Here is a 144,179-nt window from a genome sequence, read left to right on the forward strand (position 1 = left end):
AGAAAGGAAGAGAGAGAGAAAGGAAGGAAGGAAGGAAGGGACAGAAAGGAAGGAAGGAAGAGAAAGGAAGGAAGGAAAAAAAGAAGAAATAACTATAAAAAAATCAGATTTGTTGGATGAAGATCAGGCTTAACCTAGGGAAGTGGGTAGGGCTGATGGAATGTGGAAAAGGCTGTGATTTGAAATCAAGGGGTTTAGGAAGACCTCATGAGAAGGTAGCATTTGAGCAAAGACCTGTAGGGGTGAGGGAGCTAGCCGTGAAGTTGCTTAAGGTGGAGGACACAGCCCATGCAAAGGCCCTGGGGCAGGGCCATATGTTGCTGGCACGTTGGAGGAAGAGTGAAGAGGCCCATGTGGCTGAAGCACAGTGAAGAGGGGGAAAGAGGGAGTGGGGAGGGCAGGGACGGAACTGGGCAATTCAAGCAGGGTTTTGTGGGCCTTGGGGAGGACTTGGGCTTGTCCCTGGAGGAAAGTGGGAGCCATAGAGAGTTGTGGGCAGAAGAGGGGTGTACCCTGACTCAGATGCTCACAGGCAACCTCTTGTGGTGGCTGCAGGGAGGACAGACTGTGGGGGACAGGGGCTGGAGTCAGGAGACCAGCTGAGTGATGATGGGGCTGGACCAGACCGAGGAGGGGGTGAGAAGTGGGTGAATTCTGGGTATATTTCAGAGTGTCACTGCCGCTGTCTGCATATGGAGGAAGCACGCCCGTCTCATAGTCTAGCTGGCCTGACTCCCCCAGCCCCCCAACTCCCCGTGCCCAGGCCTGTGTCGAGTGGGCGGAAGAAAGAGATGTCAGATTGTACATGGAAGGGGTGGGGTGGGGCTGGGCCGCAGGTGCTCCCCCAGCTCCCCCCCCCCCCCCCGCCCCATGGCTCCTCCTCCTCCACCCCCTCTCAGGGCAACAGTTACAGGCAAAGAAGAGGAAGTGGTAGCACTAGCTGTCGCTCCACAGGCGAGCAGGGCGGGCGTGCGGGCGGGTGGGTGGTGGAGGCCGCGAGGGTGCACGACCGGCCCTGAGCAGGCAGCAGCCATGGAGCTGTGGCGCCAGTGCACCCACTGGCTCATCCAGTGCCGAGTGCTGCCGCCCAGCCACCGCGTGACCTGGGATGGGGCTCAGGTGTGTGAACTGGCCCAGGCCCTCCGGGATGGTGTCCTTCTATGTCAGCTGCTTAACAACCTGCTACCCCATGCCATCAACCTGCGTGAGGTCAACCTGCGCCCCCAGATGTCCCAGGTGAGCCCTCCGCCGGCAGGTGTGCTGAGGGTTGGAGACGGGGGTCCTCCCCGGGGCTGACAGTGGAGGGGTTGACGTGCTCCACCTCTGGGCCTGCAAAGGAGGGGGGATATGCTTACAGGTCCAAGGCTGGGCCAGGGGGTGGTCACAATCTGAGATTCTGGGGTAGCCTCCCCAAGCTTAACAGGACCCCTGTGTGGGTCCACGGGCCCTGAGTTGGCCCGCATCTAGGCTGAGAACTGGCAAACTAGGGGTTAACTCTCTCAAGCCCCAGGCTGCCTCTACTGCGGTTCATGCTCCCAAATAGGACCAACCAGAGGTCCCCGGGGAGCGCCTCAGAACCCCCAGGGTGGCCATTGGGTTACCTGGGGCTTTGGACTCCTTTGACCCCCAGAGTCTGGATGTGGGGGAGGAGCCTCCGCCAACATCTTCCCCGACATGTGTCTCCTCCTCCCGGGCCCTGGGCCCCTTCCTTCCCCTTACATCTTCCTTCCCCTTGGCTTCCTGCCTGGGCCTGGGGCAGCGTGGGGCAGGTGGGGGGCTGTGGCCCCAAGGATCTGAGCTTCCTCGCTGTATCCATCTCAGGGGAGACAGTGAGGCAGGGTCCAGTCCTGGGCTTAGAGAGTGGGTCCTGAGGTTTTGGTGCCTGGAATAGCCGCATTTTCTCGGCAGCGATTTCTGCAGGGGCCCAGGCTGGAGGGGTAGTGGCAGATTTGACTGTGACTGCATGAGCCTGGCTCAGGAAATATATTCAAATCCCTATTTGAATGTGGTTGGGTGGGCATGTGATGTGGCTGTGTGATGTTTCTGTAGCATCTCATCTGGTTCCCCAGGGCTGCTGGGTGGGAACAGGGAACGGGGCAGGGCTGGTGGAGTCCCATCTGCTCTGGGATGAAAGGAGATACAGCCCTATCCTGGGGCCTGGGGGACACAGTCTTGCCCTGAGGTCTGAGGGGAGAGCTCCCATCTGGTCTGGAAGGATAAGTTAATGGAGATGGGCCCATGGGGGTTCCTGGGGGGTGGTTTTCAGGGGTAGGGCCATTGGTGGAAGAGATCCATGGATCTTTACTCCTGTGGTTATTTTTTAATTAATTAATTAATTTTTTAAAGACAGGGTCTCACTCTGTCACCCAGGCTGGAGTGCAGTGGCGCGATCTCAGCTCACTGCAACCTTAACCTCTCAGGATCAAGCAATTCTCCTGCCTCAGCCTCCCGAGTAGCTGGGATTACAGGTGCACGCCACCACACCTGGCTAATTTTTGTATTTTTAGTAGAGACGGGGTTTCACCATGTTGGCCAGGCTAGTCTTGAACTCCTGACCTCAAATGATCCGCCTGCCTCGGCCTTCCAAAGTGCTGGGATTACAGGTGTGAGCCACCATGCCTGGCCGCTCCTTCTGTTTTGTTGTTGTTGTTGTTGTTTTATTTTTTGAGACGGGGTCTTGCTCTGTCACCCAGGCTGGAATGCGGTGGTGCGATCTCAGCTCACTGCAACCTCCACCTCCTGGGTTCAAGTGATTCTCCTGCCTCAGCCTCTTGAGTAACTGGGATTATGGAGGTGTGCCAACATGCCCAGCAGATTTTTGTATTTTTTTTTTTTTTTTTTTAGTAGAGATGGGTTTTCACCATGTTGGCCAGGCTGGTCTTGAACTCCTGACCTCAGGTGATCCACCCGCCTCAGCCTCCCAAAGTGCTGGGATTATAGGCATAAGCCACCGCACCCAGCCGATATAATATAGACTCTCTAAGTTACTCATGGAGGATCCAAGGAGGAATACAAATGTAATTAGGAAAATATATAGACTCTTAATTTATTCTTATATTTTGAGACAGAATCTTGCTGCGTTGCCCTGGCTCGAGTGCAGTGATGAGATCTGGGCTAACTGCAACCTCCGCCTCCTGGGTTCAAGCAGTTCTCCTGCCCCAGCCTCCCGAGTAGCTGGGACTACAGGCACCCACCACCATGCCTGCCTAATTTTTTTTTTTTTTTTTTTTTTTTGTATTTTTAGTAGAGATGGGATTTTGCCATGTTGACCAAGCTGGCCTCAAACTCCTGACCTCAGGTGATCTGTCCACCTCGGCCTCTCAAAATGCTGGGATTACAGGCACGAGCCACTGCATCCGGCCCTTCTGTTTCTTTAGTGCCAGGGGATTACACCATCCTCAGCTGTGACAGGGCTTCCCGAAAGGAGAAGGCACTCCCCCCACCAACCTAAGCATCCATCCTCTCTGGCCACAGCCCATCCCTGCTTTGCCTACATTTGCTCAATCTCCTTCTGGTTTCTAGGGCATGAGGAAGTAGTCATGGGATCTGTTAGGATCCATCTGTTAGACCTGGCAGGGAGTCAAGGTCTCCGTGATGCTTCAATAGCAGCTAATGGGAAAGTGGATAGACTTAAGGATGAACTTCCACTCCTGTGTGTGTCTTAGCTAAAGCCAGTTTTTGGATGAAGGGCAAGGGTGCATGATGCTAATCCCTGGGAGAGCAGTTGCACTCCAAAGACAGTTCTAATCCTCTGTAACAGGGAACATCGGGAACCCAGGTGAGTTCAGGCTTTATGCAAGAGGGGACATTTGCGCTGGGATTTTGAAGAGTAAATAGGAGTTTTTCTCATTGTTCTGGCTTCCTGTGCTCAGCTGTATCAGGCTCCAGGCTGGGCAGGGGTGTACCTGGACCCTTTCCCTCTGGGAGGGGGCACATTCCTGTCCCTACTCATTTTGTCGCCCTTTGAAGCTCGGCCCTGTGTCTGGTATATAGTGGGGATGTATGTGGGAAGGTAAAAGGTATTGACAAGAAGCCCAGAGGAAGCTGCCACAGGAACAGCCTCTCTGGGTTTCTGGGTGCCTAACTGTCCACAGATTGAAGCTGGAGCTGTGAATGCCCCATGGGATGTGAAAGGGTGGAGGGAAAAAGGAAAGGTGCTTCTGCGGAGGAAATGGCATAAATAAAGGTGTGCAGGCTGGAATGAGAATTCTTCCCAGTTTCTGTCATTTCTCTTCAGAGTCCCTCTCTTTTTTCTCAGTTGTTTCTTGGGAAGAGGTTGGGAAGAACATATCCATCCATCCATCCATCCATCCATCCATCCATCCACCCACCTACCCACCCACCCACTCATTCATTCACTCATCTATCCCTCCAATTATCCATCCATCTACCCATCCATCCATCCATTTATCCATCCATCCATCCATCCATCCATCCATCCATCCATCCATCCATCCACTCATCCATCTACCTATCCATCCATCCATTCATTCACTTATCCATCCATCTGCTCATCCATTCATCCATCCACTCATCTATCCATCCATCCATCCATCCATCCATCCATCCATCCACCCACCCACCCACCCACCCACCCACCCACTCATTCATTCACTCATCTATCCCTCCAATTATCCATCCATCTACCCATCCATCCATTTATCCATCCATCCATCCATCCATCCATCCATCCATCCACCCACCCATTCATTCACTCATCTATCCCTCCAATTATCCATCCATCTACCCATCCATCCATCCATCCATCCATTTATCCATCCATCCATCCATCCATCCACTCATCCATCTATCTATCCATCCATCCATTCATTCACTTATCCATCCATCTGCTCATCCATTCATCCATCCACTCATCTATCCATCCATCCATCCATCCATCCATCCATCCATCCACCCACCCACCCACCCACCCACCCATTCATTCACTCATCTATCCCTCCAATTATCCATCCATCTACCCATCCATCCATCCATCCATCCATCCATCCATTTATCCATCCATCCATCCATCCATCCACTCATCCATCTATCTGTCCATCCATCCATTCATTCACTTATCCATCCATCTGCTCATCCATTCATCCATCCACTCATCTATCCATCCATCCATTCATCCATCCATTCATCCACCCACCCACCCATCCATCCATCCACCCACCCATCCATCCATCCATTCATCCATCCACTCATCTATCCATCCAGCCATCCATCCATCCGTCCATTCATCCATTCATCCATTGACTCATCCATCCATCTATCCATCCATTCAACCACCCACCCATTCACCCACTCATCCATCCATCCACTCATCCATCCACCCATCATCCATCTACTCATTTATCCATCTATCTACCCATCCATCCATCTATTTTTCCCTCCATCTATCCATCCATCCACCCATCCACCCACCCACCCATTCACCCATCCACCCACCCATCTATCCATGGAGCCATCCATCCACTAATCTATCTTTTATTTGTTTTTTTTTTTATTTTTACGGAGTCTCGTTCTGTTGCCCAGGCTGGAGTGCAGTGGCATGATCTCGGCTCACTACAACCTCTGCCTGCCAAGTTCAAGCAATTTTCCTGCTTCAGCCTCCCGAGTAGCTGGGACTAGAGGCACCCGCCACCATGCTTGGCTAATTTTGTATTTTTAGTAGAGATGAGGTTTCACCATATTGGCCAGGCTGGTCTTGAACTCCTGATCTTGTGATCCGTTCCTCTCAGCCTTCCAAAGTGCTGGGATTACAGGTGTGAGCCACCGCACCCAGCCCATCCATTCATCTATCTGTCATCCACCCGCCCACCTACCCATCCTTCCATGTACTCATCCATCCATCCACTCATCCATCCATCCATCCATCCATCCATCCATCCATCCATCCATCCACCCACCCACCCACCCACCCCATCCATCCATCCACTCATCCACCCATCTACTCATCTATCCATCCATCTACCCATCCATCCATCCATTCATCCAACCATTTATCTGTCCGTCCATCCATCCATCCATCCATCCATCCATCCATCCATCCATCCATCCAACAGTGTGACAAGTCTGTCAGGCCCTGTTCTTGGTGCTGGGGACAGTGTGAACAGCACACACACCCACACACCCCCACACACACACACACCCCTGTTGTTGAGGAGCCTGCATTCTAGTGGCGGAGGCTGACAGTGAGGAAATAAGACAATGTATAAGACGTCAGGAGGTGCAGGAGGTGGTATGTACTGCTCTGGAGAAAACAAAGTGGAACAGGGTATGCAGGGGGCACTTTGATGAATGAGGAGGGCTAGTGGTAAGGTGACATTGGAGCAGAAACCTGGGGAAAATTAAGGAATGAACCATGTGGATCTGGGGAAATGGTGTCCCAGACAGTGGTTACTGCCAGTGCAAAGGCCCTGAGGTAGGAGCTAGTCAGTGCCTGTATGTTCAGGGCAGTGACTGGCCCAGCTGGTGGGAACGGTAAAGGAGGTCAGATTGGAGTGAATCTCCAAGCGGCTGGTCCCCTTGAGATCTGAGGCCCAGGGAGAGGATGATACCATCATGAGAAGCCACAGCTATACCGAGACACCCAACTCTCCATTATGATTTTTTTTTTTTAAATGAGACAGAGCCTTGCTGTCTCCCAGGCTGGAAGGCAGTGGCACAGTCCCAACTCACTGCAGCCTTCACCTCCCAGGTTCAGGCAATTCTCCTGCCTCAGCCTCCTGAGTAGCTGGGATTACAGGCAACTGCCACCACGCTGGGCTAATTTCTGTTGCCCAGGCTGGAGTGCAGCGGCATGATCTTGGCTCACTGCAGCCTTCACCTCCCAGGTTCAAGCGATTCTCCTGTCTCAGCCTCCTGAGTAGCTGGGGCTACAGATGTGCGCCACCATGCCTAGCTAATTTCTGTATTTTTAGTAGAGACAGGGTTTCAGCATGTTGGCCAGGCTGGTCTCAAACTCCTGACCTCAAGTGATCCGCAGGCCTCGGCCTCCCAAAGTGGTGATATTACAGGGGTGAGCCACCACGCCCAGCCACCACTGTGCTCTTGAAGTCCAAAATCTGGGCTGCAGAGATGGAACTTGAAGGGACTGGAGAGGAAAGAACAGATTGTTGAAAAGATTCACCAGGACCTGGGAGCCGGTTAGACCTAGGATGTGGGCAGGTGCCGGGGACAAGATGATATTAAGGTCCCCAGCATCAGTGAATAGTGGGGAGAGGGTGGGACAGTTAAGAGTAGGGGGTGGACTGGGGAGTGGGGTGGGTGGTGGCTTAGGAGAGCCACACCTCGGTTCAAATTCTGGTACCACTGCTTCCTGGTTTCACCTCTCTGAGCTTCAGTTTCTCCATCTGTGAAACACAGATAAAAATGGCACCTTTTAAGGCTGGGCGGTGGCTCACGCTTGTGGTCCCAGCTACCCAAGAGGCTAAGTGGGGAGGATCACTTAAGCCTGGGCTGCAGTGAGCTGCGATGGCACCACTGCATTCCAGCCTGGGCAACAGAGAGAGACTTTGTCTCAAAACAAAAGAAAACCCGATTTTGCCTGGGTGTGGTGGCTCATATCTGTAATCCCAGCACTTTGGGAGACTGAGGTGGGTGAACTGCTTGAGTTCAGGAGTTCAAAGCCTGGTAACACGGTGAGACACCATATCTACTTTTTTTTTTTTTGAGATGGAGTCTCACTCTGTGGCCCAGGCTGGAGTGCAGTGGCGCGATCTCAGCTCACTGCAAGCTCCGCCTCCCGGGTTCACAACATTCTCATGCCTCAGCCTCCCGAGTAGCTGGGACTACAGGCGCCCACCACCTCGCCTGGCTAATTTTTTTGTATTTTTAGTAGAGACGGGGTTTCACCGTGTTAGCCAGGATGGTCTCAATCTCCTGACCTTGTGATCCTCCCGCCTCGGCCTCCCAAAGTGCTGGGATTACAGGCGTGAGCCACCGCGCCCGGCTTTTTTTTTTTTTTTTCCTTAAGAGACAGAGTTTTGCTTTGTCGGCCAGGCTGGAGTGCAGCGGTATGATCACAGCTCACTGCAGCCTCCAACTCCTGGGCTCCAGCAACCCTCCTGCCTTAGCCCCTCGAGTAGCTGGGACTACAGGTGTGCATCAGCATAGTTGGGTGATTTTTTTGTTTGTCTGTTTTTTGAGACAGGGTGTCGATCTGTCACTCAGGCTGAAGTGCAGTGGTACGATCACAGCTTACTGCAGCCTCAGACTCCTGGGCTCAAGCAGTCCTCCTGCCTCAGCCTCCCGAGTAGCTGTGACTACCAGTGTGTGCCAGCAATACCTGGCTAAATTTTTTTATTTTTTGTAGGGATGGGGTTTTGCTATGATGCCCAGGCTGGTCTTGAACTCCTGGCCTCAAGCAATCCTCCCACCTCGGCCTTCCAAAGTGCTGGGATTACAGGCATGAGCCACTGCACCCGGCCAGAATAGGGGTTCTTATCTCCATCCTCCCGTAACAGGAAAGATGACACACGCCACCCACTGCTCTGTGCCTGCTTTCCTCACTCATCACCTTGGCAGTCTTTCCAAGTCAGTCTGTAGAGATTATAATTATTCTTTATAACATGACTGTGTATTCCATTTATTTTAAGAAAGACTTGTATTTTGCTTGCTCTGTGCTAGACATTAGTCTAAACGAGGGAGGGGCCTGGCTGGGTGCAGTGGTTCAGGCCTGTAATCCCAGCACTTTGGGAGGCCGAGGCAGGAGGATTGCTTGAGTCCAGGAGTTAGAGGCCAGCCTGGGCAACAGAGTGTGACCTCGTCTCTGTAAAAATGAAAAATAAAAATAAAATAAAGCTGGGGGCTGGGTGTGGTGGCTCATGCCTGTAATCCCAGCTCTTTGGGAGGCTGAAGTGGGCAGATCACCTGAGGTCAGGAGTTCGAGACCAGCCTGGCTAACATGGTGACACCGTGTCTCTACTAAAAATACAAAACAGCTCCGTGTGGTGGTGTGCGCCTGTAATCCCAGCAACTATGGAGGCTGAGGCAGGAGAATCACTCGAACCCGGAAGGCGGAGGTTGCAGTGAGCCGAGATCACATCACTGTACTCCAGCCTGGGCAACAGAATGAGACTCCATGTCAAAAATGAAATTAAATGAAACAATTACAGCTTCCTTTTTTTTTTTTTTTTTGAGACGAGGTTTTGTTTGCTTTGTCCTCCAGGATGTAGCACAGTGGTGCAATGGTTCGATCAGGGCTCACTACATTCTCAATCTCCTAGGCCTGAGTGATCCTCCTACGTCAGCCTCCCAAGTAACTGGGACGACAGGAGCGTGCTACCATGCCTGATTAAGATTTAAACATTTTTAAAAACATTTTTAATTTTTGTGGGTACATAGTAGATACATATTTATGGGGTATACGAGCTATTTTGATACAGGCATGCAATGTGACATAAGCACATCATGAAGAATGTTTTCTTTTAATTAATTAATTATTTTTGAGATGGAGTTTTGCTCTTGTTGCCCAGGCTGGAGTGCAATGGCGTGATCTCAGCTCACTGCAACCTCTGTCTCCCGGGTTCAAGCGATTCTCTTGCCTCAGCCTCCCGAGTAGCTGGAATTACAGGCACCCACCATCATGCCCGGCTAATTTTTGTATTTTTAATAGAGACGGGGTTTCACCATGTTGGCCAGGCTGGTCTCAAACTCCTGACCTCAGGTGATCCGCTCGCCTCGACCTCCCAGAGTGCTGGGGTTACAGGTGTGAGCCACTGTGCCTGGCCCAATTATAGCTCCTAAAAAACAATAATAACCTCATCCATGAATCATTTTCCAGCTCCTCTGCTGTGTGATCTTGGGCACGTTAGTAAACCTCTCCGTTTCCTGGTTTCTCATCTGTACAATGAGGATGCTAAATCCCTATTTATGACATCGTTATGGGGGATAAGCGAATTATTATAAAGAACTTAGAAAAGTATTTAGCTGCATATACAGTCGTGTGTTGCTTAATAAAAGGAATCGGTTCTGAGAAATGCATAGTTAGGTGGTTTCATAGTTGTGTGAACATCGTAGAGTACATTTAAACAAACCTAGATGGTACAGTGTACTGCACACCTGGACGATATGGTATAACCTATTGTTCCTAGGCTACAAACCTGTACAGCATGGGACTGCACTGAATACTTACCATTGTGTTACAAGATTTCTTTTCTTTTCTTTTCTTTTCTTTTTTTTTTTTTGAGACAGAGTCTCACTCTATTCCCCAGGCTGGAGTGCAATGGCGTGATCTCGGCTCACAACAACCCCCACTTCCTGGGTTCAAGAGATTCTCCTGCCTCAGCTTCCCAAGTACCTGGGATTACAGGCATGTGCCACCACATTCAGCTAATTTTTTTGTAGAGACGGGATTTCACCATGTTGACCAGGTTGGTCTTGAACTCCTGACCTCAGGTGATCCGCCCGCCTCAGCCTCCTAAAATGCTGGGATTATGGGCATGAGTCACCATGCCCAGGCAATTTCTTATAATTTATACTACATTTTATACAGAGATTTCTTATCTTTCTTTTGAGACAGAGTCTCGCTCTGTCACCTAGGCTGGGGTGCACTGGCATGATATCTGCTCACTGCAACCTCCGCTTCCGGGGTTCAAGTGATCCTCCTGCCTCAGCCTCCTGAGCAGCTGGGACTACAGGTGCACACCACCAAGCCCACCATTTTTTAAAGTAGAGATGGGGGGTCTCACCATGTTGCCCAGGCTGGTCTCAAACTCCTGGCCTCAAGAGATCCTCCCACCTCGGCCTCCCAAAGTGCTGGGATGATAAGCATGAATCATCGTGCTCCGCCCAGCCCTTGTGTTTTCAGTTTTCAAATTTTAAGACGTTTTATTTTGTCAACGGAAGTGCTAGCCAATCTTAGTGTTTTTGATAGATATTGCCAAATCGTTATCCGTCTGGGATTGTTTCCATATGAATTGTTTCAATTATACCACCACATGCCAGACAGAGGACCGGCTTCTCTGCCCGCCTCCCCGACAGACGGTTCTGTTGTAAGATTCTGGAGTTTTTCCAGCTGGATGGGTAATCAGTGGAGCTCATTAAGGCTCAATTTACATTTTCTCTTATTCCGAGTGAAGCTGAACCTCTTTCCTTATGTTTAAGAGCTATTTATATTTTCTTCCCGTGATACAATCTCTGTTCATATTACTTGCTTACTATTGTTGTCCTTTCTAGAACTACTGACCTTTTCTCTTATTGATTTTTTTTTTTTTTGAGGCTGTTTCTCTGTTGTACAGGCTGCAGTATAGTGGCGCGATCTCAGCTCACTGCAACCTCCGCCTCCCAGGTTCAAGTGATTCTTGTGCCTCAGCCTCACAAGTAGCTGTAATTACAGGCATGCACCAAGATGCCCAGCTAATTTTTGTATTTTTAGTAGAGACAGCGTTTCGCCATGTTGGCCTGGCTGGTCCCAAACTCCTGACCTCGAGTGATCCTCCTGCCTTGGCCTCCCAAAGTGCTGGGATTACAGGCATCTCTTAGTGATTTTTAGGAGCTCTTTATATATTAGGTTGACTTAAACTGCAAATCAGGTATTTGCTAGCTTTGTGGTCTTGGAGAAAAAAATAATTACTTAACCTATCGGACCCCTGATTGTCTTATCTATAAAACAGGAAATCTATAAAATAGGAATGTTGGCCGTGCACATGGCTCACACCTGTAATCCCAGCACTTTGGGAGGCTGAGGTGGGTGGATCACCTGAGGTCAGGAGTTCAAGACCAGCCTGTCTAACATGGTGAAACCCCGACTCTACCACAAATATAATAATTAGCCAGGTGTGGTGGTTGGCACCTGTAATCCCAGCTACTTGGGAGGCTGAGGCAGGAGAATCCCTTGAACCCAGGAGGCAGAGGCTGTAGTGAGCCAAGATTGCACCACTGCACTCCAGCCTAGGTGACAGAGTGAGACTCCAACTAAAATAAATAAATAAGTAAAAATAAAAATAAAATAAAATAAAATGGAAATGTTGATAGTACCTTTATTTCAGAGTTGTGCAAGGATTAAACGTGATAAGGTAAATTAATTTCCCAGCACGGCAATTAACATGTAGTGAGTGCTAAATGAATGAGAGTCATTATTTTTGTTAATTGAATTCCATTGAGTCCGAGCTGACTGTAGGCAATGGTGTGTAAGTCAGGGTATGTATGTTAACTGCCGTAACAAATTGCATCATTTTGCCAGGCACAATGGCCATGCCTATAATCCCAACACTTTGGGAAGCCAAGGCAGGCTAATCGCTTGAGGCCAGGAGTTCGAGACTAGCCTGGGCAACACACAAGACCCCCTATCTCTACAAAATACCAACCAACCAACCAACCAAACAAAAATATTAGCAGGGCATGGTGGCATGTGCCTGTCGTCCCAGCTATCTAGGAGGCTGAGGCAGGAGGATTGCTTGAGCCTAGGAGTTGGAGGCTGCAGTGGGCTATGATTGTGCCACTGCAGTCCGGCCTGGATGACAGAGGGAGACCCTCTCTCGGAAGAAAAAAAAGGCCAGGTGTGGTGGCTCATGCCTGTAATCCCAGCACTTTGGGAGGTTGAGGCAGGCAGATCATGAGGTCAGGAGTTTGAGACAAGCCTGGCCAACATGGGGAAATCCCATCTCTACTGAAAATACGTAAATTAGCCAGGTGTGGTGGCGGGCACTTGTAGTCCCAGGTACTCGGGAGGCTGAGGCAGGAAAATCGCTTGAACCTGGGAGGCGGAGGTTGCAGTGAGCTGCGGTCATGCCACTGCACTCCAGCCTGGCGACAGAGCGAGACTCCGTCTCAAAAACAAAAACAAAACAAAACAACAACAACAAAAAACCAAACCCGCAAAACATAAAACCAAATTACATGCCTTCAGTGATAGTGAGAGTTTACTTCTTGTTCTTGTCACAATTCAGTTTGGGTCAACCTGGGGGGTTGGAGGAGGAGGGCTCTATGTTATAAAGTCACCCTGCGGCCCAGGCTCCATCATCGCATGGTCTTCGCTTCCCCAAGGCCCTTGCAGTCTTGAAGTCTTTTCTACTGGGGAAAGAGCGCGATGAAAGAATTTCAGAGGCCAGGCCGGGAAGTGGCGCCACCACCTCCATTCTTCTTCTTCTTTTTTTCCTTTTGAGATGGAGTTTCGCTCTTGTTGTCCAGGCTGGAGTGCAATGGCGCGATCTCTGCTCACTGCATCACTGCAACCTCCGCCTCCCGGGTTCCACTGATTCTCCTGCCTCAGCCTCCCAAGTAGCTGGGATTACAGGCATGCACCATCACACCTGGCTAATTTTGTGTATTTTTAGTAGAGACGGGGTTTCTCCCATGTTGGTCAGGGTGGTCTCGAACTCCCGACCTCAGGTGATTCGCCTGCCTCAGCCTCCCAAAGTGCTGGGATTACAGGCGTGAGCCACCATGCCCGGCCTCCATTCTTGTTATTGGCCAGAACTTGGTCATATGGCTCCATTTAACTACCAGGGACACTAGGAATGTGGTTAAACTGGAGCTGGGTGGGGATCAAAAGGAGATAGGTTGGTTGGATGCAAAGAAGTCAGTGCCCTAGAACCTCAGGGTAATGCCTAGCTGGTTCTAGAAATGCAGGTATGGAGGGGGTTTCATGAATGCAGGTCTAGGGCCGGGCATGGTGGCTCATGCCTGTAATCTTCGCACTTTGGGAGGCCGTGACAGGAGGATTGCTTGAGGCCAGGAGTTCGAGACCAGCCTGGGCAACATACCAAGGTCCCGTCTCTACAAAATATAAAAAAATTAGCCCAGCATGGTGGTGCACTCCTATAGTCTCAGCTACTCAGGAAGTTGAGGCAGGAGGATCGCTTGAGCCCAGGAGTTCGATGCTGCAGTCAGCTATGATTGTGCTACTGAACTCCAGCCTGGACAAGGGAGTAAGACCCTGTTTCTAAATATATCTATGCAGGTCTGTGGAAATCTCAATGGAATGTAGAATGAGAAGGACCTGAGCCAAGGCCATGGGGGAGGAATTCAGTTGGGGATGAGGGGGCTGGGTGACAGCAAACCTCAGCAAAATGGGTTGGGTTGATTGGAAAACCTCCTCTTATCTTGCCTGCTAGGACGAGCAGGAGGGGCGCTTAGGAGGGTCAGCACTTGGCACTGCCCTTCCTTTCCATTCTGTTCTGTTCTTTCTTTTTCTTTCTTTCTTTTTTTTTTTTTTTTGAGACAGAGTCTCACTCTTTCTCCCAGGCTGGAGTGCAGTGGCACGATCTTGGCTCATGGCAGCCTCTGTCTCCCAGGTTCAAGTGATTCTCCTGCCTCAGCCTCCTGAGTAGCTGGGATTATAGGCAAGTGCCACCACACCTAGCTGATTTTTGTATTTTTAGTAGAGATGGGGTTTCACCATGTTGGCCAAGCTGGTCTCGAACTCCTGGCCTCAAGCAATCCACCCACCTCAGCCTCCCAAAGTGCTGGAATTACAGATGTGAATCACCACGCCCAGCGCCCAGCCTCCATTCCGTTCTAATCACTGACCTCCTCTCTCGGTCCAGTGCTGGGAAATGTCACCTTTCAGGACTTTCACAGAGGATGCTGGAAATCTCTGTCCCTTCCCTACTCACAGCCCTCCCCTGGTTCTCCACTGCCCTTGGTGAAAAAGACAAACTCCTCACTGTAGCCCACAAAGGCTTATGCATTTGGCCTCTGTCCACCTCTCAGCCTTCCCCTGCTCGCTCTCTGCCCATTGCTCTCTGTACTGCAGCCACATCGGCCACCCAGCACAATCCAGCCTCAGGGCCTTTGCACTGCCTCTTCCTTCTTCAGGGATTCCTCTTCCCTCAGGTATACACTGTGAGTGTTCTCTCATCTCCTCCTTCAGGTTTCTCTTTCTCTCTCTCCGTCTCTTTGTTTTCGGAGAAGGGGTCTTGCTCTATTGCCCAGGCTGGAGTGCAGTGGCGTTATCATAGCTCACTGCAGCCTCCAACTTCTGGGCTCAAGTGATCCTCTCGCCTCTGCCTCCCGAAGTGCTCGGATATAGACATGAGCCACTTTGCCTCTCTCTTTCTTTCCTTTCTTTCCTTTCCTTTCTTTCCCTTCTTTCCCTTCCCTCCCTTCCCTCCCTCTCTTTCTTTCTTTCTCTCTCTCTTTCTCTCCCCTCCCCTCCCCCCCTCCCCCCCTCCCCCCCTCCCCTCCCCTCCCCCCCTCCTCCCCTCCCCCCCTCCCCTCCCCTTCCCCCCTCCTCCCCTCCCTTCCCCTCCCCGTCCTTTCCTTCCTTCTTTTTTAATGGAGTCTCTGTCTGTTGCCCAGGCTGGAGTGCACTGATGTGATCTCAGCTCACTGCAACCTCCGCCTCTTAGATTCAAGCGATTCTCTTGCCTCAGCCTCCCAAGTAGGTGGGATTACAGGCATGAGCCACCATGCCTGGCTAATTTCTGTATTTTTACTAGAGATGGGGTTTCACCTTGTTGGCCAGGCTGGTCTCAAACTCCTGACTTCAGGTGATCTGCCCACCTCGGCCTTTCAAAGTGCTGGGATTACTGATGTGAGCCACCGCACTTGGTCAGCGGTCCGGTCCCTTTTCTTCCTTTCTTCCTTTCTTTGCTGAGACGGAGTCTTGCTCTGTCACCCAGGCTGGAGTGCAGTGGCATGATCCCAGCTCACTGCAACCTCCACCTCCTGGGCCCAAATGATTCTCCTGCCTCAGCCTCCCGAGTAGCCGGGACTACAGGCACGCACCACCACACCCAGCTAATTTTTATATTTTTAGTAGAGATGGGGTTTCACCATGTTGGCCAGGCTGGTCTTGAACTCCTGACTTCAAGTGATATGCCTGTCTCAGCCTCCCAAAGTGCTGGGATTACAGGAATGAGCCACCACGCCCAGCCCAGATTTCTTATCTGAGAGATCTTCCACTGTTTCTAGATAATAAAATAATAGATTTCCCCCTCCCAACTTCCCATTCTCTTTCATGTTTTGTTTTTTTTCCACAGCACTTACTGCTCTCTGACCTGTCATAGTTTTTACTTATTTGCTTATTAGCTGTTTTCTCCACTCGAATGTCAAGACAAGGATTTTTGTCTATTTTACGTCCCCCAGTGCTTTAGAACAGCACCTGGCACATAGTAGGGGATCAATTAATTATTTTTCATTTATCAAATGAATATATGATTCTAATTGCTTCATTCATTCACTTAACACAGGGGCTGGCAAACGATAACTCATCGGCCCAAGCTGACTCGTGTTTTAAAAATTATTTTAGCATGTGTCTGTAGTCCCAGCTACCTGGGAGGCTGAGATGGGAGGATCGCTTGAGCCCAGGAGTTTGAGACTGCAGTGAACCGTGATCCTGCCACTGCACGCCAGCCTGGGCAACACAGCAAGCCCGTCTCTAAATAAATAAATTATTTTTAAAAATTAAAAATACAAATTATGGCTGGTTGCAGTGGCTCACGCCTATAATCTTAAGATGTTGGGAGGCTGAGGCAGGAGGATCACTTGAGCCCAAAAGTTTGAGACCGGCCTGGGCAACATGGCAAAACCCCATCTCTGCAAAAACTACAAAAATTACCTGGGTGTGATGGTGCATGCCTATAGTCCCAGCTACTCAAGAGGCTGAGGTGGAAGGATCACTTGAGCCCGGGAGGTGGAGGCTGCAGTGAACCATGACTGCACCACTGCACTCCAGCCTGAGCAACAGAGTGACACAGGGTCTCAAAACAAAATGAAACAAAACAAAATAAAAATTTATTTATTTACTTTTCTTGTTATTGATTTGAAGTTTACTATTTTTATATTGTATTATTGTTATTATTTTTCGTATTCCACATATTCAGAGAAACTTCTCTAGTTAACAATCTATAAAAACGATCCCTGAAAGTAGAGTCTTACTGCTTTATTTTGAAAATAAAATTTAACCAATACATGGTCAGGCCCATTTGTCGACACACTATTTTTTTTTTTTTTTTTAAATGGAGTCTTGCTCTGTCATCCAGGCCAGAGTGCAGTGGCCTTCAGGTCTGGCTGGCTCCAGGGGCTCAGGCAATATCTCAGGACATGTCCTCCCCATCCTTGATCTTTCCATCTCTCTCTCTATCTATTTTTTGTTTGTTTGCATTTTTTGTTTTTTGAGACAGGGTCTCACTCTGTCACCAAGGCTGGAGTGCAGTGGTGCGATCTTGGCTAACTGCAACCTCCACCTCCTGGCCTCAAGTGATCCTCCCAACTCAGCCTCCTGAGTAGCTGGGACTACAGGTGCATACCACCATGCCAGGCTAATTTTTGTATTTTTAGTAGAGATGGGGTTTCACCAAGTTGGCAAGGCTGGTCTTGAACTCCTGACCTCAAGCAATCTTCCCCGCCTTGGCCTCCAAAAATGCTGGGATTGCAGGCGTGAGTCACCGCACCCAGCCCTCCATCTCTTACCTCTGCTTTCTTTTGGGTGTTTTCATTCATCCTCAGTCATTCTTTTCCCTCATGGAGGCAGATGAGGGTGACCAACTACTCCAAAGTTATTTATTTATTTGAGTCTAAGTTTTGCTCTGTCACACAGGCTGGAGCACAGTGGCACAGTCATAGCTCCCTGCAGCCTCAAACTTCTGGGCTCAGGAGATCCTCCTGCCTCAGCTTCCCAAGTAGTTGGGACTGCAAGTGTGTGCCAACATGTCCAACTATTTTTTTAATGTTTCATTCAATGGAGATGGACCTCACTATGTTGCTCAGGTTGATCTGGAACTTCTGGCCTCAAATGATCCTTCTGCCTCAGCCTCCCAAAGCTTTGGGATTACAGGAATGAGCCACCGTGTCCAGCCTGCTCTAAATTTATATTCTCATCACTCTGAGTTTGATGGAAAATAGGGGTGTTAACTTTCTGGTCACTGAAGCCAAGGTCTAGCATTATCCTTCATTGAACATGATTCTTTTTTTTTTTTTTTTTGAGACGGAGTCCCACTCTATTGCCAAGGCTGGAGTGCAGCGGCATGATCTCAGCTCACTGTAGCCTCCGCTTCCTGGGTTCAAGCAATTCTCCAGCCTCAGCCTCCTGAGTAACTGGGACTACAGACACGTGCCACCATGCCTGGCTAATTTTTTTGTATTTTTAGTAGAGACGGGGTTTCACCATGTTGGCCAAGCTGGTCTTGATCTCCTGACCTTGTGATCCACCCGCCTCGGCCTCCCAAAGTGCTGGGATTACAGGCCTGAGTCACTGCTCCTGGTCTTTTTTTTTTTTTTTTCCCCAGACTGAGTCTTGCTCTGTCACCCAGGCTGGCGTGCAGGGGCGCAGTCTCGGCTCAGTGCAACCTCCACCTCCTGGGTTCAAGCAATTCTTGTGCCTCCGCCTCCCTAGTAGCTGGGATTACGGACAGGTGCCACCACACCCGGCTAATTTTTGTATTTTTAGTAGAGACGGAGTTTCACCAGATTGGCCAGGGTGGTCTTGAACTCTTGACCTCACGTGATCTGCCCGCCTCAGCCTCCCCAAGTGCTGGGATTACAGGTGTGAGCCACTGCACCTGGCTGTTTGAACATGATTCTTTTTTTGTGTCGGGGGGTGGCTGGTCACATGTCTATTTCTGAACCAGCTGCTGTGGCCAGGAGAATACCATGCTCTGAAGGGCCAGGCCACGGTCACGTGCCTATTCCTTGAGTTGAGGTTGAGGTGGCTTCCACAGGTGAACGTGAGGAACTGTTACCTCAGAAGGGGAAATAAGATGTCAGGAGGCAATCAGTGCTTATATGAGCACCGAGTTCTAAATTTAAGCCAGAATTTCCGATTCTCAGTCCTGTAGACATTTGGGGCCGGATCATTTTCTGTCCTGAGAGCTGCCTCGTGTATTCTAAAATGCTCAGCAGTATCCTTGGATTCTATCCATTTCACACAAGTAGCACCGCTCCCCAATATCTCCAGACATTGCCAAATGTCCCCTGGGAGGCAGAATCGCCCTGGGGGTGGGCAAACCACTGTTTTGGAGGGAGTGAGCTTGCTGTCTTGGGGAAGATCCAAAGAGACCTGATGATTACTGGCTGAGAACAGCAAAGAAGAAATTGAGGGCTTCTTTGAATTAGAATATTCATTTTAATTTCTTTCTGTCTGTCTTTCCCTCCCTCCCTCCCTCCCTCCCCCCCTTCCTCCCTCCCTCCCCCCCTTCCTCCCTCCCTCCCTCCCTCCCTCCCTCCCTCCCTCCCTCCCTCCTTCCTTCCTTCCTTCCTTCCTTCCTTCCTTCCTTCCTTCCTTCCTTCCTTCCTTCCTTCCTTCCTTCTTTCCTTCCTTCCTTCCTTCCTTCTCTTTCTTTCTTTTTGTGCTTTTTTTTTTTTCACCCAGGCTGGAGTACAGTGCGATCTTGGCTCACTGCAAGCTCCGCCTCCCGGGTTCACACCATTCTCCTGCCTCAGCTTCCCGAGTAGCTGGGACTACAAGCGCCCGCCACCACATCCGGCTAATGTTTTGTATTTTCAGTAGAGATGGGGTTTCACCGTGTTACCCAGGATGGTCTTGATCTCCTGACCTCGTGATCTGCCTGCCTCAGCCTCTCAAAGTGCTGGGATTACAGGCGTGAGCCACTGCGCCCGCCTGCCTGCCTGCCTGCCTTCCTTCCTTCCTTCCTTCCTTCCTTCCTTCCTTCCTTCCTTCCTTCCTTCCTTCCTTCCTTCCTTCCTTCCCTCCCTCCCTCCCTCCCTCCCTCGCTCCCTCCCTCCCTCCCTCCCTCCTTCCTTCCTTCCTCTCTCTTTCTTTCTCTCTCTCTCCCCTCCCTCCCTCCCTCCCTCCCTTCCTCCCTCCCTTCCTTTCTGATGGAAGTTTCCTCTGTCACCCAGACTGGAGTGCAGTGGTGTGATCTCGGCTCACTGCAACCTCCACATCAGGGGTTCGAGTGATTCTCCTGCCTCAGCCTCTAGAGTAGCTGGGTTTACAGGCACGTGCCAGCATGCCCAGCTAATTTTTGTATTTTTAGTAGAGATGGGTTTTGCCATCTTGGCCAGGCTGGTCTGGAACTCTTTACCTCAAGTGACCTGCCTGCCTTGGCCTCCCAAAGTTCTGGATTACAGGCATGAGCCACCGTGCCCAGCCTTATTTTTTATTTAATGGTGGGGAGAGGCCAGGCGTGGTGGCTCATGCCTGTAACCCCAGTTCTTTGGGAGGTTGAGGCAGGTGGATCTCCAACATGGTGAAACCCCGTCTCTACTAAAAATACAAAAAAATTAGCCGGCCATGGTGGCAGGCACCTGTAATCCCAGCTTCTTAGAGGCTGAGGCAGGAGAACCACTTGAGCCCAGGAGGTGGAGGTTGCAGCGAGCCGAGATCATGCAACTGCACTCCAGTCTGGGCGAGAAAGTGAGACTCTGTCTCAAAAATAAAATAATAAAACAAAATAAATGCTGGGGAAAGGAAGAGGGGAGGAAGACTCATTTGATATTATTTTATCATCAGCAACAGGGGCTACACTGATTGATGGGGTTACAGCAAAGGACATAATGGACACAGTTAATGCTTTTCCAAGTTCATGTCCTCATGAGGGAGGGGGCAGTGCTTTTGTTCCTTGTGGCTTTTGTAACAAAGGACCAGGGATTGATGACTTAGAACAATGGACATTTATTCTCTCATAATCCTAGAGGCCAGAGGTCTGAACTCAAGATGTCTGCAGAGCTGCACTCCCTCTGGAGGCTTCAAAGGAGAATTTTTCTCTGCCTGTTCCTGCTTCTGGGAGCTCCAGGCAATCCAGGATAGGCAAGTCCCTAGATTGGGGCTTAGCCCGGGAGGGTTCTTGGCTTCACCCAGGAAAGAATTCAAGGGCGAGCTGGTGGTGTCAGCAACTTTTATTGAAGCAGCCGTGCAGAGCAGCAGCAGAGGTACTGTTCCTTGCAGAGCAGGGCTACCCCACAGGCAGTGAGCCCAGAGTAGCAGTCCACAAGCAGTGCTGCAGGCATATTTATATGCATTTTAATTATATGCAAATCAAGGGGTGAATTATGCAGATATTTCTAGAAATAAAGTGATAACTTGTGAGTTATCAGGTCTTTGCCATGGAAAGGAGTGTCAGCTTCTGGGTGTTGCCATGGCAATGGTAAACTGACATAGCACTGGTGGCCGTGTTTTATGGAGAGGCGCTTTTGCCTCTTCCCTGTTTTAGCTAGTCCTCAATCTGGTCCAGGGTCTGAGCCCCACCTCCAGAGTCGAGTCCTGCCTCCTAAGTCACATGCATCCTTGGATTGTGACTCCATCTTTACATGGTTTTCTCCTGTGTCCGTGTGTCTCTTACAAGGACACTTGTCATTGGATTTAGGGCCCATCCGGATGATCCTGGATGACCTGGGTGGGTCTTAAATATCTCCTCATCTTGAAGTCCTTGAGTTATCCCCTCATCTTGAGGTCCTTGAGATACTTCCTCATCTTGAGGTCCTGAAGCTATCTCCTCATCTCGAGGTCCTTGAGATACCGCCTCATCTTGAGGTCCTGAAGCTCTCTCTTCATCTTGAGGTCCTTGAGATACCGCCTCATCTCGAGGTCCTTGAGATAGCTCCTCATTTTGAGGTCCTTGAGCTATATCCTCATCTCAAGGTCCCTGAGACATCTCCCCATCTTGAGATCCTTACCGTACATCTTACAAAGTCGTTCTCTCCAAAATACATTCACAGGTCACCTTCACAGGTTCCAGGGATTTGACCTGGATGCATTGTTTCAGGGGGCCAGACCCATTCCAGACAGTAAACAAATAGACAGACAAAATGCTGGCACGTTGTAATAAATATCACAGATGAAACAAACCCAGGGATCAAGGGGAAGAAGAAGAGGAGGGCATGCTTTCTGGAGGGTGGTCAAGGAAACCTGAGAGCTGAAGGAGGAGGAGCCAGCTCTGGGAAGCATGAGGCAGAGAGGGCAAAGACTGTGCAAATGTCCTAAGGTGAGAAGAATCAGAATGAAGGAGCTTCTGGAAGGAAGGGAGTGAGTGGAAGGAGAATAGTAAAGAATGAGGTTTAGGAGGAAGGCACTTAGTTAAAGTGGCTATGGGGATGTGTGTGGAACTTAAGGGGGATGGGAAATCCTTGGAGCATTTAAGCAGATCAATGGTTTAGAGGCCCCTGACTAGGTGTGGTGGCTCATGCCTGCAATCCCAGCGTTTTGGGAGGTTGAGGCAGGAGGATCACTTGAGGCCAAGGGTTTGAAACCGTCCTGGGCAACATAGTGAGATCCCACCTCTACAAAAAGAAACAAAAAAAGCAGAGGGATCTGGAAAAAGAAGTTTGATGAAGGCATCCCCATAAGAAGTGATGGTGGCCTCGACTGGGAGTCAGGAGTCATGGATCCAGCTCACATTTTCGTTGAGGAGGAAGGGTGGGGGTGGATGAAAAGAGGAGGCAGGTCTCATATTCCAGGAAGCCAAGAATTTAAAAAAAAAGAGAGAGAGAAATGAAATGAAATGAAATGAGAAGAGGAGGCAGGGTGGTGTCTAGGTTTGCAGCTTATGGACTTGCGTGAATTAGGGTATCTTCTACTGTGGTGGGAAGACCAGGGGAGGAACAGGTCTTGGAGAGTTCGATCAAGCTAGGGAAGGAAGGCAGTACAGCATAATGGCTAGCACATGGTTCTTTTTTCTGTTTGTTTTGTTTTGTTTGTTTGTTTTTGTAGAGACAGGGTCTCACCATGTTGCCCAGGCTGCTCTTGACATCTTGGGCTCAGGCGATCCTCCCATCCCAGCCTCAATGCTGGGATTACAAGGCATGAGCCACCATGCCTGTCCAGTGCATGGTTCTTAACTACGGGGTGAGGGGAGTAACTCTGTCCTTCCAGAGGACATTGGGCAATGCCTGGAGACAGTTTCAGTTGTCACTACTGGAGGGCCTGGTGTGCACTGGTATCTATTAAGTAGAGGCCAGAGATGCTTCTGAGTGTCTTCCAATGCCCAGGACAGGCCCCTCTCCCACCAAATGTCAACAGCGCTGAGACTGAGGGACTCAGTGCTACGCACATGGATTCCAGTTGCTTGGGATGTCCAGGTTCCAGTCACAGCTGTGGGATCTTGGACAAGTTATCAAATGCTTCAAGAAAGGACCATATATCAAAAGTGACCCCAAATGCAGAAGAAGCTAAGACACCAAAGAATGCAGCAGACAAATCCTGTTTGTTGGTAAAGGGTGATTTGTGGGCGAGCTTATGGACAGAAACATGGTCTTGGGTGGTGGCAAGACAAGTACCTCTCTGCACCATTACCTCGCAGACCCAGGGCTTATATAGTATAGGAAAATGTGCAGGACAATTAAAGGCAGCCCTCCAGAACAGGCAAGAACACCATGTGCATCGCAGCCTATAATTTGTACGATAACATCAAGTTTGCTTTGATATGTTCTTACACTAGGGACAGCAAATAACGTAGAACTCAGGAGATGTTCCAGGGACTGGGGTTAATCAGAAGTCAACATGGTGATTAGCATCCAAGATGGGGCCACTTTTGTCTGCACACAGAATCTCTCCGTGACTCAGTTTCCCCATCTTTCCAATGGTGATAAAAATAGTCCCTACCTTATAGGGTTGTTACAAGAATTAAAAATGTGGCCGGGCGCGGTGGCTCACGCTTGTAATCCCAGCACTTTGAGAGGCTGAGGCGGGCGGATCACGAGGTCAGGAGATCGAGACCATCCCATCCCAGCTCACACAGTGAAACCCCGTCTCTACTAAAAATACAAAAAACTAGCCGGGCGTGCTGGCGGGCGCCTGTAGTCCCAGCTACTCGGGAGGCTGAGGCAGGAGAATGGCGTGAACCCAGGAGGTGGAGGTTGCAGTGAGCTGAGATCACACCACTGCACTCCAGCCTGGGCGACAGAGCGAGACTCTGTCTCAAAAAAAAAAAAGAAAAATAATTAAAAATGAGGTAATAATTGTAAAGTTGTAAAGTGCTTCAAGCAGTATCTGTTAAGTGATTGGTAAATAAATCATTGGTAAATGATTTACCAGTGATATTGATAAATGATTTATTTACCAATAAATCAATGGTAAATTATTTATTTACCAAGGGTAAATTTCACTCATTGATAAATGATGTATTGGTAATAAATCAATTATCAGTTTTTTGGTTTATTGGTAATGAATCATTTATCAATGAGTGAAATCATTTGGGACAAAGAAGAGAGAGGGGAAAGAGGTGGTCTGAGGGTTGGGCCTTAGGTTGTAACAGCATAGAAACATTGGGGAGAGGAGAATACAGTGACTGAAGAGGAAAACCAGGCCAGGCGTGATGGCCTATACCTGTAATTTCAGCATTTTGGGAGGCCAAGGCAGGAGGATCACTTGAGCCCAGGAGTTTGAGGCTGCAGTGAGCCATGATTGCATCACTGCACTCAAGCCTGGGCAACACAATGAGATTCTGTCTCAAAACAAAACAAAACAAAACAAAACAAAGAGGATAACCAGATGGGTGTGGTGTCAAGAGACCAATGCCGTTGAGAGGAGTAGATTCAGAAAGTGTCATGAATAGCAACAAAAACAATAGGTCACTTTAATGAACACCCACTATGTTCAGGCGTTGTTTTAGGTACTTAATACTTAGTAACACTTTTGAATTTTCACAACAAATCCATGGTGTTGGCACAATCATATATTTAGGTTATTAGTTATTGCTGTGAAACAAAGCACTCCAAACTGAGTGATGTAAGAAAAACATGATTTTTGATTCTCACAGATTCTATGACTCAGGAATTCAGACAGGGCATAGTGATGATGGTGTCTCAGCTCTATGGTGAGAAACCTTGACTTTCTGGGAACTAGAATCCTCTGGAGGATTCTTTGTCACATGACGGGTGTCTGGGCTAGGAGGACCTGAGGCTATGCTCAGTTGGGGCTATTGACTGGAGCACTTACCTGTGGTCTCTCCAAGCGGCTTGGGCTTCCCCACAGCATGGCGACTAGGTTTCAAGAAACCCGGAAATAGAGCAAGTATTCCTCAAAAGATCAAGCCAGAAGCCGCAAGGCGTTCTTCTAACCTACTTGGAAATCACGCAGTGTCACTTCACTGCAGTTTTCGCGACAAGAAGCCATACACTGGATTCTCTCTACCTACCCTAGGCACCAGCAAGGACCTCCAATTGGCTGAACCTATCTAGGAAGCAGGGTGCAAAGGAGCCTGGGAAATGTAGTTCTCTTCCTGGCAGCGCAAAACAAAGGAAGGGGATGGGTCATTAACCAATCAAGTTAATGACCTACATGAACCTTGAGCAAATGGCTTTCCTTCTCTGAGCTCTGTGTATCGCTCGCGAAATAGGAGCCCTACTTTATTGCAGGATCGTTTTCAAGACCAGAGGAGACAGTTGTAATGCACACGAACTGCTTCACCCAAGTCGTAGTACTTTTATTTATTCGTTGAATTAATTTTATTTATAACTCTAATGGGTAAGGAGCCTGGTTCTCAATTGATGGGAGCTGTCCATATTGCTATTGGTCTGAGAACTCATGATATGTAACGGTTTACTATGTCCTGGCACAGGGTGGTACATCTTAGCTCCACTGGTCCTGCTGGTTTTGGGGTTTAGTCCACTTTTTTTTTTTTTTGAGATGGAGTCTCACTCTGTCGCCCAGGCTGGAGTGCAGTGGCGTGATCTCAGCTCACTGCAACCTTCCCCTCCGGAGTTCAAGTGATTCTCCTGTCTCAGCCTCCCTAATGGTTGGGACTACAGGCGCGTGCCACCGCGCCCAGTGAATTTTTGTATTTTTAGTAGAGACGGGGTTTCACCATATTGGCCAGGCTGGTCTCAAACTCCTGACCTCGTGATCCTCCTGTCTCAGCCTCCCATAGTGCTGGGATTACAGGCGTGAGCCACTGTGCCCGGCTAGTCCACTCTTAGATCAAGCCCGGATCTCCTTTCTTGTGACTGTCTCTGCCATGAGCTACCAAGACACGTTGCCTTCCTTCTCGCTGCCTGTTAAAAAGAGATATGCCCCCATGATCTAATCACCTCTTAAAGGTTCTGCTTCTCAACACCGTTGCATTGGGGATTATACGTTCCCAGCACGTGCACATCCAAACCACAGCAGCGTTCAAGCCCTCCAAGGATGTGGGTCTATTGCCTTCAACCTGACTTGCTATTGAGTATGTACTCGAGGGAGAGGTGGGAGAAATACTTCAAAGGCTTCACAATCATCTATTTGCCCTTCTTTATAGGGACTCTGGGAGATATGGCAGGATGTGGGGTGCCTGGGGTGACAACCACTTGCCCCATTTTGATTACACGGCCACAGTTTAGGCAGATCAGCACCTGAGACCACCCTTGGTTGACTCCCTTCCTCCCTCCCTCCCTCTTGCTCAGTCTGCTCCAGGCACACAGATCTCCTTGTTCCAACATGCCAGGGCCTGAGGACCTTTGCACTGACTGTTCCCTCTGCCTGAAATGCTTTTTTCTCAGAGCCTTTGCACTAACCTCAGGGCCTTTGCACTGGCTATTCCCTCTGCCTGAAATGCTTGTCCTCCAGACACCCACCTGGATTGTCCCCTCACCTCCTTCAAACCTTTACTCAAATGCTACTCTCTCAATGAGGCTTCCTGGACCTCCTTATTTAAAATTGCACCCCCTCCTGACTTTCTCCATTCCTTTTCCTACTTATTTTTTTCTCCCTTAACACTTAACCACCTTCTGACAAGCTATGTAATATATTCCTACAATACATTCATTGTCTTCCTTTGCCAGAATATCAGCTCCATGAGGGCAGAGATGCTTATCTCTTTGGTTCATAGCTGTATCTCCAGCACCTAGACCAGTACTGGGTGTATAGTAGGTGCTCAATAAATATTTGCATATTTGGCCAGGCACTGTGGCTCATGTCTGTAATTCCAGCACTTTGGGAGGCCGAGACAGGTGGATCACTTGAGGTCAGGAGACCAGTCTGGCCAACATGATAAAACCCCGTCTCCACTAAAAGTACAAAAATTAGCCAGGCGTTGTGGCGGGCACCTATAATCCCAGCTACTCGGGAGGCTGAGGCAGGAGAATCACTTGAACTCAGGAGGCGGAGATTGCAGTAAGCCGAGATTGCACCACTGCACTCCAGACTGGGTAACAGAGTGAGACTCAGTCTCAACAACAACAAAAATTGCATAGTGAATGAAGGAGTGTCTGAATGACCAAGGCCCTCTTGCCTGCTCTTCCCTCTGCCTGGAACCCTTTTTCCCCTCTTCACACTCTAAAGTAAGAATAGTTTGAATTATAAAGAATACAAATTTATCTCTCATTCAATATGTTTTACCAAGAGTAGGAGCAAAATGACTGGGCACAGTGACTCACGCCTGTAATCCCAGCACTTTGGGAGGCCGAGGTGGGTGGATCACCTGAAGTGGGGAGTTCGAGACTCAGCCTGACCAACATGGTGAAACCCCCTACTAAAACTGCAAAATTAGCTGGGCATGGTGGCGCATGCCTGTAATCCCAGCTACTCAGGAGGCTGAGGCGGGAGAATTGTTTGAACCCCGCAGGCAGAGGTTGTTGTGAGCTGAGATCGTACCATTGCACTCCAGCCTGGGCAACAAGAGTGGAACTTCGTCCAGGAAAAAAAAAAAAAAAAAGAGTAGGAGCAAAAATATGACTAAGGCTATATTTTGCATTATTGACCAGTGATGTTTTACATTATTTCCTTATTTTCCACCCCATACTCTCCCGCCCACTCTCTAGGCTGATAATCATCCTATCTATGCAGGACCACCTGAGCCTGGGAGGCAAGGCTGCAGTGAGCCAAGATTGTGCCACTGCACTCCAGCCTGGGCAACAGAGTGAGACTCTATCTCAAAATATATATATATATGATTTGATAAACAATTTTTTCTTTAATTTCTAGATTTGTTTTCAGAAACGGTGTTGGCAGGGCATGGTGCCTGAAGCCTGTAATCTCGCCCCTTTGGGAAGCTGATGTAGGAGGATTTTTTGAGTTCAGGAGTTCGAGACCAGCCTGGGCAACATAGTGAGACCAGCCTCATTGCTAATAAACAAACAAACAAACAAATAAATAAATAAATAAATAAATAAAATAATTAGCTGGGCATGGTGGCATGTGCCTGTGGTCCCAACTACTCGGGAGGCTGAGATAGGAGGATCATTTGAACCCAGGAGGTCGAGGCTGCAGTGAGCCATGACTGCACCACTGCACTCCAGTCTGGGTGACAGAGTGAGACCCTGTCTCTCCCCTTCCCTGCCACCCAAAGAAAAGGGAAAAAAGAGAAAGAATCAGTGTCTCCCTATGTTGCCCAGACTGACCTTGAACTCCTGGGCTCAAGCGATCCTCCTACCCTAGCCTCCTGAGTAGCTGGGATTACAGGTGTGTGCCACTGAACCTGGCCTGATATGATACATTTTGACATATGTATGCAACTATGAACCCCAGTCTCGAAATCAACGGATCATATCCATTGCCTCTCAAAGTCTTCTCTTATCCCACTCCTCCCTGCCTCCCTCTCCTCCCACCTCTTATTCCCAGGTACCTCCTGAGTTGCTGTTAGTCACTGTCGATTAGTTTGTATTTCCTGGAGTTTTATGTAAGTGGAATGGTACCATCTGTGGTCTTCTGTGACAGGCTGCTTTCCCTGAGCATGATGTTGTCCTGGTTCATCCATGTTGTTGTATGTTATCAGTCTACCATTCTGTTGTACGGACGCCTCACAGTTTGCTTATCCATTTGTCACTTGATGGAGATTTTTTACTTGTTTGTTTCGCTTTGTTTTCTTGAGATGGAGTCTTGCTCTGTCTCCCAGGCTGGAGTGCAATGGCGTGATCTCGGCTTGCTGCAACCTCTGCCTCCCGGGTTCAAGCCATTCTTCTGCCTCAGCCTCTCGAATAGCTGGGACTGCAGGTGTGCGCCACCACGCCTGGCTAATTTTTTGTATTTTTAGGAGAGACAGGGTTTCACCACGTTGGCCATGCTCGTCTTGAACTCCTGACCTCGTGATCTGCCCACCTCAGCCTCCCAAAGTGCTGGGATTACAAGTGTGAGCCACCACGCCCGGCTATACTTTAAGGTCTGGGATACATGTGCAGAACGTGCAGGTTTGTTACATAGGTATACACGTGCCATGGTGGTTTGCTGCATCCATCAACCCATCATCTACATTAGGTATTTCTCCTAATGCTATTCCTCCCCTAGCCCCCCAACCCCCGACAGGCCCCGGTGTGTGATGTTCCCCTTGGTTGAGGTTTGAATTGCTGATGGTGCTTTTGGCTATGATGAATCAAGTTGCTAGCTGGGTATGGTCGCACATGCCTGTAGTCCTAACTCTTTGGAAGGCTGAGGCAGGAGGATTGCTTGAGCCCAGGAGTTTGAGACTGCAGTGAGCTATGATTGCGCCAGGCTGCACTCCAGCCCGGGTGACAGAGTGAGACTCTGTCTCAAAAAAAAAAAAAAAAAAAAAAAAAAGGAAAGAAAAGAAAACAGAATCAAGCTGCTATGAACATTCTGTACAAGTCTTTGTATGGACATTTGCTTTCATTTCTTTGAGTAAATGCCTGGGAATGTAATATATCGTATGATAAGCGCATGCTTAACATTTTAAGAAAACTTACCAGGCCAGTCACGGTGGCTCACGCCTGTCATCCCAGCAATTTGGGGAAATGAGGTGGGAGGATCACTGGAGTCTAGGAGTTTGAGACCAACCTGGCCAACATAGTAAGACTCTTGTCTCTTAAATTTTTTTTTTTTTAATAAGAAGAAAATGTACCAACTTTTCTTCCTTTGTGCTGGAATTGCAAGGCAAAAAAATAATAATAATAACAAGGAAAATGTACCAACTTTTCCAAAGTGGATCCACCAGGTGATATTCCTGCCAGCTGCTCAGCATGCTTCTCTTCTTTGCTTCACTATCTGTCTCAATTTTTTTTTTTTTTTTTTTTTTTGAGACGAGGTCTCACTCTGTTGCCCAGGCTGGAGTACAGTGGCACGATCTTGGCTCACTGCAACCTCTGCCTCCTGGGTTCAAGCGATTCTCCTGCCTCCGCTTTCCAAGTAGCTGGGACTACAGGCGTGTAACACCACACCCAGCTAATTTTGTATTTTTAGTAGAGACAGGTTTCACTATATGTTGGCCAGGCTCGTCTCAAACTCCTGACCTCAAGTGATCCACCCACCTCGACGTCCCAAAGTGCTGGGATTACAGGCATGAGCCACCACGCCCAGCTTCTTTTTTTGCTTTGCTTTGTTTTTTTGAGACATTCTCCGTCTGTTGCCCAGGCTGTGCAGTGGCGTGATCTTGGCTCACTGCCACCTCCGCCTCCTGGGTTCAAGCGATTCTCCTGCTTCAGCCTCCAGATTGGCTGGGACTACAGGTGCCTGTCACCACACCTGGCTAATTTTTTTTTTTTTTTTGTATTTTTTGTAGAGTCAGGGTTTCACCGTGTTGCGCAGGCTGGTCTTGAACCCCTGACCTCAAGTGATCATCCACCCGCCTCAGCCTTCCAAAGTGCTGGGATTACAGGCGTGAGCCACCGCACCCAGCCACTCACCATCTCTTTGTCACCTGCATGGCACCATTCTCTCCTGCACCACCCCAAAGCCTTACCAGGTGCTTCCTAATTTAACCAGGTCCCGTAGCTCTCTGTGCTTCCCGGCACACCCTCTCACCACCCTCATCATCAATTATTCATGTTGCTGTCTGCCTAGTGTCTGTCTCCTGGCTGGATTACCTAAGCCCTGTAAGGACAGAGCTCTGTTTGCCTTGACCACCACCAGGTTCTGGTGCTTGGTGTACGGTAGGCATTCCATACATGCTTGCTGAATTAATGCATGACCAGGTCTGGGGTGCTGGGTTTCACACCAGGCTCTACCACAAACATTTGGTCAAGTATTTTCATTCCCGATGTACAGATGTGTCAACTGAATCAACGGAAAGCAAAATGACCCATCCAAGCTCCCTCAGCTTGCTGAGCTGGTTTGGGAGCCCAGATCTGCCTGACCCTCCCACCGGTGCTGAAAAGTGGCGTGTGTGCTGGGGTGGTAGGGGATAGGGCAGAAGGGTTTGAGGGCTAGGATGAGGCATGCACACTGTGCACCTCTGCTTTGGAGCTTTGAAAGGGTGCACAGCACACTCGCTCTCTCTGGGAACCCTCGGGAGCTTGAGGTTGCCTGATTAAGGGGCCCTCCACCCACCCTTTTTTCTGTCTCCCCAACCAAGCCCTGGTAACAGGCATTTCCGGTTTCCGGCCGGCTCCCTGGGGCTGGGGTGGGGGTGGGGAGTCGATGGCAGCCATCATGCTTGTCTCTGGGTCCCCTTCTCCCAGACCCCAGAGGCCTCTGTCCCTGCACACTGCTTCCCCGAAGGAGCGTGGAAAGCCAGCCGACCTCTCTGGCTCTTTCTTCTTCTTGGGCAGGGGTTTTGTTAATGGGAGACTGGTTGGTAAATGGGGAAGAATGAACCTCAGGGTTCGCCGCAGGGCGCCTGGGTGCTGATTTGCATATGGGCTAGATGCCAGCACAATGGGGGTGCCCGCCTCTTCCTGGAGGAAGGAAGAGGGGCACTGACGGGGGTTGCCCCCAGCGGGGAGGAACTGTCCTCACATGCCCCTCCTACGTTGGTTTAAAGGATCTCCTGTCCTTTGCCACTTTCTCACACTCTTCGGGTGACCAGGAAGTCCTTTCTGGTGGTCTAACTGCAGTCACTGCTGCTGTCTGACAGAGCCCCTTTCTGTAGCTGGCCCCACCGCAGCCCAGAGAGGGGATGAATCATGCCCCCTTTCCCCTCTTTGAGGCATCACATGACTGGAAGGAAGCCGTCTCAGGGCTCAGCTGATCTCCCTGAGGTCAGGGGGGAACTTCCTCCCTTGAGCCACAGGCACAACCATCTGCTCTATTGTCTCTGGTGACCTGCCTGCCCGTGACTGCCCTCATTATGCCACTCGCTAGGAGGCATCAGGAGCAGCTTAGTGTGGTTCAAAGAGGCAGTGCTGTACAGAGGTTAGAGGCACACACTTTGGGCTCACAGTGCTGGTGGCCCTGGACAGGCGGTATCCCCTCTCTGAGCCTCAGTTGTTTCCACTGTCAAAGGGAGATTTATTCATTCGACAGATCTTATTGAGCATCTACTATATGCCAGACATAGTACTAGGTATTGAGGTCCTCTATTTACCCAAAGGAGTTGAACATTTACGTCCACACAAAAACTTGCACACAAGTCTTTGTAAAGGTTTTATTCATGATTGCTGAAACTGGGAAGCAACGAAGATGTCCTTCGGTAGGTGAATGCGATGTAGGGCAAGGCAAGCCCTAAACTGGGGCTTAGCCTGGGAGGGTTCTTGGTTTTGCCCAGGAAAGAATTCAAGGGTGAGCTGGAGGTGTTAGCAGCTTTTACTGGAGTGAAAGTGCATAGCGGCAGCCTCAGAAGTCCTGCTCCTTGCAGAGCAGGCTACCCCACAGGCTGTGAGCCCAGAGTGGTCAGTGTTGCAGTCGTATTTATACCCACTTTAAGCATATGCAAATTAAAGGGCAGATTATGCAAATTTTTAGGAAAAGGATGGCAACCTCTGGGTTGTCAGGTCATTGCCATGGAAAAGGAGTAGTAGCTGCTGGCGTTACCATCACAATGGCAAACTGCCATGGCACACTGGTGGGCATGTCTTATGGAAAGGTGCTTCTGCTCCAGCCCTGTTTTAGCTAGTCCTCAATTTGGTCCGTTGTCTGAGCCCAACCTCTGGAGTCAAGTTCCACCTCCTTCCTCATATGGATAAAAAAGCTGTGGTGCATCCAGACGATGGTATCTTATTATTATTATTATTACTACTACTATTATTATTAGAGATGGACTTTCACCCATGTTGCTCAGGCTAGAGTGCAATGGTGTGGTCTCGGCTTACTGCAACCTCTTCTTCCCAGGTTCAAGCGATTCTCCTACATCAGCCTCCTGAGTAACTAGGATTACAGGCACCTAGTACCACACCTGTCTGATTTTTGTATTTTTAGTAGAGATGAGATTTCACCATGTTGGCCAGGCTGGTCTCAAACTCCTGACCTCAGGTGATCCACCTACTTTGGCCTCCCAAAGTGCTGAGATTACAGGTGTGAGCCACCACACCCAGCCCAGACAATGGAATATTATTCAGGACTAAAGAGAGATGAGACGAGCTCGCAAGCCATGAAGAGACACACAGGAAGCCCAAATGCATATTACTAAGTGAAAGAAACCAGTCGCAAAAGCTACATACTGTGTGATACCAGCTATGTGATGTTTCAGAAAAGGCAAAACTGTAGAAGCAGGGGAAAGATCAGTAGTTGTCAGAGGTTAGTGGGAAAGGGGGGATGGATAGGCAGAGCATGGACGCTTTCGACGGCAGTGAAAATACCCTGCACGACACTATAATAGCGGATACCTGTCATCATACATTTGTCCAAATCCAGAGAATGTGACACACGGCAGGCAAGCGGCTTAACCTGCGAGGGTTCTTGGTTTCACCCAAGAAGGCTCACAGGCTACTGAAATAATTCAAGGGTGAGTCCAGTGGTAGGGTAGAAGAAAACAGCTTTATTGCAGTGGCAGTGTTGCAGCTCCATGACTGCTCTTGCAGGGCCACCCACAGGCTGAGAGTAGCAGCTCAGGGCAGTTTTGCAGTCCTATTGATAGTTAATCTATCTATCTATCTATCTATCTATCTATCTATCTATCTATCTATCTATCTATCTACAGAGTCTCGCTCTGTCGCCCAGGCTGCAGTGCAGTGGTGCAATCTCAGCTCACTGCAACCTCCGCCTCCCAAGTTCAAGCAATTCTCCTGCCTCAGCCTCCTGAGTAGCTGGGATTACATGCACTTGCCACCACGCCTGACTAATTTTTGTATTTTTAGTAGAGATGGGGTTTTGCCACGTTGGCCAGGCTGGTCTCAAATTCCCGACCTCAGGTGATCTGCCTGCCTCGGCCTCCCAAAGTGCTGAGATTACAGGCGTGAACCACCATGCCCATCCCATACCTCCTTTTAATTACATGTTGAGTAAGGGGCAGTTTATGCAGAAATTTCTAGGGAAGGGGTAGTAACTTTTGGGTGATCAGGTAATTGCCATGGAAAGGGGTGGTAAGGCCGGGCGCAGTGGCTCACGCCTATAATCCCAGCACTTTGGGAGGCTGAGGCAGGCAGATCACCTAAGGTCAGGAGTTCGAGACCAGCCTGGCTAACATGGTGAAACTCCATCTCTCCTAAAAATACAAAAATTAGTTGGGCATGGTGGCACACACCTGTGATCCCAGCTACTCAGGAGGCTGAGGCAGGAGAATAACTTGAACCCGGGAGGTGGAGGTTGCAGCAAGCCAAGATCACAATACTGCACTCTAGCCTGGACCATAGAGTGAGACTCCATCTCAAACAAAACAAAACAAAACAAAATCAAAGAAAAGAGACCAGGCTTGGTGGCTCACATCTGTAATTCCAGCGCCTTAGGAGGCTGAGGCAGAAGGATCACTTGAGCCCAGGAGTTCGAGACCAGCCTGGGCAACATAGTGAGACCCCACCTCTACAGATATATATATCTATATCTATCTATCTATCTATCTATCTATCTATCTATATATATATATATATATCTATATACACACACACACACATACACACACACACACACACAAACATATATATACATGCACACACACACATGAGTCAGGGGGCATGGTTTCATATAGATATATATGAGTTGGGAGGATGGTTTCAGGATGAATCAAGCACATTACATTTATTGTTCACTTTATTTCTATTATTATTATTATTATTATTTATTTTTTTTTTTTGAGACGGAGTCTCGCTCTGTAGCCCAGGCTGGAGTGCAGTGGCCGGATCTCAGCTCACTGCAAGCTCCGCCTCCCGGGTTCCCGCCATTCTCCTGCCTCAGCCTTCCGAGTAGCTGGGACTACAGGTGCCGCCACCACGCCCGGCTAAGTTTTTGTATTTTTAGTAGAGACGGGGTTTCGCCGTGTTAGCCAGGATGGGCTCGATATCCTGACCTCGTGATCCGCCCGTCTCGGCCTCCCAAAGTGCTGGGATTACAGGCGTGAGCCACCGCGCCCGGCTATTTCTATTATTATTACAATGTAATATATAATGAAATAATTATACAGCTCACACATATGTATGTGTGTATATATACATGCACACACATACGAATATTATACATATTAATATTTATTCATATATATGAATAAAAAAGAAAATAAGAGAGAGGAGGAAAGGAAGGCAGGAAGAAGGAAGGAAGGAAGGAAGAAAGGAAGGAAGGAAGGAAAGGCCAGCCTGGAGCCTCTGGACTGCCCTGATGGAAGTGTCTTGGATGCTAAAGGGGTTTATGTGCTGATTCCCTCAGCCTCCTCCCGTCTAACAAGGTCTGGTGTTCCATCAAGGCAGTGGGTATGTCCACAAGAAGTTTGCAAATGACAGAAAACCTAATTACAGGTCAACAAACCATGACCTGTGGGCCAAATGCAGCCTGCCACCTGTTTTTGTAAATGAAGCTTTTTTTTTTTTTGAGACGGAGTCTCACTCTGTCACCCAGGTTGGAGTACAGTGGCACGATCTCGGCTCACTGCAACCTCCGCCTCCAGGGTTCAAGCAATTCTCCTGCCTTAGCCTCCCGAGTAGCTGGGATTACAGGTGCATTCCACCACACCCGGCTAATTTTTGTATTTTCAGTAGAGACGGGGTTTCACCATGTTGGTCAGGGTGGTCTCGAACTCCTGACCTCGTGATTCACCTGCTACAGCCTCCCAAAGTGCTGGGATTCCAGGCGTGAGCCACCATGCAATTTTTCTTCATGGCTTGTAGACGATCTCCTATGAAATTACTCTAACTTGGCTGGGCGCAGTGGCTCATGCCTTTAATCCCAGCACTTTGGGAGGCAGAGGTGGGTGGATCCCCTGAGGTCAGGAGTTCTAGACCAGCCTGGCCAACATGGTGAAACCCTGCCTCTACTAAAAATACACAAAATTATCCAGGCGTGGTGGCGGGCGCCTGTAACTCCAGCTACTCAGGAGGCTGAGGCTGGGGAACCGCTTGAACCCAGGAGGCGGAGGTTGCAGTGAGCCGAGATCACATCACTGCACTCCAGCCTGGTGACAAGAGAGAAATGCTGTCTCAAAAAATTACTCTAACTTGATTCTGAAGGATTGGGGAGTGTTGAAAATCATCTTGGGTTTCTAAGCCAAATTGCTGGGTGGTGATGGAGCCATTATGAGGTGAAGAGGCTGGAGGGAGAGCAAGTTTGAAAGGGGAATGATATCAATCTTGGACCTCTTAAGCTTGAGGTGCCCATTGTTGAAAGAATGAACCTGTTTCCCCAGCTGTAAGTAAATAAATGGATTGCAATGAAAAGGCATGCTTTCAACTGTTGTTCCAAAACCTTGGTCCTGGTCTGGAACGGAGGTACAGACTATCTTCTAGTTACTCTATTATTCATTTTTTAAAATGTAATTTAATTTAATTTACTTTTTTTTTTTTTTTTTTTTTGAGATGGAGTCTCGCTTTGCCGCCCAGGCTGGAGTGCAGTGGCCGGATCTCAGCTCACTGCAAGCTCCGCCTCCCGGGTTCACGCCATTCTCCTGCCTCAGCCTCCCGAGTAGCTGGGACTACAGGCGCCCGCCACCTCGCCTGGCTAGTTTTTTGTATTTTTTAGTAGAGACGGGGTTTCACCGTGTTCGCCAGGATGGTCTCGATCTCCTGACCTTGTGATCCGCCCGTCTCGGCCTCCCAAAGTGCTGGGATTACAGGCTTGAGCCACCGCACCCGGCCTAATTTACTTTACTTTTATTTTATTTTTTAAGATAGCGTCTTGCTCTGTTGCCCAGGCTGGAGTGCAGTGGCACAATCTCAGCTCACTGCAACCTCCACCTTCCAGGTTCGAGTGATCCTCCTGCCTCAGCCTCTCAAGTAGGTGGGATTATAGGCACGCACCATCATGCCCAGCTAATTTTTGTATTTTTAGCAGAGACGGCATTTCACCATGTTGGCCAGGCTGGTCTCGAACTCCTGACTTCGAGTGACCCACCCTCTTTGGCCTCGCATAGTACTGGGATTATAGGTGTCAGCCTCCATGCCCAGCCTCATTTATTTATTCAATAAATTGTATTGGCTGCTATTGCATGCCACCATGTGATGTTCAGGATTCAGAGGTGACTCAACCCTGGGTTCTGACTTCATCTGGAGAGAGCCCAGCACAGGCATCTTCGTTGTCAGGCCTGGGATGGGGAGGGACATCATATTAAGGGAGGCTGCAGTGGGGGGAGAATGAGGACTCTGCTTGGCTGAAGACACTGGGGAAGGCTTCCTGGAAGAAGAGATATTGGAGATGGGCCTTGAAGGATGAGTAGGAGTTCACCACGCAAATAGGAGAGGAACTTTTAGCCCAGACGTCAGTCCTTTATTCATCTCCCCGTATATAATTACTGTAAGAATTGGCAAGAGAAGCTGGAAGGGAGAGTTACGAGGTCTCTGAGGATCAGACAGATACATCACAGCTAACTCTGGCCCAAAGGGTATTCCTTAGGATAACACCAGCTACTGTAACAAACAAGACATTTCAGTGACTTAACATGGTAAAAATTTATTTCTTGTACACAAAACAGTACAATGCATGTGCTTCTAGTTCCAGATTGGGGGGCTTTTCCCCACGGAGTAATTCAGGGACCCAGGCTACTTTCATTTGCAGTTTTGCCATCCCTTAGAGTCTCAGCCTGCAGAAAATAGGAAGAGAGAAGGTATGGAGAAGTAATTTCTCCTCAAATACAGTGCCCTGAGAGTGATGCTTATGACAAATGCTCTTATTCTATTGGCCAGAAGCAGTCACATGACTGCATCCACATGCGAGGAGAGATGGGAAATGCAGTCCTTAGCTGGGCAGCCATTTTCCAGCAGCAATTCCATATTATGGAAGAGAAAGCACGAATTTTGGTGGGTCTTTAGTGGCCTCTGCCTGAGGTAGGCAGAGGAATAGAACTAAGGGCTTGGAGGCAGTAACACTCAGTTTGATTTATGCTCTTGAGTAAACCGTTCTTCTCCCTCCTTGGGTTTCTCTCTCTGAGTGATGAAGATTGAAAACTAGTTAATTTCTGAGGTCTTTTCCAGTTTCAAAATTGACCGGATGCAGTGGCTCATGCCTGTAATCCCAGCACTTTGGGAGGCCAAGGCAGGCAGATTGCTTGAGGTCAGGAGTTCAAGACCAACTGGTCAACAATGTGAAACCCTGTCTCTACTAAACAGAAAATACAAAAATTAGCTGGGCATGGTGGCGGCCGCCTGTAATGCCAGCTACTGGGGAGGTTGAGGCACGAGAATCACTTGAACCTGGGAGGCAGAGGTTGCAGTGAGCCAAGATCACGCCACTGCACTCCAGCCTGGGTGACAGAGGGAGACTCTGTCTCAAAACAAAAACAGAAACAAAAACAACCAAAAATACAAAAATTGATGGGTCGGTGAATGCTCTTGGGTTTCCGAGCTGGAGCTAAGATGATGATGGTGATGATGATGATGGTGGTGATGGTCATGGTCATGAATACGATTGTGGTAATGATGGTGGTGATGGTTATAATAGTAACGATGATGGTGATGGTGGTGATAATAATGACGATGAGGATGATGATAAGAATGGTAATGACGAGAATGGTGATGGTGATGATTGTGGTGATGATGATATCACTATCATGATGATAATGATAATTTCCAGAACTTGAAATGTCCAGCCCTTTTTTTTTTTTTTGAGACGGAGTCTCGCTCTGTCGCCCAGGCTGGAGTGCAGTGGTGTGATCTCGGCTCACTGCAAGCTCTGCCTCCCGGGTTCACGCCATTCTCCTGCCTCAGCCTCCCAAGTAGCTGGGACTACAGGTGCCCGCCGCCACGCCTGGCTAATTTTTTTGCATTTTTAGTAAAGACAGGGTTTCACCGTGTTAGCCAGGATGGTCTCGATCTGCTGACCTCGTGATCTGCCTGCCTCGGCCTCCTAAAGTGCTGGGATTACAGGTGTGAGCCACCTCGCCCGGCCACGTCCAGCTTTTTTTATGCATTATATAATTGAATTACAACAACATGAGACAGTAGGCATAAACCCTTCATGTTGGTTCATTGGTCTTTCTCCTTATGTTACCTATTTATTGCCGGGTAACAAATTATCCCCAAATTTAATTGTATAAAACAACCATTTATTATGCTTATGGATTATCTGGGTCAGGAATTCTGAAATAGCTCATCTAGGCAGTTCCCGTTTGGGGTTTCTAATGAGGTTGCACGCAGATGTCGGCTGGGGCTGCAGTCATCTGAAGGCTTTAGCTGGAGGATCTACTTCCTGAATGGCTGGGTCACATAGAGCTTCAGCTCCTCTCCACCTGGGGCTCCCCACAGGACTGATTGAGTGGCCTCACAACATGGTCGCTGGTGAGTGGTCCAAGAGACCAAAGTGGAGCTTCAATATGTTTCATTATTTAGTCTTGAGAACTCACATCTTGTTACTTCCACCCTATTCTTTTTGTGACACATGGCCAGTCTTGGTTCAATGTGAGAGGGGATTACAAAAGGGCATTTTTAACTTATGTATGAATACTAGGAGCTATGGACCATTAGGGGCTGTCTTGGAGGCTGGCAACTACAAACACATTGTCTTAATTACTGTGGATTTATGGTGTCTTGATATTTGGTGGGACTTGTACCCTTTATTTTCCCTCTGTAGGAGTATATTGGCTACTCATGACTGAGGTGTTTTATACAGATCTTAGGATTTGTATGTCAAGTTCAAGGAGAAAACATTCTGGGGTTTTTAATTGTAATTGCATTAAATCTATAGCTCAATTCTGGAGAGAACTGAAGATTTTAAAACTTTAAGTCTTGGGGCTGTGTGCAGTGGCTCATACCTGTAATCTCAGCACTTTGAGAGCCTGTGGTGGGAGAGTCGCTTGAGGCCAGGAGTTGAAGACCAGCCTGGGTGACAGTAGTGACACCCTGTCTCTATAAAAAATCTTTAAAAAAAATTAGCCAGGTATGGTGGCATAGGCCTGTAGTCCCAGCTACTTGGGAGACTGACGCAGGAGGATCTCTTGAGCACAGGAGGTAAAGGTTACAGTGAACTATGATCGTGCCACTGCACTCTAGCCTTTGTGACAGAGTGATATCCTGTCTCTAAAAATAAATCAATGAATGAATAAATAAAATAAAACAAAACAGCCGGGCGCGGTGGCTCACGCCTGTAATCCCAGCACTTTGGGAGGCTGAGGCGGACGGATCACAAGGTCAGGAGATCGAGACCATGGTGAAACCCCGTCTCTACTAAAAATACAAAAAAATTAGCCGGGCGCGGTGGCGGGCGCCTGTAGTCCCAGCTACTCAGGAGGCTGAGGCAGGAGAATGGCGTGAACTCAGGAGGCGGAGCTTGCAGTGAGCCGAGATCCGGCCACTGCACTCCAGCCTGGGCGACAGAGCGAGACTCTGTCTCAAAACAAAACAAAACAAAACAAAACAAATAAATATATAAATAAAACAAAACATTGAGTCTTGCTAGAAAGGAACTATTTTGTTTAGGTCACTAGCTTTATATCGGTTTGTTTCACATCTTCTAGACTATGGTCAATAGTATCCTTTTAAAATCAAAGTCTGATTTCTCTATGTGAAATGCTAAATTCTTCATTTTACCATTCAATCAGTTCTAGCAACTGTGGACAGTTGTGCAATCCACACCCTTATCAAAACAGAGCATTTCCACCACTTGCGGCCTCTGTGAGTCAATCTCTACCTTCTCTCTTGCCCCAGAAGCAACCACTGGTTTGATTTCTCTCATCATAGGTTAGTTTTGCTTACTCTAGGATTTCACATGTTATCTTTTTTTAAAAAAAAAAACAATTTGTGAGTTATTTTTGCTTATGTACTGACACTTAGTACACTTTGTATATTGATTTTGGATTCAGCCACATTGCTAAATAATTTTATTAATTTCAGCAATTTATCTGTATATTCTTTGGGAATTTCTATGTTGACGATTGCTTCTTCTGTAAAAATGACCCCTGTCGGCCGGGCGCAGTGGCTCAAGCCTGTAATCCCAGCACTTTGGGAGGCCGAGATGGGCGGATCACGAGGTCAGCAGATCGAGACCATCCTGGCTAACCCAGTGAAACCCCATCTCTACTAAAAAATACAAAAAACTAGCCGGGCGAGGTGGCGGGCGCCTGTACTCCCAGCTACTCGGGAGGCTGAGGCAGGAGAATGGCGTAAACCCGGGAGGCGGAGCTTGCAGTGAGCTGAGATCCGGCCACTGCACTCCAGCCTGGGCGACAGAGTGAGACTCCGTCTCAAAAAAAAAAAAAAAAAAAAAAAAAAAAGACCCCTGTCTTTCTTCCTTTCTTTCTTTCCTTCTTTCTTTCTCTCTCTTCCTTTTTCTTTCTTTCTTTCTTCCTTTTTCTTTCTTGCTCTTTCTTTTTTCTTTCTCTCTTTCTCTTTCTTTCTTTCTTCTTTTCTCCTTCCTTCCTTTCTCCTTCCTTCTTTCTTTCTTTCTTTCTTTCTTTCTTTCTTTCTTTCTTTCTTTCTTTCTTTCTTTCTTTCTTTCTTTCCCTTTTCCTTCTGTCTTGTCTTGCAGTACACGCTGAGATCTTCAATACAATGTTGAATAGAAATGGTGATGGCAGATTCCCTTGCGTCGTTCTGATTTCAAAGGGAATCTTTTCAACATCTCATTATTAAGTATAGTCTTTCAGTCTAGGTTTTTGGAAGACCTTCTTTATCAGGTTACAGAAGTTCCCTTCCATTTTTACTTTGCCAAGAGATTTTCCCCCCTTTCTTTTGATCAGGAATGAATAGTGAGTTGCTACCGCATCTTTCATGTGTCTCTGTTGCAAATGTCTCTTTTTGACAAAGAGAGAACACATCTTGGGTCAGAGCCTTGGGCAAGCAACAGAATCTGCCTAGAATGTAATAACATTGTTGGAACCATTTTTATTCTACAGTTGCTTATTTATTTATTTATTTATGTATTTATTTATTTTGAGACGGGGTCTCATTGTGTTGCCCATGCTGGAGTGCAGTGGCGTGATCATAGCTCACTGCAGCCTCTACCTCCTGGGCTCCAGTGATGCTTCTGCCTCAGCCTCCCAAGTAGCTGGGACTACTGGCCATCACACCAGGCTAATTTTTGAAATTTTTGTAAAGACAGGGTCACTCCACGTTGCTCAGGCTGGTCTCAAACCCCTGACCTCAAAGTGATCCTCTCGTCTCGACTTCCCAGAGTGCTGGGATTACAGGTATGAGCCATTACACCCGTCAGACAGTTGCTTCTGTTTGTAGCACATGAGCTTAGTTTTGTAGGAGGATGGAAAGTTCTCTTCTTAAGCATAAAAGAGTTAAAGTTAAAGTTCATGTTCCATATGTAACGGGTTACACAGACTGTGGCAGCAATTGAGAAGATGATACATTCTACACATGGAAGTATGAGAAACACGGTTACAACAGACACTAAGTATCAAATCAGTTCGCACCCGCGCACACACAGCTATGGCATAATGGTTAGGCACAGGCTTGGAAGTCATGCTGCCTGAGTTTGCATCCCAGCTGTGTGTCTCACCTCAGTTTCCTACTCTGTAAAATGAGGATAATAATATTACTTACCTTGAAGAGTTGCTGGGAGGAGTCCCTGTTATCCCTGTAGCATGCTGAAAATTGAGGGCACGGTGGGTGGAAGCCCATGCTAGCTTCCACTACACACAAGGTAAAGAGAAAAGGCTGTGGTTAAGAAAGCGGGCTTAGCTGGGAGTTGTGGCTCCTACGCGTAATAACCAACGTTTAGCGAGGCTGAGGCAGGAGGACTGCTTGAGGACCAGCCTGGGCAACATAATGAAACTCTCTGTCTCTACAAAAACATTTTTAAAATTAGCTGGGTGTGGTGGCACACACACATCTGTTGTCCTGCCTACTCGGGAGGCTGAGTTGGGAGCATTGATGGGCGTGGTAGCTCATGCCTGTAATCCCTGCACTTTGAGAGGCTGAGGCAGGTGCATTACTTGAGGTCAGGCGTTCAAGACCAGCCTGGACAACATGGTGAAACCCCTATCTCTACCAAAAAATACAAAAATCAGCTGGACGTGGTGGCACACACCTGTAGTTCCAGCTACTCAGGAGGCTGAGGTGGGAGAATCGCTTGAACCTGGAAGGCGGAAGTTGCTGAGATGGTGTCACCACCCTCCAGCCTGGGTGACAGAGCAAGACTCCATCTCAAAAAGGCATAAACACTCACAGTGTGGTTATGAGAATGGAGTTAATCTGACTGCCTAACCATGCGTTGTAGGCATCCAAGAAATGCATTTTTTTTTTCTTTTGAGACAGAGTCTCACTCTTGTTGCTCAGGCTGGAGTGCAGTGGTGCTGTCTCAGCTCACTGCAACCTCCGCCTCCTGGGTTCAAGCGATTCTCCTGCCTCAGCCTCCTGAGTAGCTGGGATTACAGGTGCCTGCCACCATGCCTGGCTTCTTTTTTCTTTTTTCTTTTTCTTTTTTTTTTTTGCTATTTTTAGTACAGATGGGGTTTCACCATGTTGCCCAGGCTGGTTTTGAACTCCTGACCTCAAGTGATCTGCCTGCCTCAGCCTTCCAAAGTGCTGGGATTACAGGCATGAGTCGCTGCACCCAGCCAAAAAAAAAATTGCAAATATTGTTACATTAGAGGCACAGAGTAGGGGTTTGCAGGTATGTCAGAATCACCTAACGAGAGTGTTAATATGCATATTCCCAGGACCCACCTCCATCCATCCAGTTAACAAACATATACCAGGGGCCTCCTCCACACAAGGCACTGTCATAGTTGCTGGGCATTCCAGAAACAGAATGATGGTCCTCCCCTCTTCAAACTGACATTTTATTTGGGTGAGATGAACAATAAACACAAGTGAAGCAAAGCTAAAGGGATAGAAAACGCCAGAGTAGGGGAGTGGGATTTTATTACATTTTAATTAATTTATGTATATATTTATTTTTTGAGATGGGATCTTGCTCTGTTGCCCAGGCTGGAGTGCAGTGGCACGGTCATGGCTCACTGCAGCCTCCACCTCCCAGGCTCAAACAATCCTCCTCTCTCAGCCTCCCAAGTAGCTGGGACTACAGGTATGCACCACCATGCCTGGCTAATTTTTAAATTATTTTTGTAGAGATGGGATCTCATTATGTGGCCCCAGGTTGATTTTGAACACCTGGGCTCAAGTGATTGTCTCACTTCTGCCTCCCAACGTGCTGGGATTACAGGTGTGCACCACCACACCCAGCTGACTTTTTATTTTTTGTGGAGACAGGGTCTCTGCGTGTTGACCAGGCTGGTCTTGAACTCCTGGGCTCATGTCAACCTGGGAGTGTGATTTTAAATAGGGTGGTTAGAGGAGGTCTCATAGAAAATGTGTACTTTGAGGAAAGACGAAGTTAGCAAGGAACTTTCTTTCTTTTTTTTTTTTTTTTTGAGACGGAGTCTCGCTCTGTCGCCCAGGCTGGAGTGCAGTGGCGCCATCTCGGCTCACTGCAAGCTCCGCCTCCCAGGTTCACGCCATTCTCCTGCCTCAGCCTCCCGAGTAGCTGGGACTACAGGCGCCCACCACCACGCCTGGCTAATTTTTGTATTTTTAGTAGAGACAGCGTTTCACTGTGTTAGTCAGGATGGTCTCGATCTCCTGACCTCGTGATCCGCCCGTCTCGGCCTCCCAAAGTGCTGGCATTACAGGCGTGAGCCACCGCGCCCGGCCAGCAAGGAACTTTCTTCTGGATATCAGGGTGTATTTGTTTGCGTGGGTGCCATAACAAAGTACCACAAGCTTGGAGGCTTAAACAGCAGAAATTTATTTTCTCATAATAAATGTCTTGGTCATCTCCCTGTCCTCCTCTCTTCTTCCTTCTCACCCACTCTACCTCCAGCCACATGGGCCTCCTTGCTGTTCCTCCAACATGTTAAGCAAGGTCTTGCCTCAGGACTATTGCATGCACTGTTCTCTCTTCTTGGAATACAGTTTCTTTTGTGTTATGGGTCAAACCGTGTCCCTCAAAATGTATACATTGAAGTCTTAACTCCTAGTACCTCAGAATGTGGCTGTATTTGGTATAGAGTATTTACAGAGGTAGTTAAGTTAGAACGAGGTCATCTGTGTGGGCTAATGCACTATGACTGATGTCCTTATAACAAGAGTAAACCAGGGCACAGGCAGGGCAAGACCACGTCACAGCGCAGAGAGAAGGTGACTGTCTACTGAAACGAGCCCTTAGAGGAATCTACAAATATCCAGTCCTAAAAAGTAGAATCAAGCTGGCCAGGCGCGGTGGCTCACACCTGTAATCCCAGCACTTTGGGAGGCCAAGGCAGGTGGATCACCTGAGATCAGGAGTTCAAGACCAGCCTGACCAACATGGTGAAACCTCATCTCTACTAAAAACACAAAAATAAGCTGGGTGTGATAGTGGGCGCCTATAATCCCAGATACTCAGGAGTCTGAGGCAGGAGAATTGCTGGAACCTGGGAGGCAGAGGTTGCAGTGAGCTGAGATCGCGCCATTGCACTCCAGCCTGGGGGACAAAGTGAGACTCCGTCTCAAAAACAAAAACAAAAAACTATCCATGAGAACACTTTGTGATGTGCTGTTTTATATCACAGAACTGAACCTGTGTTTTGGTTCAACAAGTTTGAAACACTCTTTTTGTAAAATCTAAGCAGTTACGTTTACAAACCTATTGAGCGTTTATAGGAACATAGAAATATCCAGTCCTAAAAACCAGAAACAAACGGTCTGTGAGAACATCTTGTGATGTGCTGTTTTATATCACAGAATGGGACCTGTGTTTGGATTCGACAAGTTTGAAACACTCTTCTTGTAAAATCTAAGCAGTTATGTTTCTGAACCTATCCAGCCCATAGGAACGTATGAATATCCAGTCCTAAAAACTAGAAACAAGCGATCTGTGCAAACACTTTGTGATGTGTTGTTCCTTTTTTTTTTTTTTTTTGAGACATAGTCTCCCTCAGTTGCCCAGGCTGGAGTGCAGTGGTCGGATCTCAGCTCACTGCAAGCTCCGCCTCCTGGGTTTACGCCATTCTCCCACCTCAGCCTCCCGAGTAGCTGGGACTACAGGTGCCCGCCACCTCGCCTGGCTAGTTTTTTGTATTTTTTTTAGTAGAGACGGGGTTTCACCATGTTAGCCAGGATGGTCTTGATCTCCTGACCTCGTGATCCGCCCGTCTCGGCCTCCCAAAGTGCTGGGATTACAGGCTTGAGCCACCACGCCTGGCTGTGCTGTTTCATTTCACAGAATGGGACCTGTGCTTTGAAGAAACCAACCCTACCGACACCTTGATCTTGGACTTCTAGTCTCAGAACTATTCCGGACATTTCCTATGAATAGAATTGTACAATACATGGCATTTTGTGATTCGCTTCTTTCACTGAGCATATTTTTAAGGTTCATCCATGTCGTAGTGTGGAACAGTATTTTCTCCTTTTTATGGCTGAGTAATATTCCATTGTGTGGATTTACCTGTACTGGACATTTCGTATAAATAGATGCATACAATATGTGGCTTTGGACGATGAATTTTAACCAACTCTCCTGATGAGTCTGCTTTAGGACTCTTGGTCCACACTGACTTCATGGAGAGTGTTGGGGGCCATGGGAGAGCCAAGTCTACAAGCTGCGGGAGGCTGGTGGATGGAAGGCTGGTTAGAATTCTTCAGGATCTGGGGAACTTCAGAGAGTGCTGAACCTGTTGGATGAGCCAATACTTGGCAAATGCAAGAATATGAAGGTTTCTTTCTTTCTTTTTCTTTTTCCAATACTCAAAAGCCGGGGCCATGTTACATGTGCCCGACCATTTCATTAGTTAATATCTTTTGGTGGCAGGCCATGGCAACCCAATCTAAACTGACTTAAACAAGAAAAGGAATGTTTTGGCTCATGAAATAAAAAAGTTCAGGGATGGCCAGGCATGGTGGCTTCCACCTATAATGTCAGCACTTTCGGAGGCTGAGGCGGGCGGATTCCTCAAGTCCAGGAGTTCAAGACCAGCCTGAGCAATATCGCGAGACCTCATCTATACAAAAAATACAGAAATTAGCTCAGTGTTGCGGCACATGCCTGTAGTCCCAGGTACTTGGGAGGTGGAGGCAGGAGGCCTGATTTTTTGTTTGTTTGTTTGAGACAGGGTCTTGCTTTGTTGCCCGGACTGAAGTGCTGTGGTGCCATTATAGCCCACTGCAGGCTGAAACTCCTGGGCTCAGCAATCCACTCATCACAACCTCCTGTGTAGTTCAGAATGTTTTTGAGGTCATCCACATTGTAGTATGAATCAGTGCTTCATTCCTTTTTATGGCTGAATACTATTCCATTGTATGGATATACCACATTTGTTTAACCATTAGTGATTCATTTTACGTTTTGTCAATTTTAACTCCATAAAAAAGTGCAGAGCATAGATCTGGATCAGGCCCAGCTTAATCTTTATCAGAAGAGAATGCAGTTTCATGGAAGGGGGTCTATGCTTTCATTTCCCCTCCACACCAGTCCCCAAGCCAGGTGGCCTGGGGGGGTCAGTTTCTCCCCTGCCCTTTCATCCTCCCCTACCCTCATTTCCCTGTCTCCTCACAGTTCCTGTGCCTTAAGAACATTAGAACCTTCCTGTCCACCTGCTGTGAGAAGTTTGGCCTCAAGCGGAGTGAGCTCTTCGAAGCCTTTGACCTCTTCGACGTGCAGGATTTTGGCAAGGTGAGCTGCCCACTTGAAGCGCAAAGACTGAGTTTCAGTTCATTTCCATTGACGTCTACACTGGGCAAGCTAAGGGCTGTCAGAGGACAGGCAGACAAACCAGACCAGGCCATATACATGGTGCAGATAGCACTGGTTTAGGATATGTGGAACTGAGTTTGAGTCCTCACTCTGACACTTGCTGAATGACCTTAGATACGTGGCTGTGCCTCTCTGAGCCCCCGTTTCTCACCTTAAATATGGGAATATTATCATCCTGCCCTCTCTGAGTGGCTGTGAGGATTAAATAGAAAGATAGAGGGCAGGGCGCGGTGGCTCATGCCTGTAATCCCAGCACTTTGGGAGGCTGAGGTGGGCAGATCACAAGGTCAGGAGATCAAGACCACCCTGGCTAATACAGTTAAACCTTGTCTCTACTAAAAATACAAAAAATTAGCCGGGCATGGTGGTAGGTGCCTGTAGTCCCAGCTACTGGGGAGGCTGAGGCAGGAAAATTGCTTGAACCCAGGAGGCGGAGGTTGCAGGCAGCCGAGATCATGCCACTTCACTCCAGCCTAGGCAACAGAGTGAGACTCCACTTAAAAAAAAAAAAAATAAATAAGGAAGATAGGAGCAAAGGGTGGGGCTCACTTAAGGGAACAATGGTATGGGGAATGGGGAGGTAGAGAATATCCCGAATTAGGTTCCCAAGAGGCGTGGGGTCTAACCTCAGACAGAGCCTTGCAGTTGGAGGCTGTTTTCTGCTCTGGGGGTGTACAAGGGGCTCACTGGGTGGCCACTGCCTCATCACAGGTCATCTACACCCTGTCTGCTCTGTCCTGGACCCCGATCGCCCAGAACAGGGGGATCATGTGAGTAACCACCTGGGCCTTGGGCCATTTAGCCTCAGTCCTCTCCCTCCCTGAAGCCCCACTTCTACCCAGACCCCGGGCCCCTGGCTCACACCCTCCTGACCCCCCCCAGGCCCTTCCCCACCGAGGAGGAGAGTGTAGGTGATGAAGATATCTACAGTGGCCTGTCCGACCAGATCGAGTGAGTGCTCAGGCCTGTGGCCGCACAGCTCATTTCAGCACCGTCCTGGGGGTGGAGGGTCTGGGGGGACATGGTCTTGGCCTCCGGGAAATAACGTCATACCCAGGTGTCTGGGGCACACAACCTTGCCTGGGAGTCTGGGGAGACACAACCCTGCCCTGGGGTCTGAGGGGACATGGCCCTGCCTTGGGGCTTGGAGGGACATGGCCTGCCCTTGGAGTCTGAGGTCCCATCCTGGGAGTCTTGGGGGGACAAAGCCCTGTCCTGCGGTCTGAGGGGACCCTGCTGTGATCTGGGAGAGGTCCGAGGGATCCCTGACCTCACAACCCACAGCGACACGGTGGAAGAGGATGAGGACCTGTATGACTGCGTGGAGAATGAGGAGGCGGAAGGCGACGAGATCTATGAGGACCTCATGCGCTCGGAGCCCGTGTCCATGCCGGTGTGCGAGGCGGAGGGTCAGGTCTGGGGAGGGCGCGGGCGGTGGGGGCAGCCCCAGGCCCCCCAACACCGTTCTCTCCCCTCGCTCTCAGCCCAAGATGACAGAGTATGACAAGCGCTGCTGCTGCCTGCGGGAGATTCAGCAGACGGAGGAGAAGTACACGGACACACTGGGCTCCATCCAGCAGGTGGGCGTCTCCCACCCAGCGCCTGCCGGGCGGATGCGCGGGTCCACCTGTCCGGCCCCCTCTGGGCAGCTGAGGCTTTTCCTGCCCCCATCGCTTTTCCTTTCTGTAACTGTCTCCGTCTCTGGATTTCTCTGATTTACATATGTATATATAAATATGAGTCTGACATATATATATATATAAATATATATATATATAAAAATACGATACTCCACCTGCAGAAGCAGTCAAAAAAACAAAAACAAACAAAATAAATACAAAATTAAAAATATATAAATATATACATAAATAGAAAATATATAAATATATACAAAGCATATATAAAAATATAAACATATAATATGTATAAAATATAAATATATGATATATATTTATAAGATATAAATATATAGTTTTTATATACAGCCATATAAGAACAATATATACAATATATAAAATATAAATAATATGTAGATATATTAATATAGGCATATATATTTTTATATAGATATATATTTTTTAATATACAAGATAAATAATCCATATGTAGACATATATATCTTTATCTTATATACCTATAAGATATATATCTTTATCTATCTATCTTTTTTTTGGGGGGGACAGGGTTTCTCTCTTATTGCCCAGGCTAGAGGGCAATGGCACACTCTCGCTTTACTACAGTCTCTGTCTACCGGGCTCAAGCGATCCTTCTGCTTCAGCCTCCCGAGTAGCTGGGATTACAGGCATGCACCACCATGCTCGACTAATTTTTGTATTTTTACTAGAGACAAGGTTTTGTCATGTTGGCTGGGCTGGTCTCGAACTCTGACCTCAAGTGATCTGCCCACCTCGGCCTCCAAAAGTGCTGGGATTACAGGCATGAGCCACTGTGCCCAGCTTATATGTCTATCTTTTAAAGACATATATCTTTATTTAGAGAGATATATATAAAGTATATATAAGATATATAATATATATAAAAATATTATATTATATATAAACATATAAAAATATATAATATATATAAATATATAATATATAATATATATGTATATATATAATATATGTATATATATATTTTTTGCTATGTTACCCAGGCTGGTCTTAAACTCCTGGGCTCAAGCAATCCTCCTGTAATCCAAGCCTTTTGGGAGGCCACACTGGGCCTCTTCCTCTTGTCTCTCTGTCTCTCTCTTTTTTTTTTTTTTTTTTTTTTTTTTGAGACGGAGTCTCGCTCCGTCACCCAGGCTGGAGTGCAGTGGCCGGATCTCAGCTCACTGCAAGCTCCGCCTCCCGGGTTCACGCCATTCTCCGGCCTCAGCCTCCCGAGTAGCTGGGACTACAGGCGCCCGCCACCTCGCCCGGCTAGTTTTTTTTGTATTTCTTAATAGAGACGGGGTTTCACCGTGTTAGCCAGGATGGTCTCGATCTCCTGACCTCGTGATCCGCCCGTCTCGGCCTCCCAAAGTGCTGGGATTACAGGCTTGAGCCACCGCGCCCGGCCTCTGTCTCTCTCTTTATCTCTCACTCTGTCTCCTTTTCCCTCCGGGTCTTCTCTTGCTACTTTCTTCCTCAGTGTGTCATTCTCTCCCTTTGTAGCTCTTTATCCCTGGCTCAGTCTTTTTCTGTATCCTCATCTCTCCATTTCTTTTAAGAATAACTTTATTGAGATTTCATTAATATACATATAATCCATCTTTTTTTTTTTTTTTTTTTTTGAGACGGAGTCTCGCTGTGTCTCCCAGGCTGGAGTGCAGTGGCGTGATCTCGGCTCACTGCAAGCTCCGCCTCCCGGGTTCACGCCATTCTCCTGCCTCAGCCTCCCAAGTAGCTGAGACTACAGGCGCCCGCCACCACGCCCGGCTAGTTTTTTGTATTTTTAGTAGAGACGGGGTTTCACCATGTTAGCCAGGATAGTCTCGATCTCCTGACCTCGTGATCCACCCGCCTCGGCCTCCCAAAGTGCTGGGATTACAGGCTTGAGCCACCGCGCCCGGCCAATCCATCTATTTAGAGTATACAGTTCAATGGTTTTTGGCATACACACAAGATTATGCAGTCATCACTACTGTCTAATTTTGGAACATTTTCATTTTTTTTGTTTGTTTGTTTCTTTTGTTTTGATTTGTTTTGTTTTGAAATGGGATCTCACTCTCCCATCCAGGCTGGAGGGCAGTGGCACGATCATAGTTCACTGCAGCCTCGAACTCCTGGGCTCAAATGATCCTCCTGCCTTAACCTCCTGAGGAGCTGGGGCTGCAGATACATGCCACCACACCCTGCGTAATTCTTTAAATTTTTTTTGTAGATATGGGGTCTTACTATGTTGCCCAGGCTGGTCTCATACGCCTGGCTTCAAGTGATCCTCCTGCCTTGGCCTCCCAGAGTGTTGGGATTACAGGTGTGAGCCACCACTCCTGGCCTTTATTTTAGAACATTTTCATCATCCCCCAAAGAAACCCCAAACTCTTTAGCTGTCCCCCCTCAATCTCTTATCTTCCCCCAGTCCATGGCAACCACGAGCTTACTCCCTGTTTCTGTGGATTGGCCTTTTCTGGACATTTCATATAAAGGGCTTCACATACTATGTGGTTTATATGCATCTGGCTTCTTTCGCTGAGCATGGTGTTTTCAAGGTTCATCCACACTGTAACCTGTGTCAGAGCTTCATTCCTTTTCATGACTGAATAATATTCCATTGTACAGATGGACCACATTTTTTTTTTCTTTTTTGAGACCAGTCTCACTCTGTTGCCCAGGTTGGAGTGTAGTGGCATGATCTCGGCTCACTGCAACCTCTGCCATCCAGGTTCAAGCGATTCTTCTGCCTCAGCCTCCTGAGTAGCTGGGATCACAGGCACCTGCTACCATGCCTGGCTAATTTTTGTAGTTTTAGTAGAGATGGGGTTTTATCATCTTGATCAGGCTGGTCTTGAACTCCTGACCTCGTGATCCACCTGCCTCGGCCTCCCAAAGTGCTGGGATTACAGGCATGAGCCACCGCGCCTGGCCAGACCACATTTTATACATCCATTCACCCATTGATAAGCATTTTGGTTATTTCTGCTTTTGGGTTATTATGAATAATTTCGCTGTGAACATTCTTGTACAAGTTTTTGTGTGGACACTCTCCCTCTCTTTATCTCCCTCTCTGTCTCCTTCCCCTGTCTCTCTGAGACTGGTTCTGGAGGAGGGAATCTTGTCTTCCATCATCTTTCTCTCCCTTCCCTGCAGCATTTCATGAAGCCCCTGCAACGGTTCCTGAAACCTCAAGACATTGAGATCATCTTTATCAACATTGAGGTGAGCCAGCCGATCCCCAGCCCTCTTGGGTCTGTCTAGTGCAGACAGCTTGCTGCCCCTACCTGTCCCTGGAGTACAGGGGTTGGGAGTTGAACAGCATGGGGCCCCTTTCCTGCCTGGCCCCTTGAGCCCTGGGCTCTGGTCCCAGCCCTCACCCTTCCCTCTGAGTAGGACCTGCTTCGTGTTCATACTCACTTCCTAAAGGAGATGAAGGAAGCCCTGGGCACCCCTGGCGCAGCCAATCTCTACCAGGTCTTCATCAAATACAAGGAGAGGTGAGACTCAGCTGGCCAGACTGAAGCTCTGGGGTCACTCTGCCTTGCCTAGGCTGGGCATTCGAGAGACCTTACTCTCAGACACCACTGGACAGGGAGGACTTTGTGCTGTGTGCTCATGGGCAAGGGGCTGCCCATCTCTGGTTCAATCCCCAGCTCTGCTGTGTGGCACTGCGTAGTCACTTAACCTCTCTGTGCTTCTGCTTCCTCATCTGTACATCAGTGGGTCACAGGAATGTGCCTCCTAGGCTGGTGGTGAGGGTGGAATATACGGATGCACACAGGGCCTGGCACATAGTAGGTGCTCAATAAGTATTTGTTAAATAAAGGAACATTGGCCAGGTACGGTGGCTCACGCCTGTAATCCCAGCACTTTGGGAGGCTGAGGTGGGTGGATCATTTGAGGTCAGGGGTTCGAGACCAGGCTGGCCAATATGGTGAAACCCCGTCTGCATCGCCTGAAAATACAACTAAAACACAACTAAAAATACAAAAAAACAATTAGCCGGGCATGGTGGTGTGCGCCTGTAATCCTAGTTACTCAGGAGAATTGCTTGAACCTGGGAGGCGGAGGTTGCAGTGAGTCAAGATCACGCCACTGGACTGCAGCCTGGGCGGCAGAGCAAGACTCTGTCTCAAAAATAAAAAATAGGCCAGGTGTGGTGGCTCACACCTGTAAATCCAGCACTTTGGGAGGCCAAGGAGGGCAGATCACTTGAGATCAGGAGTTGGAGACCAGCCCGGCCAACATGGTGAAACCCCAACTCTACTAAAAATACAAAAATTAGCCAGGCGTGGTGGCAGGCACCTGTAATGCCAGCTACTCAGGAGGCTGAGGCAGGAGAATCGCTTGAACCTGGGAGGTGGAGGTTGCAGTGAGCTGAGATCGTACCACTGTACTCCAGCCTGGGCGACAAGAGTGAAACTCCATCTCAAAAATAAACAAATAAAATAAAATAAAAATAAACAAACATTGGGCAGAGACAATACCAGGTACTGTGGTGAGATTACCGTAGCGTTAAATAAGATAATGCTACAATAGCCTCGCGTGGGAGATGCTATTGTTATTAACATTTCACAGATGGGGAAACTGAGAGTCAGGTTTCTTCTCCAGCTGGGAAGAGCGAGGCCAAGGCTGACGCTGGCCTCTGCCCGACCTTGATGCCAGCCACCCTCACCTGGTGGCCTGTCCTCTCGCTGTAGGTTCCTCGTCTACGGCCGCTACTGCAGCCAGGTGGAGTCAGCCAGCAAACACCTGGATCGTGTGGCCGCAGCCCGGGAGGACGTGCAGATGAAGCTGGAGGTGGGGGCCTCTCCCGCTCCTCCCCAGGCCCTGGGGGCAGCAGGGAGGACGCTGAATTGCAGATGGTCCACTTTCTGCCGCAGCCCAGCCAGGGATCGTCAAAGGACTGGGGAGGGAGGTACTGGCCAGCCAAGTGGAGAAAATGGAGAAGAACAGAAATGGGCTGGCCCCGGGTCTGGGCTGACCCCTGATATCAGGCTGAACTGAGCTCTGATCCCACACCGAACCCCAGCCCTCGGCTGAGCCCTAGCACTGATGGTACCCCAAGTCTGGGCTGAGCTCCCACTTCTCACTGAACCCCAATTCCAACCAACCCCTGATCCCAGGCTGAACCTGATCTAGAATTGAACTTCAACCTGGATCTGTTTGTCTGGTGGAAACATAGACAGGGCAGGGGTGGTGAGGATGGGTGCTCTCCAGACCTGTCCCTCTCCCCCTCTGCGGTCCCCCTCAGCAGGCAGAATGCTGGACCTCTATCCCAGGCAGCATTTGCCACATTCCAGTGGTTTTTTGTTTGTTTGTTTTGTTTTGTTTTGAGACAGGATCTCATTCTGTCCCCCAAGCTGGAGTGCAGTGGCATGATCATAGCTCACCGCAGCCTCGAACTCCTGTACCCAAGCAATCCTCCCAGCTCCTACCTCGGCCTCCTCAGTAGCTGGGACTACAGATGCATACCACCATTCCTGGCTAATTTTTGTGTGTTTTATAGAGATGGGGTTTCACCATGTTGTCCAGGGTGGTCTCAAACTCCAGGACTCAAGCGATTCACCCACCTCAGCTTCTCAAAGAGCTAAGATTACAGGCGTGAGCAGTTGTACCCAGCCTCTTCCCATTGTTTTTTTGTTTGTTTGTTTGTTTTTTGAGATGGAGTCGCCGTCTGTTACCCAGGTTTGAGTGCAGTGGTGCGATCTCAGCTCACTGCAATCTCTGCCTCCTGGGTTCAAGCAGTTCTCCTGCCTCAGTCTCTTGAGTAGCTGGGATTACAGGAGTCCACCACCACACCAGTTTTTTTTTTGTTTTTTTTTTCAGCAGAGACGGGGTTTCCCCATGTTGGCCAGGCTGGTCTTGAACTACTGACCTCAAGTGATCCTCCCGCCTCGGCCTCCCAAAGTTCCTTCCAGTGGTTCTTAAGCTTCCCCCACCTCATGGAGCTCTTTCCCTGTTTCCTTGGGGGCAGATATGATGCTTTGGCCTCTAGAAAAATCCCCACAGCTCTGGGGTGGAGAGCTGCCCACGTCTTTATTCAGATCTATCTGCACCCACCCTGCAACTGGCTCTTTCTGGGACCTGCCTCAGTTTCCCCATTGTTCTCTGATTCACCAGGAATGTTCTCAGCGAGCCAACAACGGGAGGTTCACCTTGCGGGACCTACTGATGGTGCCTATGCAGCGAGTTCTCAAATATCACCTTCTTCTCCAGGTGCCGGGCCCATCCCTGAGGCGTTGGATCCACGCATCTACTCTCCTGTGTCTATAAAAGTGGGGACGGGGTTGGCTTCTGGGGGTTGGGTCTCTAGGACACTCGGGGATGGGTCACTGGGGTCATGTCTCAGCCTCCAGGGCCACCAGTACAAGGGAGGAGCTGGTGAGCTAGCATTGTTTGGAAGGCCCTCCCCCCAGGGAGAAGGGGAGGGGCCAGGTGACGTCTGACGTCTTGGTTCTCGCAGGAGCTGGTGAAACACACGCAGGAGGCTATAGAGAAGGAGAACCTGCGGCTGGCCCTGGATGCCATGAGGGTGAGTGGGTGTGGGGTGATGGTCACTCACCTGCTGCAGACACTCTCCTGGTGGAGGCTGATCCTCTAGCTGGGGTTAGGTAGGAGCCTGGGTCGGCTGTTGGGGGGCCAGGTTCACCCCTGTCCCTTCCCCAGGACCTGGCTCAGTGCGTGAACGAGGTCAAGCGAGACAACGAGACACTGCGGCAGATCACCAATTTCCAGCTCTCCATTGAGAACCTGGTGAGGTGGTGGAGCCGGGTGGGCCAGGGGTGTGGCCACGTGGGGAGGGTGTCTGGCTCCTTTCTTGGGAGACCCTTGCTAGACGCCCCTGCCTGCTGCATAGGACCAGTCTCTGGCTCACTATGGCCGGCCCAAGATCGACGGGGAGCTCAAGATCACCTCGGTGGAACGGCGCTCCAAGATGGACAGGTGAGTGGAGTCAGCATGGATCGGGGATGGAGCCTGGGCAAAGGGGTGGGGCCAGGCTCCTAGATGGGCAGGTGGATGGAGTCAACACAGATCTGGGTGGAGCCTGGGCAGGGGCGGGGCCAGGCTTCTAGATGGATAGGTGGGTGGAGTCAACATAGATCTGGAGCAGAGCCTGGGCAGGAGTGGGGCCAGGCTCCTAGATGCGCAGGTGCGTGGAGTCAACACAGATCTGGATGGAGCCTGGGTAGGGATAGGGCCAGGTTTCTAGATGGGTGGTTGGGTGGAGTCAACACAGATCTGGGAAAGAGCCTGGATAGGGGCGTGGCCAGACTCCTAGATGGACAGGTGGGTGGAGCCAATGCAGATCTTGGGGGGAGCCTCGGTAGGGGTGGGGCCAGTTCCTATGTAGACTTGTAGGTGGAATTAAGATGAATTTGGGTAGGGACCTGAGTGTGGGTGAGACAAGATTTCTAGACAGACAGGTGGTAGATCCATCCAGACAAGGCAGTGGAACCTTGATGGACAGGCAGGACGGAGCCAACCAGGAATATGGGTGGAGCCAAGACTGACAGGCAGTAGGGCCAACGTGGATCACGTGGGTGAGATCAGGATGGACAGGTGGGCATGACCAAGTTGGCCAAGGAGGAGGAGAAGGTCAGGGTGGGACCAGGATGTGGAGGAACTGGTCAGAGAGCTGGTGGGGACAGTTGGGAAGAGCCAGACAGGAATGCCTTATCCATCCTTCCAGGTATGCCTTCCTGCTCGACAAAGCTCTGCTCATCTGTAAACGCCGGGGAGACTCCTATGACCTCAAGGACTTTGTGAACCTGCACAGCTTCCAGATTCGGGATGACTCTTCAGGAGACCGTGACAACAAGAAGGTGGGGCTTTGACGTCACACAGTCGGCAGCTTAGCCCTCTCCACGTGGGCATACGCCGGTGTTTACCAGACTACATCTACATGGAAGTGTGTGTTAATCCACTCACAGTCTTTTTTTGTTTTGTTTTTTGTTTTTTTAAGACGGAGTCTTGCTCTGTCGCCAGGCCAGAGTGCAGTGACACAATCTCGGCTCACTGCAACCTCTGCCTCCCAGGTTGGTTCCATTCTCCTGGCTCAGCCTCCCGAGTAGCTGGGACTACAGGCACGTGCCACCACGCCTGGCTAATTTTTTGTATTTTTAGTAGAGACGGGGTTTCTCCATGTTAGCCCCATGGTCTCCTTCTCCTGACCTCGTGATCCACCTGCCTCGGCCTCCCGAAGTGCTGGGATTACAGGCATGAGCCACTCAACAGTTTTTAAATTGAGCACCTACTCTATCCAGGGCACTCTTCTAGGCACTAGGACTAAAATGGAAAGCAATATCGAGTTTTTATTTTGTTTCATTTCATTTCTTTTCTTTTCTTTTCTTTTCTTTTCTTTTCTTTTCTTTTCTTTCTTTCTTTCTTTCTTTCTTTCTTTCTTTCTTTCTTTCTTTCTTTCTTTCTTTCTTTCTTTCTTTCTTTCTTTTTTTTTTTTTTGAGACAGTCTTACTCTGTCCTTCAGGCTGGAGTGCAGTGGCATGATCTCGGATCGCTGCAACCTCTGGCTCCCAGGTTCAAGCGATTCTCCTGCCTCAGCCTCCCGAGTAGCTGAAATTACAGGTGCCCACCACCACGCCCAGCTAATTTTTGTATTTTTAGTAGAGACCAGGTTTCACCACATGGGCCAGGCTGGTCTCAAACTCCTGACCTCAAGTGATCCGCCTGCCTCAGCCTCTCAAAGTGCTGAGATTACAGGCATGGGCCACCGTGTCTGGTCTATTTTATTTCTTGTATGGTACTTGACTTCTTATGGGATGCTTTCTACAAAGAAAATAAAGTAGGTGGCTGGGTACAGTGGCTCACACCTGTAATCCCAGCACTTTGGGAGGCCGAGATGGGAGAATCTCTTGAGCCCAGGAGTTTGAGACCAGCCTGGGCAACATAGGGAGATCCTCATTTCTACAAAACATTAAAAAAAAATGTAGCTGGGCTTGGTGGCACATGCCTGTAGCCCTAACTACATGGGAGGCTGAGGTTGGAGGATCACTTGTGGCCAAGAGTTGGAGGCTGCAGTGAGCTATGATTGCACTCCAGCCGGGGCCACAGAGTGAGACCCAGTCTCTATTAAAAAATAAATGAATAAAACAGGGGATGTGACTGTGGTAGGTGAGGATGGGCCCCCCTCATCTACCACAGTCACATCTTACCTCCATTGTTCAGGGGCACTCTCTGTGGAAGGGACACTCTCTGTGGCAGTGACATTTGAGCTGAGACCCCTCTCCCTCTCGGCTCTTCCTTGCTTCCTTTTGCTTTTTCTCCTGTGAAATCTTCCCTTCGCTTTAGTCTTTCCCCTGGAGATCCCCCTGAGCTCTGGTCTGCGGCTTCTCTTTTTTTTTTTTTTTTTTTTGAGAAGGAGTCTCGCTTTGTCACCCGGGCTGGAGTGCAGTGGCATGATCTCAGCTCACTGCAACCTCCCGCCTCCTGGGTTCAAGCAATTCTCCTGCCTCAGCCTCCCAAGTAGCTGGGATTACAGGCGCACACCACCACGCCCGGCTAATTTTTGGTATTTTTAGTAGAGACGGGGTTTCACTGCATTGGTCAGGCTGTTCTTGAACTGCTGACTTTGTGATTCACCCGTCTTGGTGCTGACCTCGTGATTCACCTGTCTCGGCCTCCCAAAGTGCTGGGATTACAGGTGTGCGCCACCACACCTGGCCAGCTTCTCTGTGTCTCAGCCTGTGCCTCCCGAGGAGCCAGTTGCTGTCTTGTGACTGCCTGCTTCCGGCATCCGTCTCTCCTACCCAGCTGGAGCTCTGGGGACCACGTCCTATTCGCTGCTCTGTCCCTAGCTCCTAGCAGTGTCTGTTTCTCAGCAGGCGCTGCACCCATGCTTTGTTGAACAGACAAATCAATGATGAGTGACATGCTGTGTCTGGTGTGTGCTTCTGCAAAGGGGTGTGTGTGTGTGTGCATGTGCACGCATGTGTGTGTGGTTTTGGGTTTATGGTTGTGTATTTGGATATCCTAGAAAGCCCTTTTACAAGGATATCCGTGCATGGTGCTTGGGGCACAGAGACTGCCACGGGCTTGACTGTTCCCTACAGAGGGAGGGTCAGTGGGCGTGTGCTCCCGCCCCCCACAGGGGCAGTGCCTTCAGTCTGAGCTCTGCTTCCCTGCAGTGGAGCCACATGTTCCTGCTGATTGAGGACCAAGGTGCCCAGGGCTATGAACTGTTCTTCAAGACAAGAGAATTGAAGAAGAAGTGGATGGAGCAGTTTGAGATGGCCATGTGAGTCCTCGTCTTCCTTCCTCTTTGTCCTCAGAGGGGCAGGGGCTGGGAAAGAGGAACGTGCTCTAGTCCCTACTCTGTCCTGACATGCCATGGGACCACTCTGAACCTCAGTCTCTTCATTTGGGAAATAAGAGGGACAGGCCGGAGGCTGTCTTCATCCTTGGAATGCGGGAGTTGTGTGCAAGCTCCTTTCCTCCTCCTCTTTCCTCTTCCTGCTCTTCCTCTTGTTCTTCCTCCTCCTCTCCTTCTTCCTCCTCTCCTTCCTCCCCTTCCTCCTCCTTTCCTTCCTTCTCTTCCTCTTCCTCCTATTCCTCCTCCACCCCTTCTTCCTTCTCCTCCCTTTCCTCCCTTTTTTCCTCTTCCTTCTCCTCCTCTTCCTCCTCCTCCCTTTCCTCCTCTTCCTCCTCCTCCTTCTTCCCCTCTTCCTCATCTTCCACTTCTGTCTCCTCCTCCTCCTTTTTACATGAGGCAAAATGCCCACAACAAAAATCTAACAATTTCAAAGTGCACTATTGCATGGCACTTTGTACACTAACAGTGTTGTGCAACCATCACCTCTATCCAGTTTCAAAACCTTTTCGTCAGCCCAAAGGAGACCTCATACCCATGAAACATTCACTCCCAATTCCCCGCTCTCGCAGCCCCTGGAAACTCCTAACCTGCTTTCTCTTTCTCCCGATGTGCGTAGCAGCACGATTCAGTGTGGCCAAAGGGTGGAAACGACCCAGACATCAATCAGGGAATGAGTGGACGCACCAAATATGGTCTGTTCATACCATGGAATGGTATTCAGCCATAAAAAGGAATAAAATGCTGATCCTCTTTTTTTTTTTTTTTAATTTTCCTCTGCCAGCTCCAACATTTACCCGGAGAATGCCACCGCCAACGGGCATGACTTCCAGATGTTCTCCTTTGAGGAGACCACGTCCTGCAAGGCTTGTCAGATGCTGCTTAGGTGGGAATCTAGGAGGAAGGTCCTGCATCCTGGGCTTGGTCGTCAGTTCCTTGCTAGAGAAGCTGCCCCAGTAATTGGTTCCCTAAATTGGGAGATGGGGGCGTTCCTACTTTGATCTTCTGCTTCTCCGTCACTCTCCTGATCTAAAGAGAACCCAAGGGGGCCCTTTATGTTCTTGGCAGAATATTTGGCCATGTCTGTAAAGGTCACTCACTCTTCTTTATGTGTCCCCTGCATCTCAGAGGCACCTTCTATCAGGGCTATCGCTGCCATCGGTGCCGGGCACCTGCACACAAGGAGTGTCTGGGGAGGGTCCCTCCGTGTGGCCGACATGGGCAAGGTACGAGTGGGAGGGAGGCTGGGAGGTGAGCTTGGTTCTCTGTGGAGGATTTCCCGTTCTCACCGTTACCTTTACTCTCCCATAGATTTCCCGGGAACTATGAGGAAGGTAAGACTTTCCCACGCTCCTTCCTGTGCACTGCAAATAATGGGCAACAGTGCGGGGAGGACCCAGGGCATCCCAGAACTGGGCGTGATCCTTTGTGGGGTGAGGATGGTGATGGGGGCCTACAAGCCCCAAGGCTGGGCATCGGTAAACGGGCTTTCTTTGTCTCTCCTTCCAGGACAAACTGCATCGCAGGGCTCAGGACAAAAAGAGGAATGAGCTGGGTGAGTTGGCAGGGGGTGCTGTGTGGGGGCAGGAGGAAAATGTATCTCCATTCATGTTGACCCACGGACAGATCTCCATAATCATATTAACAGCCACATTGGGCTGGGTGCAATGGCTCCCACCTGTAATCCCAGCAATTTGGGAGGCCAAGGCGGGAGGATCGCTTGAAGTCAGGTGCATGCCACCACGCCTAATTTTTAAATTTTTAAAATAGAGATGAGGTCTTGCTATGTTGCCCAGTCATACTGTATAAAATAACTCATACAGTATGTGCTTATTTTAACTAATTAATTAATTTATTTTTGGAGATGGAATCTTTCCCCCTTGCCCAGGCTGGAGTGCAGTGGTGTGATCTTGGCTCACTACAACCTCCACCTCCCAAGTTCAAATGATTCTCCTGCCTCAGCCTCCTGAGCAGCTGGGACTACAGGCACCACGCTTGGCTAATTTTTGTATTTTTAGTAGAGACGGTGTTTCACCATGTTGGGCAGGCTGGTCTCGAACTCTTAACCTCAGGTGATCGGCCTGCTTGGCCTCCCAGAGTGTTGGGATTACAGGCATGAGCCACTGTGCCCAACCTTAATTTAAAAAAAACTTAAGGCCAGGCGCGGTGGCTCAAGCCTGTAATCTCAGCACTTTGGGAGGCCAAGATGGGCGGATCACGAGGTCAGGAGATCGAGACCATCCTGGCGAACACGGTGAAACCCCGTCTCTACTAAAAAAATACAAAAAACTAGCCAGGCGAGGTGGCAGGTGCCTGTAGTCCCAGCTACTCGGGAGGCTGAGGCAGGAGATCCCAGCTACTCAGAAGGCTGAGGCAGGAGAATGGCATAAACCCGGGAGGTGGAGCTTGCAGTGAGCTGAGATCCGGCCACTGCACTCCAGCCTGGGCGACAGAGCGAGACTCTGTCTCAAAACAAAAACAAAAACAAAAACAAAAAACTTAAAAAAAAAATACATGTCTCCTTCTGTTGTATTGAGGACATTTGAGTTGTTTCTAGTTTTTTACTATTGCAAATAAAGCTGATACATATATGTCATATATCGTATATGTATATATATAATACATCTTTTTTAAAAAAATTTTTAGAAGCAGGGTCTTGCTCTGTATCCCAGGCTGGAGCGCAGTGGCAGGAGTGTTCCACTTATATGCCATTTATATGACATATAAATATATAACGTAAGTCAGGTGTGGTGGCTCATGGCTGTAATCCCAGCACTCAAACTCCAAGGCCAGGAGTTTGAGGCCAGCCTGGGCAACATAACGAGACCCTGTGTCTACAAAAAATTTTTTTAAATTAGTGGGGTTCCTGCTTGAACCCAGGAATTCAAGGTTGCAGTGAGCCTTGATCACGCCACTGCACTCCAGCCTGGGCAACAGAGCAAGATCCTGTTTCAAGGAAATAAAAAAATAAATATATGAAATCTATGAATGGGTATGTTTTCTTCTTATTACTTATTATGTAATTAGCAATAGTCAGTCAGCTTTCTTAGCAACAGTCAAAATTAGAAACAGCCCAAGTGTCCTTTATACAATAGAATATATATATACATATATATATGCACACACATACATGTATTTTATTGAGAGAGGAAATACATACTTTAAGGTATGTAAAAATCAATAAATCTTAAGTATATGACTTAATATGTTTTTATCCATGCAACCAACAATCAAATAAAAGCATAGAACATTTTCATCCCTCCAGAACGGCACTGTCCGATATAAATGAATTAAAATGAAATCATCTTAAATTTTTTTTTACTTAGCCTTGAAGCTTTCAATAACTGCCTGTGGCTAGTTGCTACCATATTGGACATATCCATCACCACAGAAAGTTTTATCAGAAAGCACTGCTACTCACCTATCTCCCATAGGGAACCACTGTCTGATGTCTATCACCATAGATTAATTTTGCCTGCTCTTGAGTTTTCTATAAATAAAATCATATAGTGCATGCTTATTTCAGCTTTTTCTTTTTCATTGCTGTATAGTATTCCATTATGTGATGGTATCACAATTTGTTTATTGATTGATCAACCTATTGAGGACATTTGGTTGGTTGCCAGTTTTTGGATATTCTGAATAAGCAACTTTTGAAGGACATTTTTTGTTTTTTGTTTGTTTGTTTTGAGATGGAGGCTCACTCCATTGCCCAGGCTGGAGTGCAGTGGCATGATCTCAGCTCACTGCAACCTCTGCCTCCTGAGTTCAAGGGATTCTCCTGCCCCCTGCCTCCCAAGTAGCTGGGATTACAGGCACCTGCCACCATGCCTGGCTAATTTCTGTAGTTTTAGTGGAGATGGGGTTTCACCACGTTGGCCAGTCTGGTCTTGAACTCCTGACCTCAGGTGATCCGTCCACCTCGGCCTCTCAAAATGATGGGATTACAGGCGTGAGCCACCTCACCTGACCAGAACACATGTTTTTATTTCTCTTGGATTGCTGGGTTACAGACTAGATACAATGTTTAGCTTCAGTAGATATTGTCGAATAGTTTTCCAAAGAGTATCCCCACCAGCAACGAGTGAGAATTCCAGTTGCTCCACGTTCTTGTCAACACTTGGTATTGCCAGTCTAAAAAGAAAAATTTTAGCCATTCTGGTGGGTGGCAAGATTCAGCGTTGAAAGTTGCCTGCCAATCACCCTGTACTCCTGTACCCTGTCCTCCAGGTCTGCCCAAGATGGAGGTGTTCCAGGAATACTATGGGCTTCCTCCACCCCCTGGAGCCATTGGACCCTTTCTACGACTCAACCCTGGAGACATTGTGGAGCTCACAAAGGCTGAGGCTGAACAGAACTGGTGGGAGGTACAGGCTGGGACAACAGGAGTGATGGGGTGGGACCCAAGTGTAGGGTTATGGAGTCATGTGGTCTCAGGGAGTTGGGTCATAGTCTTACTGTGCTCTGGAGGTGATGCCTGGGGAGTTGGGGAGGTACCCTGAGATTTCTCGGCATGGCTTTTCTGAGATGGCCATCTTCCCAGGAAGTTAATACTGATTGTCACCTCTCTGGGCTCTCCAGGCCATCCTGAGATAGATAGACAAGCAGAGTGACCAATGAGCAGAGAGACGGACACACACACACACACACACACACACACACACACACGAGTGATGGGGCAGGATCCATGTGGAGGGTTATGGGTTTAGGTGGTGGGTGGGGTTATGGATCCTATAACCTTTCTGTTCCTGTTTTTGTCTCCTGGGTGTTTAGGGCAGGAATACATCTACTAATGAAATTGGCTGGTTTCCTTGTAACAGGGTGAAGCCCTACATCCGTGTGAGTGCCTCAAGTCTGAATGGAACAAGGGCAAGGGGTTCAGGGTGGGTCCTGGGAGGATGGGCAGAATTGAAAAGACACCCCTGGAGTTGGGAAGGGGGCTGCCCATCATGGCAGGTCTATCTCCAACTCAAGGCTTTGCCCGCCCCACCAACTGAGCCCAGAGAGGGGCCACCCTGGAAACAATGATTGATCTTTTTCTCCTTGATAATTTTTGTATCAAGGTCCTTTCCTTCCTACACAGGTATGGTAGGGAGGAAGGAGCAGGGACCTAGAAAGTGGGCCTGCCCGTGGCTTCTTTCTGAGACACTGAATTGAGTTCTGTGAGAGTGCTGTGGCCTCCATTGCCTGCGTCCTTGCCCTGCTCCTGGTGGACGCACCTGTCCACCCCAGCCTCTGCTGTTCTTCTAGTGTTCTCTTCTCGATGGACCCCTCACTCTTCACGATGACTTCAAAGCTCTCCCTCTCACCCCAACCTCAGATGTCCCCTAGCTCATTCATAGCAAATGACCCCACTGTCCACTTCACAGCCTACAGAGGGAAATTCTCTCCAGTGTTGCTTTAACTTTAATTTTATATTATTTCAGACTTCTAGCAAAACTGTGAGAATAATGCAAAGAGCCCCCGTTAGCCTTTACCCAGTTGCATTGGTTCTGCTAATATTTTGTTCCATTTGCTCTGTCATTTCCTCTCTCTACCCACACATAGTATTTATTTTTCCTGGAAGAGTTAAAAGTGAATTTGCAGATGGCGTTCCCCTTTACCCCTAAATACTTCTTAAGAACAAGAACCTCCTTGTACATAACCAGAGCAAGATTTTAAAAGACACAAAATTCAACGTTGACATTATACTATTATTGAATTCATAGTCTGTATTTAAATGTTGCCAATTTCCCCAAAAATTTTATCAAAAATTTTTGTGTTCCTGTGGTTTCTCCACTGTCAAGTTACAATATGAGTTTCCAACTCCATCATTCTTTCCACATTTATTAGCTGGTGTTCTGCTGCAAGGAAGCGCTGTCCCTTCTGTCCCCATCTGTCTGTCTATCTGTCTATCTATCTATTTATCTATCTATCTATCTATCTATCTATCTATCTATCTATCTATCCATGTACCTACCTACCCATCAATCCATCCATTCATCAATCAATTCTTCCATCCTTCCATCCATCCATCCATCCATCCATCCATCCATCCATCCATCATCTGTCTACTTATCAATACATTCATGATCTGTTCATCCACCTATCATTTATCTATGTATTATCTGTCTATGTATTATCTGTCTATTATCTATCTATTCACTGATCATCTCTCTACCTATTTTTCACCTACCTATCTAACCATCTATTATCTATTATCATTTCTCTCTCATCTATTCATTTATCATTTATCTATCAACTGTCTGTTTATCATCTATCATCTATCCATGTACCTATTACCTACCTATCCATCATCCATCTATTCTATCTATCTCTTAATTTTTTTGTTTTAGAGAGAGGGTCTCATTCTGTCACCCAGGCTGGAGTGCAATGGTGTGATTTTAACTCACTGCAGCCTTGACCTCCTGGGCTCGAGCAATCCTCCCACCTCACCCTCCTGAGTGGCTGGGACCCCAGATGCATGCCATTATGCTCAGCTTTATTTATTTATTTATTTATTTATGATGGAGTTGCACTCTTGTTGCCCAGGCTGGAGTGCAGTGGGGTGATCTCGGCTCATTGCAACCTCTGCCTTCTGGTTTCAAGCGATTCTCCTGCCTCAGCCTCCCAACTAGCTGGGATTACAGATGCCTGCTACCACGCCTGGCTAATTTTTGTATTTTTAGTAGAGATGGAGTTTCACCATGTTGGCCAGGCTGGTCTCGAACTCCTGACCTTGTGAACTGCCAGCCTCAGCCTCCCAAAGTGTTGGGATTACAGGCATGAGCCACCGCGCCCGGCTTTTTTTTTTTTTTTTTTTTTTTTTTTGAGATAGGGTGTGGTTCTGTTACTCAGGCTGGAGTGCAGTGGTGGTGCAATTATAACTCACAGCAGCCTGGATCCCCTAAGCTTAAGTGATCCTCCCACTTCAGCCTCCTGAGTAGCTGGGACTACAGGCATGTGCCACCATGCCTGGCTAATTTTTGTACTTTTTTTTTGAGACAGAGTTTCTCTCTTGTTGCCCAGGCTGGAATGGAATGGTGCGATCTCGGCTCACTGCAACCTCCGCCTCCTGGGTTCAAGCGATTCTCCCGCCTCAGCCTCCACAGTAGCTGGGATGACAGGCACCTGCCACCACACCCAGCTAATTTTTGTATTTTTAGTAGAGACAGGGTTTCACCATGTTGGCCAGGCTGGTCTCTAACTCCTGACCTCAGGGAATCTGCCTGCCTTGGCCTCCCAAAGTGCTGGGAGTACAAGCGTGATCCACTATGCCCGGCCTAATTTTTGTATTTTTTTTTTGTAGGGACGGGGTTTCATCTTGTTGCCTAGGCTGGTCTCCAACTTCTGGGCTCAAACGACCCACCCTCCTTGGCTTCCCAAGGTGCTGGGATTACAGGCGTGAGCCACCGTGCCCGGGCAGTTTTCTTAATTGTTAAGAATTTTGTTTATCCTTTTTCCCGTCAGTGAACAATCGGCTGCTTCAACTTTTGCGTTATTGTGAATAAAGCTGCTACGAACATGGGTGTGCAAATATCGTTTCAAATCCTTGCTTTCAGTTCCTTTGGGTATATACTCAGAAATGGGACTTTTCTATGGTAGTTCTAGTTTTTAATGTTTTGAGGAACCACCATTATTTTTATTTTTATTTATATTTATTTATTTATTTCGATAGGGAGTTTTGCTCTGTCCCCAGGCTGGAGTGCTGGAATGCAATGGAATGATCTCGGCTCACTCTGCCTCCCGGGTTCAAGCGATTCTTCTGCCTCAGCCTTTTGAGTAGCTGGGATTAGAGGCGCCCGCCACCGCACCCAGCTAATTTTTGTATTTTTGTAGAGATGGGAATTTCACCATGTTGGCCAGGCTGGTCTTGAACTCCTGACATCAGGTGATCCACCCACCTCTGCCTCTCAAAGTGCTAGGAGTACAGGCATGAGCCACAGCATCCGGCCCATACTGCTTTTCTTTCTCTTTTCTTTTCTTTCTTTTTTTTTGGAGATAGAGTTTCGCTCTGTGGCCTGGACTGGAGTGCAGTGGCGCGATCTCGGCTCACTGCAACCTCTCCCTCCCGGGTTCAAGTGATTCTCCTTCCAAGTAGCTGGGATTCCAAGTAGCTGGGATTACAGGCGTGCACCACCATGCCTGGCTAATTTTTTGTATTTTTAGTAGAGACGGGGTTTTTGCCATGTTGGTCAGGCTGGTCTTGAACTGCTAACCTCATGATCCGCTTGCCTCAGCCTCCCAAAATGCTGGGACTACAGGCGTGAACCACCACCCCCAGCACATACTGTTTTTCATAGTGCACCATTTTACATTCCTACCAACAGTGCACAAGGGTTCTTTGTCCACATCTTTGCCCACATTTGCTACTTTCTGTTTTGTTTGTTGATTTGTTTTTGCCTTATAGTAGCTGTCCTAATGGCTTTAAGGTAGTGAAAGCGAGCACTTTCAGCCGGGCATGCTGGTTCATGCCTCTAATCCCTGCACTTTGGGAGGACGAGGCGGGCGGATCACCTGAGGTCGGGAGTTCGAGACCAGCCTGACCAACATGGAAGAAACCCCATCTCTACGAAAAATACAAAATTAACCGGGTGTGGTGACACATGCCTGTGATCCCAGCTACTCGGGAGGCTGAGGCAGGAGAATCGTTTGAACCCGGTAGGCGGAGGTTGTGGTGAGCCGAGATCACGCCATTGCACTCCAGCCTGGGCAAGAAGAGCAAAACTCTATCTCTAAATAAATAAATGAGTACATAAATAAGAAAGTGAGCACTTTCACCCATATTCAGATGAGGATTGGCAAACTTTTTCCGTAAAGAGCCGAGTAGTAGTGTAAACATGCTGACCCTCCAGGGTCCCATACAGTTTTGCAGCTCTTTAGTTCCGCCCCTGTAGTGCAAAAGTAGCCGTAGATAATCTGTAAATGATGTGTGGCCGTGGCTATTTTCCTATAAAGCATAGTTCATGGGCACTGACAGATGAATTTCATATAATTTTCACAATCCCCAAAATATTATTTTGGCTAGTCATGGTGGCTCATGCTTGCAATCCTAGCCCTTTGGGAGGCCAAAGCAGGAGGATTGCTTGAGGCCAGGAGTTTGAGACCAGCCTGGGAAACAAAGGGAGACCCTCTCCCTCATCTCGAGAATATTAAAAAAATTAAAAATTAGTGGGTGTGGTGGCGCATGCCTGTAGTCCCAGCTACACTGGGAGGCTGAGGTGGGAGGATCGCTTGAACCTGGAAGGTCGAGGCTGCAGTGAGCTATGATTGTACCACTGCACTCCAACCTGGACAACATAGTGAGACTCTGTCCCTAAAAATATTTTTTTAAAAAATTCTTTTGATTTTTGCCAACCATCTAAAAACGTAAAAACCATCCTCGACTTGAGGGTTATGATAAACTGCTGGGAAGAGAACCCCTGCCTTATATGACACTGGGACAGTCTCTCCCCCGAGATTCTGGGACTTTATCCCCAAAGAGTACCACAGTGCCTGGCACATAATAGGCACTCACTAAACGCAAGTGGAATGAATGAAGGAATGAATGAATGAAGTGCCCTGCCCTCTGCTGTCATGCTGGGGTCTTTACACTAAGTCGGGGTCTCTCTCTGTGTTCTTAGGGCCCTCCTCAGGACCTGTCTGTTCATCTCTGGTGAGTAGAAATATTTCTTATTTTGTTTCAATGAGAGGTTTCTGGGTTGGGGTTCCAGGCTGGGTATGGGAGGAACCTCCGACCCAATTAGTTATGCATTGTGTGTTCCCTGAGCAGCGACTTCTGAATCTAGCTCTGGGCTGGGGGCTGCTGGGGATGGGAAGGACAAAAGAGGGCCCCTGACCTTGGGAGATGATGGTCTTGTTGGAAGGAAAATAGTTATGATGATGATGATGATGATGGTGATGATGATGATGATACTGGTGATGGTAACGATGATGATGATGACGATGATGATAATGATGATGTGATGGTAACGATGATGATGATGATGATGATGGTGATGATGATGACGATGATGATGATGATGATGATGGTGGTGATGGTAGCGATGATGATGATGGTGATGGTGATGATGACAATGACGACGATGATGATAATGATGGTGGTGGTGATGGCAACGATGATGATGATGATAATGATGGTGATGATGATGATAATGATGGTGGTGGTGATGGTAACGATGATGATGATGACAATGATGATGATAATGATGGTGGTGGTGATGGTAATGATGATGATGATGACGATGATGATAATGATGATGGTGGTGATGGTCATGACAGTCCCAATTGTTTTTGTAGGATTTTTTGTCTTGCTTGTTTGTTTGTTTTGCACCTCTAGCATGTCAAGCATATAGGGGTGGAGGTTTACAGTGTGGCTTTTGGGACCTGCTGACCTGGATTCAAATTCTGACCCCAACCTTACCTAGCTGTGTGACCTTGGGCTGGTAAATTAACCTCTCTCTGTTTCAGCATTCCTCTCTGGAAAATAGCTTAATGACAGTATCTACTTCATAGTGTTGTTAGGAGGTGTAAATGAGTCTGTCAAGTGCTTAGTCCTGATCCTGACACATAATGAAGACTTTATACAGCATTAGTTGTTATTATTACTACATTTAATCTGTTCTAAGATGCATGTTTTTTTTTTTCCCTTCACATTGGAACATCTCTGTCATTGAAATGGCTCTTGTGATCCACAGTATCCATCTTCGGCTGAATTTTATAGGCAGGAAATGTTCTTTCATGATGGCACATAAAAGAATGGTGCATTGAACAATTGCTGGCACCTCAGCTCTTTAATGAGCTTCTTTAATTTTCACAAAAGCTCTTTGGAAAATAGATTTGATTCTCACTCCCTGTTCCCTACTTTCTTCTTTTCTTCTTCTTTCTTTTTTTTCTTTCAAAGGAGGCTGAGGAGGGGAAGTGACTTACTTAACGTCACATGGTGAGGATGTGATGGAGATGGGATTTGAACCCAAAGCCTCAGTGCCTCGGTTTACCATCTCTTGCTAGTAATAAAACACAGCATGATTATGCTCCCATCTTCTTGTCGCCCAGGCTGGAGTGCAGTGGTGTGATCTTGGCTCACTGCAACCTCCACCTCCCAGGTTCAAGCGATTCTCCTGCCTCAGCCTCCTGAGTAGCTGGGATTTCAGGCACCTGCCACCACACCCAGCTAATGTTTTATATTTTTAGTAAAGACAGGGTTTCACCATGTTGGCCAGGCTGGTCTTGAACTCCTGACCTCGTGTAATCCACTTGCCTCGGCCTCCCAAAGTTCTGGGATTACAGGTGTGAGCCGCCACGACTGCCTGACGCTCCCATCTTCTAAGTGCCTACCACATAGTAGCAGGTGCACTATTGCCATTTATAAAAAATGTGCATCTATGGCATCTCCCTCTTTTCAGAAGAGGAAATTGAGGCCCAGAGAGGCAAAACCAGTTGCCAAGGTCTTAGAATGCACAAGGGGCAGGGTCAGGATTTGAACCATGGTCTCTTACATTAGGACTCCTTCCACCCTTCCATGCCAAGATGCGGTCAGTGGGGTGGGGACCAGGGTGAGACCAGGGAGGTTCTCTTGTGGGTGCAAGATTTAAGGGGACGCTGAAAATCTCAGTGATTAAGGTCCATCATGTTTTAATGCAACATTAAAAAAATCAAAAGGCAAAAAAAATTCGAGATGAACAAATATCAAAATTGTAACTAAAGACAGGGTCCAATAGAGCCGGGACTAAGAGGAGGTGGGTGAGGTGAGTCGGGCAGTCAGATTCTGTCTTTATTCAAAAATTTGACGTTTGTTCATCATGGTTTCTTTGCATTCATTAAAAAAAAAAAGTTAAACACCAACTTGAACCAGATTTGCATTCATTTTTTAAAATTGAGGTGAAATTCAGCTGGACGTGGTGGCTTATGCCTGTAATCCCAGCCCTTTCGGAGGCTGAGGCAGGTGGATCACTTGAAATCAGGAGTTCAAGACCAGCCTGGGCAACATGGTGAAACCCTGTCTCTACTAAAAATACAAAAATTAGCTGGGCATGGTGGCGCACGCTGGTAATCCCAGCTACTCGGGAGGCTGAGGCAGGGGAATCGCTTGAACCTGGGAGGTGGAGCTTGCAGTGAGCCGAGATTGCGCCATTGCACTCCAACCTGGGCGACAGAGTGAGACTCTGTCTCAAAAAAAATAAATTAATTAATTAAATTTTAAAAAATGAGGTAAAATTCATACAACATAAAATTAACCTTGTAATGATTACTGGCATTTCTATTTCTATTCATATTTACATTTATATTACATATTAACATTTACATGATGTTAGATATTATACGCAATTACATATGGTTTATAATTAATACTTACTCTTTACATTGTGTATTTATGCTTATAACCTACTATATATTATGTCACATATCATAATATATATTTTTATTATGCTATTTTTATCACAAATTAATGCTTTTTATTTATATTGCACATTTATGTTTATATTATATTATACAGTATACAGTATATTATAATATAGATTTATATATTACCTATTTACATTTATATTTTATTAGATTTATATACAATTACATATAATACATAACTATTATTCTTTATATTGTATATTTACATTTATATCTTATATCACATATTATACCATATATCATAACATATTTATATTACAGATTTACCTTTATATTATGCTATATATTCTAGATAATTAACATTTGTTATTTATATTGCACATTTATGTTTATATATCATATGCATTATATAGTACACTATACTGTAGCTTTATATATTACATATTTACATTTACATTATGTTAGGTGACATAAAGTTATATATTATGCATAATTAATATGTATTATTTATAAAATGTTACATTTATGTCATATTGTAATTATATATTTTAATATACATTTACATTAACATGACATATTTACACTTATATAAAATTATATACTATGTATAATTATGTATTATGCATAATTAATATTCCTTATTGTATGTTACATTTCTATCATGTTGCACATTATACACTATAATATACATTACATTAACATGAGATATTTATGCTTATATGAAGTTATGTATTATGGGCTGGGCGTGGTGGCTCACGCCTGTAATCCCAGCACTTTGGGAGGCTGAGGCGGGTGGATCACTTGAGGTCAAGAGTTCAAGACCAACTTGGCCTGCATGGTGAAACCCCGCCTCTACTAAAAGTACAAAAAATTAGCTGGGTGTGGTGGTGTGCACCTGTAATCCCAGCTACTCGGGAGGCTGAGGCAGGAGAATCGCTTGAACCCAGGAGGCAGAGATTGCAGTGAGCCAAGACAGTGCCACTGCACTCCAGCCTGGGTGACAGAGCGAGGCTCTGTCTCAAAAAAAATTATATATTATGTATAATTATGTATTACATATAATTAATATGTATTATTTATGTTGTCCATTTACATTTATAGTATATGTTATACCATATATTTACATTTACATAGACTATATATGGTGTGTTCTATGTAATATAAATATTACATGTATATTTATATTATATTCATATTATATATTATAGAGTTATGGATAACTATCTATAATTATTATATATAGCTATCTACAATATAGATAGTTGTATATTATTATATAATGATTATGTTATATATTATATATAACTATTTATATTGAATATTTACATTCACATTATAAATATATTCATGTTACATTTACATTCAGTGGCTTTTTTTTTTTTTTTTTTTTTGGAGACAAGAGTTTCTCTCTGTTGCCTGGGCTGGAGTGCAGTGGTGTGATCTCAGCTCACTGCAACCTCTGCCTTCCGAGTTCAAGCGATTCTCCTGCCTCAGCCTCCTGAATAGCTGGGATTACAGGTGCCTGCCATCAAGCCCAGCTAATTTTTGTTTAGTAGAGACGGGGTTTCATCATGTTGCCCAGGCTGGTCTCGAACTCCTGAACTTGTGATTCGCCCACCTCGGCCTCCCAAAGTGCTGGGATTACAGGCGTGAGCCACCGCGCCCGGCCAGTGGCATTTAGTATATTTGCAGTACTGCGCCGCCATCACCGCCATTTAGCTCCAAAACATTCTCATCACCCCCAAGAGAAACCCCATCCCGGGCAGTTGCTCCTGCCTCCCGCAGTCCCCGGGAACCAAGAATCTCCTTCCCGTCTTGGCGGATTGGCCTGTCCTGGACATTTCCTACAAGTGGAATCCCACATTGTGTGGCCGTTCGTTCCTGCCTTCCCTCACTGAGTGCGAGGTTTTGAAGGCTCATCTCTATTGTAGCCCATGTCAGTGCTGCTTCCCTTTTGATGGCTGATTTTTTATTCACTGTGGTTTCTAAGAATCACATTAGAATACTGTGTGTTTTACTTATTGTCATTAGAATACTGTGTATTAGAATATTACACAATAATATTCCAATATTAGAAGACTGTGTGTATTAGAATACTGTGTGTTTTACTTATTGTCATTTACCTTGACGACTGGGTTTTTTGGCTCTCACTTACATTTTGCACCTGAGGCTCGTGATTCATTCTCCTTCCCCTACTTCTGTCCGGGTGACCACGGAGATGGGCACACAGTGAGCCTTCAGGAAATGCCCGGCGAAGCCATCGCCAAGTTCCAGAGACCCAGCCAGGCCCAAAAGGCTGAGCCATCCCCCTGAGTCCGTGTGTCAGACCTTGGTGGTGACCTACAGAAGTGGAAGCGCGCTCCCCATGTCTGGGCTCCGGCCCCTGCCTCCACGGGGCCTACCTTGGTGCTAAAGGGTTGTTAGATCCAGGCCGTCACCAGCTTAAAAAAATCAAAGGGATTCAGGGGAAAAGGCAGCCTCCATATGGCAATAGAGGGACCCGGGCACGGGGGCCGTGCCACCTCTGTCCTTGGTGTCTCTTTGCAGGTACGCAGGCCCCATGGAACGGGCAGGGGCAGAAAGCATCCTTGCCAACCGCTCGGACGGGACTTTCTTGGTGCGGCAGAGGGTGAAGGATGCAGCAGAATTTGCCATCAGCATTAAGTAACTCCTCTCTCCCTCACCCATACCCTTTTGGGGCCTGGGCCCTGCGGGCCTGGGAAAAAGGATATCCAGGTTTTACTTTATAGAAGTGTACAGTAATAACGTCCACCTTTTACTGAACCCCTGCTGGGTCCCGAGTGCCTTTCACCTTTCTTATTTCTTTTAATTGACAACCACAAGAAAGAGATATGATTCCTATAGAGGCTCAAAAAGGCTTTTAAAAATTAATTAATTAATTTGAGTCAGAATCTCCCTCTGTCGCCCTGACCTTTCTTTTTTCCCTTTTCTTTCTTTCTTTTCTTTTCTTTTTTCTTTTTTTCTTTTTTTTTTTTTTTTTTGAGACAGAGTCCCTCTGTCACCCAGGCTGGAGTGCAGTGGCGTGATCTCGGCTCACTGCAACCTCTGCCTCCCGGGTTCAAGCGATTATCCTGCCTCAGACTCCCGAGTAGCTGGGATTACAGGTGCCCACCACCACGCCCAGCTAATTTTTGTAGTTTTAGTAGAGATGGGATTTCTCCATGTTGGCCAGCCTGGTCTCAAACTCCTGACTTCAAGTGATCCACCTGCCTTGGCCTCCCAATGTGCTGGGATTACAGGCATGAGCCATCGTGCCTGGCCTGAAGGCTTTTATTTTTAACCAATTTTCATATATATATATATGAAAGATATATATATATCTTTTTCTTTTCTTTTTAATTTCCAGGAATTTCTAATTTTTAAAAATTTATTTTATTATTATTATTATTTTTTATTTTTTATTTTTTTGTGACAGAGTCTCTCTCTATTGCCCAGGCTGGAGTGCAGTGGTATGATCTCAGCTCACTGCAACCTCTACCTCCCAGGTTCAAGCGATTCTTCTGCCTCAGCCTCTTGAGTAGCTGGGATTACAGGTGCATGTCACCATGCCCGGCTAATTTTTTTGTATTTTTAGTAGAGACAGTGGGGTGGTGGGGGTGGGGCAGTTTCACCATGTTGGCCAGGCTGGTCTCAAACTCCTGACCTCAGATGATCCACCCGCTTCGGATTCCCAAAGTGCTGGGATTACAGGCGTGAGCCACCGTGCCTGGCCAATATTGTGCCCATCTTTATGTCCATGTGTACCCAATGTTTAATCCCTGCTTATAAGTGAGAACATGGGTTATTTGGTTTTCTGTTTCTGTGTTAATTGGCTTAGGATAATAACACCCAGTGCATCCACGCCGCTGCAGTACACATGATCTTATTCTTTTTTATGGCTGTATAGTATTCCATAGTGTATATGTACCACATTTTCTTATCCAGTCCACTGTTGATGGGCACCTGGGTTGACTCCAGGTCTTTGCTATCGTGAGTGGTGCTATGACGAACATACGAGGGCGTGTGTCTTTTTGGCAACACAATTACTTTTTCCTTTGGGTAGATACCCAGTCCTGGGGTTGCTGCGTCAAATGGTGGTTCTATTTTTAGTTCTTTGAGAAACCTCCGAACTGCTTTCCACAGTGGCTGAACCAATTGACATTCCAACCCACAGTGCAGAAGAATTCCCTTGTCTCACATGTTGCTGAGTTTGTAATTTCGTTTTTATTTTTGGCTCCTGTGAATTTCCCTTACTTTTTTTTTTTTTTTTTTTTTTTTTGTAGAGCTCAGCATTTTTTTTCTCAACATTTCTAGGGTTTTTTTAATGGGAAGAGGTTTTTGTTGTTGTTGTTTTTTGTGTGTTTGTTTGTTTTTGATCTAGTTTGCCAGATGAGCAGGAGTGGAGGTCTCCACCAAGGCCCCTTTTAGTCTATGTCTACCGTATTGACAGAAATGGGTTTCTCCTCCCTCTTCCTTTATATCCTGTGGTCGTCTATATTGGTGGAAGGGGAGGTTTCTTCCTGTCTATTCTAGAACGCTGCTTTCTTTACAAGGCCCTACTGACTTCTCAACAAACCTGTGAGTCAGGGAAGATGATTCCTCTTCTACGAGAGGAAGACATGAAGGCTTAGAGTAGCAAAGGCCCCAAGGAATGGGTTCTGTTGGGACAGCTTCAGGGTTTGGGTTCCAGCAGTTACTCTTCCCTGAAAGGGTCAAGGTTGCTTCTTCCGTGACTGGGGCTTGGTGGGGAACGGGCCTGGTCCCCGGACTCAGGGCCCGGTGACCATCTGGTTCCAGATATAACGTCGAGGTCAAGCACATTAAAATCATGACAGCAGAGGGACTGTACCGGATCACAGAGAAGAAGGCTTTCCGGGGGCTTACGGTAAGGGCCAACGTCCGCTCAACCCCAGCTTTCCAGAACCTAGGAGGACCCTCCCTGCACCTGTGCCTTGGGACCCCCTTTTCCTACATTCAAGGTGACCCCCCTTCAGTGGTACTACAGTGAAAGTGACCTTAAACTTATGTTCTTAATGATGAACAATGGGAGTAATAATGACTAACAGCAGTTGAGTATTGACAGAGCATTTAAGATATATTAATTTTTAAATTTTATTTATACATATATACATATGTTATGTATATATGTATGTGTGTATATATGTATATATACATATATGTATGTGTGTATTTAAATTTTGCTTACATATATACTACATATGTATACATACATATGTAGTATATATGTATATATGTGTGTCTCTTTATTTATATAGATAGATAGATTGAGAGAGAGAGAGAGAGTCTTGCTCTGTTGCCCAGGCTGGAGTGCAGTGGTGCAATCATAGTACACTGACTGCAGCCTCACATTCCTGGGCTAAATAATCCTCTCGCCTCAGCCTCCTGAGTAGCTGGGACTATAGGCATGCACCATCATGCCTGGCTCATTAAAAAAAATTTTTTTTTGTAGAGATGGGGACTTGCTTTGTTGCTCAGGCTGGCCTTGAACTCCTGGGCTCAAATAATCCTTCTGTCTTGGCCTCCCAAAGTGTTGGGATTACAGGTGTGAGTTACTGCATTCAGCCCTCAAATATGTTATAGATAGGAACCTAATTAATCCCCTCAACCGTTTTTCTGAGTCCCCATTTCACAGATGGGCAAAACTGAGGTTTACTCCTCATCTAGCTTCACTGAATGGCAGACCCATAGCTTGTCTTTGCCTAATCTGCTGCATAATTGTTTTGGCAATAATTCAAATGCCTTTTGAATGTTCTTACTTCTGTTTGGTGCCTTGTAATTTTCAGCCATATTTTAGACATTTTTAGGCCTAGTGGTCTAAGGCATATGGTTTTTACCCATGGTCTGTGAGCCCTTGAGAAGCTGAGTCCTCTGAAAGAAAGTCCAGAATTGTGCATGCATCTATATTTTTTGTCTTAGATTTCACTCGATTCTCAAATGGATCCTTGACTCCCCCAAAGGTTAATTTATTCAACAAATCTCTTTTTTCCTCCATACTTTTTATTCTGAAACACCTTCCCCCAATTTTTAACTCCTGAAAAATTTCAGACAAGTTGTTGGAATAGGGTAATCAGTATCTATGAACCTTTCATATAGGTTTACTTTAAAAAAAAAATACAAGAGACAGAATCTTGCTCTGTGGCCCAGGCTAGAGTGCAGTGTTGTGATCATAGCTCACTGTAGCTTCAAACCTCTGGGCTCAGGCGATCCTCCTTCCTCAGCCTCCTGAATAGCTGGGACTACAGGCATGCGCTGTCATGCCTGGCTAATTTTTTAATATTTTGTAGAGATGGGATCTTGCTATGTTGCCCAGGCTGGCCTTGAACTCTTGGCTTCAAGTGATCCTCCCACATTGGCTTCCCAAGGTGCTGAGATTACAGGCATGAGCCACTGCATCTGGCCCAATGATGATTGTTAATTGTAAATTAAGGCACATGGCACCCATTGAAGGTTTCAGATTTGGCGAGCTAATTATCTGGCAAATTTATCACGAAGTGAATTAGTCCACTATTAGAAGAACTTGTTTTAGGCAATGTGGTGCCTTCCCCATAAATGGTCCTGGCTGCTCAGGAAGGTGATGAACTCCCCATCATGGGGGGCATTCAAGGGGTCACTTGCCAAAGAGGCCAGAGGCAGGGCCTGCTTTGTATGAGGAGTTGCATATGGCTCTTCCTAGCTCTGCCCCCTTATGGGCTGGCCTGCTGGGATAGCATCTGCCATGTTGTCCGCCTTCTAGGAGCTGGTGGAGTTTTACCAGCAGAACTCCCTAAAGGATTGCTTCAAGTCTCTGGACACCACCTTGCAGTTCCCCTTCAAGGAGCCTGAGAAGAGGACCATCAGCAAGCCAGCAGGTAGGAGGACTCAGACTGGGCGCTTACAGCCCCAGCCCCTTCCCATTGTGGAGGGAAAGTTTGGGGATGACACTGACACCCGTTCCAATGGGTTTGCAGAGGTCGTATCTGTGCAGTAGCAGGAACCCCTTTCCACTCCTGTCTATCCCTTCATATATATATACGCATACACACACACACACACACACACACACACATATATATATATATATATTTTTTTTTTTTTGAGACAGAGTCTCACATCTCACTCTGTTGCCTAGGCTGGAGTGCAGTGGTGCAATCTTAGCTCACTGCAACCTTTGCCTCCCACCTCCCAGGTTCAAGGGATTCTCATGTCTCAGCCTCAAAATAAAAAAATAAAAATAAAAATTCAAAAACAGTTTTATTTTCCGGCTGGGCGCGGTGACTCACACCTGTAACTCCAGCACTTCGGGAGGCCAAGGCGGGTGGCTCACTTGAGGCGAGGAGTTCAAGACCAGCCTGGCCAACATGGTGAAGCCCCATCTCTACTAAAAACATAAAAACCAGCTGGGCATGGTGGCACAGGCCTGTAATCTCAGCTATTCAGGAGGCTGAGGCAGGAGAATCACTTGAACCCGGGAGGCATAGGTTGCAGTGAGCTGAGATCGTGCCATCGCACTCCATTCTGGGTGACAGAGCAAGACTCTATCTCAAAAAAAAAAAAAAAAAAAAAAAAAGGTCTTATTTTCTAAATTTGAATGGGAAGATGATGCTGGGAGTACAGTTGTATCCCCTTACAGCAGAGGGCATCTAATACTCTGCAACGAAGAGCACTGATAACTCCTTTATCTGGAGTTACCATCTCAAGAGCTTGTGCCCCCCGACAGGGAGTGCGTATCTGCCCCAGACCCTTTTCTCAGTTCTGTTCTCTCTCCACAGTGGGAAGCACAAAGTATTTTGGCACAGCCAAAGCCCGCTATGACTTCTGTGCCCGGGACCGATCAGAGCTGTCGCTCAAGGAGGGTGACATCATCAAGATCCTTAACAAGAAGGGACAGCAAGGCTGGTGGCGAGGGGAGATCTATGGCCGGGTGAGGCAGGCAGGGCTGGGTGACAGGGGGAAGGCATGGGGGTTGACCTGGTGGTGGAGGGGACAGGAATTGGGGACTGGAGAAGGTGAGGTGTGGCTCCCGTGGAGGTCTCTCTTGGTTGGAGGGAAGGAAGGGATGCAGGGATGCCATTTATGCATTTATGCAACCTACCTGCATATATTGAGCACCTGCTGTGTACAGACATGGTGCTGGGTGCCAAGGAGATAGAAACAAGCACGGTACAAGGACTGCCCTCATGAAACTTATAATCGAATGTGGAGGACAGACTTACAACCAAGCAGTCATGACGCTGAGTGGTCAAGATTAACAAGGGTGCTGGTCACGGTGGCTTATGCCTGTAATCCCAGTGCTTTGGGAGGCTGAGGTGGGAGGATCTCTTGAGGCCACAAATTCGAGACCAGCCTGGCTAAAATAGTGAGATCCCACCTCTCCATAAATAAAAGTAAAAACATTAGTTGGGTGTGGTAGTGTATGCTTGTAGTCCCAGGTACTCGGCAGGCTGAGGTGGGAGGATTGCTTGAGTCCAGGAGTTGGAGGCTGCAGTGGGCTATGATTGTGCCACTGCACTCCAGCCTGGGCAACAGAACAAGACCCTGTGTTTAAAAAAAAAAAAAGAAAGAGGCTGGGCGCGGTGGCTCACGCCTGTAATCCCAGCACTTTTGGAGGCCGAGGTGGGTGGATCACAAGGTCAGGAGATAAAGACCATCCTGGTTAACATGGTGAAACCCCGTCTCTACTAAAAATACAAAAAACATTAGCTGGGCGTGGTGGCGGGTGCCTGTAATCCCAGCTACTTGGGAGGCTGAGGCAGGAGAAAGGCGTGAACCCAGGAGGCAGAGCTTGCAGTGAACCAAGATCATGCCACTGCACTCCAGTCTGGGTGACAGAGCGAGACTGTATCTCAAAAAAAAAAAAAAAAAAAAGAATAAAAGAGATTGTGGTGGAAAATCGCAGGGCAGCGTGGGAGCACTGAGGGAGCCCCTGATCCACCCTAGGAGCAGATCAGGATGACTTCTGAAAGGCCAAACTGATTAACAAAGGATAAATAACGTCATCCAAGTGAAAAGGTTGTAGATGTGTTGGGGGAAAGTGTTCCAGAGAGAAGGACCAACGTGTGCAAAGGCCCTGGGGTGAGAGGGTGATTGGCATGTTTGGAAAACGTCGAGGCAGGAGGCAGGGATCCGTGTCTGTCTTGCTCACTGCAACATCACACCAGTGCTTGGGACAGTGAGTGCCTGGCACACAGTAGGTGCCGAATCAGTACTGAATGTACAAAGAGGTAGAGCTGGGACTAAACCACTGTGCTCAATTGCCTGCTTGAATTCCGACTCTAAGGAGTGGAATAGACCTTGGGGCTCTTCAAGTCCACTTGTTTCTGCCAAGTTCTTATTTTTGTTCCTTGAAGGCAGAGCACCTTCTTTATTTCATCCACTGATGACTTCTCAGTCTCTAGAATTCCGCCTTGATTACGATGATTTCTTAGAAATATTTGTGTGATGATGACAAGGACAGTGGTTAAAGCTTACATTCTCCTGGGGAAAACATACAAGAAAAAATGATCTGGATAATTGCATAGATGAGGAGTTTTGTTAAAACATTGGAGGGACAGTTTAATAAGCAGTGGAGGACAATTAGGGTTTGAGAGAGGCTTTTGGAGCATTGAGGAAGGATTGGGATGTAAAGGATTCATTCATCCGTCCATCCATCTACCCATCCATCCATCCATCCACAAATCATCCATTCATCTGTGCATCCATCCATCTCAACCTATGCATCTATCCATTCATCCACCCACCCTTCCATTCACCTATTCATCCATCCACCTACCCACTCATTAAAACATTAATCTATCCATTAATCTACCATCCATCCAACATCTATTCATCCATTTCTGTCTGTGCATCCATCCATCTATCTATGCATGCAGCCATTTGTTAATCTATCTCTATATCCATCCATCTACCTACCCATCAGGCCATTAATTCATCCATCCATCCATCCAACCACTATCCACCAAAGCATGTATCCATCCACCCATTCATCTATCCATCCATCCATCCATCCATCCATCCATCCATCCATCCATCCATCCATTACCTATCCATTATCTATCTATCGATCGATCTATTATCTATCTATCTATCTATCTATCCACCTACCCATCAATCCAATAATCCATCCATTCATCTATCCATCCATCCAACAAATATTCATTAAGTATCTACTGTGTGCCAGGAACTGTTCTAGGCTCTTGGGATTCAGTGACAATTAATACAGACAAAAATCCCTGCTGGCCAGGCGTGGTGGCTCATGCTTGTAATCCGAGCACTTTGGGAGGTCAAGATGGGTTGATCACTTGAGGAGAGGAGTTTGAGACTCGCCTGGCCAACATGGTGAAACCCTGTCTTAACTAAAGATACATAAAAATTAGCTGGGTGTGGTGGTGTGCACCTGTAATCCCAGCTACTCGTTAAGCTGAGGCAGGAGAATTCCTTGAACCCAGGAGGCAGAGGTTGTGGTGAGCCGAGATCGTGCCACTGCACTCCAGCCTGGGCAACAGAGTGAGATTCTGTCTCAAAAATAAATAAATAAATAAATAAAATAAATTTTCCCTTGTAAAGCTCACATTGTAGTTGCAGGGAGGGGAACAGACAGAGTGAGATTCTGTCTCAAAAAAAAAAAAAAAATTCTCCCTTGTAAAGCTCACATTGTAGTTGCAGGGAGGGGAACAGACATAAAGCTTGTAAATAAGCAAATTATACATAATGAATCAGATGGTGATAGGTGATATAGAGAAAGATAAAGCAAAAAACGGGGTCCAGGCGTGGTGGCTCAAGCCTGTAATCCTAGCACTTTGGGAGGCTGAGATGGGCAGATCACCAGAGGTCAGAAGTTTGAAATCAGCCTGGCCAACGTGGTGAAACCCCGTCTCTACTAAAAATACAAAACAATTAGCCGAGTGTAGTGGCAGGCGCCTGTAATCCCAGCTAATCGGGAGGCTGAGGCAGGAGAATCACTGGCACCCAGGAGGTGGAGGTTGCAGTGAGCTGAGATTGCGTCATTGCACTCCAGCCTGGGGGACAGAGTGAGACTCCGTCTCAAAAAAAAAAAAAAAAAAAAAAAAAAGAAAGAAAAGAAAAAGGAAAGGGGCTAAGGAGTTTGAGTGTTGGGGCGGGTGGAGCTTGCAATTCTGAATAGAGTGGCTAGGAATGCCTTGCTGATAAAGTGACATTTAGGGAGGGACTTTTAGGAAGTAATGGGTGTGTGTGTGTGTGTGTGTCTGTGTGTGTGTGTGTATATGTGTGTGTATGTGTCTGTGTGTGTGTCTGTGTGTGTGTATCTGTGTGTGTGTGTCTGTGTGTGTGTGTGTCTATATGTGTGTGTGTGTCTGTGTGTGTGTCTGTGTGTGTGTGTGTCTATGTGTGTGTGTGTGTCTGTGTGTGTGTGTCTGTGTATGTGTGTGGTCAGCCTTGGGTATGTTGGGTGATGTGTTTTCTGGGGTAGAAGGAATAGCAGGTGCAAAGGCCCTGAGGTGGGAGGGAGCCTGCCTGGTGTGTGGAGGGGCGGTAGGAGGATGTGCGGAGGCTGCTCTGATGAACTCATCTGTTTCCAGGTTGGCTGGTTCCCTGCCAACTACGTGGAGGAAGATTATTCTGAATACTGCTGAGCCCTGGTGCATTGGCAGAGAGACGAGAGACTCCAGGCTCTGAGCCCGGCGTGGGCAGGCAGCAGGGCCAGGGGCTGTGACAGCTCCCGGCGGGTGGAGACTTTGGGATGGACTGGAGGAGGCCAGCGTCCGGCTGGCGGTGCTCCCGGGATGTGCCCTGTCACGGTTAATTTATAACACCCCGATTTCCTCTTGGGTCCCCTCAAGCAGATGGGCTCAAGGGGGTTACATTTAATAAATGGATGAAGATGGATGGAAGGCCTGGCGTCGTTCAGAAGGACCTGCCAGGAGAGAGATGGGGAAAGAGTGTGCCACACCGACAAAGCCCCTCACCAATCCACAGACAAAGCCCCTCACCAATCCACAGACAAAGCCCCTCACCAATCCACAGACAAAGCCCCTCACCAATCCATAGACAAAGCCCCTCACCAATCCACAGACAAAGCCCCCTCACCAATCCATAGACAAAGCCCCTCACCAATCCACAGACAAAGCCCCTTACCAACCACAGACAAAGCCCCTCACCAATCCATAGACAAAGCCCCTCACCAATCCATAGACAAAGCCCCTCACCAATCACAGACAAAGCCCCTCACCAATCACAGACAAAGCCCCTCACCAATCACAGACAAAGCCCCTCACCAATCACAGACAAAGCCCCTCACCAATCACAGACAAAGGCCCCTCACCAATCACAGACAAAGGCCCCTCACCAATCACAAAGCCCCTCACCAATCACAGACAAAGCCCCCTCACCAACCACAGACAAAGCCCCCTCACCAATCACAGACAAAGCCCCTCACCAATCACAGACAAAGGCCCCTCACCAATCACAGACAAAGGCCCCTCACCAACCACAGACAAAGGCCCCTCACCAATCACAGACAAAGCCCCTCACCAATCACAGACAAAGGCCCCTCACCAATCACAGACAAAGCCCCCTCACCAATCACAAAGCCCCTCACCAATCACAGACAAAGGCCCCTCACCAATCACAGACAAAGCCCCTCACCAATCACAGACAAAGCCCCTCACCAATCACAGACAAAGGCCCCTCACCAATCACAGACAAAGCCCCTCACCAATCACAGACAAAGCCCCCTCACCAATCACAGACAAAGCCCCCTCACCAATCACAAAGCCCCTCACCAATCACAGACAAAGGCCCCTCACCAATCACAGACAAAGGCTCCTCACCAATCACAGACAAAGCCCCCTCACCAATCACAGACAAAGCCCCCTCACCAACCACAGACAAAGCCCCCTCACCAATCACAGACAAAGGCCCCTCACCAATCACAGACAAAGACCCTCACCAATCACAAAGGCCCCTCACCAATCACAGACAAAGGCCCCTCACCAATCACAGACAAAGCCCCCTCACCAACCACAGACAAAGCCCCCTCACCAATCACAGACAAAGGCCCCTCACCAATCACAGACAAAGGCCCCTCACCAATCACAGACAAAGCCCCCTCACCAATCACAAAGCCCCTCACCAATCACAGACAAAGGCCCCTCACCAATCACAGACAAAGCCCCTCACCAATCACAGACAAAGGCCCCTCACCAATCACAGACAAAGGCCCCTCACCAATCACAAAGCCCCTCACCAATCACAGACAAAGGCCCCTCACCAATCACAGACAAAGCCCCTCACCAATCACAAAGCCCCTCACCAATCACAAAGCCCCTCACCAATCACAGACAAAGCCCCTCACCAATCACAAAGCCCCTCACCAATCACAGACAAAGGCCCCTCACCAATCACAGACAAAGGCCCCTCACCAATCACAGACAAAGCCCCTCACCAATCACAGACAAAGGCCCTCACCAATCACAGACAAAGCCCCTCACCAATCACAGACAAAGCCCCCTCACCAATCACAGACAAAGCCCCTCACCAATCACAAAGCCCCTCACCAATTTCTGTCTCCCAACTTGATTGCTGTTCTCTGTCATTTATTAATACAATACAACTTGAATCTGGGATATGAAATTCCTTCTTTTGGGCTCGGCGTGGTGCTTCATGCCTGTAATCCCAGCACTTTGGGAGGCTGTGGTGGGCGGATCACCTGAGGTCAGGGAGCTCAAGACCAGCCTGGCCAACGTGGCAAAACCCTGTCTCTAATAAAAATACAAAAACTACCTGATGCCTATAATCCCAACTACTCAGGAGGCTGAGGCAGGAGAATCGCTTGAACCTGGGAGGAGGAGGTTGCAGTGAGCCGAGATTGCACCACTGCACTCCAGCCTGGTCAACAGAGACTCCATCTCATAAATAAATAAATAAACAAACAAACAAACAAATAGATAAATAAAGCGGGAATTTGCCGGGCGCAGTAGCTTATGCTTGTAATCCCAGCACTTTGGGAGGTTGAAGCGGGCGGATCACCTGAGATCAGGAGTTCAGGAGCAGCCTGGCCAATATAGTGAAACCCCGTCTCTACTAAAAATACAAAAACTAACCGGGTGTGGTGGCAGGTGCCTGTAATCCCAGCTACTCGGGAGGCTGAGGCAGGAGAATCACTTGAACCCAGGAGGCAGAGGTTGCTGTGAGCCGAGATCATGCCACTGCACTCCAGCCTGGGTGACAGAGCAAGACTCTGTCTCAAAAAAAATAAAAAAATAAAAAATAAAAATAAATAAATGAAAATAAATAAAAGCGATAATTTCTTTTTTTTATACTCAAAGATTTTTATACTAAGGAAAGAATTTTATACTCAAAGATTCAAGATCACAAAAATGTACTGCTCATTCGTTTTTCTTCTTTTAAAATTATTTTATTTTATTTTTTTCAGGGACAGAGTCTCACTCTGTTGCCCAGGTCAGAGCGCAGTGGCATGATCATAGCTCACTGCAGCCTCCACCTCCTGGTGTCAAGCGATCCTCCCACGTCAGCCTCCCAAGTAGCTGGGACTAAAAGCAAGCACCACCACACCCGGCTAATATTTTATTTTCTTTTTTGTAGGGAGGGGGTGTTGCTATGTCAGCCAGGCTGGTCTTGATCTCATGGGCTCAAGCAGGTCCTCTCACACTGGTCTCCCAAAGTGCTGGGATTACAGGTGTGAGCCACTGCACCTGGCCTCATTTGTTTTTCTTTTTGAGACAGAGTCTTGCTCTGTTGCCTAGGCTGGAGTGCAGTGGTGCGATCTCGGCTTACTGCAACCTCCGCCTCCCGGGTTCAAGTGATTTTCCTGCCTTAGTCTCCCGAGTAGCTGGGATTATAGGCATGTGCCACCATGCCCGGCTAATTTTTTGTGTTTTTAGTAGAGACGGGGTTTCGCCATGTTGGCCAGCCTGGTCTGGAACTCCTGACCTCAGGTGATCCACCTGCCTTGGCCTCCCAAAGTGCTGGGATTACAGAGGTCAGCCACCGTGCCCGGCCATTTTTTATTTAATCGTCTTTACTAATTATTAAAGTTGCAGTAAAATATACATCACATGAAATTATCTTAACCATTTTTTTTTTTTTTTTGGTGACGGAGTCTCGCTCTGTCACCTAGGCTGGAGTGCAGTGGTGCCGTCTCAGCTCACTGCAAGTTCCACCTCCTGGATTCATGCCATTCTCCTGCCTCAGTCTCCCAAGTAGCTGGGATTACAGGTACCCGCCACCACGCTTGGCTAATTTTTTGTATTTTTAGTAGAGACGGAGTTTCACAATGTTAGCCAGGATGGTCTTGATCTCCTGACCTCGTGATCCACCCACCTTGGCCTCCCAAAGTGCTGGGATTATAGACATGAGCCACAGTGCCCGTTTTGTTTGTTTGTTTATGTTTTGTTTTTTTTTGTTTGTTTCTGAGATGGTGTCTTGCTCTGTTGCCCAGGCTAGAGTGCAGTGGCGTGATCACAGCTCACTGAAACCTCCGCCTTCCAGGTTGAAGTGATTCTCCTATTTCAGCCTCCCTAGTAGCTGGGATTACAGGCACCCGCCACCGCACCCGGCTAATTTTTGTATTTTTAGTAGAGACGAGGTTTCACCATCTTGGCCAGGCTGGTTTCAAACTCCTGACCTTGTGATCCACCCTCCTCAACCTCCCAAAGTGCTGGGATGACAGGCGTGAGCCACTGCACCTGGCCAATCTTAACCATTTTTAAGTGTTCAATAGTGTTAAGTACATTCACACTGTTGTGCAACCATCACCACCATCCGTCTCCAGAACTTTTTCATCTTGCAAAACTGAAACTCTGTACTCATTAATCAACTCCCCATTCCTCTCTGCCCCTATCTCCTAGCACCTACTATGACCAGATTTTTGTCTGGAGTCCTTTAGAGCTTAGCTTTTTTTTTTTTTTTTTTTTTTTGAGACGGAGTCTCGCTCTGTCGCCAGGCTGGGATGCAGTGGTGGTGATCTGGGCTCACTGTAACCTCTGACTCCCAGGTTCAAGCGATTCTCCTGCCTCAGTCTCTCAAGAAGCTGGGAATACAGGCGCCAGCCACCATGCCCAGCTAATTTTTGTAGTTTTAGTAGAAATGGGGTTTCCCCATGTTGGCCAGGATGGTCTCGATCTCCTGACCTCATGATCCGCCCGCCTCGGCCTCCCAAAGTGCTGGGATTACAGGCGTGAGCCACCGCACCTGGCCCTTAGACTTTTTTTTAATGCTCATAAATTAAGATTCAGGATCTCCAAGGAAGATTTTGAAGTTTGAAAGCCAGGAAGGCTGAGGCTGGAGAATTGCTTCAGGCCAGGAACTCGAGATCAGCCTGCACAATATAGTGAGACCTTCCTCTCTACAAAGAAAAAAAAAAGAAAAAAATTAGCTCTGCATGGTGGCACACAACTGTAGTCCCAGCTACTCAGGAGGCTGAGGTGGGAGGACTGCTTGAGCCCAGGAGGTGGAGGTTGTGGTGAACTATGATTGCACCACTGCACTCCAGCCTAGGCAACAGAATGAGACCTCATCTCTAAAAACCAACCAGGCCAGGCGCGGTGGCTCACACCTGTAATCCTAGCACTTTGGGAGGCCGAGGCGGGCAGATCACTTGAGGTCAGGAGTTTGAGACCGGCTTGGCCAACATGGTGAAATCTCGTCTCTGCTAAAAATACAAAAATTAGCCAGGCATGGTGGCAGGTGCCGTAATCCCAGCTACTTGGGAGGTTGAGACATGAGAATCACTTGAACCTGGGAGGCAGAGATTGCAGTGAGCTGAGATTGTGCCACTGCACCCCAGCCTTGATGACAGAGTGAGACTCTGTACTATTATAATAGTAATAATAAATTAAAAATGAGGGGAAAGCTTTTTAGGGAGAGGTGCAAATGATGGTGATCCTGGGAGGTTCTGGGAACTTCAAGGGGCTCATTTTGCTTGGAGAGGGAGGAAAGTAGGGGTGGGGTGGTGAAAAGTTGTTGGGAGACCGGGCACGGTGACTCAGGCCTATAATCCTAGCACTGTGGGAGGCTGAGGCAGGTGGATCACTTGAGGTCAGGAGCTCGAAACCAGCCTGGCCAACACGGTGAAACACCATCTGTACTTAAAAAAAAATATACACACACACACACACACACACACACACACACACACACACACACACATATATATAATTAGCCGGGCTTGGTGGCGTGCACCTGTAATCCCAGCTACTCAGGAGGCTGTGGCAGGAGAATCACTTGAACCCAGGAGGGAGAGGTTGTAGTGAGCTGAGATTGCATCACTGCACTCCAGCCTGGATGACAGAGCAAGACCCCATCTCAAAAAAAAAAAAAAAAAAAAAGGAAAACGAAAAAGAAAAAGAAAAGAAAGGGTTGTTGGGAGTCGGATGAAGCCCAGGTGAGGCCTGATGCAAGATTTCCCTTCTTATGTGTCCCTGGGGGACCACGAAGAAAGAGGGAACACATGCACACACATACACAAACATTTGTGCGCACACACAGACACTATTATTAGTTTGCTGGACCCACAAGCGCGGCACACGCATACACACACGTGTGTGCACACACACATGCACCTGTGTGCACACACTGTATTAGCTTGCTAGACCCACGTGCATGGCACACATGTGCACACACGCAGGCGCTGTATTGGCTGTCTAGGGCTGCCATACCAAACCACCACCACCAAAGTGTCTGAAACAACAGAAATGGATTCTCTCCCAGTTCTGGAGGCCAGAAGTCTAAGATCAAGGTGTAGGCAGGGCCACACTCGCCCTAACGGCTCCAGGGAGGATCTCTTCTTGCCTGTTCCAGCTTCCGGTGGTGGCGGGCAATCTCCAGTGTTCCTTGCCTTGCAGACACATCGCCCCGATCTCTGCCTCTGTCTTCATATGGACAGCTCCTCTGTGTCCAAATCTCCTTCTCCTGTCTCATAAAGACATTGTCATTATATTTAGGATCTACCCTAAATCCAGCATGATTTCAGCTCAAGATCCTTAACTAACTCCATCTGTAAAGACTCTGTTTCCAAATAAGGTCACATTCTGAGGTCCTGGGGATTAGGATTTCAATATGTGAATTTGAGGAGGGGGTGCAGCAATTCAACCCCTAAGACAGACAGACAAACACACATACACACTGTACACAAAGGTCCTCATAGAAATACCTACATGTGCAACTGGCCAAAACAGATACATAGATGTTTATAAAGAAGACAGCCCCGGAGATAACACACAAACAAGCACACACTGCAGAGATTCACAGACAAAGATTCCCTCCCCATGACCCTACATTCTTGGTAAGCAGATGCACAGATGGACATAGACCCAGACAGTCAAAAACTACTTGCTGACTGGGCGCGGTGGCTCACACCTGTAATCCCAGCACTTTGGGAGGCTGAGGCAGGTGGATCACGAGGTCAGGAGATCAAGATCATCCTGCTAACATGGCGAAACCCCATCTCTACTAAAAATAAAAAAATTAGCCAGGCGTGGTGGCAGATGCCTGTAGTCCCAGCTACTTGGGAGACTGAGGCAGGAGAATGGCGTGAACCTGGGAGGCGGAGCTTGCAGTGAGCCTTGATTGCACCACTGCACTCCAGCCTGGGCAACAAGAGCTTAACTCCATCCAAAAAAAAGAAGCACCCTCTTTCTTTCTTTCATCTTTTTTAAGAGACAGGGTCTTGCTATGTTGTCCAGGCTGGGGTACATTGGTGAAATCATAATTCATGGCATCCTTAGACTCCTGAGTTCAAGTGATCCTCTCACCCTTAGCATCCTGAGCAGCTGGGACTACAGACGCACGCCACCATGCCCAGCTAATTAAAATTTTTTTTTTTTTTTTAGATACGGGGTCTTGCTATGTTGTCCAGGCTGGTCTCGAACTCCTGGCCCCAAGTCATCCTCCCACCTCAGCCTCCCAAAGTGTTGGGATTACAGGTGTGAGCCACCTCACCCGGCCCAGAAGAACTTTTTTTTTTTTCAGAGGAACATTTTTTATCCAAAGGAATGACTCCTTAATGGTGGAATTCCAGGCAATGAAGTTAGGCGGGGGGCAGATTTTCACACAGGAAGCCGTCATATTTCATGGGTACCATTCACGCAAGGCGGGACTTGTCCTTAGGCAGCCAATACTTCCGCGTTGCCCTGGCGTTTGCCCCGCGGAACCAAGTTCCCCGTATCTTGCCCGTTGTAACCGCACAGCACCAATTTGAAGCTATGTACTGCCCTCTGGTGGCCTTCGGTGATTTGGCTTCAGTGTCTCAAACTCTGATTAGACTGTTTCCAAAGACAAGGCTGTTAGGGGGCCTCAGAAGTCAGGCTTGGATGTTTGAGCTCTAAGCTGCAGGATTTGGGGAGCCGTGGTGTGGGGGGTGACTTATTTATTTATTTATTTATTTATTTTTGAGGCAGAGCCTCGCTCTGTCGCCCAGGCTGAAGTGCAATGGTGTGATCTTGGCTCACTGCAACCTCCACCTCCCGGGTTCAAGTGATTCTCCTCCCTCAGCCTCCCGAGTAGCTGGTACTAAAAAGTCCTCCACCACGCCCAGCTAATTTTTGTATTTCCTTTTGAGTAGCGAGGGGGTTTCACCATGTTGGCCAGGCTGGTCTCGAACTCCTGACCTCAGGTGATCCACCGGCCTTGGCTTTCCAAAGTGCTGGGATTACAGGTGTGAGCCACCGTGCCTGGCCAGAGTGGGGATGATTCAAACAGTGGATATTCGCATATCATGTGCCCATTCTTATGGTGTAAACAGTCTCACCACACCTGATTTCTTTTTTCTCCTTCCTTCCTTCCTTCCTTCCTTCCTTCCTTCCTTCCTTCCTTCCTTCCTTCCTTCCTTCCTTCCTTCCTTCCTTATTTTTTTGACGGAGTCTTGCTCTGTTGCCCAGGCTGGAACGCAGTGGCACACTCTCAGCTCACTGCAACCTCCAACTCCTGGGTTCCAGCAATTCTCCCTGTCTGAGTAGCTGGGATGACCGGTGCCCACCACCACACCCAGCTAACTTTTGTATTTTTAGCAGAGATGGGGTTTTGTCATGTTGGCCAGGCTAGTCTTGAACTCCTGGCCTCAGATCATCTGCCTGCCTCTGCCTCCTGAAATTCTGGGATTACAAGTGTGGGCCACCGCACCTGGACCACAGCTGATTTCAAGTCATCGTAAGTATCTTCACTTTCCTCGCCTCCAGCCCACCCAGCAAAAGCACAACCAACATCGGAGACCTCAGGCACGGGGATAACCACAATGCATCTCCCTTCCTGCCTTGGCCATGCTGGCCACAGGCAGCAGGAAGGGGCAGAGGAAAGAGCTGGGTGAGGATGTGGCTTCAGCTGGAGTTTACTTAGAGATTAGCTCCCTGGAGAAAAATAAAGTGGAGTAACATGCTAGCAAGTTTTTATTTAAAAGTTGAAAAATAAAAAAGGTTTTGTTTTTATTTATTTATTTATTTATTTTTGAAATTGACACATAAAAATGGTATCTATTCATGGCGGTCATCATGATGTTCTGAAATATATAGATATTGACTGGGTGCAGTGGCTCACGTCTGTAATCCGTCCCAGCACTTTAGAAGGCTGAGGTGGGCAGATCACTTGAGGTCAGGAGTTGGAGACAAATCAGGGCAACATAGCAAGGCCTGTCTCTACTAAAAATACAAAAAATTAGCTGGGTGTGGTGGCCCATGACTGTAGTCGCAGCTACTCGGGAGGCTGAGGCATGAGAATTGCTTGAACCCAGGAGGCGAAGGTTGCAGTGAGCTAAGATGGCGCCATTGCACTCCAGCCTGGGTGACAGAGTGAGACTCTGTCTCAAAAAAAAAAAAAAAAAAGGAAATATATATATAGAGAGAGACACACACATTATCAAATGGCTAAATTGAGCTAATTAACATATACATTATTCAATTACTCACATACTTATTTTATTGTGGTGGGAATACTCAAAATCTACTCCCAGCCAATTTTCAAAAATACAGGCTGGGACTCAGGAGGCTGAGGCAGGAGAATCACTTGAACCCAGGAGGTGGAGGTTGCAGTGAGCCGAGATGGCACCGCTGCACTCCAGACTGGGTGACAGAGCAAGAATCCGTCTAGAAAAAAAAAAAGAAATCACACCTGTAATCCCAGCACTTTGGGAGGCCAAGGCAGGTGGATCACGAGGTCATGAGTTTGAGACCAGCCTGGCCAACATGGTGAAACCCCATCGCTACTAAAAATACAAAAATTAGCCAAGCGCAGTGGTGGTCACCTGTAATCCCAGCTACTCAGGAGGCTGATGCAGGAGAATTGCTTGAACCCTGGAGGCAGAGGTTGCAGTGAGCCGAGATCACAGCACTATGCTCCAGCCTGGGACAGAGCAAGACTCTGTCTCCGGGAGGGGAAAAAAAAAAAAAAAAGAATACAGACTGGGCAGGGTGGCTCACACCTATAATCCTAGTGCTTTGAGGGGCTGAGGTGGTAGGATTGCTTGAGCCCAGGAGTTCGAGACCAGCCTGGGCAACATAGTGAGACCCCATCTGTACAAAAAATTAAAAATTAGTTGGGTATAGTGGTGGGTGCCTGTAGTTCCAGCTACCAGGGGGTTGAGGCAGAGGAGGATGGTTGAGTTCAGGAGACTGAGGCTGCAGTGAGCTATGATCATGCCACTGCACTCTAGCCTGAGCCAGGACAGAGTGAGACCCTGCCTTTACCAAAAGAAGTACAATATATTGTTATTAATGTAGTCACCATGTTGTACAATACATCTCTTGCACTTATTCCTCCTGTGTAACTGAAACATTGTGTGCTTTGAACAGCTTTTCCACAGCCTCTGGCAACTACCATTCTACTTTTTATTTATTTTCTTTTTTTTGAGAGGGAGTCTTGCTCTGTCGCCTGGGCTGGAGTGCAATGGCACCATTTTGGCTCACCGTAACCTCTGCCTCCCAAGTTCAAGCAATTCTCCTGCCTTGGCTTCCCGAGTAGCGGGGATTACAGGTGCCCGCCACCATGCCTGGCTAATTTTTGTATTTTTAGTAGAGACAGGGTTTCACCATGTTGGCCAGGCCGGTCTTGAACTCCTGACCTCAGGTGATCCACCCACCTCAGCCTCCCAAAATGTTAGGATTACATGTGTGAGCCACCGGGCCTGGCCCTTTCTACTTCTTTGGATGTTTTCAGATTAGGTCGACTTTTTAGATTCCGCATGTAAGTGAGATCATCCAATATTAGTCTTTCTGTCTTAGGCTTATTTCACTTAGATATAATGTTATAAAGATTTATTCATGTGATTGCAAATGACAGGGTTTCTTTCTTTTTAAAGGCTGAATAGCATTCTATTGTGTGTGGAGACCAGATTTTAAAATTCACATTAGAGCCTGATGTGGTGGCATGTGCCTGTAATCTCAGCTACTTGGGAGGCTGAGGTGGGAGGATCGGTTGAGGAGGAGTTCGAGACCAGTCTGGGCAACATATTGAGACTCCCATCTATACAAAAACTAAAAAACTTAGCGGGGCATGGTGGTGCACACCTATGGTCCCAGCTATTTGGGAGGCTGAGGCAAGAGGATCACTTGAGCCCAGGAGTTTGAGGCTGCAGCGAGCTGTGATCGTGCCACTGTACTCTAGCCTGGAAGACAGAGTGAGACCCTGTCTTTAAAAAGAAAAAAATTGGCTGGGCGTGGTGGCTCACACCTGTAATCCCAGCACTTTGGGAGGCCGAGGCAGGCAGATCACCTGAGGTCGGGAGTTTGAGACCAGCCTGACTAACATGGAGAAACCCTGTCTACTAAAAATACAAAATTAGCCGGGTGTGGTGGTGCATGCCTGTAATCCTGTGGGTGGCAAGCCACCCAGGTGCCAAGGCAAGAGGCCGAGGGCTTGAGCTGTTCCAGTAAAATATAGAAAATATGTAGAATAAAAATAATTACACCAGAAATATATTATAGATATGATTATATATGAATATCATCAATCATTCATTTGTAGCATTACTCTTTATTCCAATATTATAATAATCTTTGCTGTACAATTATAACCTAGGAAAAACCAGGCCATACAGAGATAGCAGCTGCAGGGACATGGTGAGAAGTGACAAGGAGACAAGAGTATGAGCCCTCTGTTATGCCAGGACAGGGCCACTAGAGGGCGCCATAATCTAGTGGTCACGCCAGTGCCTGGGAAGGTACCAGTTACTTAGCAGACCTTGGTCTAGCAGTAGTGTCAGTGCCTGGGAAGGCACTTGTTACTTAGCAGACTGGGAAAGGGAGTCTCCCTTTCCCCAGGGGAGTTAGAGAACACTCTGTTCCACCACCTCTTGTGAAAGGCCTGACATCAGTCAGGCCAGCCCACAGCTATCCGGAGGCCTAACCGTCTCCCTGTGACGCTGTGCTTCAGTGGTCACGCTCCTAGTCTGCCTTCATGTTCCATCCTGTACACCTGGCTCTGCCTTCTAGATAGCAGTAGCACAATTAGTGAAAGTACTAAAAGTCTTTGAAATGCATAGAAGAAATAATGGCATAGCTGTTCTCTCTCTCTTTCCACCTTGGCTGCCAAACAGGGAAGGGTCCCCTGTCTGGTGGACACATGACTCATGTGACCTTATCAATCACTGGAGATGACTCACACTCCTTACCCTGCCCATTCTGCCTTGTATCCAATAAAAGTGCAGCCAGGCATTCAGGGCCACTATCAGTCTCCGTGTCTTGGTGGTAGTGGTCCTCCAGGGCCCAGCTGTCTTTTCTTCTATCTCTTTGTCTTGTGTCTTTATTTCTATGATGTCTCATCTCTGCACATGAGGAGAAAAATCCACAGAACCTGTAGGGCTGGTCCCTACATAATCCCAGCTACTTGGGAGGCTGAGGCAAGAGAATTGCTTGAACTTGGGAGGCAGAGGTTGCGGTGAGCTGAGATCGTGCCACTGCACTCCAGCCTGGGCAACAAGAGTGAAACTCTGTCAGAAAGAAAGAAAGAGAGAAAGAAAGAAAGAGAGAGAGAGAGAGAGACAGAGAGAAAGAAAGGAAGGAAGGAAGGAGGGAAGGAAGGAAGGAAGGAAGGAGGGAAGGAAGGAAGGAAGGAGGGAAGGAAGGAAGGAAGGAAGGAAGGAAGGAAGGAAGGAAGGAAGGAAGGAAGGAAAGAAAGAAAAAATTATGCCAAAGAACTGCTCGATGGTGGTGGATGGTTATTGTTGATTGGGTGACTAGAGAAAGCCTCTCTGATATTTGAGCTGAGATCCAAGTCCAAAGAGTGTGCTGAAACATGTGTATTCCAGGCAGAAGGAACAGCAGGCTGAAACCTCTGACTAGGGAAAGAGCTTAGTGCAATCAAGAAATAGCCATAATGACTAAGTGCAGTGGCTCATGCTTGCAATCTCAGTACTTTTGGAGTTTGAGGAGGGAGGATCACTTGAGTCCAGGAGGTTGAGGCTGCAGTGAGCTATGATCCCACCACTGTACTCTAGCCTAGGATATAGAGCTGGAGTCTCTCAGAAAAGAAAGAGAGAGAGAGAGAGAGAGACAGAGAGAGAGAGAGAGAGGAAAGAAAGAAAGAGAGAGGGAGGGAGAGAGGGAGGGAGGGAGGGAGGAAGGAAAGGAAGGAAGGAAGGAAAGAAAGAAAGAAAGAAAGAAAGAAAGAAAGAAAGAAAGAAAGAAAGAAAGAAAGAAAGAAAGAAAGAAGGAAAGAAAGAAGGAAAGAAAGAGGGAGAGAATAGTCATAAGGCCAGAGTGTCCTGGCACCCAGTGAGTAAGGAGGGGAAAGGAGGAGGTGGTGAGATCATCAGGGACAAACAATTGTGAAAACTTGACATTTTTTTCTAATCATAATGGGAAGCCAGTGTCTCTGTACAGTTGTGCTTTGCAGAAAGGTGCCAGGATGAGGGATAAAGTGAGGACTGAAACTTTATTTATTTAGTTTTTTGGAGACATAGTCTTACTCTGTTGCCCAAGCTGGAGTGCAGTGGCATGATCTCGGCTCATTGCAACCTCTGCTGCCTCCTGGGTTCTAGTGATTCTCCTGCCTCAGCCTTCCAAGGAGCTGGGAGTACAGGTGTGCACCACCATGGCCTGCTAGTTTTTGTTTATTTTTTTAAATTTTTAATACAGACTGGGTTTCACCATGTTGCCCAGGCTGTTCTTGAACTCCTGAGCTCAGGCAATCCCCTGACCTTGGCCTCCCAAAGTGCTAGAATTACAGGCGTGAGCCACCATGCCCAGCTGAGGACTGAAACTTAAACTGAGCTGAGTCAGATACTCTGAGAGTTGTGCTGCATCTGTCAGACGAGAGCATTTTTTCTTTCTTTTCTTTCTTTTCTTTTTTTTTTTTTTGAGATAGAGTCTCAATCTGTCACCCAGGCTGGAGTGCAGTGGCGCGATCTCGACTCACCGCAACCTCCACCTCCCGGGTTCAAGCAATTCCCCTGCCTCAGCCTCCCGAGTAGCTGGGACTACTGGTGCAGGCACCACCACACCCTCCGGTTAATTTTTTTGTATTTTAGTAGAGACAGGGCTTCACCCTGTTGGCCAGTGTGGTCTCAGTCTCCTGACCTCATGATCCGCCTGCGTCGCCCTCCTAAAGTGCTGGGATTACAGGTGTGAGCCACTGCACCCAGCTGCTCCTTTGTTAATAGCTTTCTTCCCTAAGGGCTCAGCAGAAACCAACTCTTTCAAAACACTCCACACTGATAATGTCCGTTACTAGGTTATCCTCCTAGGTACAGAACAAAGACAAGATGAGATCAATTGTTCCTTCACCCCTCCCCAAGACGCCTGCTTCTTCTGCCTCTTTTTCTTCAATGTTCACCTTTTCTTAATGTAGTGAGGACTAAGCTGGTTTTTGTTGTTGTTGTTTGTTTGTTTGTTTGCTTTTTAAATCTTGCCCAAATTCCTATCTAAGGTGTCTGGAAAGTCATGCCCTACAAACCATACATTCTCATCAGATGGGTTTTATTTAACCCTATATATTGTGACTGACTTTCCAACCTGACTCTAGCATAACATTATGTGACAAAGAAGAAAGTAAAACTATTTCACCCCAAAATACGTTCTTTTGCCGTGTTTTGAAATGGCCCCGCGAAGCAGTCCTTTGTGGGGGAAAATTTGCCTCTGTAAAGAATCTCTATTAACATAGCTACATCTTTTTCTTCCAGGTCCTCTCAATCCTGAAGAGATTAAGAGTCTAGCATCTTTTAAAGATCTGAATAGGAGGCTGGGTGCAGCAGCTCAAACCTGTAATCCCAGCACTTTGGGAGGCCAAGGCTGGCAGATCATGAGGTCAGGAGTTTGAGACCAGCCTGGCCAACATAGTGAAACCCCGTCTCTACTAAAAATACAACAAAAATTAGCTGGGTGTGCCGGCACGTGCCTGTAGTCCCAGCTACTTGCGAGGCTGAGGCAGGAGAATCACTTGAACCTGGGAGGCAGAGGTTGCAGTGAGCCAAGATCACACCACTGCCCTGCACTCCAGCCTGGGCAACAGAGCAAGACTCCATCTCAAAAAAAAAAAAAAAATCTGAATAGGAAACACATTTGTCATTTATTCTCTCTAAGGGGAACTGCTATAAGACTTCAAAAGAACCTTGGTCTCCACAATCTTTTATCTTAACCTAAACATTTCCTTTCTATCAATCCCAGGTCTTTAGACAAACTCAACCAATTGTCAACCAGAAAATATTTAAATTCGCCTATAGTCTGGAACCCCCCACTCCTGCTGGCCCCTCGCTTTGAGTTGCCACGCCTTTCTGGACCAAACCAATGTATTTTTCTTTCTTTCTTCCTTTCCTTTCTTTCTCTTTCTTTCTTTCCTTCCTTCCTTCCTTCCTTTCCCTCCCTCCCTCCCTCCCTCCCTCCCTCTCTCTCTCTCTCTCTCTCTCTCTCTCTTTCTTTCTTTCTTTCTTTCTTTCTTGAGACAGAGTCTTGCTCTGTCACCCAAACTGCAGTGCAGTGGCATGATCTGGGCTCACTGCAAGCTCTGCCTCTTGGGTCTATGCCATTTTTCTGCCTCAGCCTCCCAAGTAGCTGAGACTACAGGCTCCTGCCACCATGCCCAGTTATTTTTTATTTTTGTATTTTTTTGTATTTTTTTTTAGTAGAGATGGGTTTTCACTGTGTTAGCCAGGATGGTCTCGATCTCCTGACCTCGTGATCCACCTGTCAGCACCTCCCAAAGTGCTGGGATTACAGGCTTGAGCCACCGTGCCCGGTCAAACCAATGTATTTCTTAAATGTATCTGATTGATGTCTCACGCCTCCCTAAAATGTATAAAACCAAGCTGCACCCAGACCACCGTGGATACATGTTCTCAGGACCTCCTAAGGGCTGTGTCATGGGTCATGGTCGCTCATATTTGGCTCAAACTAAATCTCTTCAAATATTTCACAGAGGTTTAATCTTTTCATAGACAGTACATTTACGCTAACTAAAGTCTCCCAAATATGTCACCACTCCTCTTACTGCCAGCCTTCCCCTTTTCAGGGAAAACGTATAAATACTGAACCTCCTAAGAACCTCTTTGGAAAAAACAGCTCCAGGCCAGGCACAGTGGCTCATGCCTGTAATCCCAGCACTTTGGGAGGCCAAGGCCCGCAGATCACCTAAGGTCAGGAGTTCGAGACCCACCTAGCCAACATATAGTGAAACCCCATCTCTGCTAAAATCAACTGGGTGTGGTGGTACACACTTGTAGTTCCAGCTACTTGGGAGGCTGAGGCAGGAGAATCATTTGAACCCAGGAGGCAGAGGTTGCAGCAAGCTCAAGATCGCGCCACTGCACTCCAACCTGGGTGGCAGAGCAAGACTCTAACTCTCAAAGCAAACAAAAACAAACAAACACAGACAGCACCAGGTGAGTCTATTTTTCCTGGGTGCACCCTCTAGCTGGCTCAATACATTTCAATTAATGAAACACCTGTTTTCAGTCACTCATTTTGGTTGTCAATATCTATTTTTGAGTACATGGACCCCAAAGTATCTGAGACAGGTCTCAATCAATTTAGAAAGTCTATTCTGCCAGGGTTAAGGACCTACTTGTGACACAGCCTCAGGAGATCCTGATGACCTGTGCCCAAGGTGGTTGGGGTACAGCTAGCTTTTATACCTTTTAGGGAGACATCAGTCAATACCTGTAAGATGTACATTGGTTTGATCTGGAAAAGTGGTAATAACCCGAAGTGGGGCGTTTCCAGGTTATAGGTGGATTTAAACATTTTCTGATTGGCAATTGGTTGACTTAAGTTATTATTATTATTTATTTTCAAGATGGAGTCTTGCTCTGTCACCCAGGCTGGAGTGCAGTGGCATGATCTCAGCTCACTGCAACCTCCGCCTGCCGGGTTCAAGCAATTCTCCTGCCTCAGCCTCCCAAGTAGCTGGGATTACAGGTTCGCACCACCATGCCCGGCTAATTTTTATATTTTTAGTAGAGATGGGATTTCATCATGTTGGCCAGGCTGGTCTCGAACTCCTGACCTTGTGATCTGCTCGTCTCAGCCTCTCAAAGTAAGTTATTATCTGAAGACCTGGAATCAATAGAAAGGAATGTCCAGGTTATGATAATAAGGTGTTGTGGAGACCAGAGTTTTATCATGTAGATGAAGCCTCCGGGTAGCAGGCTTCAGAGAGAATAGATTGTAAAGGTTTCTTACCAGATTTAGGGTCTGTATTTATGTTAGTGCTGGTCATCTCTTCCTGAATTCCAAAAGGGAGGAGGGTAGAATGAGGCATTTCTGACCCTCTCTTCTCATCCTGGCCTCAAGTTTTTCAGGTTAACTTTGGAATGCCCTTGACTGACAGGAGGGATCCATTCCGATGGCTGGCAGGGGGGCTTTGAATTTTATTTTTGGTTTCCAAACAGATGAGAAAAATGGGGATCAGAGAGGCTAAGGAAGTCACGTGTTAAGGGTACACAGTAAGCAGTTGGAGCTGGTATATGAGTGTTAGGGACACAGTTGTGTCCCCTGCCAAATTCCTGTGTTGAAGTCCTAACCTTCAGCACCCCCAATTGTTACTGAGTTTGGAGACAGAGTCTTTAAAAAGGTAATTAAGTTAAAACGAGATCATATGAGTGAGTCTTTATCCAGTATGACTGAGGTCCTTCCTAGAAGAGGAGATTAGGGCTGGGCATGGTGGTTCACACCTGTAATCTCAGCACTTTGGGAGGTTGAGGCGGGTGGATCACTTAAGATCAGGAGTTCGAGACCAGCCTGGCCCACATGGTGAAACCATGTCTCTACTAAAAATACAAAAATTAGCTGGGCATGGTGGCACATGCCTGTAATCTCAGCTACTCGGAACGCTGGGGCAGGGGGATCACTTGAACCCGGGAGGCAGAGGTTGCAGTGAGCTGAGATTGTGCCACTGTACTCCAGCCGGGGCAACAGAGGGAGATTCCGTCTTAAAAAAAAAAAAAAGAAAGAAAGAAAGAAAAAGAGGAGATTAGGACACAGACATGAACAGAAGGATGACCATGTGAGGACGCAGGGAGAAGATGACTGTCTACAAGCCAGGAGAAAGGCCTCAGGAGAAAAGTAACCCTACCGACACCTGATCTAGGACTTCCAGCCTCCAGAATAGTGAGACAAATTTCTGTTGTTTAAACCACCCAGTCTGGGCCACAGGCAGTGGCTCATGCCTGTAATCCCAGCACTTTGGGAAACCAAACTGGGAGGATCGTTTGAGCTCAAGAATTCAAGACTAGCCTGTTCAACATAGTGAGACCCCCCATCTCTACAAAAACTTTAAAAATCAGCTGGGCATGGGGGCTTGCACCTGTAGTCCCAGCTACTCTGGAGGCTGAGGTGAGAGGATGGCTTGAGCACAGGAGGCTGAGGCTGCGGTGAGCTATAACTATACCATTGCGCTCCAGCCTGGGCAACAGAGCAAGGCCCCCATCTCAAAACGAAAGCAAAAACAATAATAATAATTTTAAAAACCCAACCTTCATCCAGTCTGTAGTACTTAGTTATGCCATTCCTAACAGACCAATACAGTGAAACTAGGTCTATCCGCCAGAAAAGCCCATTCTGTGAGCTGACAGAATATATTGCCCCTTATTTTAAAATTTTTTTAGACAGAGTGTTGCTCTGTCATCCAGGTTGGAGTACAATGGCACGATCTTGGCTCACTGCAACCTCCACCTCCTGGGTTCAAGCGATTCTTCTGCCTTAGCCTCCCGAGTAGCTGGGATTACAGGCATCCACCACCACACCTGGCTAATTTCTGTATTTTTAGCAGAGATGAGGTGTCATCATATTGGCCAGGCTGGTCTTGAACTCCTGACCTCGTGATCCGCCTGCCTCAGCCTCCCAAAGTGCTGAGATTACAGGCGTGAGCCACCGTGCCTGGTCTATTGCCCCTTATTTAGGCTATATCTTTTGTAACTCCTCCACTTCCAAGAACCCTCTACCTTCGCAGAGACTTAGCCCTGGAGATCCATTTCCTTTCTCTAGATTCTTTGAGACCCACTTCCTTCAAATTCAGCTCCCCATCCGCCTGGTCTCAGGGGTCCTATCTTTGGGGATAAATATGATGATTTATTATATTTTTCTTCAGTCATTTTGCATTTTCACACGTTCTTCTGGGTCATCTTCTCGTAATGTCCAAAGACAGTCTAGAGTGTCAGTTCCTCTAGCTGGTTCTTCTGCCCCCTGTGAATTGCAAGGATAAGTAAAACCATTCAGGGAACTGGCTTGGAGCTCAGCCAGAAACACTTGCAGAAATTTGCAGAGGAAGAGTCTGTGCATAGCAATGCTTGCAGACGTTAGGTAACCCTTGCAAAGGGACTGGGTAAACACACAGCTGCATACTGTGTAAGTTCACAAGCCTGTGCCCCGAGCTCTAAACAGGACTGCGGAAAGGTTTCCAAGATGTATTTCTTATCATCAGCACGCAGTTAGGAAACAAAAATTGCGCCAGTTTTTGTTGCTTTATTTTAGTTTTTGAGGAAGTATGTGGTTAGATTGTTGCTAAGGTTTATAAGGTCATATGTCTTTTTCTTTCCTTTTTAAAATTTATTTTATTTTATTATTATTAATTTTTGAGATGGAGTGTTGCTCTGTTGCCCAGGCTGGAGTGCAGTGGCATGATCTCAGCTCATTGCAACCTCTGCTTCTGGGGTTCAAGCAATTCTCTTGCCTCAGCCTCCCAAGTAGCTAGGATTACAGGCATGCATCATCACACTTGGCTAATTTTTGTATTTTTAGTAGAGACAGGGTTTCACCATGTTGGCCAGGCTGGTCTCAAACTGTTGGCGGAGGATTACGTAGGTGCCGAGGCAAGAGACTGAAGGCAGAAACTGTTTCAGTATAATAAAGAAGATAGTTAGAATAAGAATAGTCATAATACAAATTAGATCATGAACAATTATCAATCATTATTATAAAAATTATTAATCATTAACTTTTAATATTACTCTTTGTTGGATTACTAATATAACCTAGGAATAACCGGTGGATATAGGGTCAGGTGCTGAAGGGACATTGTGAGAAGTGACCTAGAAAGCAAGAGGTGAGCCCTCTGTCATGCCCGCATAAGAGCCGCTTGAGGGCTCCTTGGTCAAGCGGTAACGCCAGTGTCTGGGAAGACACCTGTTACTTAGACCTCAAAAGAGGGTCTCCTTTCCTTGGAGGAGTCAGGGAACGCTCGGCTCCACCACCTTCTTGTGGAAGGCTGGATGTTATCCAGGCCTGCCCGCAGTCATCCGGAGGCCTAAACCCCTCCCTGTGGTTCTGTGCTTCAGTGGTCACACTCCTTGTCCACTTTCATGCTCCTCCCCTACTCCTGGTTCCTCTTTGAAGTTCATAGTAGATAGCGGTAGAAGAAACAGTGAAAGTCTTAAAGTCTTTGATCTTTCTTACAAGTGCAGAGAAGAAAACACTGATGTATGCTGCCTTCTGTCTCTGCTTCGGCTGCCTAAAAGGGAAGGGCCCGCTATCCTGTAATCACGTGACTTGCTTCGCCTTGTCAACCACTTGCCCCTACCGGTTTCCGCATCTTGATGGTAGTGGTCCTCTGGGCCCTGCTGCTTTCTCTTTATCGTTTTGTCTTGTGTCTTTATTTATTACAATCTCTCGTCTCCGCACATGGGGAGAACACCCGCTAAGCCCCGTAGGACTGGACCCTACATCGAACTCCTGACCTCAGGTGATTCACCCGTTTCGGCCTCCGAAAGCGCTGGGATTACAGGCACGAGCCACCGCGCCCGGCTGGTCACACGTCTTTATCATTGAGCGACGAAATCAACTCTATATTAAAAGAAATTTAAGAGATCACATTTCATTGCAGACGCTCAAAACAGATGTCATTAGATCCCTTTATATGGCATACACAATAAAATAATTTGATTCCTCCATTTAGCAGGCACCATAAAATAATTTGGTTGCTTTGTAGAACAGGTACCAACAAAATAACGAGGTCCCCTCATGCAACATGCACCATAAAATAATTTGACAGGATGGTGGGTGCTCTTCTATTTTGGGGCCTATTTTACCAACTTCATTAAGGAATATCTTGTGTACAACAAATGGCATCCTTTGGCAGTGTACAATGTGACGTTTTGACAAGCACTGCTACAATGCTACAGTAAAAAAATATAGATCAGTCCGGGCGCAGTGGCTCATGCCTGTAATCCCAGCACTTTGGAAGGCCGAGGCGGGTGGATCACTCGAGGTCAGGAGTTGGAGACCAGCCTGACCAACATGGTGAAACCCCATCTCTACTAAAAATGCAAAAATTAGCTGGGCATGGTGGTGCATGCCTGTAATCCCAGCTACTTGGGAGGCTGAGGCAGGAGAATTGCTTGAACCCAGGCGGAGGAGGTTGTAGCGAGTGGAGATTGCGCCACTGCACTCCAGCCTGGGCTACAGAATAAGACCCCGTCTTAAAAAATATGCATAGATCATTTCTATCATCCCCCTAAGTCCCCTGGGACCCTCTTGTAATTCATCCCTCCCTGCACCCCTGGCCCTGGGTAACAGCTGATTTGCTTCCTCTACCGCTAACCATATGTGGTTTGTGTTTTCTAGAATTTCAAATACATAGGCTTAGAGTGGTTAATTTTACGTGTCAACCTGTCTAGACTGTGGGAAGGTATTTTTCAGCTATGATTAATGTTTATAGTCAGTTGACTTTCAGTAAATTAGATGACTCTCTATAACGTAAGTGGGCCACTTCTAATCAGTTGGATTCCTTAGGAGCAAAGACAAGTTTCCCGAAGAAGAAGGAATTCTGACTTCAAACTTTAACATAGAGGTTTAGAAATTATGCCTGTGAATTGCAACGAAAGCAAAAATTGACCAATGGGATCTAATTAAACTAAAGAGCTTCTGCACAGCAAAAGAAACTGTCATCAGAGTGAACAGGCAACGGCCGGGCCTGGTGACTCATACCTGTAATCCCAGCACTTTGGGAGGCTGAGGAGAGTGGATCACGAGGTCAGGAGTTCGAGACCAGCCTGGCCAACATGGTGAAACCCTGTCTTTACTAAAGATACAAAAATTAGCCAGGCGTGGTGGTGGGTGCCTGTAATCCCAGCTACATGGGAGGCTGAGGCAGGAGAATTGCTTGAACCCAGGAGGCAGAGGTTGCAGTGAGCCGAGATTATGCCACTGCACTCTAGCCTGGGTGACAGAGCAAGACTCCATCTCAAACAAACAAAAAATTAACTGGGCATGATGGCACATGCCTGTAGTTCTAGCTACTGGGGTGGCTGAGGTGGGAGGATCACTTGAGCCCAGGAGGCTGAGGCTGCAGTGAGCCAAGATTGTGCCATTGCACTCCAGCCTGAGCAACAGAGCAAGACTCTGTCTCAAAAAAACAAAAACAAAAACAAAAAAACAAAAAAACAAAACCAAAAGCAACAAACAAATAAAAAACGAGTGACCAGGCAACCTACAGAGTGGGAGAAAATCTTTGCAAGTTATCCGTCTGACAAAGGTCGAATATCCAGAATCTACAAGGAACTCAAACAAATTTACAAGAAAAAAACAAACAACACCATTGAAAAGTGGGCAACAGATATGAACAGACACTTCTCAAAAGAAGACATTCATGCAGTCAACAAACATATGAAGAAAAGCTCAACATCAATGATCATTAGAGAAATGCAAATTGAAACCACAGTGAGATTCCATCTCATGCCAGTCAGAATGACCACTATTAAAAAGTCAAGAAACAATAGATGCTGGTGAGGTTGCAGAGAAATAGGAATGCTTTTACACTGTTGGTGGAAGTACATTAGTTCAGCCATCATGGAAGATGGTGTAGCGATTCCTCAAAGATCTAGAACCGGAAATACCATTTGACCCACCAATCCCATTACTGCAAATATACCCAAAGGAATATAAATCATGCTATTACAAAGATATATGTATGCCTACGTTCACTGCAGCACGACTCACAATAGCAAGGACATGGAATCTACCCAAATGCCCATCAATGATAGACTGGATTAAAAAAATGTGGTACATATACACCATGGAATACTATGCAGCCATAAAAAGGAATGAGATAGTGTCCTTTGCAGGGACATGGATGAAGCTGGAAGCCATTATCCTCAGCAAACTAATGCAAGAACAGAAAACCAAATACCACATGTTCTCACTTAGAGTGGGAGCTGAAAAATGAGAACACATGGACACAGGAAGGGGAACAACACACACTGGGGCCTGTCAGGGAGTGGGATTGGGAGAGGGAGAGTATTAGGAAAAATAGCTAACACATGCTGGGCTTAATACCTAGGTGACAGGATAATAGGTGCAGCAAACCACCATGGCACATGTCTACCTGTGTAACAAACCTGCACATCCTGCACATGTACCCCAGAACTAAAAATACAAATTTAAAAAAAATTTTTAAAAAGAAACAAGGCTGGATGTAGTGGCTCACACCTGTAATCCCAGCACTTTGGGAGGCCAGGGCGGGTGGATCACCTGAGGTCAGGAGTTCAAGAGCAGCTTGGCCAAAGTGGTGAAACCCCATTTTTAGTCTCTACTAAAAATATAAAAGTTAGCCAGGCGTGGTGGTGCACGCTTGTAATCCCAGCTATTCGGGAGGCTGAGGTGGGAGAATCACTTGAACTCAGGAGGCAGAGGTTACAGTGAGCCAAGATCATGCCATTGCACTCCAGCCTCGGCGACAGAGTGAGACTTTGTCTCAAAAAATGAATAAAATAAATTTAAAAAAAAGAAAGAAATTGTGCTTGTGCTTTAAGCCTTTGGGCTCAAGACTACAGTATCACCTCTTACCTGAATCTGTAGCCTGTCAGATTGCCCTAGGGAATTTGGACTTGTAACCTCTACAATCCCATGAGCCAATTCCTTAAAATCACCCTCTCTTTCTCTGACTCTCTGTCTCCCCCTCTCTGTCTCTCTTTCTGTCTCTCTGTCTCTCCTCTTAGTTTTGTTTTTCTGGGGAACCTTGAATAATACAAGATCCTTTTAGTTTATTCCCTCTTTGCGTCTGGCTTCTTTTCTTGCTTTTTTCAAAAATTTGCATGAATATGTGGGGTACAAGGCCAGTTTTGGTACATGGATGTACCACTTAGTGGTGAAGTCTGGGCTTTTAGTGTAGCCATCACCCGAGCCATATACATTGCACCCACTAAGTAATTTCTCATCCCTCACTCCCCTTCCACCCTTCCAAGTCCCCAGTGTCTATTATTCTACACTCTACGTCCATGTGCATGCATTATTTAGCTCCTATTTGTAAGTGAGACTATGTGGTATTTGACTTTCTGTTTCTGAGTTGTTTTACTTAAGATAACGGGCCTTCAGTTCCATCCAAGTGTTGCAAAAGACAAGATGTCATTCTTTTTTTATGGCTGAGTAGTATTTCACGGTTCATATATGTGGGTGTTCGGTCAGAGTGGTGGGAAAAACTATAAGGAAAGGACTCAAACCTTCTGAAAGTTTGGAATATTCTGCAGAGCCCTGGGGGAAGAATAGCTGAAGGCAACTGTTCTATAACCCTGAGGCAGAGGGCAAGAAGTAGGTACAAGGGAATGTGGGCAAATTTGTCTTAAGCAGGCCTGTTTACTTGTGTTGACCAGGAACTGATCTTTGATCATCTGCGTATGTGATGTTCCCTGGAATGGGAAGAATAAATGTTAATTACCTGCGGGTTGTGTGTGCTCCGTGTTTTCGGCATTGTGCCCACACTGAATAAATGCAAGCAGCTCCAACTTCTCAGGGCTGCTCTCTGGCTGCTAGAGCCAGTCAGTCACCTAGCTGCTCTTACACTGCATACCTGTGTCTGAGTACTCATTTCGTCCCGTCAGCCAGGGTTTGCGGGACAGACCCAGGACATATCCACCACATTTTCTTTATCCAGTTCTCTGCAGATAGACACTTGGACTGATTCCACATCTTTGCTCTTGTGAATAGTGCTGTGATAAACCCACAAGTGTGGGTATCTTTTTGAGAAAGTGATTTCTTTTCATCTGGGTAGTGACCTAGAAGTGGGACCGTCAGAATGGCTTCTCAATTTTTTTTGTTTTTGTTTTTAGGGATGGGGGTCTTCCTCTGTCACTCAGGCTGGAGTGCAGGGGTGCAATTATGGCTCATGGCAGCCTCGAACTCCTGGGCTCAAGCGATCCTCCTACCTCAGTCTTCCAAATAGCTGGAACTACAGACTTGTAGTAATTTTTGTATTTTAGCAGAGATGGGGTTTCTCCATGTTGGCCAGGCTAGTCTTGAATTGCTGACCTCAAGCGATCCACCTACCTCAGCTTCCCAAAGCGCTGGGATTACAGACGTGAGCCATCACGCCGGGCTCCCTCTTATTTTTGCTCTGTATCCTTTCACTGTGATAGATCGTAGCCATTAGCATGACTGTATGCTGAGTCTTCTTAGAGAATCATTGAGTTTGGGGAGAGGAGTCTTGGGGATTCCTGAGAAACCACCCCTACCTTTAAAGAAAGAGCCTTAGGAGTCATAGATAAACCATGAAGTCTTTGGAGGATGATGAGGTCTTTGCATCCACCTCCCTCTTAGAAACCCTGATTCTTTTCTCCAGCAAAAGGGCAGCTGCTATTCACTTCTCACCCCCTCAAGAATCGTGGTCTTCTTTCTGGGGCAGCGGGGTAGGGATGCAAAGGTTAGTAGATTCATCCATTTCCCTTCCCTTTTTTTTTCCTCATTTGTTTCTTTATTTTCTAGGATACAACAGCCAATGAAATTATTTCCCTGCCCTGAGAAAATGCTCAGTCTTTTGAGGGAAACAGACATTCAAGCAAGTATAGATAATACCGACTATGGTGATCGGGGGGAGGATGGAGGAGGCACCTCACTCTCAAGTGGAAGTCAAGGAAGGCTTCCTGGAGGAGGTGATATTTATGCAGAAAGGTTGCATAGGATTGGGGTGAATGTGTGTTTCAGACTTGGCGTCGAGAGAACTGGGTGTGGTGGCTCATGCCTGTAATCCCAGCACTTTGGGAGGCTGAGGCAAGAGGATCATTTGAGCCCAGGAGTTTGAGACCAGCCTGAGCAATGAAGCAAGAGCTCATCTATTAAAAAAAAAAAAAAGAAGGGTATAGTAGTATACGCCTGTGGTCTCAGCTACTTAGGAGGCTGAGGTGGGAGGATTGCTTGAACTCAGGCAGTTGAGGCTACAGTGAGCTGTGATTGAGCCATCGCACTCCAGCCTGGGCAACAGAGCAAGACCCTGTCTCAAAAAAAAAAAAAAAAAAAGAGAGAGAGTTTGAAGTAGAACTGCTGTGAGGTTTCTTGTGCACAGGTGTTTTTGAGGGAGAAGATCAGGACAGAGCAAGGGAAAGAACTAAGCAAGGAAGTGGTCTCAGCTGGAGTCCAGCCTTAGCTGGATCCCATGGGGAGCCCCGGAGTGTGATTGGCGCCACCAGGTTGATCTCACCCTGGGGGCATGGGGCTGGCCTTCTGCACTTCTGTGACCATCCGTTATGGCTGTGGGCTGGGTCTGAGGGTTTGCACAGCTGAGGAGAAGGGGGAAGCTGTGAGCTATGAGCTACTATAGGCAGCACTCACTCACAGCAGCCCAGGGATGGGTGCACCAACCTGGGAAAGGCCAGCGGGCAGAGCGTTGACTGCACCCACAACAGGGGCTTCAAGTATTTTATAATCACTGGGGGGCTTTTTGTTGTTGTTGTTGTTTTGAGACAGGGTCTTACTCTGTTGCCCAGGCTGGAGTGTAGAGGTGCCATCATGGCTCACTGTGACCTTGACCTCCTGGGCTCAAGCAATCCTCCCGAGTAGCTGGGACTACAGGCATGCACCACTATGCCTGGCTTATTAAAAATTTTATTTTGCAGAGATGGGGTTTCGCCATGTTGCTCAAGCTAGCCTTGAACTCCTGGACTCAAACGATCCTCCCACCTCAGCCTCCTGAGTAGCTGGGACCACAGGTGTGCACCAGCCACTCTGCCCAGGTAATTAAAAAAAATTTTTTTTTTCTGTAGAGACAGGATCTCAGTATGTTGCCTAGGCTGACCTTGAACTCCTGGGTTCAAGAGATCCTACCACCTTGATTTCTCAAAGGGGTGGGATGACAGGCACGAGCCACTGTGTCTAGCCCATCACTGGAGCTTTAGGGGGAGACCAGAGTCAGACTAAGTAGAGCCTTGAGTGCCGTATTAATAAGCCTGAACTTCATCCTGAGGGCAATAGGGAGCCATGGAAGGGTTTAGACTCTAAGCAGGGCATGGACAGGTTAGGCAGGGATTCCTCAGCTTCCCTGTCCCTTCCCTGCACTCTGTGTGACAGTAAGTGATGTTCCTACAACTCCCCAGGCTTATTTCTTCAATCTTGAGAGTCCCTTGTATTCCTCTTTGCTGGGGAAGTCATTAGGGGTTAGACTTTATAAGCTGCTTGGCCAGAATTGTTGATTTCCTCTTCCATATCCTTCCTCTTCTCATTCTCACACCCCCACCCGCAACCCTGCAGGGCCGCTGCAGGACGGTCTTTATAACCTCGGTCACCTCTGCAGGTTTGAAGGGTGTCTGGAGTCTTGGGTCTTCAGGTTCTCACCAGGACCTGAGACCCCGCCTGTGGTAGGTGGGATAAAGGGGCCTCCTCTCCCTCCACGAGGCATCCACAGCCTAATACCTAAAATCCATGGATGTGTTCCCTTCTATGACAAAAGGGACTTTTGCAGATGGGATTCAGTTAAGGACTATATTTTTTTTGGAGGGGCTGGGGGACAGAGTCTTACTCTGCTGCCCAGGCTGGAGTGCAATGGCACGATCTCGGCTCACTGCAACCTCCGCCCAATGTCGTTACGAGAATTCTTATGAGAAGGAGACAGGAGGATCAGAGAGAGACAGATGGAAAGACAGAGATGGAGAGATAGAGATATACAGAGAGAGAGAGAGAGAATAAGAGCAACAAGAGAGAACAAGACAGAGACACTGGGCCGGGTGCGGTGGCTCACACCTGTAATCCCAGCACTTTGGGAGGCCGAGGCAGGTGGATCCCCTGAGGTCGGAAGATCGAGGCCAGCCTGGCCAATATGGTGAATGAAACCCCACCTCTTCTAAAAATACAAAAGTTAGCCAGGCATGGTGGCAGATGCCTGTAATCCCAGCTATCCTCGGGAGGCTGAGGCAGGAGAATCGCTTGAACCCGACAGGAGGAGGTTGCAGTGAGCCGAGACTGTACCACTGCACTCCAGCCTGGGTGACAGAGTGAGACTCTGTCTCAAAAAAAAAAGAAGAAAAGAGAGAATGAAAGAGCAAGAGGGAGGGAAAAGTGAGAGAATAAGCAAGAGAGAGAACTAGAGAGAGACAGACAGAGAAAAAGAGAGAGGGAGAGCGAGAGAGAGAATGAGAGAGCAAGAGGGAGGGAAAATGAGAGAGAACAAGAACAAGAGATTTAGAGTACGCAAGAGACATTTGAAGCTGCTAGCTGCTGGCTTTGCATGGGAAGGAAGGGACGGTGAGCCAGGGCATGCGGGTTGCCTCCAGAAGCTGGAAAAGACAAGGAACGGATTCTGCCCTGGAACCTCGGGAAGGAGTGCAGCCCTGCTGGTATCTTGGTTTCAGTCCCATAAGACTCGAGAGGACTCTGACCTCCGGATCAATCGTATACTTAATCTTTGTTTTCCCCAAGCTGCCGGGTCCGTGGCCAACCTCATCCCATCCCCATCCCCAGGAGGGATCTGAGCTTGCTTGCAAAACCTTCCAACTCTTTAGCCCAGCCTGCAAATGTCAACTCCTTCTTCTGTCTCAAACTCCCCTGCTACATCCAGACAGTCCCCAAATTCGGTTGTTCCTGTCTCCTAAATTCTTCTCCGTCACTACAGCCCCTGCTCCAGACTTCTCTCTCTCCTGGCTATATCCCCAGCCTCCTCCCTGTCTGTTTATCTGTGAGCCCATCCTGTCCAACACCCACCTACAAAACACAGGCGTAAAATTCCAACCTGAGCCTGTGGCTCCCTTGCTGAACCCCCTTTTATTGCCCCGAGGGTAAAGCCTAAACTCTTTCACCCACGTTACAAGGTTCTGTTTGATATGAAATTTGCTGGCTTCTCCAATTCAAGTTTTGCTGGTATCAGGATTTTTTTCTAGGAGTAGCTGCGACCATTTAGTATGGTGGAAAAATAATCATGCCAATAATAACTAATAGTATTTAAGCATTTAATCTGTCCCAGGCAAGGTTTTATTATTGTATCACCTTAACCCTCAAACCCTGTGAAGTTAGACACTTTATTTATTTATTGATTGATATATTTATTTATTTTTCAGACAGAGTCTTGCTCTGTTGCCCAGGCTGGAGTGCAATGGCATCATCTCTGCTTACTGCAACCTCCGCCTCCCAGGTTCAAGTGATTCTCCTGCCTCAGCCTCCTGAGTAGCTGGGACACTACAGCCATGTGCCCCCATGCCTGCCTAATTTTTTTGTATTTTTAGTGGAGATGGGGTTTCACCATGTTGCCCAGGCTGGTCTCGAACTCCTGATCTTAGGTGATCCACCCATCTTGGCCTCCCAAAGTGCTGGGATTATAGGCATAAGCCACTGTGCCCGGCCTAAACCTTTGCTCTAAAACTCATTTTTTGTGTCTGCATTTTATTTTATTTTATTTTATTTTATTTTATTTTATTTTGAGATGGAATCTCACTCTGTTGCCCAGGCTGGAGTGCAGTGGCACTGTCTCAGCTCACTGCAGCCTCCGCCTCCTGGGTTCAAGCGATTCTCTGCCTCAGCCTCCGGAGTGGCTGGGATTACAAGCACTTAACACCACACCTGCTGGCTAATTTTTTGTATTTTTAGTAGAAACAGGATTTCACCATCTTGGCCAGGCTGGTCCTGAACTCCTGATCTTGCGATCCATCCTCCTAAGCCTCCCAAAGTGCTGGGATTACAGGTGTGAGCCATGGCGCCTGGCCGTGTCTGCATTTTTTATTTCCTTGGTGTGAGGCAATGAACCTTGGGTATTACCCCAGATGGATGATACTACTTCAATATCTGCCAGTCACTGCAATTTGTTATCAGTGGGATTATATCAACTGCAGCACATTCTATCTGCTTGGAGGCCAGGCCTGAAGTTTCAAGGGGTTGACACCCCCTAGGAGCAAGCCTCAAGTCAACCCATGACTGACAGTAGGTGGGATATAAATACCTCAGCTCCCTCACCCCTCGGTTGGAATAACTGAAGAGTATGTTCCATGCCACTTCCCAGACGTACCTGGGGAGGTTAAGTTCCACTTTCTCACCATGTAACTTGTTTGAAGACACACCCGGTATTGGCTCTTTGCCTTTCCTGTTCCACTTTCTCCTCCAGCTGGCGTTTTCTGGGGTCACCTTCTTGATAAACTATTTTTGCTAGACTCCTTGTCTGAGGGTCTGCCCTTGTGAGACCCTAAGATGTTACCAGAGAGAGTTAGGAAGCTGGGAATGGGGTGGAAGTGTTGCTGTATAGTGGTTAGACAGAGTTGAGATCTGAAGGAAAATAAGATAGTTAAAGCTCTTGACTCTGGAGTCAGAGGGTCCTGGGTTCAAATCTCAGGTTTGAGAGATCTTGGACAAGTTATAGCTCCTCTGCAAGTCTGTTTCCATTTTGTTGGTGAATGGAGGGAGGAAGGGGAATTCCTACTTTACGAGGTTGACATGATAATGAAATTACACTTTGTTGTCAATGTGCCTAGCACAGTGCCTGGTACATGATGGTTGTGATGGCTGTTATACGGGAGACTGGGAAGAGATCCTAAAGGCTGAGATTTGCTTCACTGGAGGCAGGAAGTGGAAGCTCCTTTATTGGGTGCAATGAAAGAAGGTGTTGAGAGATGGGAGATAGATGTTGATGGGAAAGAAAAAGGGAGAGATGGTGGGAAGGAGAGAGAGAGAATGGTACGCATTAGGCAGATTAACTTCTCTTTATTGCAGAGAAAGGGGGGAAATTAGGATTTTCTTTTTTTTTTTTTTTTTTTTTTGAGACGGAGTCTCGCTCTGCCGCCCAGGCTGGAGTGCAGTGGCCGGATCTTAGCTCACTGCAAGCTCCTCCTCCCGGGTTCACGCCATTCTCCTGCCTCAGCCTCCCGAGTAGTTGGGACTACAGGCGCCCGCCACCGCGCCCGGCTAGTTTTTTTGTATTTTTTCAGTAGAGACGGGGTTTCACCATGTTAGCCAGGATGGTCTCGATCTCCTGACCTCGTGATCCGCCCGTCTTGGCCTCCCAAAGTGCTGGGATTACAGGCTTGAGCCACCGCGCCCGGCCGGAAATTAGGATTTTCTAGGCTGTCTGCAACTCAGCAAAAAGGGCTGTGATGACCGGGCAGCATTGAGCAACTCTGACTCCGCCTTCCCCTCTTCCCACACCTTCTGGTTACCGAAAACCCAGGCTGTAGAAAAGCTTCTTCTCTTTGAATGACAGAACCACAGCATAATGCGTGGCTTCAACCTGCTCCTTTTCTGGGGTAAGTGTGAGGTTGAATGGGGGGCTAGGGGAGGCCTGGGTTGGAAATAGGCTTCAGGGGAAATGGGAGGGCCATGGATGGTCCAGCCAAGAGATCGTAAGTCCAGGCTGGATACTGCAAACACCTTCATTCGGGGAACCTTTGACAAAATTCCATTGCCCAGGGAAGTCCATCTGTCAGATTAGATTTTTCTCAATAGTCGTTCATTTGACCTGTGTTTCCTGAGCACTTCCTGTGTCTTAGGTGCTGTTCTAGGCACTAGAGGGCATAGCAGTGAGAAAAAAAGACTAAGTTCCTGCACTCTTGAGGCTGATATTCTAGTGGGTAGGAGCAGACGGGAAAGAAGGCACAAACAATCATAGTCCACTTAGCACTGCTGTAACTTCTTTAAACATAGAATGTATCCAATTGTCACAACATTTCTATGACATTGGGTTATTATTAGCCCTATTTTGCAGATGAGAAAACTGAGGCAAAGGAGATAAAATAATTTTCCCAAGGCCACTTAGTCAATAAGGGGTAGAGGCAGGATTTCAAGCCAGGCAGTCTGACTGCAGAGTCTGTAAGCTTTTCCATTACACTATGTTGCCCCAAATTATAAGTAAACATAGGAATTTCAGGTAGCGATAAGTGCTATGAAAGAAGTTGTTACAGAATGTGGTTGGGGGTTATGTTGAAGGGAGAAGTCTGGGGTTGAGGAGGGGCAATTCGAGCTGAGTCCTGAACAATGAGATAGACCCTTCCTGTGCTCTTATTTCTCTTTCTTCAGGTGTCAGTTTGTCTCAACCTTGTTTATCTTCCATGTTTCTGGTTTTTCTTCTATGTCTTGTGTATTTTGGTCATTGGATCACATTTAAGAATGGAGGATATCGGGGACATATTCTAAGTAGCAAGTATGGGTTTCTTCTGCTGTTGTACAGTGGATCTGAATCCCCTATTTTAACAAGGAGGAAACTGAGGCACAAAGAGATTAAATAACTTCCTCAAGGCCACACAATCATTAATTGGTGAAGCCAGATTTTTAAACCCAAGCATTTTGACTCCAGACATTGTATGCCTAAACAGTATGATGAATTGCCTCTAAAATAATTAATGAATGAGCAGGAGAATTTTTGTTAGTAATAATAGATAGAATTTGGGAGTTTGGATCTGTGGGACCTGTTGACCAGCAGGCTACATTAGAAGAAATAGGTGGCCTGTGGGCATCAAATGTAGGAATGTAGCGTTGTTATTTTGGGGTGTTGGCAATGGTATTAACTGTTAACACTCCTTATTCTGCCCTGAAGCTAATCAGCAAAGAGTTGTGATGATGATAGTGATGATAATGATGGTGATGATCATGATGGTGGTGGTGATAATAGTGATGATGAAGATGGTAATGATTATGGTGATGGTGATGATGATGATGATGAGGATGATAATGGTGATGATAGGGATAATGAAGATGATGATGGTGATGATGGTGTGATAATGACCATGAAGATGGTGATGATGGTGATGATGGTGGTGATGATGGTGATAATGTTGATGGTGATGATGATAATGGTGATGATGGCAATTATAATGGTGATGATGATGATGGTGATGATGAAGATGATGATGGTGATGATGACAGTGATAATGATAGAGATAATGATGATGGTGCAGGAGACCTAAATGCTGCAGGGCTGCATTGCCTTTAAACATTAAAAAATGGGCTGGGTGCGGTGGCTCACGCTTGTAATCCCAGCAGTTTAGGAGGCTAAGGCAGGCGGATCATGAGGTCAGGAGATCGAGACCATCCTGTCCAACACAGTGAAACCCTGTCTCTACTAAAAATACAAAAATTAGCTGGGCGTGGTGGCATGTGCCTGTAATCCCAGCTACTCGGGAGGCTGAGGCAGGAGAATAGCTTGAACCAGGGAGTTGGAGGTTGCAGTGAGCCTAGATCCCACCCCTGCACTCCAGCCTGGCAACAGAGCGAGACTCCATCTCAAAAAAAAAGAAAAAAAGAAAAGAAAGGAAAAGAAAAGAAAAATGAACTGCCCTACCCTGTCACGAAATTTTAATACTATAGACACACTGTATATCTATATATGTATTTTCTGTATATACATATGTATCTTATACATAAAAGAGTGAGCTTAAAAAAATCTCTTCCTGAGAACCAAGTTTGAGTCCTTTGGGGAAGATATCACCCCTTTTGAGAATGCATGCTTTAATGTATGCTTTAGAAAATCAACTGGAACTTTTTTTTTTTTAGAGACAGGGTCACCTAGGCTGGAGAGTAGTGGCATGATCTTGGTTCACTGCAGTCTCAATCTCCTGGGCTCAAGCAATCCACCCACCTCAGCATCCTGAGTAGCTGGGACTACAAGGAGTCACTGCCACCCAGCTAATTAAAAAAGTTTTTTTTTTTGTAGAGACGAAGTCTCACTGTGTTGCCCAGGCTGGTCTCAAACTGCTGGTCTCAAGTGATCCTCCCAACTTGGCCTCCTGAGTAGCTGGGGCTATAGGCATGTGCCACTATGCCCAGATAGTTTTTGTATTTTTTGTAGAGATGGAGTTTTGCCATATTGTCCAGGCTGGTCTTGAACTCCTGGTCTCAAGGAATTTACCCACCTTGGCCTCCCGAAGTGCTGGGATTACAGGTGTGCACCATAGTGCTTAGCCTGGAACTATTTAATCAAAAAGAAAAAGAAGATAAAGACAGACAAAATGAAAAGCAAAAACAAAGTGCAGAAAACCAGGAACGGTCATTGTTAAGCTTATGCAAAATAGTGTATGTTTGTTCCTTAACTAGGTTTGTCATCTAGCCTCTTCAAACCTGTTTCCGTGGGGCCAAGCCAGGAGTAATTTTGCAGATTGAGCCCAAAAGGTTTTCTTTTGGTGGTTCATGGTGATTTTCTTTTCTCTCTTCACAGGATGTTGTGTTATGCACAGCTGGGAAAGGCACACAGGACCCACACTGAAACCAACGACGAAGGGTAAGTTGGCCAGAGAGAATGCAGATACCGGAAGGGGTGGAGAATATTTTCTCCCCAGGAAATATCCCAGGAAGCTGAGCCTCATCCAGATGCTTGCTGGGAGCTAGTTAGTGGCAGAGCAAGGGTTAATATGCAGGTCTCCTGATTCTCACTTCAGGATCTTTCCTTTGTACTTAGAATAGCTGTGTGATCTCAGATAAGTCACCTAACCTCCCTGAACTTCAGTTTCCCAAGCTGTGAAATACAGATAACAATAGGGATGTTGTGAAACTTAACTTCAAAGAGGTAGCTTTGGAAACCACCTGAGATAGATAGATAGATAGATAGATAGATAGATAGATAGATAGATAGATATAGTGTGTGTATATATAATGTAGTATATATTTTTAAATAATATATATTTAAATATATAAAATATATCCACTACATATTAATATATATTAAATGCATACATTATATATTATTAGTATATAAGATATATTTTATTAATATATAAATATATTTTATATGTTTTATAAATATAATATATATGTTTTATATATTGTTTATATATAAAATATATTTTAAAAATAAAATAAAAGCAAGGAGAGGAGGAGGAGGAAGAGGAGGAGGAAAGGGAGCGAAAAGAAGAGGGCATCGAGAAGTTGTAAAAATGTGGAACCAACCCAAATGCCCATCAGTCAACAAGTGGATAAAGAAACTGTAGGCTGGGCACACTGGCTCACGCTATAATTTCAGTGCTTTGGGAGGCCGAGCCAGGCAGATCACTCGAGGCCAGGAGTTCAAGACCAGCCTGGCCAAGATGGTGAAACCCCCATCTCTACTAAAAACGCAAAAATTAGCTGGGCATGATGGCACATGCCTGCAATCCCAGCTACTCAGGAGGCTGAAGCAGGAGAATTTTATATAGAAAATATATATTATAATAATAATATATAATGTATTATATAATAATATAACAATATATGATATATAAAATATTATATATTATACAATAATAAATCATTTATATAATATATTATATAACTTTAATATATAATGTATTGTATTATTAAAATACATATTAATAGTATTCATATATTAATAATATATAGCATATTATATATTAATAATATATAATGTATAATATAATACATGATTAATATATAAAACATATTTTATATATTATTATTATTATTATTATTTTATTTATTTATTTTTTTTTTGAGACGGAGTCTCGCGCTGTTGCCCAGGCTGGAGTGCAGTGGCGCGATCTCGGCTCACTGCAAGCTCCGCCTCCTGGGTTCACGCCATTCTCCTGCCTCAGCCTCCTGAGTAGCTGGGACTACAGGCGCCCGCCACCGCGCCCGGCTAATTTTTTGTATTTTTAGTAGAGACGGGGTTTCACTGTGGTCTCGATCTCCTGACCTTGTGATCCGCCCGCCTCGGCCTCCCAAAGTGCTGGGATTACAGGCTTGAGCCACCGTGCCCGGCCATATTTTATATATTATTAGTCGAGTGTGGTGGTGCGTGCCTGTAGTCCCAGCTACTTGGGAAGCTGAGGCGGGAGGATTGCTTGAGCCTGGGGGTTTGATGCTGCAGTCCTGGAACACCCAGGCTGGAGCACAGTGGTGCTACCATGGCTGACTTCTGCCTGGAACCCCCAGGCTCAAGCGATCCTCCTGCCTCAGCTTCCCGAGTAGCTGGGACTACAGGCACGCACCACCAAACTCGACTAATTTTCTTGATTTTTTAAAATAGTAGAGATGGGGTCTTGCTATGTTGCCTAGGCTAGTCTCAAACTTCTGGGCTCAAACAATCCTCTCACCTCAGCCTCACAAATTGTTGGGATTACAGGCATGAGCCACTGTGTCCAGCTGGCTCCTGAAATATTTATAGGGACTTTTAAGATATCTTTTTCCCCATTCACGTCTTTGCTTTCTGAGAACTTAACCAACCAATTTGGTAATTAAAAAGTAAACATTACTGTTTTGCTCTCATTGTGTGTCTGGTGCTAAAGCATCTCCAGTTCTCCTAAATGAGATGAAATCTTTCTCAGAATGGGTTGGGAGTAGTCACATCCATATACGTGGAAAAGAGAAAATTCCATTAAAACATTTCCAAAAAGATTATCTTTGATAAAACAGCCATCATTATTATTGATCCCAGAAAGCCCTTGGAGGGTGGGGAAGAGGCTGTATTAATCTTTATACCTCTGGAACTCAGCCAGGATCTGGAGGCATGTAGGCAAGTAACGTGGGTAAATAAAAAAAGGAATAGACCGGGCATGGTGGCTCATGCCTGTAAACCCAGCGCTGTGGGAGGCCTAAGCCTTGAATTGCTTGAATCTATTGTGTCATTCTTATGTCTTTGCATCCTCATAGTTTAGCTCCCATTTATGAGTGAGACCATATAAGGTTTGGTTTTCCATTCCTGAGTTATTTCACTTAGAATAATGGTCTTCAGTCTCATCCAGGTTGTTGCAAATGCCATTAATTCATTCTTTTTTATGGCTGAGTAGTGTTCTGTCATGCATGTATGTATGTGTGTGTGTGTGTGTGTGTGTGTGTGTATATATATATATATATCACAGTTTCCTTTTTTTTTTTTTTTTTGATGGAGTCTCACTTCGTCACCCAGGCTGAAGCGCAATGCCACGATTTCAGCTCACTGAAACCTCCGCTTCCTGGGTTCAAGTGATTCTCCTGCCTTGGCCTCCCAAGTAGTTGGGATTACAGGCATGTGCCACCACACCTGGCTAATTTTTGCATTTTTAGTAGAGATGGGGGTTTCACCATCTTGGCCAGGCTGGTCTCAAACTCCTGACCTCAAGAGATCTGCCCGCCTCGGCCTCCCAAGGTGCTGGGATTACAGGTGTAAGCCACCATGTCCGGCCTACAGTTTCTTTATCCACTTGTTGATTGATGGGCATTTGGGTTGGTTCCACATTTTTGCAATTTCTCAATGTCCTCTTCTTTTTCCTCCCTTTCTTCCTCCTCTTCCTCCCTCTCCTCCTCTCCTTCCTTTCCCTCCTCCTTTTCCTCCTCCTCCTCTTTGTCTTTGGGGTCTTTAAAAATTAAATCATCCTTTGGAAGTTAGTAATGAAGACTGAATTTAAACAGAGGCAGGATTCTGACAAACCCACTTTTTTTGATGCTTTATTTAATCTGTATAGTAACAGAGAACACATCTAAAGTATGGTAAACAACACTACAAAAAAAAATGTGCTGGTTTAAAAAACCTTTCTTTACCCTGTTTTGTCTGTTTGTTTCTTTTTCCTCCCATGCTTGCATTTGATAAAAGAGCTATTATTTTCCTGCATTATGATAAACTTTAAATTTATCCTGGTATGGTTTGGCTGTGTCCCCACCTAAATCTCATCTTGAATTGTAGCTCCCAGAATCCCCATGTGTCAGGGAAGAGACCCAGTGGGAGCTAATTGAATCATGGGGGCAGGTTTTCCCATGCTGTTCTTGTGATAGCATCTCGTGAATAAGTCTCATGAGATCTGATGGTTTGATAAAGGGTAGTTCCCCTGCACACGCTCTTGCCTGCCGCCATGTAAGCCATGCCTTTGCTCTTCCTTCACCTTCCACCATGACTGTGAGGCCTCCCCCGCCAAGGTGAACTGTCAATCAAGTAAACTCCTTTCCTTTATAAATTACCCAGTCTTGGATAGGTCTTTATTAGCAGCCTAAGAACAGATGGATACAATCCCAACTTACTTTTTTCTGAAAATTATTTATGTTCTATTTTTTTTAAAGACATGAGCTGTCCCTCGTAGGTTTTGTTTTGGTTTTTTTTTTTTTTTTTTTTTGAGATGGAGTCTCACTCTTGTTCCCCAGGCGGGAGTACAGTGGCACAATTTTGGCTCACTGCAACCTCCACCTCCTGGGTTCAAGCGATTCCCTTGCCTCAGCCTCCTGAGTAGCTGGGATTATAGGCACCTGCCACCACGCCTGGCTAATTTTTGTATTTTTAGTAGAGATGGGCTTTCACCATGTTGGTCAGGCTGGTCTTGAACTCCTGACCTTAGGTGATCTGCCCACCTCAGCCTTCCAAAGTGCTGGGATTACAGGCATGAGCCACTGTGCCTGGTCCCTTTGTAGGATTTTTTAAAAAGGGCTTTATTGAGATGGTTAGGAAAATTTTTTCAAGGAAGTGATGTTCCAGTGGACTTAAAGGATGGATGAATTGATGTTACCCAGGCAAAAGGGCAGGGTGGGATACGGCGTGACTGATGGCCAGAACAGTGGGTGCAAAGGTCCTGAGGTTGGAAAGAAGTTGGAGGACCGAGCGAAGGTGAGTGTGACTGATGGCAGAGGGCAGGAGATGAGATGGGGAGGTGAACAGGTACGTAGTCCCGCAAGACTGGGTTGTTATTCTGGACTTGGGTGGGTTTCAGTTGTGAGGGAGAGGGCTAGAGGAAGAGGATGATGGAAAACTCACAGCATGAAGGGACCACAAGTGATAAAATACCGGAAGTCTGCATAGAGAAATGTTGCCTCTGCAGATGAAAGAGGAAGCTGGAAATGAGAAGAGAGATACCATCTGAGGTCTCATGCAGGGAAGGGAAATAAACAAGGCACATTATAGGAGCAAAGAACTTAGATCTCAAAACTGAGTGTATAACATAAACAGGGCGAATAATGTCACAGTCATGATAATCCCTTCCTTCTATTTTTATGATACGTTTTAGTTTTTCCATACTACCAATTGATGTTGGCATTATCGTTGGTTCCTCTCTTTTCACCCCTCACGTCCAATCCATTGGCAAATTTTGTTAGTGTTGCTTTAAAAAGAAAATTCTGAATTGCATTCCCTCCATTACTCCCTTCCGGGTTGTATCCACAGACATTGTTCAACTGGACAAGTGCAGCCACCCCATCCTTGGTCAGTTTGTTTCTGATCTTCTATAGTTCATCTTCCAACCAGTTGCCAGAAGGCTTATGTTAAAACCTTATGCTGTGTCCCTACCCTGCTCTAAATCCTCCCATGACTCCCATCTTTCTTTGATACAAAGCCCAAGTCTACTATTCATAATAGTCAAGATGTGGAATCCACCTCAGTGTCCATCAACAGATGAATGGATGAACACAATGTGGTCTGCATACACAACGGATTGCTATTTGGCCATAAAAAGAATGACATTCCACAATTTGGAGCAACGTGGATGAAACTGGAGGTTGTTAAGTGAAATGAGCCAGGCACAGAAAGGCAAATATCACATGTCCTGACTCATATGTAGTTGCCCTATTGTGCCACTGAGCACTGGATCTTATTCCTTCCGTCTAACTGTGGTTTTTGTACCGACTGGTTAATCCCTCATTATCCCGCTTCCCCACTATCCTTCCCAGCCTCTGGTAATTATCATTCTACTCTCTACCTCCGTGAGATAATGATGATGATTATTTTTAGCTCCCACATAGGAATGAGAACATGCAATATTTATCTTTCTGTGCATGGCTTATTTCACTTAACATAATGTCCTCCAGTCTTCCAGTTCCATCTATGTTTCTGCAAATGATAGAATTTCATTATTTCTTTTCTTTTCTTTTCCCTTTCCTTTCCTTTTTCCTTTCCCTTTCCTTTCCCCTTTCCTTTCCTTTCCTTTCCTTTCCCCTTTCCTTTCCTTTCCTTTCCTTTCCTTTCCTTTCCTTTCCTTTCCTTTCCTTTCCTTTCCTTTCCTTTCTTTTCCTTTCCTATTTTGATGGAGTTTTGCTCTTATTGCTCAGGCCGGAGTGCAATGGCGTGATCTTGGCTCACTGCAACCTCCACCTCCATGGTTCAAGTGATTCTCCTGCTTCAGCCTCCCGAGTAGCTGGGATTACAGGCATGCGCCACCACACCTGGCTAATTTTTTGTATTTTTAGTAGAGACGGGGCTTTTTCATGTTGGTCAGGCTGGTCTCGAACTCCCGACCGCAAGTGATCCACCCACCTCGGCCTCCCCATGTGCTGGGATTGCCTGTGTGAGCCACCGTGCCCGCCCGATTTCATTATTTCTTATGGCTGAATGCTATTCCATTGAGTATGTATACCACATCTTCCTCACCCATTCATCCACTGATGGACACTTAGGTTGATTCCATCTCTCGCATGCCCACCACAAGAATGACAGCATCAAGTGAGCCTCTTTCCTAGCACCTAGGAGCCTGACCCCACCTGTGATCTTGTCCTTTTGAAGCTCACAGTGTGGTGGTGAAGGTGGCCATGAAGGAGGGAATTACTGGGCCGGGCGCGGTGGCTCAAGCCTGTAATCCCAGCACTTTGGGAGGCCGAGGCGGGCGGATCACAAGGTCAGGAGATCGAGACCACAGTGAAACCCCGTCTCTACTAAAAATACAAAAAATTAGCCGGGCGCGGTGGCGGGCGCCTGTAGTCCCAGCTACTCAGGAGGCTGAGGCAGGAGAATGGCGGGAACCCGGGAGGCGGAGCTTGCAGTGAGCCGAGATCGCGCCACTGCACTCCAGCCTGGGCAACAGCGTGAGACTCCGTCTCAAAAAAAAAAAAAAAAAAAAAAAAAAAAAAAAAAAAAGGAGGGAATTACTGAAACAATCAAGCAGTCACAGTTTTGATGAATTCCATAAAAGAAGAGCTCAGGGAGCTATGGAGGAGTCAGGGAAGGCTTCTTGGAGGAAGTGACATTAAAGCAAGATCTGAGAAGTGAGTGGAAACTGGCCTGGCAAAGCAGAGGCAGCAGGAACAGCATGTGCAAAGGCCCTGTGGTAGGAAGGCTAGAAATGGAGCGCAAAGAGAAACTGACATGATGAGGCTGAATGATGTGGTTGGGTCTGGTCACTGGGGGCTTTGCAGTTCATGTTGAGTGATTTGAGTTTTATTTCTAAGGAGAACAAAGAGCAATATAGGCAAGGGGTGGAGGTGGGAGGTCGAATGTGCATTCAGAGATGACCATGGTGTGGAGTAGAAGACTGTGGAGGACAATGGGGGTATGTAGAAATGTTGAATTTAGAGGAAGATCTGGATCAGGCAGATGGTGGGGTGATGGTGGGTAATTGTCAAATGTTATTTGGGAGCGGGGATCAACAGGGCTTGGAGGCTCATTAAATGTGGTGGTTAAACAGGCAAACTGAGGTACAGAGATGTGAAATCACTTGTCCCAAGACTGGACTGGCTAGTATAGAGTGTTGATTGCTTTCATAGAAACAAAGTAACTACGAATGAAACAATGCAGATGTTTATTTTTATCCATCTCATAAATCTCCAACTTGAAGATGGAACAGGGTCGTGGAACAACCTTGCCTAGGAGGTCATCCCGTCTCCCAGGTGCCTTTTGCCTTGTTGCCTCTCCAACCTTAGATGTGAGCCTCATCCCCCATGGTTGGGAATGGATCACCCTACTCTGTCCATCTTCCAGCCCAGGTGAAAAGTGAAAGGAAGTGTAGAGTATGCTCTTTCTTTTCAAGGTCATGATCAGACAGTGAACACATCACTTCTATTCATTCTCCTCAGCCAGATTTTCGCCAGGTGGCCACAGCTAGCTGCGTCTGGCCCACCCTACTCCAGCACTACTTCATCTTAACTTATACCTTAATTACATCTACAAAGACGCAGTTTCTAAATAAGATGAAATTCACAGGTACCAGAGTTTAGGACTTTAACGTATCTTCTGGGAGGAACACAGTCCAACCCATAACAGCCACCTCCACCCTTGTATGCTGGGCTCCCTTGCAGCCTCACTCTAATGCTCTAATCTTGTCTAAACTTTTCTTTATACACCACCTAGATAATAAATGTAGAGACAGTACCATGTGCCCATCTCATGCCACCTGCACCAGCACTGTGGACAGTTACTATTGTGCTTGCAAACAAGGATTCCGGTCCAGCAATGGACAAAATCACTTCAAGGATCCAGGAGTGGAATGCAAAGGTGAGTTCATATCCCCTCAAACCCTCCAGCATTTGGTAGTAAAATCAAGCAAAAGCGGGCTGGGTATTGAATGTAGGTACTCCCCCACCCCCCTTTTTAAAAATCTGGTTTAATAATCTATACCTTTTAAGTGGAGCATTAGGCCATTTCTGTTCAAGGTTAATATTGATATGTGACGGTTTTGTTCCTGTCACAGCATTACTAGCTAGTGTTGCTAGCAAATGTGACTTACTTATTTCCTTCCTTCTTTCCTTCCTTCCTTCCTTCCTTTCTTCCTTCCTCCCTCCCTCCCTCCCTCCCTTCTTTCCTTCCTTCCTTCCTCCCTCCCTCCCTCCCTCCCTCCCTCCCTCCCTCCCTCCCTCCCTCCCTCCCTCCCTCCCTCCCTTCCTTCCTTCCTTCCTTCCTTCCTTCCTTCCTTCCTTCCTTCCTTCCTTCCTTCCTTCCTTTCTTTCTTTCTTCTTCCCCACCCTTCCTCTCTCTGATCGTGTAAATAAATTCCTGGTCACTGTAAAATTTCATGGATGGTTGAGTTTCTTCACAATATGGTGGCTGGATTCCAAGGATAAGCATCCCAAGAGAACAGGTGGAAGGACATCATATTTTTTATGACCTAGTGTCACTTCCACCATAGTCACAAGCATGCTCAGATTCCAGATGAGGACATACATTTCATTGCTTGATGGAAAAAGTACCAAAGTCACATTGAATGATGTGCATATGGAATGGGAGATATTGTTTTAACATTTTTTTTTCAAAATACAGTCTTCCGTGTAGTATAAGCAAATTTGTAACTCTAACTCTCTGTCTAGATGTTGATGAATGTTCTGAAAGCCAGCCCTGCGGTCCTAATTCAGTCTGCAAAAACCTGTCGGGGAGGTACGAGTGCAGCTGTTTACGTGGTTTCTCTTCTCCCACTGGAAATAACTGGAAACCAGGAAAGCCAGGCAATTTCTCCTGTACTGGTAATGCTCTCAGACTCCCAGGGATGGGTCTTGGGTGGGGGATGATTTCATGTATTTCTAAACTTAGGCACCCAATTTCTTATCTGCTCACCCTCTTCCACTGCTTCTCAGATATTAATGAGTGCCTCACTGGCAGGGTGTGCCCTGAGCATTCTGACTGTGTCAACTCCATGGGAAGCTACAATTGCAACTGTCAAGTTGGATTCATCTCTAGAAACTCCATCTGTTTATTATTTACCTACTTAATTAATTAAGGGTCATCTCACTGGAAGACCCTATGAGAAAGGCATTTTTCTCATGTAGGGATGAGAAAATTGGGGCTCAGAGAGGTAAAAACATATAGTTGCCTATATCTTTTTCTCTATCCCTTTACTTTGGGCCTGTGGGTGTCTTTACATGTTAGGTAGGTCTCTTGTAGGCAGCACATGGTTAGGTCTTTTTTTTTTTTTTTTGTATCTTGTTTAACAATCTATATCTTTTAAGTGGAGCATTAGGCCATTTCTGTTCAAGGTTAATATTGATATTTGAGGGTTTTGCTCCTATCACAGTGTTGCTAGCTAGTTGCTTTGTGATCTCAATTGCGTAAATGCTTTATAGGATCTGTGAACTATATGCAAATGTTAAGTGGAAAGCTGGGATTTGAACTCCTGTCGAGGACCTACTATAAGTCAGATAATGGTATCAGAATATGATGGGGTGCATTGTCTCCAGATTGATATTTCCCCCAGGGGGCATTGGCAAGATCTGGACATATTTTTGATTGTCACAACTGGTGATGGTGGGGAGAGGTGCTGTGTATGCTACAGGCATCTGATGGGAAGAGGTCAGAGATGCTGCTAAACATCCTGTAATGTACAGGAAGGCCCTCACAACCAAGAATAATCTGACCCTAACTGCCAATAGTGCTGAGGTGGAAAAACCTATTTTGGGCTGGGCGTAGTGGCTCACATCTGTGATACTAGCACTTTGGGAGGCCAAGGTGGATGGATCACTTGAACTTGGAGTTCAAAACTAGCCTGGCAAACATAGTGAAACCTTGTCTCTACTAAAAATACAAAAAATTAGCCAGGCATGGTGGCAGGCACCTGTAATCCCAGCTACTCAGGAGGGTGAGGCAGGAGAATTGCTTGAACCTGGGAGGCGGAGGTTGCAGTGAGCTGAGATCATGTCATTACACTGCAGCCTGGGCAACAGAGAAAGACTCTGTTTAAAAAACAACAACAACAAAACACACAAAACCTATTCTGGGGAGATTCTACAGTCCAAACTTCAGAACTTTCCCCTAAAAGCTATTTGAATTAACACTTGAAAGTTATCTTTAATCAGCCGGGTACGGTGGCTCCCACCTGTAATCTCAGCAGTTTGGGAGGCCAAGGTGGGCTGATCATGAGGTCAGGAGATTGACACCATCCTGGCTAACACAGTGAAACCCCATCTCTACTAAAAATACAAAAAAATTAGCTGGGCATGGTGGTACGTGCATGTAATCGCAGCTACTCAGGAGGCTGAGGCAGAAGAATGGCATGAACCAAGGAGGCAGAACTTGCAGTGAGCCGAGATCGTGCCACTGCACTCCAGCCTGGGCAATAGAGCAAGACTCCATCTCAAAAAGCAAAAGACAGTTGTCTTTAATCTTTTCTCTCCCTTCACATTAAAGCGGTCATCACACCTTGGGGAATCTACCTGCTAAATACGTTTTGAGACTGGGTGTGGTGGCTCACACCTGTAATACCAGCTCTTAGGGAGGCTGAGATGGGAGAATCGCTTAAGACCAAGAGTTTGAGACCAGCCTGGGCAACATAGTGAGACCCTGTTTCTCCAGAAATTTTAGAAAATTAGCCGGGTGTGGTGGCATGTGCCTGTAGTCCCAGCTACTCAAGAGGCTAAGGTGGGAGGATCACTTGAAACTGGGAGGTTGAGGCTGCAGTGCACTGTGCTTGCATCACTGCATTCCAGCCTGGGTGACAGAGCAAGACTTTGTCTCAAAAATAAATATATAAATAAATATGTGTTGAATTCCTTCACTCTTTTCCATCCTTGGTTCAGGCTTGATCATCACTGCAGCAGCCTCCTCTCTAGTCTCACCTTTTTCGGTCTTATTCCCTCCAATCCATCCTCTATACTGCAGCCAGAATTTCCTCACCAAGAGTATAAGGGCTCCATCTTCCTGTGTCTGGTGCATTGTTATTCTCCACATTCATTTACAGGGATGATGACTCCATTGAGAAAGGCAAGGAGTGATCAAGCCCTCATTATATCCCCCTGGATTAGTTTAAGAGATGTTTGAAGTCATCTCTGCCTTTGCTACTCCATTTGTAGCAGTGAGCTATCACTGGGTAACAAATCATCCTAAAAATTACTGTCTAAAAACGACCACCACATATTTAGCTCTTGATTCCATGAGCAGACATTTTAAATGGTCTATTCTAGCCAGATCTTTTGGTCTCAACTGGTCTTGTTCTTGTGTCTGCAGTCAGCTGATCTTGGCTGGACTTTTGTCTTATTGCCTCTCCAAACTTAGGTATGAGCCTCATCCCCATGGTTGGGAATGGATCACCCTACTCTGTCCATCTTCCAGCCCAGGTGAAAAGGGAGAAGAAGTGTAGAGTATGCTGTTTCTTTTCAAGGTCATGACCAGATGGTGCACACATCACTTCTATTCATTCTCCTTAGCCAGATTTTCACCATGTAGCCACACCTAGCTGCAAGAGAAGCTGGGAATGCAGTCCTCAACTGGATTGTTATACTATTACAAGGAGGAGGGAACGGGTCTCACATGTCTGGGGCTCATCTGGGAGGATTCATTTCTTTTTTTGTTTTGTTTTGTTTTGTTTTGTTTTGAGGCGGAGTCTCGCTCTGTCGCCCAGGCTGGAGTGCAGTGGCGTGATCTCAGCTCATTGCAACCTCTGCCTCCCAGGTTCAAGCAATTCTCCTGCCTCAGCCTCTTGAGTAGCTGGGATTACAGGCATGTGCCACCGTGCCTGGCTAATTTTTGATTTGGGGCAGGTGAGCCCCAAAGTGGGGTTTACCTCACAAGGGTTCTTGGCTTTGCCCAGGAAAGAATTTAAGGGCAAGCCAGAGGTAGAAGAAAACAGCTTCATTGAAGAGGCAGTGTTACAGTTTTGTAAGTGTTGCAGCTCCTGCAGAGCAGGACTACCTCATAGCAGAGAGCAGCAGCTCAGGGCAGTTTTGCAGTCATTCTTATACCGACTTTTAATCATATGCAGATTAACAGGTGGTTTCTGCAAACATTTCTAGGGAAGGGGTAGTAACTTTTGGGTCATCGGGTCATTACCATAGAAAGGGGAAGTAACTCCCCAATGTTGCCATGTCAATGGTAAACTGACCTGGCACACTGGCGAGCATGCCTTATGGAAAGCTGCTTCCACTCTGTCCTTGTTTTAGCTAGTCCTCAATTTCCTCCAGTGTCCGAGTCCCTCCTCTGGAGTTGAGTCCTGTTTCCTACCTCATTACTAGCTTAACATAATAGAAAGTTATCACTCTCATAACAATTCAATATGGATATACCTGGCCAGTGGGCAGCTTTTCTCCACGTGGTGATAAAGGAATTCAATCTCTCTCCATCTTTTGGTTCTTGCATTCCTTAGAGCCTTGGAGTTCCTGGTTTTAGCCAGTTGAGGTGAAAGAGGGAGGAGAGAAGTTACACTCACTTCTTGACCACCTTGTCCCTGAAATGACATATATTATGGCTCTCATATTCCACGAGTGAACAGTAGTCACATGACCTCACCTAGACGCAGAGGGTTCTGGGAAATGTAGTCCCTGGCTGGGGTGCCATTTTCTAGTGAAACATGACTCCGTATTTTGCAAAGGGAAGTATGATTTTGTTGGATCACTGACCAACTTGACTCCACGCCCATTCTATACCCCACAGACATTGATGAATGCACTGAAATGTGTCCCATCAATTCAACATGCACCAACACTCCTGGGAGCTACTTTTGCACCTGCCACCCTGGCTTTGCACCAAGCAATGGACAGTTGAATTTCACAGACCAAAAAGTGGAATGTAGAGGTGAGCAGAGGGTTTGATGGACAATCCAGAAAAGACGTTTCTCTTTGTTCTTCTGGGTTTCTTGATATTCTCCAGTTCTTTGCAGATATTGATGAGTGCCGCCAAGATCCATCAACATGTGGTCCAAATTCTATCTGCACCAATGCTCTGGGCTCCTACAGCTGTGGCTGCATTGCAGGCTTTCGTCCCGATCCAGAAAGCTCCCAGAAAGACGGCAACTTCAGCTGCCAAAGTAATCGTCTCTTCGTATGTGTTGGCAATGGAATCTGTTTCTGGCTTTGACTGGAAAATTCTCATTCTACCCAACCTCAGCATCTTCCTCTTACTGTTGCCTCATCCGCATATTCTGTTTCTTTTCTTCTTCATCCATTTCCTCTTTCAATAAATGATTTTTGGAGTACCTATTAATTAATTAATTAGTTAGTTAAACAGGCCCCTGCAGTAGGCGCTGAAGATTTGGTCCTAAATATGATAGGCATGATTCTTGTCCTCTTGTAGCTTATAGTGTAGGGAAGGAGCCAGAAAACACACACACACAATTATTTAATTATAACTATGAATAAAACAACAAAGAAACATAGTGTGCTTTGAAGTGACTAATAGGATATTGATTATGCTCCAAGCAAACAGTTAAGCAGAAACCTGAAGGAGGAGGACTTCTCTAGAGGAAGAATGGAGATCATGCTGTTCTGGGTTATAGCAGATGCAAAGGTCCTGAGGCTCACACCAAAGGAGGACAAGGGGAAGTGGCATTAGACATATCTGATGAAGTGGACAGAGGTCAGATTCTGCAGGTTCTTGGTGGCTTGTGAAGAATTTTGAAAGGGCTGGATGCAGTGACATGCCTGTAAACAGCACTTTGGCAGGCAAAGGTGAGAGGATCACTTGAGGCCAGGAATTCAAGACCAGCCTGGGCAACATTGCAAGACTCTGTCTCTACAAAAAATAATGATAAAAAATTAGCCAGATATAGTAGCATGGGCTTGTAGTCCTAGCTACTCAGGAGACTGAGGTGGGAATATCACTTGAGCCCAGGAGATCGAGGCTGCAGTGAGCTATGCTCATGCCACAGCACTCAAGCCTGGGTGACAGAGTAAGACCCTGTCTTTTATTTATTATTATTTTTTTTGACGGAGTCTCACTCTGTCGCCCAGGCTGGAGTGCAGTGGTGCTATCTCAGCTCACTGCAACCTCCATCTCCGGGTTCAAACGATTCTTCTGCCTCGGCCTGCTGAGTAGCTAGGATTACAGGTGCCCCCACCACGCACAGCTAATTTTTGTATTTTTAGTAGAGACGGGGTTTCACCATGTTGGCCAAGCTGTTCTTGAACTCCTGACCTCATGATCCACCCACCTCGGCCTCTCAAAGTGCTGGGATTACAGGTGTGAGCCACCGTGCCCTGCCAACCTTTCTTTTAAAAAAGAATTTCAGAGTCCTTTTCCCCCCCAAGAATAATGGGGAACCATGAAAGGTTTAAAACTGTTAAATTATGGATTATTTACATTAAAAATATGTGTACCTTATTGGAGGCAATGAAGTATAACAAGTAAATGAATATAGCTGATGTATTTCCCAATATAATAAAGATAGTATCATCAATGCCACTGAATCTCCTATGCTTTTCTTCTCCACTCTATCTCCTTGTATCCTCCTCAGAAAACCACTTGGAATTTTGTGTTTATTATTTCCCTACTTAAAAAAATATTTTCCCTGGTACGTACCCCTAAACAATATCTGCCTAGCATTGCTTGTTTTGGAGCTTTGTAAAAATGATATCATACTACATATGACTATAGATGTATGTCTTTTATATGTATGACTTCTCTAATTTGCTCTGTTTCGCTCATTATCATGCCTTTTAGAGTACAAGTTGTGCAGGGACATAATATGGAGTGAGAAGTCACACATATAAAAAACATACATCCATAGTCATATGCATGATTGCCTCTAAGAGGCATGATATTGAGTGAAATAGAGCAAAGTAGAAAATTGTGTGTCGTAGTAGACACATCCTTCATGTTGTAGTGTGTAGCTGTGGTTTGTTCATTTTCCCCGTTGTGTATTAGGGTAGTAAATGGATTTTAAGCCAGGGAGGGGAGGACATGAAATCAGACGTGAATTTTCATCATATTTTGCTGAGGTTGAAATTCTTTTGGTTACTGTTGTTTTCTTCCTAGGGGTTCCCTTCAAATGTAAGGAAGATGTGATACCCGATAATGAGCAGGTCCAGCAATGCCAAGAGAGAACCACAGTGAAACCTGAATATGCAAGTATTTCTTAAGGTTCCTAGTTTCTGAGGTTTTCTTAGAAGTCATTCAGGTAGAATGTTGTTTTTGCAGTTCTAACAAAGGCAAAAGTAATAGTGGCCAAAACCAGACAGCAGTTTATTTTTCTCCTCTGTAACTGGCTGAGTGTAAGCTGTGCAGAGTTCGTACGATGGCTCCGTTATGCTCTGCCAAAATCAACACAACAAGCCGCTCACTTTGTGGTCCAAGATGGCTGCTCCAGCTCCTGCCCTCACATCTGCATTCCAGCCTGTGGGAAGGGGAAAAGAGGAAGTGAAAAGCACGATCCTTCTCTTTAAGCATATGACCCAGCACCACTTCTGCTTGCACCTGATTGGGTAGAAATTAGTCACGTGGTCACATCTAGCTGCAAGGGAAGCTGGGAAGAGAGGATATTTGCCTATCGAAAACTTGAGGATTCTCTTAATAAAAGAATGGGAGAATATATTGGAGTCTTCCTGTCGGTGAAGGTGTTGATGCTGCAACTGAGGGATGTTGGTGTGGGGCTGTTACACAGCCAGCCAGGCCAAAAGGAATTTGGACATCCTGATTGTCTAATGAAGTCATTGCAATGAGTAAAGACTCCGTGGCCTCTTTAGACATTGATGTCACTATTCTAAATATGAGCTTGTAAATTAGCTTTGGACCACTGTTTTTCTTTTTAAATTGTGGTGAGGTACACATAACATAAAATTCACCACTTTAACTATTTTGAAGTGTGCAATTCAGTGGCACTTAGACCATTCACAATGTTATGCAATCATCACCTCAATCTAGTTCTAGAATTGTTTTTTTTTTTTTTTGAGATGGAGTCTTGCTCTGTTGCCCAGGCTGGAGTGCAGTGGGGTGATCTTGGCTCACTGCAACCTCCACCTCCCGGGTTCAAACAATTCTTCCTGCCTCAGCCTCCTGAATAGCTGGGACTACAGGCACCCACTACCATGCCTGGCTAATTTTTGTGTTTTTAGTAGAGATGGGGTTTCACCATGTCGGCCAGGGCTGGTCTCAAACTCCTGACCTCAGGTGATCTGCCCACCTCAGCCTCCCAAAGTGCTGGGATTACAGGTGTGAGCCACCATGCTCAGCCAAGTTCTGGAATATTTTTATCATTAAGCAGTCACTCCCCATTTTCCCCTCCCACTAGCCCATGGCAAACACTAATCAGCTTTCTGTCTCCGTGGATTTGTCTATTCTTGACATTTTATAGAAATGGAATCATGCGATATTTTCTCCTTTGTGTCTGGCTTCTTTCACTTAGCATGATATTTTCAAGGTTTATTCATGCTGTAGTACATATCAGAGAACTCCATTCCTTTTTATGGCTGAATAATATTCCATATGGACCACTGTTAGTTCATACATTTTCTCTTCTTTTAATATCACTAAGTAGTTTCGCTATTTGTTTATGTTTGCTTTTTTTATTCATGGGAGGAAAAGGTGATATGATTCTAATTCTGATCAAACAATGAGTTTTTATTTCCCTGAGAATTCTACAGACTCAGGAATTCAGGGTTACCTCATATGATGGGCTTTATGGGCTAATTTATACATTACATGCTTGGTGGATTAATCAATTCATGCTCATAAATGCTCTTTTTTTTTTTTTTCTGGGTCACAGGTCTCCTTTTGTGCACAAATGAATAACATCTTCAGTGTTCTGGACAATGTGTGTGAAAATAAAACAACTGTAGTTTCTCTGAAGGTAACAATTGGGTCTTTTAAATTGTGTTTTGAGTTTCAAACATCCTGGGCACACTTTGGGTGTCTTTATGGCCGGGTGTGGTGGCTCACACCCATAATCCCAGCACTTTGGGAGGTTGAGGCATGTGAATCACTTGAGGTCAGGAGTTCGAGACCAGCCTAGCCAACATGATGAAACCCTGTCTCTACTACAAATACAAAAATTAGCCGGGCATGGTGGCGGGTGCCCATAGTACCAGCTGCTCAGGAGGCCGAAGCAGGAGAATTGCTTGAACCCGGGAGGCTGAGGTTGTGGTGAGCCGAGATAGCACAACTGCACTCCAGCCTTGGCAACAGAGTGAGACTCCGTCAAAAAAAATAAATAAAGGAAAGAAAGATCTCTTTAAAATTAATGGATTGTGAATTAATATTTGATTTTTTATAGCTGTAAGATTTGAAAAATTAGCATATAGTAAAATTACCTTTTTACTTGTATAGTTCGATGAGTTTTCTAACCTGAATAGATTTGTGGAACTACCACTATAATTAAGATGCAGAACAGTTTAATTATCTCTAAACATTCCCTTGGGCTTCTCCTTTATAGTCAGATACTCCCTCCACCACTAACCTCTACAAATCCCTGATCTAGTCTCTGTCACTAGAGTTTTGTCTTTTAAAGATTGTTATATAAATGAAACCACATAGTATGTGGTCTTTTGAGACTGGCTTCTTTGACTCAGCATAATGCATTTGAGATGCCTGGATAGTGTGTGTATAAACAGTGCCATTTCCTCCTCCTCCTCTTTCTTCCTCCTTTCTTTTCCTTCCTCTTTACTGTGAATGAGATTCAGCACATTCTCATTGCTGTATAACCATCCCCACTATCCATCTCGAGAACTTTCTCATCTTTCCCAAAAAACGCTGTCCCTGGCAGGGCACAGTGGCTCAGCCTGTAATCCCAGCACTTTGGGAGGCCGAGGCAGGCAGATCATGAGGTCAGGAAGAGGTCAGGAGATCGAGACCATCCTGGCCAACATGGTGAAACACCGTTTCTACTAAAATACAAAAAATTATCTGGGCATGGTGGCACGTGCCTGTTGTCCCAGCTACTCGGGAAGCTGAGGCAGGGGAATCACTTGAACCTGGGAGGCGGAGGTTGCAGTGAGCTGAGATGGAGCCACTGCACTCCAGCCTGGGCAACAGAGTAAGACTTCATCTCAAAACAAAAAAAAAAACAAAAAAAACAAAAACAAAACAAAAAAAAAAACACAAAATATCCCACTCTGTCTCCCTGAAACACTCACTTCGCATCCCAATCCCCAGCTCCTGGCACCCACCATCCTACTTTCTGTCTTTGTGAATCTGATGACTCTAGAAACCTCCTAGGAGTGAGATCACACAGGATTTGTCCTTTTGTGTCTGACTTCTCTCACTGAGCATGATGTCCTCGAGGTTCATCCACGTTGTAGCATGGATCAGTGCTTCATTCCTTTTTCATTACCGAGTAATATTCCATTTTATCAATAGAGCTGCTATAAACAAACATCCAGATATAGTTTGTGTGTGTGTGTGTGTGTGTGTATAAGCATAAATTTTAATTTCTCCAGCATAAATACCTAGGAGTTGTTAGGTTATTACAGTTGTTGATATTAAGTTTTTCTTTCTTTCTTTCTTTTTGAGGTGGAGTTCCACTCTTGTTGCCCAGGCTGGAGTGCAATGGTGCAATCTCGGCTCACCAAAACCTCCACCTCCCAGGTTCAAGTGATTCTCCTCTCTCAGCCTCCCAGGTAGCTGGGATTATAGGCATGCACCACCACATCCAGCTAATTTTCTATTTTTAGTAGAGAGGGGGTTTCTCCATGTTGGTCAGGTTGGCTTCAAACTCCCGACCCCAGGTGATCCACCCACCTCAGCCTCCCAAAATGCTAGGATTACAGGTGTGAGCCACCACGTCTGGCCAAAACCTAGTTTTTCTCCAGCTTTAAGTTGAACTCATTGACATTGTCATTTTCTTTATAAATCTGGTTATTTCTGTATGAAAATAAGAATAACTTTTTACTTGTAACTTTATTAATTTTAAATTAATACATTTATTCATAAAGTACACATTCATTCCCAGGGTTTTCAGATTAAATTTTAATAAATGGTTAACCCTATTTACAAACAGTTTAATTTCCTCAAATGTTTTATACTATGTTTATAAATATTCCAAATCCCCCTTCCCCGCTCCACGCAAATTTCAAGTACCTAGTGAAGAGGATTTACAAATCTAACACGCAAAGTCACCTGGGTCCTCAGCGACTCATAAATCCAATTGATCGAATCTGTAAATGTAGTAATTCAGATTCTTTTAGACATTAAATATGGTTTATAGACAGCCATGTTATCTTAAATTGTTCATATAAAATAACAAGTCTAATTGCTTTTTGCAATAAAAATCATGTGGTTAATTGGTTAGCTTCTCTAATGTGTCAGACTGTTCCAACTCTTTTTTTTGAGGGGGGAAAGAGTTTCGCTCTGTTGCCCAGGCTGGAGTGCAGTGGCGCCATCTTGGCTCACTGCAAGCTCCGCCCCCTGGATTCACGCCATTCTTTTGCCTCAGCCTCCCAAGTAGCTCAGCCTACAGGCACCCACCACCACACTCGGCTAATATTTTGTATTTTTAGTAAAGAAGGGGTTTCGTCATGTTGGCCAGGCTGGTCTCAAACTCCTGACCTCAGGTGATCCACCCACCTCGGCCTCCCAAAGTGCTGGGATTACAGGCATGAGCCACCACACCCAGCCCCAACTATTTAAATGACAGATGTTTCTGGATTATGCTAAAGATGTCAAAAACTTCTAAATTTAACACAAATCCTACTAAGGAGTTTTAGTTGGCCTAAAATTTTCTAACTTTCCTGAGGATATAACATAACTTTCCTAGCTAGGAAGAATAGACATGACAAATCAGAGGGGCAGGATTTGAAGAGATTTCGTCAGCTGTAGAATTGAGTAATATGTTTCCTGGAGATGGTGCTAGTTGAGATATTTCTGCTATGTCAATGGGGAGGGGAATCCCACACCCATACCTTTCGGGGAATACAGAACTCAGGGCATCCTGTTTCTCTTGGACACATATCTCGCAACTGTCCTGCTTACCCCGTGTTTATCGAAATCCTTTTTTTCCTTTTATCATCTAATTTGGATAGATAGAAATTTGTGTTGCTGCTCAAATTTCAGTTTAATTTCCTCTACCATCCGACTGGATTTAATTCATTTAATACATTTTCTTGCATTTATTAGGTTCTGAATTCCTTTTAGTTTTGGGGTTTTTTTTTGCTTGGGTCAGAGTCATATGTGATAATCCATTTATTGATGATCATCAATAATAAGGGTAATCACATGAATATTACTATTACTATTGTTGTTATTGTTTTTCTTACCTTAATCCTCTTCCTCAGACATATCCAGTGTTAAGAGGTAGAAAAGTATCTTCCCCTTTTTACCTTGTAAGCAGGTACACACATACACACATATACACACATACACATACAAATAAACACACACATATACTCACATGCACACACACATACATGTACACTGGATACATACACACAAATACATACACATATACACACATATACATCTCCCCCACATGCACACACATGCACACACATAAGTACATGCATACACACATATATATGCACATACATATAACACATACATACACACATGCACACACATAAGTACACAATACACACACATATATATGCACATACATATAACACATACATACACACATGCACACACACACACACCCCACACACATTTACACACATACACACAGGTATATACACATATATGCATATACCCATACACACGTATATACATACAGACATCTACACACAGATACACACATACACATACATACACACACATATCCACGTTCCTCACACACATACACACGTATATACATACAGGCATATACAAATGTACACACATTCATGAACACACATATACACACACGTATACATACATATACACAAACACACATACACAGATAGGCATACATAGACATACACAGAGATACACACACATGCACACACATGTACACAGCCCAACACATACATATACACACACTCACATACATAAGCGCACACACACACGCACACACATTGGAGTCATTTTATTGAGCACTTATTTGAGAGGTTTAGGACAGTGATTAATGATTCCGCTTCTGCTGCCAGACTGTCAAGGTTCAAATCGTAGTTCTTCCACCTGCTAGATACGAGTCCTTGTTTCTCCTTTCACACATCAAAATAATCATAAATAGCCTCTACTTCCTAGATATCTTCTACAAATTAAACAAGTTAATATATAAAAGACATTTAGAGCAATACCTGGCTCATAAAAAGTGTGTGCTATTTTTATTTCTATATACCAGAACATAAATACCATAATATATAATTTAAAATTAAACCAATTGTTTCTAAACCAAATGCGATACTATATACATGATACTCTGTAATTTGCTTTAGTTAACAATGGCTCAGAGACCTTTTTGCTTGTTGGTGCCTGTAGGTGTACTGCGGTATTCATTTTAACAGCTATATGGCTATCTCATTATTTGATTTCATTTTCATTTATTGACCCAACCTGTAGGGCATTGAGGCGTTCCACAAACTATCCAGAAATGAACACCACTGGACAAGATCCTTGCACAACTTTTAAGTATTTCTGGAAAGATTAATTCCTGGAAGGGGAATTGCTGAGTCAAAGGGTATATGCAATTTACATGGTTATAGGTACTAACTTACTACATTGCATAAAGGTCACATCAATTTTTCTTTCTTGCTTGCTTGCTTTTGACAAGATCTCACTCTGTCACCCACGCTGGAGTGCAGTGGAGTGATCACAGCTCACTGCAGCCTTGAACTCCAGGGCTCAAGAGATCCTCCCACTTCAGCCTCCTGAGTCGCTGGGACTAGAGTCATGCACCACCGTGCCTGCTCATTTTTAATTTGCTTGTATAGATGGGGTCTTGTTATATTGTCCAGACTGGTCTTGAATTCTTGGACTTGAATTTGTATTTCTTTTTTTCGTTTTTGAGATGGCCTCTCGCACTGGCGCCCAGGCTGGAGTGCAGTGGTGCGACCTCAGCTCACTGCAACCTCTGCCTCCTGGGTTCAAGCTATTCTCCTGCCTCAGCCTCCTGAGTAGCTGGGATTACAGGCACGTGCCACCACACCCGGCTAAATTTTTTTGTATTTTTAGTAGAGACAGGGTTTCACTGTGTTTGCCAGGCTGGTCTCGAACTGCTGACCTCATGATCCACCCACCTCAGCCTCCCAAAGTGCTGGGCTTACAGGTGTGAGCCACTGCACTTGGCCTCAGTTTGTATTTCTTTTTTTTTTTTTTTTTTTTGAGACGGAGTCTCGCTGTGGTACCCAGGCTGGAGTGCAATGGCATGATCTCTGCTCACTGCAAGCCTGCCTCCCGGGTTCACGCCATTCTTCTGCCTCAGCCTCCCAAGTAGCTGGGACTACAGGCGCCCGCCACCATGCCTGGCTAATCGCTTTGTAATTTTAGTAGAGACGGGGTTTCACTGTGTTAACCGATCTCCTGACCTCGTGATCCACCCGTCTCATCCTCCCAAAGTGCTGGGATAACAGGCGTGGCCACCACGCCCGGCCTCAGTTTGTATTTCTAATGGGGCTTCTTGAATCAGAAAAAGGAGCCCGAGTGGATGCCCCTTTTAATTCTCCCTTGGATTGACTCCCAGCCTATTCTTAATGAGAAAAAGGACAGCTGTTATTTCATTAATGAGAGAGAGAGACAGAGACAGAGAGAGAGACAGAGAGAGAGAGAGAGAGAGAGAGAATGAACAAACACGTCTTTCCTTGCAGAATACAACTGAGAGCTTTGTCCCTGTGCTTAAACAAATATCCACGTGGACCAACTTCACCAAGGAGGAGACGTCCTCCCTGGCCACAGTCTTCCTGGAGAGCGTGGAAAGCTTGACACTAGCAGCTTTTTTGAAACCCTCAGCAAATGTCACTCAGACTGTTCGGACGGATTACTTAGGTAGGAGATACCCTTCGTGGCAAGGTTACATCTAGGTGATGATTTTGAGAGTTGACTTTGGCAATGGGATTTTCCCTGGGTTTCCTACCCATTCTTTCTCCAGCTGTTTAAATACCTTGAATTCACAGCAAAGTAAGTCTAATCATATTAACAACATTTTCCATTCACTGAGCACTTGGCAAAGGCCAGGCACTATGCTAAGACCATATCATTAATTTATTCTACAAATATTTGCAGATTAGCTGCTATGTGCTGGGCTAAGGTATGACAGTCATAGGCTGTGCTCAAGTACTTCCTGTTTGCCCTGCTGGGCCCACGGTAGAATTGTACTTCCTGGCTACTGTGTGGTTAGGTGGGATTTGGGGACTAGTTCAGGCCAATAAATTGGGGAATAGAGTAGTTGCCAGTATGAGACTTTCCAGAACTTTCTTTCCCTCTGCCCATACGATTAGCAGTGCCTAAGGTCACAGTTGCTCCATCTGCCTGGGTGCCAGAATAAAGATAATATGGAACATGGCCTCAAGTCAATTTACAATAGATACAAAGCATTAATGAGATATAAACGCTTGGTTTTTTTAATCCACTAAGACTTAGGGTTGTTTGTTACTGCTGCAAGACTGATCCTTTCCTGACTCATACATACTTGATAGATGACTACTTGGGAATAGTGGCTGCTGTAGATCTTTTGCATTAGCACCCTACTCCTGGTAGTAGTTCCAGTATCATTCACATAAACCTAGGAAGTTCCAACCTAATGGATGCCCAGAAGGCCAAGAGGTGGAAATAAAGTATTTGGTGGACTCCAACCAGTAGTGAACAAAATTAGCCTCATGAATCTTATATTTTAGTGAGTTGAGTCAGACAATAAACAAACAGACATCTGGTATACCAAATAGAGGTAGTGCTACTGAGAAAAAATACAGCAGGCTAGGGAGGTTAGAGAGGGTTGGTATTAGAGGGAGAGTTGCTACTTTATATAGTGAGATCAGGGTAAGTCTCACTGATGTCAGGGAAGAGAGTCATGTAAATATCTGGAGAAAGAGCAAGTGCAGGAATACCTGGAGAATTCAAGGAACCATGAGGTGCCCAGTGTGACTGAAGTGGCATTGAAGATGGCGATAGCAGTAGGAGAAAGGAAGGGAGATAGAAATGTAGATAAACGTAGGGACTTGAGGTTTTTCTTTTTTTTCTTTCTTTTTTTTTTTTTTTTGAGACAGGATCCCACTCTGTCACCTAGGCTGGAGTGCAGTGGTGCAATCATAGCTCACTATAGTTTCACACTCCCAGGCTCAAGCGATCCTCCTGCCTCAGCCTCCTGAGTAGGTGGGAACTATAGGCGTGCACCACCATGTTTGTCTAGTTTTAAAAATTTTTGGTAGAAATGAGGTCTTGCTATGTTGCCCATGCTGGTCTTGAACTCCTGAGCTCAAGTAATCCTCCTGCTTGGCCTCCCAAAGTACTAGGATTACAGGCCTGAACCACTGTACCCAGCCAAGATTTTATTTGAAGTGAGATGAAAAGACATTGGAAAATTTGGGAACAGGTATGGTATTATCTGGCTTATATTTTACAAGGATTCTTCTGGTTCCATTATCTAGTTTATTTTCAGGAAGGGCCAGTGGGTTAGGTCCTGCAATGTGTTGCCATGATACAGACGAGAAATAGGAGGCATAGAGAGCTTAAGTCAATACTCAAATTTAGGCAGCTAGTGCTCCACAGAGCTGGACCTCCCAGTTACCACCATCTGACTGCAGAACCTGAGCTCTTGTGTACCATGCTAGGCTTGCCCCAATCCCTTACTATTTGTTTTGGTTTTAGAAAACACATGAAGCCGGGAGCAGTGGCTCACACCTGTAATCCCAGCACTTTGGGAGGCCGAGGCGGGCATATTACGAGGTCAGGAGATTGAGACCATCCTGGCTAACACGGTGAAACCCCGTCTCTACTAAAACTACAAAAAATTAGCTGGGCATGGTGGCGGGCGCCTGTAATCCCAGCTACTTGGGAGGCTGAGGCAGGAGAATGGCGTGAACCCGGGAGGCAGAGCTTGCAGTGAGACAAGATCGCGCCACTGCACTCTAGCCCGGGCAACAGAGCGAGACTCTGTCTCCAAAATAAAAACATCAACAAAACTAAAAAACAAAAACAAAACAAAAAACTTAGAGTAGAGAGAGGATCATGACTGTTGCCTTCCATCACTGTTGACTTTGACCCCATCTTTCCCTGATGCATCCCCTAGAATATGAGAGCTGGCTTCTAAGGCTCCACCTGGGTTACTCATTTGTTTGGTGCTATGGTTCTCCTATCATTCATTATGGGACTGAAGATCTTTCCTATCATGAATTGAACTTTCTATTCTTTTTCTCTGCTCGCCACGATGGATGTGTACTTTTTTTTGGACAGAAACCAAATTCAGGACTGACTTTCTGGGCGACCTCATAGGAACTCTCCCTTTTTCTTTTTAGACATTGAGAGCAAAGTTATCAACAAAGAATGCAGTGAAGAGAATGTGAACTTGAGCTTGGCAGCCAAGGGGGATAATATGAAGATCCGGTGTTCCACAATTGAGGAATCTGAATCCACAGGTACAGTTCCTCTCCTGAGAATGCAGGTTATGGTGTATTCCATTAATATGCATTTATTGATCCCTTTCAAGGTGCCAAGACCAGTGCCAGATGGTTGAGAACCAATGAGGGCAGAAATGGCCTATGCTCTCAGAGTTTTCCATCTGCTAGGGAATTCAAACATTAAATGACCTTGTAATAATGGAGTATTGAGACCTTTACTGGCCTGTATGATATGAACTGGTCACATTCAGCTGTTGAGCAGTTGAAATTTGATTAAGCCAGGTTGAGAACTACTGTAAACCTAAAATAAACATTGTATTTCAAAGGCTTGGTGCCCAAAAAGAAGGATTAAAACATCTCACTAGTCATTTTTTTGTATTTAAAATAATATAATAATAAAAAATATTTAAATTTTTAAAATATTTAAATTTTTAAAATATATATTTAAAATTTTAAAATATTTAAATTTTTAAAATATGTAATATTTAAAATTTTAAAATATGCAATATTTAAAATATATTTTTACATTTTAAAATATCATTTATATGTTGAAATGATAATATTTGGCTTATACTGAGTTAATATATTATTAAAATTAATTTTATCTTTTTTTAATTTAAAAAAATGTGTACTAGAAAATTTAAAATTACATATGTGGTTCATACTATATTTCTGTTGGACACTGCTAATCTATGTCAGGGATGGCAAACTTTTTCTGTAGAGGGTTCGTTAGTAACTATTTTAAGCATTGCAATTAATACAACCTCTATCATAACGACTTAACTACCATTATAGTGTAAAAGCATTCATAGACAATATGTATATGAATGTGCCTGCGCATGTTTCAATAAAACTTTATTTAAAAAAGTAGGTGACAGCCAGATTGGCCCATAGGCCACAGTTTTCCAGCCCCTGATCTGATCTATGCATATGATTAACACTGT

The 144,179-nt window shown here is 46.5% G+C and overlaps 2 protein-coding genes across 7 annotated transcripts in view; both read left to right on the forward strand.

The window, feature by feature from the left end:
• The first annotated feature begins 932 nt into the window (after positions 1–932).
• On the forward strand, positions 933–83,839 carry VAV1 (vav guanine nucleotide exchange factor 1). 5 transcript variants are annotated; one of them, XM_005587727.4, is made up of 27 exons: positions 933–1,236; positions 47,489–47,605; positions 48,398–48,456; positions 48,569–48,637; positions 48,971–49,079; positions 49,171–49,266; positions 52,480–52,548; positions 52,720–52,823; positions 54,027–54,126; positions 55,450–55,545; positions 55,793–55,861; positions 55,996–56,082; positions 56,186–56,271; positions 57,020–57,152; positions 59,472–59,581; positions 60,438–60,539; positions 60,782–60,879; positions 60,965–60,987; positions 61,163–61,208; positions 63,884–64,020; positions 64,427–64,492; positions 69,256–69,287; positions 74,525–74,641; positions 76,775–76,862; positions 78,732–78,846; positions 79,747–79,898; positions 83,533–83,839. In XM_005587727.4, the coding sequence occupies exons 1-27, from the start codon at positions 1,033–1,035 to the stop codon at positions 83,584–83,586; spliced, it is 2,538 nt and encodes an 845-aa protein (XP_005587784.3). In that variant the 5' UTR covers positions 933–1,032; the 3' UTR covers positions 83,587–83,839. The 5 variants fall into 5 exon arrangements, with proteins under 5 accessions (XP_005587784.3, XP_045234376.2, XP_065392211.1 ...); XM_045378441.2 differs by lacking the exon at positions 64,427–64,492; XM_065536139.1 differs by lacking the exon at positions 55,450–55,545.
• A 30,894-nt stretch (positions 83,840–114,733) lies between these two features.
• ADGRE1 (adhesion G protein-coupled receptor E1) overlaps positions 114,734–144,179 on the forward strand; it is a 49,625-nt gene continuing 20,179 nt past the window's right edge. For both annotated transcript variants that reach the window (XM_045379389.3, XM_045379390.3), the window contains exons 1-10: positions 114,734–114,806; positions 117,710–117,772; positions 125,498–125,641; positions 126,451–126,603; positions 130,499–130,639; positions 130,725–130,871; positions 132,818–132,906; positions 134,544–134,627; positions 140,491–140,668; positions 143,134–143,253. In XM_045379389.3, the coding sequence (XP_045235324.2) occupies positions 114,776–114,806; positions 117,710–117,772; positions 125,498–125,641; positions 126,451–126,603; positions 130,499–130,639; positions 130,725–130,871; positions 132,818–132,906; positions 134,544–134,627; positions 140,491–140,668; positions 143,134–143,253 (1,150 nt within the window). In that variant the 5' untranslated portion in view covers positions 114,734–114,775. The remainder of the gene's footprint in view (positions 114,807–117,709; positions 117,773–125,497; positions 125,642–126,450; positions 126,604–130,498; positions 130,640–130,724; positions 130,872–132,817; positions 132,907–134,543; positions 134,628–140,490; positions 140,669–143,133; positions 143,254–144,179) is intronic.

This window comes from Macaca fascicularis, chromosome 19 (assembly GCF_037993035.2).
Source record: "Macaca fascicularis isolate 582-1 chromosome 19, T2T-MFA8v1.1".
Taxonomy (NCBI): domain Eukaryota; kingdom Metazoa; phylum Chordata; class Mammalia; order Primates; family Cercopithecidae; genus Macaca; species Macaca fascicularis.

Excerpts from the sequence above, each read along its gene's own strand:
- VAV1 (XM_005587727.4), top strand. The coding sequence starts at position 1,033 with ATGGAGCTGTGGCGCCAGTGCACCCACTGGCTCATCCAGTGCCGAGTG. Across the intron at positions 48,638-48,970 it reads GGCCTGTCCGACCAGATCGA|CGACACGGTGGAAGAGGATG; the intron begins GTGAGTGCTCAG and ends CACAACCCACAG. Across the intron at positions 61,209-63,883 it reads CAAAAAGAGGAATGAGCTGG|GTCTGCCCAAGATGGAGGTG; the intron begins GTGAGTTGGCAG and ends CCTGTCCTCCAG.